Here is a 121,896-nt window from a genome sequence, read left to right on the forward strand (position 1 = left end):
AACATCTAATCGAAATATAGGTCATTTCTTAGATGATGCTACCGCTATTAGAGTTCTAACGCTTGTCATGAGAGCCACGGGGGCAAAAGTCTTCTCATAATCGATGCCATATTCTTGTGAATATCCCTTAGCAACTAATCTAGCTTTATAACGTTCTAGGGAACCATCACTTTTTGTTTTGACTTTGTAGACCCATCGACATCCTATAGCTTTTTTATTTGGAGGAAGGTGAACTATTTCCCAAGTTTTAGCCTTATTTAAAGCATCTAGTTCAACTTTCATTGCTTCAACCCAATGAGGAATATTTTTTGCTTGATTATAGTGGGAAGGTTTATAGTAAGAATGCAAATCAATTAGACAAGCTCTATATTTAGGTGAGAGAGTTTCATATGAGACAAACCTATTAGGTGGAATTGATTCTCTAGAAGAACGCCTAAGGGAGGTTTCTTCTAGGGGTTCATTAAGCCGCGAGAATTTTTCTAAAGCACTAATAGGTTGTGCTTCCTCACGCCGAGTGTATACTTGGAGATTGTCACCATTAGTTGGTGAAACACCATTATCATGAGTATTTTCTAAAAATTCTGGATGACTCAAAAGGTCATCATTTGAGTCTTTTAAAAGATCATTGATAAACATATAATCAATTTCATTTGGTTTTTCCAAAATTTCAAATCCATTTTCATCTTCTAAAAAGGTCACATCTTTGGAGACAAATAATTTATTGTTCTTATAGTCAAAGCATCTATAGCCCTTTTGATTTTCACCATATCCTAAAAATACGCATTTTATTGCTTTAGGTGACAATTTATCTCTTTTATGTAAAAGAACAAAGCATTTACACCCAAAAATACGAAGACGATTGTAGTCGGGTGTCATATTGAAAAGTTTTTCATAAGGAGAGATATTATTCAATTTTGAAGATGGCATCCTATTGATTAAATAGGTGGAGGTTAACACGGCTTCGGCCCAAAAACTTTTAGGAATATTTTTAGAAATGAGTAAGGATCTAGTGGTTTCTAAAATATGTCTATGTTTTTTTCCGCTAGACCGTTTTGTTGAGGAGTTCTTGGGCAAGATTTTTGATGACAAATGCCATGTTGTTTTAGATATGATTGAAAATCATTTGATAAGTACTCTCCACCCGAATCGGATCTAAGAATGGATATTTGACTTTGAAATTGATTTTGAACTTTTGCATGAAATTCTTTGAAGAAGTTGAAAACTTCTGATTTAAAGTTAAGAAAATAAATCCATACATATCTAGTATAATCATCAATAAAAGTAACATAATACGAATAACCACCTTTGGATAGAACCGGAGATGGTCCCCATACATCGGAATGCACCAATTCAAAAGGTCTTGCTGTCACAAAAGTTCTACTAGGAAAAGGAGTAGACTTCATTTTTCCAAAAATGCAATCTTTGCAATTGATATTTTTTTCTTTACAAAACTTGTTTCCAAAAGGAAAAAGATACATTTTAGAGTAACTTGGATGTCTAAGCCTTTTATGCCAAGTTTCAATATTTTTGTCTTGGACATAAGTACAAAATGAGGTATTTGGAAGTATTAAGTTATCCATAAAATAAAGGTCTCCCTTCCTATGGCCTTGCCCAATCCGCTTCCCGGACCGGAGATCCTGCACAAAGCACCCTTGGGATGAGAAAAATATTTCACATCCATGGTCGGCTATTTGAGAAACGGAAAAGAGGTTAAGATTTAATTTAAGAACTATTGTAACTTTTGGAACAAAAAAATTTTGAACATTTTTAGAATCAAGAGTTCCCATACCATTTATTTTGAGAAAAGTTTCATCGACCGTAGAGACACAAGATATTTTTGAATTGGTGTGCACATTGGTTAATGCATTTTCATGAGGAGTCATGTGAAAAGAGGCTCTGGAATCTAAAATCCAAGAATACGTACCGGGAGGTGATGATGAGGCAATGGCGGCACCGGAGGTGGAAGAAGTAGCCTTTAGAATTTGTTGGAGAGCCAAGGAGATTTGTCCAAGAGTATCTTTGAGATCCCCGTTCTTGCCGTCATCTTCTTTGGTGGATGATTCTTCAACGGAAGCCACCTTTGGCTTGAATGCCCCATTTAGTTTTGGGCAAACGGGTTTAATATGTCCCGGCTCATAACAATGATGACATATAATCATTTTTCTTCCTCCATTCTCTTGCTTACCAAAATGAGGTGGTTTGTATGTTTTAACATGATTGTCGGGTTTAGATACGGCAAGAACTTCCTCTATGCTTTTACCCATGCTATGCCTAGTCTCTTCTTGAGTAATCTCGGCAATAGCCTCTTCTAAGGGAGGAAACGTAGATCTATGGAGAAGTGAGGATCTAACTTGTTCAAATTCGGGACGAAGCCCAAATAAAAATTGAAACAATCTATCTTGTTCCATTTGTTTTTGTCTTACTACCACACCCTCCATAGCCACCCATTTACGCTCTAAAAGAGCCAATTCATCCCACAAAGGATTTAGAGCACTATAATAATCTTGTATGCTCATGTCACCTTGTTTTGTGGTTCTTACTTTTTCTTGCAAAAAATAAGCTCTTGCAAGATCCTTTTGGGTAAACATACCCTTCAAAAAAAACCAAGCTTCATTTGCCCAGCGGAATTTTGCAATATTTGCACATACCTTGAGTTCGACATTATTCATAAACCATGCTAGGATTTTTGCATGGTTGCTCTCCCAATCATCCATTTGGTGATTATAATCTTCAATGGCCTTGAGACGAGCATCGCCTTCAAGTGCTTTCTCTTGATCTCCTTCCATCTTTGTGAGCTTAAGTTGGGGTTCCGGAACGGTTCCCATTACATAACCCCAAAGCTTCTTGCCTTTGAGATTATTCTCCATTGCGGATACCCACATCATGTAATTTTTCCCATTGAGTTTGAATGATAGATCGATCTTGACTTTCATTGCTACAAAATGAAGATGTGAGAAAGAAAGGAAGTAGAGAGAGACACGATTTTACCTTAGAAGATCGTATGGCTCTAATACCATGTAATGAAGTATGCGGAAGAATTCAAGAATGCCAAAGCATTCACAATGTCCAACACGGACAAAAGAAACAAGCACAAGAGAGAAAATCCACCAAGGGATATACGAAGGGCCTTATAATAAGGCTACACACATAAAAGAATATTTCTTTTATTGAAGAGGAGCTCTCTAAGAGCCATACAAAATACAAGGGGGTTCCCCCTATTTATAAAAGGGAGACCAAAGGGGGCTCCCAATAGAGTCGTTGGGGGCCCCAACGACTCCATTGTGGGGCCCCTTTTCGGTATCCCAAAATACATTTAAAAAATAAAAAACAGCAAAATAAAAGAAATAAAACAAGTACCCAAAGTACCCCTATTGGGTACTTGTGAAAAGACCATAATACCCCTATCGGGTATTATGGTAAATACATCTATATTTATATACATAGATGTATTATTACATATTATTACATATGTCTTAACAAGTGGCCCTACATCATCACTCCCACTACAACTATCAACAAAACTAGCAGAAAAACTCATATGTGGGGATGAAGATGACACAAGTCCTTTCCCTTTATCCATCATTTTTGTCCTAATAAAACAAAAAAATTTATATTAAAATCAATTATGCAAACAATCAAGATTTATAATATCGAGTCCAATCAAAACTTCTTGAGAATGAGTCGAAGTGATATAAGCAACAAGTGTTTGATCCTTCTTCATCTAACTGATAAACTCTAGATTTCTAACCTACATAGATTTAACAATCTATCATTTTTCATCTTTATCTTTCTACAAAACAAACTTTGGGGGGACCTAGACAAAACCATGTAGGTGCCCCAATAGATACCTGACTCTTTATAAAAATGAGTAATTTTCCTTTTCCAAATCCAGAAATTAAAATTTTTGAGCTTTTCCAAGACTAACTGAGAAAGAAAATTAGATGAAAGATTTGGAGAAGATTGAAAAGTAGAATCCATGACACGTTATAGGTAATAATGACAGAAATAAAGAAAAGTAATGCACGAATAATTCAAGAATGGAAGAAGAAAAGACCGAGAAAGGATGGAGAAAAGTAACCTACTCCATGCAATCAATCATTATACGAGCAATAAATGGGATTATAAATACTGCATTTTTTTTGTTTTTGTTTTTTTTTTTGTAGTACCAAAAACTCAGATCCCTTGTATCAATAACTTTGTTTTTTATCAATATGGAGCAACAACAAACTTTTAATGCAAGAAGATATAGGCTACACAAGGTTAAAGAGAACACCAAGAAAGAGGATATAGGCTACACAAGGATATAGGCAAGATGTTAGAATCCTCTGTAGAACCTGTATTGAGAGAAAGAGAAAGAGAAAAGAATAGAAGAAGAGGGGTTGCGGCTGTCACGATTTCAATAAATGAAATCGTGACCTAAAGACATATATTTATATGTTTTGGTATATAGAATGGATCCGGGTCTGGTATAATATCCAGACCCAGAATACAATGTACACTAGAACCCATATGGACCCGGCTCGGGTATGTGATACAACTTTTTCACCTCCCTTCAAGTTGATCATGGTTTTGAACCATGAACAACTTGCCTTTAAGCATCCAAAAGCGATTTTTGTCAAGCTCTTTGTAAAAATGTCTGCAACTTGTCTTTCAGTATTAACAAATTCAGGCTCGATCTCTTTTTCTTCAACTTTTTGTCTCACAAAATATTGGTCGATCTCAATATGCTTAGCACGACTGTGATGTACTGGATTGAATGACATATTGAGAGCACTTTGATTGTCACACAGCAAGGTAGACAGAGAGATCGTTTCACCCACTTCAGTTAGTAAATGCCTGACTCATGTGACTTCGACAGTAGCGGCAACCATGGATCTATACTCAGCTTCAGTGCTTGATCTAGCAACAGCCTTTTGTTTTCGACTATTCCAAGAGACTAAGTTTCTTTCAATAAAGACACAATATCCTGACGTAGACCTTCGTTCATCAGGATCTCTTGCCTAGTCTGCATCACAATATACAGTAAGTTCACGCACATCCTTGCCAAACGACTGTGAAGAATATATCAACCCATCTCCAATGGTCCCTTTTAGATATCTAAGTATCCTCTTAACCACCTCCATATGTTCAGTACGTGGTGCATGAATAAATTGAGACACTTGATTGACTGAATAAACAATATCAGGTCGAGCAAAAGTGAGATACTGCAACATCCCTATTAGACTGCGGTACTTGGTGTAAAACCCGCTAAAAAAAAAAATGGACCAGGGCCGGGTCGGGTCCGGACCCGACCCAGGCCCCCCTTCATTAGGGTTTCATAACCCGACACAGAGGGAGGATTTGTTAAAACAAATCCTCTCCCCTGTGCGCCGCGCCCTGCCCACGCCGCTCCACCCTCCTCGACAATTAAGGAAACCCCTTGAGGGTTTCCCCGATTGTCGCCTTCCCCGAGTCTTTAAGAGAAGGGCATGAGGGGAGGCACACCTCCCTTCTCTCCTCCTCCTCCTCCTCTCCTCCCGACGCCGCTGCCCTCGATCTCCTCTGCGCTCGCCACCGCCGCCGTCGTTGCGCCCCACGCCGACGCCGGCCACCGCCTCCCAGGTACGCCACTCTCCTCCTCCCTCTTCTCCTCTTCGTCTCTCTCTCTATCACCTCGCCGGGAGGCCGACAGGCAGCGCACGGCCCCTGCCGCGGCCTCCCGCCTCGCCTGTACCCATCGGAGGCCCGACAGGTGGCCTACGGGGCCCCTGTCGCCTCCCCCTCTCTCTTGAGGTTGCAGGTAGGCCTACAGGGGGTTAGTCACCCCTACGGCACCCCTCCTCCCTTCTTTCCCTCTCTTTGAGGGCTTGCCGAGAGGCTGGCAGACGGCATACTGCCTGTGCCGTGCCTTCCCTCTTCACCTCCCTCTTTTTCCCCCTTCTTAGGGGTTCGCAGGGAGGCCGGCAGGCTGCGCGCGACCCCTGTCGCGCCCTGCGTATCCATTAGGGGCCGACAGGGGACCTACGGGGCCCCTGTCTACGCCTTCTCTTCCCTGTGAGAGATCGGGCGACCCACAGGAAGTCGGTCGTCCCCCTGTCTCCCGGCCCCTCTTCTTTTAAACCCAGCAGGGGCCATCTTCGTAGGGGTCGGCAGGAGGCTGATGGCTCCTGCCGCCCCGATCCCTCTCTCGTCGGCAGGGGCTAGCCCCCTGCCCCTTCGGTGCAGACGGCAGGGGCTGCCTCCCCTGCTGTTTTGCTGCCATCGGCAGGGGCTCGACCCCTGCCGATTCGCCATCGTCGGCAGGGGCTAGCCCCCTGCCCCTTCGGTGCAGACGGCAGAGGATGCCTCCCCTGTTGTTTTGCTGCCATCGGCAGGGGCTTGACCCCTGCCGATTCGCCACCGTCGGCAGGGGCTCGACCCCTACCGATTCGCTGCCGTCGGCAGGGGCGCGACCCCTGCCGCTTCGTTGCTATCGGCAGGGGCTGCCCCCCTGTCGATTTCGCTGTCATTGGCAGGGGCTCGTCCCCTACCGCCTTAGTGCCGTCGGCAAGGCCTCGTCCCCTGTCGCCTAATTCTACCCTTGCCCCGTTGCACCATTAATTATATTAACATAATTAAATGTTTCGCACTCTTGCAGATTTACGCAACAGGTCTCGATCGTGCTCTGCGGCTCAACCCTCATATTATCCTCACGCGTAGGCGTACGCAGTTGCACGACATCCCAAGGTAGGGTAAAGTCGCACAGAGGGCAATAAATGAACCTAGTTAAGTTGAAATAATTAAGATGCCCATGTTAGATATGCTTAGATTTATATTGCTTCTGCATTGCATATTTTCTTGTCTGCATATTTATGAGTCGATGTATGATCTTACTCTTTGAGTATTAATTTGCGTATTTGCTTATGTGGTTGAAGGTGGTTTCATACTTTTTGCAATACTTATGCCCTTAATTGCTTGCATGTACGTTCCTATGGGTCGATGTACAATTTCATTCTTCGATCATTATTTTGCCTAGTTGCTTATGAGTTGAGGTGTGGTTTCGTATTTCTTGAAATACATATGCCCTTGTTTGCTTGCAACCATTTTTGCTTGCACATTTCCTTTGAGTGTGGTACGACTTCGTATCTTGTGTATTACTTATGACCTTATATGTTTTGCCTGTCTAAGTGGTCAATGTATGGTTTGGCACCTCATGTATTACTTATGTGCTTTTCCCTCGATGTACGGCATCGCAAGTCGAGAGTTGTTTGTTGACATGTTATAACCTGTATATGCTCACACTCATGGTAAATATGTACTTACATAAATGTAGTCTTATGCCTATCCTGTTATCACCTGTTTTCAAAACACTAGAAGTTGCACTTGTGCACTATAGTTCTTTTAAAGAGGATTTCCTTCTGCAAACCCAGGGCTCTTCAAAATGCACAACTTTTGCAAAGTATGATTAAGTCTTGCAGGATTGCGAAGTCACATTTGACACCTCCCAAGTCCACACACTTGGGAGAAATGTTTTATAACCTTGACTCAAGTTGCGGCTCATTTTGAATAACCCAGATCAGGGGCATGAGCATATGAATGAGTGGGGTTCTGTTGAAGGACCCATTCTTTATGTATCAAACTAGTGTAACATGTCGATACTAAGATAAATTTTGGATGTAAGATTGATAGTGTTGTGTCTTGTGTGAATGACTTAATGTGGCATTATGGCTTTTAAGGATGAATCGTGCCAAATGAGCACTCCTATATTCTTTGAGTTGTTATGAAGTTGTGTGTTGGGTATTCCTTTTGAGAAGCCCACAGACCTCCCTGGTTCAGTATAGCGTACTTTTAGACATGCACAACATGTTAAGTACTTTGTTGATCGGACGAGAGATCTGAGATGACCTTGCATCATGAAATATGAAAAATGTTGTTGAAGTGAATTCAAGATTTATGTTGTGTTGTATTAATTCTTTTGCAGATAACATCTGTTGGGGTTTCTTTTGTGGAACCATATCCCTTTCATCGTAGTCGTACTTATGACATGTACGACCGTACTTTTTGACAAGTACGTCTTCTTACGTTGCGATGATTGGATGAGTGGGTTGTGGCAACCTCGATGAGCGCAAATAACAAAATGTTGTGATCACCTAAATAAGTGATGTTTTCGCCTTCACCGACAAGATACTCGAGTGGGTCGAAAGACCAGAGTATGTAGAATGAGTCTTCAGTTAACTACCCCTGATGTACTCATTCGAATCGCTGACTCCTGTCAGGAGAGAGGACATGAAGGTACAAAACTTTGATGGACAGGCCATTAATGGCAGTTACGAGCAAAAGACTCGGCTTCCCCAGTCATCGGAGTTAGGGGAATGAGACTACCATAATTATCCTAGGTGGTAGCTCTCCATGTTTGGGATGCATCCATTGTTTATGCTGCTTTGGGGATTTCTCTCTTGGTCACCGACCGTTCCCTTAGGTGCGGACTCAGTCAGCTATCCGGGTTATCATAAAATACATAGCATAATAAACCCCCGGATCAGTCTAGGCTGTTTCTAGAATCGTGCCTTGTGCGTACCCGCTTGGCCAGTTAATATCGAAACATAATTTAAATCTGATCACACAATGTGTTCAGTTATGCATGTATGAAAGTTATAGGGTACAACATGTTCAATACTTATGGAATTGGGTGTGTGGTTGATGAAGCATTGTGTTTTGCTAGTTAACTTTCTTGTGCAGTGTTTTGCTTGTAATAGTTAGCCTACTTGTGCTAGTAAAATGCTTGTAATAATTTTAGCATTGTGCTCATGATAGTTGCTCTGTGAATCTGTTGAAATTAAATTGCTATATAATTGCCTGTCTATTTGACATATTAAATTATTCTGCTTAATTATGTTCAATATTGTCCTGTCTGTGCACCTACCAGTTTTTAGTTAAACTGACCCATTTTATGGGCAGGTAATGGATTTGTAATACTGTCGCGATGGCATGATGGCGTGATGAGATCAAGATAGAGCTCTTTCCCTGACGTTTCGCTCCTGAGGACATGTTGGTAAATTTGGTATAAAGTGTGTTTCAAAATTTCTCTTTTATTAAACCGTGAGTTAATAAAACTGTTTTAGTAAGCTTCTTCTTGGTTTCAACAAATGAATTCTCAATTATTGAAACTCTGTTTCTAAACCATTTGATTTCAATGGTTGTGCGGGATTTGACAAAAGGAAAGTTTACGTTGTAACGCGCTCAAGGTCCATTGACTTGTGGTTTTAAAAATATCATTTTCCGCTGAAGTATTATTTAAACTCTGATAATTATATGATTTCAAAGCTTTCTAAACTATTCTAAAAAGTTACAAGTCCTTGATTTTTGGGGCGTTACACTTGGTGGGGTCCTAACACAGATCTCCATCATGAGTACTTAATTTTTGGTGGAGCATACTTGGAGTTGCTAAAGGTTTGCAGTCTTTCATACCTGTCTTGCTGAGAATATCTATCGTATACTTGTGCTGAGTGAGAGTCAAGCCATGAGCCTGGCTATCGACTTCTATACCAAGAAAATAGCGCAAGGCCCCGAGATCTTTCATTTTGAACCTCTGGCCTAATAGGTTTTTCACTTCTTTGATGTGATCTTCAGAGTTTCTTGTGATAACAATATCATCAACATAAATTAATAATAGAGTGAAAAGGCAATGCATGACTTTTGCATAAAAGACAACTGGAACACTTCTGACTTTTCTCGTCCACATTGAGACTTTCTTTTGGAATGAGATTATTAGAAACAAGTTTCTCAATAAAATGACTCCCACAATGTCCTAATCGATTGTGCCATAAGAAATGCTTATTACATTCAGAAATACTAAAAACATTTGCTGAAGAGAAGGAACACGACTCTAATGAAGACTTTGAATCCAGTTGAGTGGGGCGGACGGGAGGACATGGAGCTTCTTCAAAGACATACATATTGCCTCGTCTCTTTTCTTCAGCGAATGTTTTCCTCGTGCGAAGGTCCTTGACCTGCATAGAGAAGGGAGTGAATTCGACTGAAGCATGATTATCATCAACAAGTTTAGAAACAGAGACAATATTTTTCTTGATATTGGGAGCATGAAGGACATCAGAAAGTTCAAGAGTAGAATGTGACATGGGAACGACATATTTTCTAACTTGAAAAACAGGATGGTAGGATTCATCTCTAGTGACAATTTTACTTTTGCCAAAATAAGGAATAAGGTTTAGAAAGTTTACCTGCATCGCCAGTCACGTGAGTTGTTGCTCCTAAGTCAACGAACCAGGTGCCTTGATCATTCTGTTTTAATTTCAATTCTGACAAGGCAGATATCAGCAAATCTCTAATCTCTCAATTGTCTCTGATATTGTTGGACTTTCTTTTTTGTTCTGTCTGTGGAGTCTTTCATTTATTTTCAGGATTGTGCCAATAATTTGCCTTGATATGCCCCCTTTTGTTACAAATGAAGCAAGTGGGAATAGATCTTTGTCCCTGAGCATGAGTCAACATACTTGGAGTGGAAAGCAATCAACGTCCTCCGTGTCCATTTCGCCCTTGTCCCCCTTACCCTCGTCCTCGACAATAAGTCACCCCTGTGGCAAAAACTTCTTGGGAATTTGTATGAGCATGAGTTTCTTTAGAAAATCCCTTCAGAGTCATTTCATACTGAATTAATTTAGCTCGCAACTCATCAAAAGTAGGAAGGGTAGGTAGACACAGTAGTGAAGTGACGATCATATTATAGTCGGATCCCAATCCACTCAGAGTTTGTTGCACCATATCATTGTCACTCACCGCATATCCTATAACTGCAAGTTGGTCTGTGATAGTCTTCATCTTGTTTAGATATTCCATGATGGTCATGGAATCTTTTCTCAGCAGCTGAAATTCCCTTTTGAGAAAAACCATCCTCGCCTGTGAAACTTGTGAATATGTCTGAACCAATCTCTCCTAAAGTTGCAGGGTTGTACAATTGTCGGGGATTGTAACAAGAACCTCTTGAGACAAGGTAAAAGTGATGTATGCAACTATTGATTGATCTTTTCTTTCCCAGTTGAGGTATTCTGCATTTTTGACATACACAATTGAACTTGCCTCTTTATCATCTTTCTCTTCTCTCGTAACAAATTCTAGCGGGACTGGAGTGGTTTCATCCAGGTGACCTAAGAGACCTTGGCTTTTTATAAAAGAAATGATTTGTCTCTTCCAAATCAAGAAGTTTGAGCTGGTTAACTTTTCGGAAACAAGCTGATTGAGAAAACTCAAAGAAAGACTCGATTGAGAAGAATGAGAATCCATGAAGAAAGGAAATTTAACAAGGGTATTCATGAAGTGCTCAGTCTACTACCAGAGAATTTTGTTGATGGCCACTTTTTTTTTTTGAGAATAACGGATGGCATGAGAAAGATGGCTAAGGAGGTATTGGGTGAGTCTAAAGGTGGTGCACTGCTAGGTAAGGATACATCATGGTGGAACGAGGATGTCAAATTAGCTATTAAGGTCAAAAGAGTGTTATAAAAATCTAAGTAAGAGTCGTGATAATGAGAATTTGGAGAAGTATATGATAGCAAAGAAGGAAGCTAAAAAAGTAGTTCGAAACGCGAGGAATAAGGTATATAAGGAGGTTTATGACAAGTTGGATACCAAAGAGGGCGAGAGAAGGATATTTATAGGCTTGCAAAGATAAGAGATAGGAAATCGAGGGATCTGGGTATGGTTAGATGTATCAAAGATGAAACACAAAGGGTTTTAGTCAAAGATGAGGAGATTAGGAGAGATGGAAAGATTATTTTGATAAGCTATTTAATGAAAGTCATGCTCAGGATCTTGGAGACTTGTCCATTCATTGTCATGAGATGAATCTTGACTTCATGCGCAAGATTCAAAAGAAAGAAATTGCAGAGGCTCTGAAGAAAATGAAATCAAGTAGGGCAGTTGGCCCAGATGGTATACCTATCGAGACTTAAAATGCTTGGGAGAGAAAGGTTTAGAATGGTTGACAAATCTTTTTAACAAGATTTGGCGGACAAATAAGATGCCTAATGAGTGGAGGAAGAGTACTTTGGTGCCTCTATATAAGAATAAGGGTGATATAAAAGATTGCACAAACTATCGTGGTATAAAACTCATAAGTCATACTATGAAACTTTGGGAGAGGGTGATCGAGTCTAGGTTGAGGAAGGTTGTCATGATATCGGAGAATCAATTTGGTTTTATGCCTGGAAGATCAACTAATGAAGCTATACATCTTCTTAGACAACTTATTGAGAGATATAGATAGAGGAACAAAGATTTGCATATGGTTTTTATTGATTTGGAGAAGGCATACGATAGAGTACCTAGGGACGTTCTCTAGTGAACAATGATGAAGAAAGGTGTTTCTCTCAAGTACATTAGTATAATTTAAGGATATGTATGAAGGAGTAGTAACCAATGTCTGCACTTGTGGAGGGGTGACAACCAATTTTCCTATAACAGTTGGGTTACATCAAGGATCTGCTTTAAGCTCTTTCCTTTTTGCTATAGTGATGGATGAGCTTACAAGATCAATTTAAGAAAATGTGCCATGGTGTATGTTGTTTGTTGATGATATTGTTTTGATTGATGAGTCTAGAGTTGGGGTTAATGCTAAGTTAGAATTATGGAGACAGACATTGGAAGCAAGAGGTTTTAAGTTGAGTAAGAGTAAGACAGAATATATGAAATGTTGGTTTAGTAAGCAACGAAGTAGTGATGGGAGTGTAGTGAAGCTTGGTGAGCAAGAAATACTGGTGGATGATTATTTCAAATATTTGGGATCTATCATTCAAAAGTATGGAGAAATTGATGGAGATGTAAATCATAAGATAAAGGTTGGGTGGATGAAATGGAAAAGTGCAACTGGAGTGTTGTGCGATCGTAGAATGCCATTACGGTTGAAGGGAAAGTTTTATAGAACGAGTATTAGGCCCGCTTTACTATATGGTACGGAATGTTGGGCTGCCAAGAGACATCATATTCAAAAAATGAGTGTAGTTGAGATGTGTATGCTTAGATGGATGTGTGGAAATACAATAAAAGATAAGATTCGGAACAAGGAGATACGTAAGAAGGTAGGCGTTGCACCCATTGAAAATAAGATGAGAGAGAATCGTTTATGGTGGTTTGGACATATTCAGCGAAGGCCTAATGATGCTCCAGTTAGAAGGATGGAGAAATGGGAAAATATATTAGTTAAAAGAGGTCGGGGTAGGCCTAGGAAGACTTGGATGGAGATGATAGGAAAGGATATGAATCTTTGAACCTCACCGAGGACATGGCATTGGATAGAAATGATTGGAGGAAAAGGATTTGTGTGGAAGACCCAAAATGATTTTCTTTGTTGGTTCATATCGCCGACCCCAATTGTTTTGGGATGAAGGCGTAGATGTTATTGTTGTTGTTGAGTAACCTTCAAAAACTGGCGATCAGAGACTGTCAGATTTAAAAGGGGACCAGATCTCCAGATCTAAGTTTTCCCTTCCACCTTTTTTTTATAAGATTTGAGATTAATGCAATGGAACTCCTCACACATTGAATAGAATTTGAAACTAACTGTATTTTCAGACAAAACACAATGTGAATACCAGTTGTGACAGCAAGAAGAAATAGGCTGCAAGGGGAGACACTTCAGGAATAAGAATCAGATTGAAAAAATGCTGTCACACAGCAAATCTGGACAACAACAAAAAAACTTAGTATTTCAGATCTGATCTGAATATTCCAGTCAAAATGAGAAAGAAGAAGGGATGTGCAGAGGGGAATGCGTAGAGGGTACAGATCTGGTGCACCAGATCTGAATATACCAGGTGAAGAAGAAGGTGGGTCGACTTTAGCAATTCACGTGAAATGAGTTTTCCCTCTTTTTTTTTGACACACGGGATTTACGTGAACAAAGGATTCACGTGAACTCCTCACACGTGAATTTAGGGATTCACGTGAGACGTGAATCCACCAGAAAAGAACTAGAGAAGAAATGAAAAAACGAGAGATGAAGAAGGAACAAAACTGAAGAAGACAAGAGATGAAGGAATCCTCAAACCTCTGGTCGGACACACCTTTTGGAAGCCTCTTCAACCCCTAGATGGATCTCGGCTCTGATACCATGTTAGAATCCTCTGTAGAACCTGTATTGAGAGAAAGAGAAAGAGAAAAGAATAGAAGAAGAGGGGTTGCGGCTGTCACAATTTCAATCAATGAAATTGTGACCTAAAGACATATATTTATATGTTTTGGTATACATAATGGATCCGGGTCTGGTATAATATCCAGACCCATAATACAATGTACATTAGAACCCATATGGACCAGGGTCAGGTATATGATACAACTTTTTCACAAGATTCACGCAAATCACAAAGAAAACACTTTAAAAATACATTGATCACAAAAGAGATGCACACTGATTAGATCTGATTTGCAATATCTTTGATATATCAAATCCGATCTTGAATAGAAGGAAAAAAAACTAACTTGTGCAGCAAATTAGTGAGATAATATATTAAACCAGTGAGAGAAGAAGAACAATTCGGAAACAAGATGGAATCCACAAAAAGGAACGATTAAAAGAAGCAAGTCAAGAAAGAAACGTGGTGGAGAATGTTTTGTATATATATAAATATATATATATATATATATATGTATATAGTCACAGATATTGGCGATATTTTGAAAATATCACGATATTGTCACGATATGATGGAAAAACAATATTAAAGGTAAAATATTGGGATATTTTCAAAATATCAGAAATTTATATATCATGATATTATCAATTAGTTTTACTATTTATTTATTTTTTACATTTTAAATATGTTTTTCTTCCTTCTTTTACATATTTTAATTATTTATTTTACTATTTATGTACTTTTTTGTCTAAGCATGAAATTTTCTTATTTTTGTTATTTTTTATTTATTTTTTAAGTCCAAAGAATTTTCCAGATATTTTCCTAGGATTTATCACCAAACCGATAATATCGCGAGAAATAGCCTCGCCGAGATAATAGCTGATACCGATATTTGTGACTATGATATATATGTATGTATTGTCATGCATATAGATTTGTTTCATAATGTATATATATATATATATATATATTATTTATAATGATGTAATAGGTAAATATCCTCTAGGGTATTTTTATCATTTTACTCATGTAATAGGGATTGTTCATTAGGAATAGTTTTTCTCTTATTTATTTATTTTTTCTTTTTGTATTTTGCCCTTTTGAGCAAGGGCTCTATAGTCTTTTGACCATAGAGTCATTGGGGGCTCTCCAACGGTCATAAATATGACTGTTGGGAGGTCCCAATGACCCTATTGGGAGCTCCCATTTGGTCTCTCTCTCTCTTGTAATGTGTATAAATAGGGGCTTTGTTCCCCTCATTGTTTAATGCCACTCTTAAGCATTCATGCTCAATAATATTAATACTTTTTATATTTTGTGTTATTCTCTCTAGTTCTTTAATGTCTTGAATGCACTTAGTGCTTGTGTTGTGCCTTTGTGCTCTTGTATTGTCCCTTAGTTGGACTTATGTATGTGCATATGCACTGTGTTTATGATCTTGTAAGCCCTTAGAGGCCCTTGTTTTGTATATCCACATATTTCCTTACAAAGAAGAGGGGAGAACTAAAACATAATAGAAGAAGAGATCTGGAAAAACAATCAAGATCTATAAGAACTTACCTTGGATAACCCTATCAATGAAATCATGCTCTGATACCATAACAGATTTTGCTATCTTGATGTTGTTTTAGAGATGCTGCACAGAAGAGAAAGAAGAGAAAAGAGGCTGGACAGTTTCTTGAATACACGTTTCCCAATGTAGGAACGTGCGGGTCTTCCTTCTATTTTATATAAACCTCACTTTTAGTGATATTACAACATTACCCCATGAATACAAAAGAGAAAACACAACTAATAGGGGTAATAAAGGAAACATAAAAGGATAACTAAAAACACGTGAATATACAGATTGACTCAGGATGAATATATTGGATCTAGATCTGGATCCAATCCAGATCCAGATCCAGACCCAATCGCATCACAATAAATATCACTCATGGATAAATCATATACCCCAATCTAACTTTGCTCCTAATAACATGAACATACTTGTCTGAAAATTATCAATTTGTTCATCTGATAAAGCAAGAATTCTTGCTCATTCGCAAAATTTGAAAATTTAAAACATTGATTTATGTATACTACTCATGGAGTACCATATAATAGAATAACAAAAGGGCACGGATTTTAATATGTTTCCACATAGATAGGCAAAAGGCAGAAACTTCAACAAAATTAAAGTTAACAAAAAAGCTTAAATGTTTCAAGTTCTAAAGATCTTAAAAAATAAAGTGATTATGAATTAAGTAGTTCAAATCTTTCTTTTCTTCAAGATAACAGTTACAAATTTATTTCCAACATTCACACATATTGCTCATAATAGAAAGGTTCCCCTAAAATATCCAATAATTTTCATGCTATCAAAATGATACCATTTCAACACTGTGGTTATGGTAAACAATTATCAAAGAAGCATAATACTGACCTACAGCTCCAAGACCAACTAACTTTGGCATGAACTGTCTGATGTGATCTTCGGCCGCTTTATCAGACTTCAGTGTCTCACACTCAAATGAAACCAAAATTTCATCTTTGTCTTCCCTCCTTTCTAACATGCTAATAACATCATTATCCCAACTGCAGAAAGCACCCGTACTATTACCATTCAGTATGCAATAGCATAGTTATAGGTAAAAAGGCAAGCTTGTTTAAGAACAGCATCTACTAACCATTAATTTTTTTCATACAAGTCATGCATGTCACCAATCAAAAACAGCAAGCTGCAATTTGCGTACTCCACTAGAATAATTAGCAAAAGAAATGGCTGGTGACTAGGATTGAACTCATACTGGGTAGGATTAACGAGAAATTAGAGCATCGGTGCTATTGGGACTTGAAGAAGACTAAGTTGCAGCAGAAGCTGGAGTCATCAAGTTACTCGATCAAGGTGCAGGAATGCCAACCTTGTGCAAATTGAACTGGCATAGGAAACATGAGTTTGCTTGCTCAATGTGGACCTAGGCTACTTGGGTCCACCTTGAATTATGCCCACTGAACATACTCCATGAATGACAAGCTAGCCAATTATTAAATTGAAAAAAAAAAACTCCATCCATCCATTAATGGCATAACAATGTAGCCGATAGGAATGATATGACATGAATTCACAGATTGTGTAAGAAAGAGTTACCCATGAGCATGCTCAACATTGCAAAACCGAGCTGCATCATGTCCCCTGCACTCCACAATGACATTCCTCTCCTTCTTGGTCTGTCACATAGCAATTGTAAATATATAAAATCCTTCTAGGCTGTACCAACCTAAAATGTCAAGTGCTACAAGGAAGAATGTCAATTGAAGCTTACGATATAATCGGATATTGTAAGCCTAACCAAACGATAATCTTCCCCTCTACTACACTCCCTCTCGCATGCTATTTCTGTCACAGAACAACACAAGAATTAGGCATCGTGCTAGAATGAATAGCAAAAGCCCTTCCCAAACAAAATACATCACATAAATAAGTGACTAAAACTGTCACTAAAGGAATGTGATTTTTTACACAATATGCAGACACTCCAATGAATAATTACTTACCATGAAAAAAGGTTTAATTCATAAATGTTTTTGAAGTAGATTTTAACATGCACAATATAGAGTACCGCACATAAAAATGTGAAAGAGTGAAATAAGCATCGCACAACAAACTTCATTTTTATTCTCTAAAAGGCTAATCAAATAGCTTATTCTCTAAACATGAGAAGGGAGTATAATAAGTACACTGGAAAAGTGGAAATTCTTCCAGTCTACCAACCATTTGGGTGTTGCATAGTTCATAAAGATTAGCCATCAGTATGACATTTCCTGCCAAATGGTGCTATGAGGGTCATCATGCCTGAAATTTTGTCTTGAATGTTGAAAGCAGACAATTACTTGGAGAACTACTTCATGCTAATAAATAAAATCTTCTCCTTTCTTTTCCCTTTACTTTTTCTCCTAGTGACAGAATGATTTTCTTTGTTGGTTCATATCGCCGACCCCAATTGTTTTGGGATGAAGGCCTAGTTGTAGTTGTTGTTGTTGTTGTCGTTGTCGTTGTCGTTGTCGTTGTCGTTGTCGTTGTCGTTGTCGTTGTCGTTGTCGTTGTCGTTGTCGTTGTCGTTGTCGTTGTCGTTGTCGTTGTCGTTGTCGTTGTCGTTGTCGTTGTCGTTGTCGTTGTCGTTGTCGTTGTCGTTGTCGTTGTCGTTGTCGTTGTCGTTGTCGTTGTCGTTGTCGTTGTCGTTGTCGTTGTCGTTGTCGTTGTCGTTGTCGTTGTCGTTGTCGTTGTCGTTGTCGTTGTCGTTGTCGTTGTCGTTGTCGTTGTCGTTGTCGTTGTCGTTGTCGTTGTCGTTGTCGTTGTCGTTGTCGTTGTCGTTGTCGTTGTCGTTGTTGTCGTTGTTGACAAGAAAAACAAATTCTATACAGATAGCTACAAAGGCGACGATTCAGAATATTAAGCATGGTTCATTTTCAGAGGAGAAGGTTCTTCTAAATATGAAATCATAGCCTTTGCATCCAAAGGCCATTCAGATGGACGAGAAATTACAACTGTAAGTAACTAATGCACACCTCTAGGTCGGAGTCACGCATGAGAACTGTCGACGGTAACTTCATCTCTAATATTTGGCACTAATCAAACAAGTTTACTTATTTCACGCACTGCAAAAACATAAGTTGGACGGGAAGGCATCAGTCTAATGGTAATTTTGTCAACACACATTTAATTTAGCAAGCCAGTAAACATGCTACCAGAAAAAGCAAAACTCCAAGCATTTGCTGTTCCTAAAGCATAACATACAAAGAGACGTAAACAACCAATGCATCAAAATCTTCACTGGAATGCATATATCAGCAAAACGCGCGCACACATACACACAGAAGTCCAGAACCCAGAAAACCTAAAAATAGGAATATGGGTATCAAGTATTCAAGTAGCATGACTTGCAAAAACAAGAAAATGGGGCAAATCATTTTCAAAAGATACGAAACACATGAGGTCTTTTTCTGGTGGGGGTGGGGGTGGGGGTGCACACCCATTAAAAGAAACAGCAGAGAGAGAGAGAGAGAGAGAGAGAGAGAGAGAGAGAGAACCGGTTCCATGGAGAGCATAGCAGACAGAGTGCGGGAGTTGGATGAAATGGCCGGAGATTGAGCCACTTGGGAGCAGCGCTATGGAAGCCACCCCATCCATCACCTCCTTCTTCGCCATCTCTCTCTCTCTCTCTCTAAAGCGGTGCTGTACTGCTGTTCTCTGAAAGAAGGGTGCTTTTGTAAATTGCAAGGGAGTATACTTACCAGGAAACGAAATGGATACTATAAGTGATGCGCTAAGCAGAAGCGGGGAAGCCGGATATAGTTGTGCAAATGCACGGAAAACAATAATAGGAAATAATATGAAGCACAAATAAGAAATAACATAAAAACAGGTATAAAATAATATAAACCCGACAAGCAAACTTATTATAAAAAAATATTATTTTTAACATGAGAGTGACCACGGAAAAACATTAAGAAAGTGAAAGGGAATCGATATGGAAACAAGGAGGAAGCAAGCTTCTCATTCATATTGACCCTATATATACACCACTGATCACACGTGATCATTAAAGCAAAACACAAGTCAGCGGTTCAAAACCGTTGCTAAAAGTCTTAAAAACAAAACAAGAACATGCGGCATTGCTCCATGCACCCCCCATTTTCATATATATAACTGCAAGCTCAATTTAGTGGAAATCGACTCTTGAATCATGTTTTTTTGATGAAAAAATATTTTTTTATGAGCCAAAAAAATCATAGCAATTGATTTTGGATCACTGAAAAACCTGTACACACACATGAAACTGCATAACATATGCATCAAACGAGCTTGGATGCGCATCATCCCACTAAGCATAAAAAAAGTTTCAAAAAAAGTGTGTTTAGCCGTAGTTTTAGACTTCGAATTTTTTTCACACAAAAAAATTTGCACGTCTGAACAGACGCATCAGCGATGCAAAATTTGCCTGATTTTACGTCAAACATTTTGGGTGTTTGATGATACACTCGTCTAATATAATATATATAACTATGTTGATAAAATTATAGAAGTTTGAAAGAATGATTTATTCGGATTCACAAAATCCTTTTTGAAAGATATAAAAATGTCGTTTGCAAATCTTGATTGTCTTTTACTCAAGAGAAAGGTAAAATCGAGACAAGTCTTCTAATTTTCGTAGCTTAAATTGCACAACTTTTTAAGATTGAAGGGTCCATTTAGTTCTTTTTAACATCTTTATATAGGTACAAGAGTTCTTTAATAACATTAAGACAAAGTGCATGCAGTGTTCCCTTGCGACTTACATTGTAAAGTTGCGGCTAGAGTTTGTTTTGCTTTTGTTGAGTCTCATGTAAGTTGTTTGGTTCAGGTGAATCAATACCCCGAAGGGGCAGCCTGTATACTTGAACTATAATAGCCTGCAGGCAAAATTGTGAATGAATTAAATGTGTTGAGCTTTCTTTTATTCACCCTCATTGTGATTGCAATTCTTCTTCATCTATTCTCTCTTGCTCTTGTGCACTTTGATTACCAGCTTTAGCGACTTGCAAGCGAGCTGACAAGTATGCTTGTTGCGGTGAGGAAGGATTGTCGCGCTGTGCTGGCCTATTGAAGAAATTAGGCCCGTGACAAGTGGTACCGGAGCTCATTCTCGTGCTGAGAAAGGGACTCCAGAGTCGGTGTCGACAGACAAGCCGACAAGTTGTGATTTGTAAGCAAGACATTGTGGCGCCTTATTAAAACTTGCGCAACACCAAAGGCAAGGCAGTTGCCGAAGATGAGGAGATGGGTTCACCTCAAGGCGCAAGAGGAGTTGGTTGCAACTGTCAATAGGCTAGTGGAAGATGTGACTTCGCACAATAAAGCAATTTCACGCACAGTTGAATCATTAGGTGGATTGAATGATGTAGTGGCGAGTCTGCAAGAGTAGGTGAACTTACTGATGTGGTAGGTCACCTCATTGACGACAACAGTGGTCGACTTGCAGACTGAAGTAGGGGAGCTTCAGTTGAAAAACCGCACATTGCAATGGTCAGTGACCCTAAATGGGAAAAATGGTGAGAGGCCATCAAGGATTGATGTGCCAAGACCAACAAAGTTCAATGGTTCTCAAGACAACAAGACCATTGAGAACTTTTTGTTTCAAGTAGAAGACTACTTGGATATTCAAAATGTGACGCTTGAAGATCTCAGGATTAAGGTTGCAATAGCGTTACTAGATGGTGATGCTATCGCTTGGTGGAGGCGGAAGCGCAGTGATATGGAGAGGGGTCAATGCGTAATAGACACCTTTGATGACTTCAAAATTGAGCTGCTTAATGTCGAGTAATGCGCAGAGGCAGGTGTACCGGATGGTTGGCGAGTTTAAACATACTGGTTCGTTACAAGACTATATTAGAACGTTCGAAAAGCTTATGTTGGAGCTGCCCAACATGCCAGAAGAGGATAAGCTCAACTAGTTCATTGTGTGACTTCAGCTATGAGCACAGTCTGAAGTGAAAATGTGCAACCCCCGTATTTTGAAAGATGCATATGTGACGGTCGAGCGCTTAGTTGACACTCAGTGTAAGCCTTTCACCCCATCAACCAATGTCGGGAAGAAGCCTGACCAGGAAGGAAAGAAGGACGTGCGGCACAACAACAAAGGTGAGGCGTCGATACACCATCAATCCGACAAGAAACATAACTACACAAAGCATAACAACAACAACAAGGGTGTGGTTGTGACATGTTGGTTCTATGGCGATGGGTATATCGTCAGGCAGTGCCCCAAGCGTCTCGTGAAGGACGACGAGTAAGACAATGCAACACAGGAGGAATGAAGTGATACTGAATACAATGACACTGAGACCATGCAACCAATGATGGGGGGCATGCGATCGATTAATGTTGCTAGAAGTTACGCAACTGTAAACATGTCGGTCAGTAAGGAACTTATATACTTGGAAGTCATTACGAGTGGAAAGTCTACTTCAGCAATGATAGACTTTGGGGTCACACACAACTTCGTCTTGCGGGAAGAGGCAGAGCGGTTGGGTTTAAGGCCCGAGCCAAATCAGAGGATCATCAAAGCGGTAAACTCTAAGGCTAAGCCCATCCTTGGTGAAGCAAGAGATGTGACTATCTAAGTAGGGAGTTGGGCCGTCAAAGTCAACTTCTATATGGTGCCCCTAGACAATTTTAAGATGATTTTGAGTATGGAGTTTCTGCGAAGCCAGAATGTTATGATGCTGCCAAAGTTTAACATGTTGACGATCATGGGGCTAAACATATCCCACACAATGCAGTGCCTTACGCAGAAAGACAAGTCTTCAGTGTTATCGGCGATGCAGCTGAAGAAAGGTGTCAAGCATGGAGAACAAACATTCTTAGTTGTTGTGCGCATAGAAGAAGGAAAGGTGGAAGCAGCAGTGTCGCCGACCCTAGCCCCATTGTTGGAGGAGTTTTGGTGGGTGATGCCTCCAGAATTGCCGAAGCGTCTTCCGTCAAGATGCGAGGTCGACCATAAGATTGAGTTGACCTCGGGAGTGAAGCCTCCTGCAATGGTTCCATATCACATGGGGTCAATTGAGCTGAAAGAGTTGTGCAGGCCGCTATACGAGATGTTAGATGCAGGCATCGTTCGTCCATCAAAAGCCTCATTTGGCGCCCTAGTCCTATTTCAGATGAAACATGACGGCTCCAAACAGTTATGTGTGGATTACCGTACTTTGAACAAGGTCACGGTGAAGAATAAGTACCTATTGCCATTGATAGTAGACTTGTTCGATCAGATAGGCAGTGCCCGTATATTTTCTAAGCTAGATCTGCAATCGGGTTACTAGCAGGTGAGGATTGCTGAAGGTGATGAGCCGAAGATAACTTGCATCACTCGTTATGGTGCTTATGAATTCTTAGTAATGCCATTCGGGTTGACGAATGCTTTAGCCACGTTTACAACTTTAATGTATCAGATCTTCTACCCCTACTTAGACAAGTTCGTGGTAGTCTGTATGGATGATATTATGATCTACAACAACAACACGTAGGAACATGTTAGGCACTTGCGAATAGTATTTCAGGTGCTGAAGGAGAATGAGCTCTGTGTCAAACGAGAGAAGTGTCTCTTCGGGTAGGAGAAGATCAGCTTCCTTGGCCACATTGTGGGGCGTGGTGTGCTGCGTATAAATGGGCAAAGGGTAAGGGTCATCTAAAAATGAGTTTCGTCAAGCAAAGTTCCAGAATTGCGGTCATTCATTGGTTTGGCAAACTACTATTGACGTTTCATCGAAAGTTATTCCCTTATTGTTGTTCCCCTCAAAGATTTGTTAAAGAATAATCAGGTATAGCTCTGGACAGGAGTGTGCTAAGATGCCTTCGACAACTTTAAAAAAGCCTTAGTGAGGGAGTTAGTGTTACGACTGCTTGATCACTCAAAACCCTTTGAGGTCCACACAAACACCTCAGACTTTTCCATCGGTGGAGTTATTATGCAGGAGGGTCATCCGATTGCATATGAGAGTCGCAAACTGAAGTATGCAGAGAGGCATTACACGGTGCATGAACGTGAGATGACCGCCATTGTGTATTACCTCAGGACCTGCGACACTACCTCTTGGATGCCCAGTTCATCGTCAAGACGGACAATGTTGCCAGAAGCTATTTTCAGATACAGAAGAAACTGACGCTCAAGCAAGCTCAGTGGCAGATGTTTTTGACTGAGTTCAACTTTGCTTTGGAGTACAAGGTTGGAAAGACCAATGTTGTGGTGGATGCCTTGAGCTGCAGGGATAAACTGGCAGTTGCACGTGCGGAGCCTTCTGAAGTGCATTTAGAAAATGCATTGTTGAGTCGCATTCGTGAAGGGATGCAGCAAGATCCGACAGCATAACACCTTGTTTTTCTGACGCAGGTAGAGAAGGCTCGACGATTTTGGCTACAAGACAGCCTCTTCGTGACAAAAGGAGGATGCGTCTTCATGCCACAGTGGGGAAGCCTCCGTCGAAAACTGCTTAAGGATTGTCATGATACACTATAGGCCGACCATTCTGGTTAGGAGTGAACCTTAGCACTCCTTGAGTGCGGTTACTATTGGCCGCAGATGAGGAACGATATGGAGGGGTATGTGTGAACATGCCTCATCTGCCAGCAAGATAAGAGGACAAAGCAGAATGCTATCGATCTCCTTGAGCCTCTACCAATTCTAGAACGTCATTATGATAGCATCTTCATGGATTTCATTGTTGCTCTGTCAAAGGTAGAGGGCCTCAATTTCATCTTGGTTGTGGTGGATCATTTCTCAAAGTATGTCATCTTCATTCCAGCTTTGAAGGAGTGACTTGCAGAGTTGTTTATAAAGCATATGATGAAACACTGGGGCATACCAAAGAGCATTGTGAGTGATCGTGATGCTCGCTTCATGGGCAAATTCTGGCATAAAGTATTTCAGCTACTTGGCTCTGATTTGCTGTTTTCAACAAGCTTCCATCCGCAGACAAATGGGCAAACATAGTGCCTCAACAAGATACTTGAGCAGTACCTTAGGCACTTTGTTATTGCGAATCAGAAAAATTGGGTAAAACTCCTTGACGTGACACAATTCTGTTATAATCTGTAGAAGTGCGAGTCTTCAGGCCATAATCTGTTTGAGATAGCTACGTGGCAGCAGCCATTGACCCCGCATACTCTGGCCACACAAGAAAAATAAAGGCCATCATTTGCCTATCAGTTTGTTTGCGACTGACACGAGCAGAATGAGTTGGCGAAGACATTCTTATACAAGGCGACAAAGAGAATAAAGAAGTGGGTGGACAAGTCAGCCCGCTGGGTTTCAAGTTAAAGACCAAGTATTGGTGAAGTTATATCCAGATCACACAGATATCTTCTGCGGGCAGCACCGCGGACTGCTGAGAAAGTATGAAGGACCCTTCACCATCACAAAGAGGGTGGGCAAGTTGGCGTATAAGCTAGAGTTGCCCCCAAATTTTAAGGTACACCTGGTGTTCCATGTGTGCAATCTCAAGCAGTTTCATCCAGACGATGGAGATCGGGAACGCAGTGTGCCACAACGTGCTTCCATCATGCAGAGAGCCCCGACAACACAACGGGCTGAGAAGCACCTCAGTAAGTTCTTTCGTCACAAGGTCAACTACTTGGGCAAAGCAAAGCAACACCTAGTGCAGTGAGAGGAAACAATAGAACCAACGTGGGAGCCTGTATTCCAAATGAACAGCCGCTACCCGACTGAAGTCAGGGGTTACCATGAAACAGATGACGTCGAGGACGGCGTATGATTTGAAGGGAGAAACATGTTTCCTTGCGACTTACATTGTAAAGTTGTGGCTAAAATCTGTTTTGCTTTTGTTGAGTCTGATGTAAGCTGTCCGGTTCAGGTGAATCAATACCCCGAAGGGGCAACCCGTATGCAAAATCGTGAATGAATTAAATATGTTAAGTTCTTTTTTTGTTCACCCTCATTGTGATTGCTTCTTGTGATTGTAATTCTTCTCCCTCTATTCTCTCTTGCACTCTGATTACCAATTTTCGCAACTAGCAAGTGAGCTGACAAGTAGACTTGCAGCAGTGAGGAAGGACCATCGCGCCGTGCTGGCCTATTGAAGGAATTAGGCTTGTGACATTAACTTTTGGATGACCAAGCTTCGGGGTGGGTTCCTATTTATAAGATTTTGAATAAGATATATATTCTATCCCAAATGAAGATAAGACTTATCTGAACCGTCTTTCATACCGGAAAAATACATAAAAAGAAAAAAAAACAATTAGTGATAAGGATAAGTCGACTAACTTATCCGCACATTTGGAGTACCATATGATAAAGGGCTTTTATTGTCCACCTACCAAACAGCAAAGCCTTTTTTTGCCGTTCCCAAACCTGAACAATACTAAGTATGTAATCCCCAAAGCTAAGCTAAACGACATTGATGCAATGCCCTCCCAGCTTCACTCTGAATTTGAAAGGAGGGGCAGAATTTGTTCTGACGTCCTAGAACAAAGACGGCAAAACCTTATGCCATCTTAGAACAAGTATAATAAAAGAGGGCTCAATCGTAGACCCAAAATGGGTCAGGCGCAGGCTGAGTAGGACGGGCCACACACTGTTGTGCTATCTCAAGGGCAAGAGAGCACATTGTTGTGCCTAGGATGGGCAGGACGGCATAGTGTTGTGCCATCCCAAGGCTAGGACGGTGGGATCTGTCTTGCCATCCAGGACGGACAGACAGACCCAATCTGCCGCCTTGGACAAGAGAGAAAGAGATGGACCAATGGACTTTTTAGAATGTTATGGAATTCCACAACTTTGGGATTTTGACACAAAACATGCTAGACATGGGTTTCGGGCATTCTAGAAATTTGGGTGTCTAAGTTCTGATTGACGAAATATTTTTTAAATTAATTTTTAACCAACTCAGAATTATTCACTTGAGAATCGGTATCGGTCGATTCACCAGAATCGTTGGCCAAACAGGGCCGATACTGACAACATTGGTTAGGACTTAGAAACCCGGATCCAATGAGGGTGACCGCATCCAATGCCTGGATAACACATGGCTATATGGGTGCCCCACTAAATTTTTAGTAATAAAAAAAGAAAAATGTATTTGGAATGAGGTGGTTCTCTGCAAAACTAGGTAGGAACACTATATAACATATTAATGAGGGCCTGGTACAAGACTAAGTGGCATCTGTATGAGTTCCTCAATGCTTAAGATGGCAATTAATGTGAATCGTGTCCAAGTTCATGTTCATCAGCATAGATTCCCGGCCTCAACTATTCCATCACCAATCTCTTATGGATGTGAAACCTAGGGGTATATTATCTCATCACAGTGACAAAAGTTAAAAACCGGTAAAATATTGTTTTTCAAAAACTCGCGAGAATTTGAAAAACTTTCATAAATCTGCCATTTTTTTGGCAAAATCTCGGCAATGAAAAATATATAAAAATATATAAAAAATATTTTTATAAGAAAATATTAATAAAAATTATTTAAAAATTAAAAACTCATGTTTTTTTATGATAAATAGTCATTTACAACGTAAATATGGCATTTAAATCGTGGTATTTATGTGTTTTCTTCATAAATCTCACGATATTTCAAAAATATTGCAAGAAATTTCAGGCAAAAAGAGAAGAATTCTCATGCTTCTACAAAGTTATCAAAGTCTGCATCATAAACTTGTAGGCAATAAATGTTGTCACTGAAAGAGAAATGGCAATCTTTGCCTAGTTTGGAGCATTAATTACAAATATAGGTTTCGGGGTATGGTTTACAAAATGACGCAGGGCTGATGGAAGATCATTTTTTGAAACCCGCAGATTCGAAATCAACACTAAGCTGTGAAACTAGATTATATAAAAATAACTAAAATGGCTGGAAATAACTAGAAATTCTATTATGTAAGAAATCTGGAAATAATAAAAATAGGAATTGGCTCATAATCATCAACTCTGAACTATCTAATATACTACACTTCTTATCTATTTATGGACCAGATTTTAGTTCCTGATATAATTCAACTTTCTAATTTGATGGGCTTTCTAATTAAGCTAATAGTGACAAATACCTAATTAAATATTCACCTCATTTAAAAAACCAAAATCAAACACCTAAATTCTAATTGAAAAAAGCAAAAAAAAAAACAACTAAAACATAATTAAATATTCATGCTATTTAAAAAAACTAAATATAAAACTTAAATCCTAACAAACATCATATATATAATAATTAAAAACCTTAAAATTCTAAGTTTGTAATTAAAATCAAGTGCATGGAATCAAGTTTAATATTGACTGACATGAAAAAACACAAAAATACCTAAATGCTAATTCAAAGAAAAAAAAACATAAGATCCTAAAACCTAATGAAACATTCATGGTTCATGCTATTTAAAAAATAAAAACTAAATCAAAAGCATAAATCTTAAACAAAAATTATATATATATATTGAAAAAAAACCCTAAAATATCAAGCATGAGATCAAGTTTAATGTTGATTGAAATGAAAGAACACAAAAATACCTAAATGCTAATTTGAAAAAAATAAATAAAAAACCCTAAAACCTAATGAAATATTCATGACTCATACTATTTTAAAAAATAAAACTGAATAAAAACTTAAATCTTAAAAAAAATTATTTACATATATATGCTAACTAAAAAAACCCCCTAAAATTGTAAGTTTCTAACTAATATCAAGTATATATGTAGAATAATTAATCATATTTAATTTTGATTGAAAATAGAAATACAGAAATTAATGTTGCATTCATCTCATTTGCAAAATCAAAATAAAAAACTTAATGGATAATTGAGAAAAAAACCAAAAAACCTTAAAATCCTAAAGCCTAAAAAAATTGACAAGAAGAAGATGAAGATGGAATGCTCACTGCCATGTGCCCGCAGAACATTGGACTCAGACTGCATGCTTGAGAGAGAGAGAGAAAGAAAGACTGCCACCTTACAGGGAGTTGCACGTTGTGGCTGCGCCGGAAGAAGCCTCCGGATGGAGGAGAGATACTGGTCGGACAACCGAAGAGTCGGAGGGAGAGAGAGACAACCGAAGAGTCGGAGAGAGAGAGAGAGAGAGAGAGAGAGAGAGAGAGAGAGAGAGAGAGAGAGAGAGAGAGAGTTAGTTTCCATTAATTCTAACACATGACAAACATCAGTATTCTGCTCATTTAAAGTATTCTGCTCATTTAAAATATACATGCCTCAGAGTTTATCACAGGAAATGTGTGTATGATTCTTCCACGTCCATTGATGATGGACGATGAATGCAGCGGTGACGTATATATAACAAAAGAATGTACAGTGAAAACACAACACTGATTCGGTGCATGGTGCAATAATAAAAACAAGACAAGGGCTATTAAACAAAACATAGCCACCGTTCTTATACCCAACAAATTTGGTAATTCAATTACATACCTTATTTTATGGTTAACCAAAAGCATACTTGCAGTTAGTTCTCAAGTTGGCCTTTCTTATTTTCATTCAAATTCATGATTTTACCTTAATTTACCCTTATATATAGAGTGAGATTAATGAGGATAAAATGTGCAAGGAAGCATATTTAACCAATCTAGTTTTGGGTTTATTAACTATTAAACTTTTTTTTTGAAAGAATAGAAAAACAATTTGTTAATTATTAGCAAAAATGAGATTACATGCTTAGGCCGATGAGATGTCAGCCCAAATTTGAGAGAACAAATCAGGGATATTGAATAGCACAAGATAAAACTAGGTATGATTTGAATTATATGTTTTTCTAAGCATGAATTTGAATGCTTAGAAAAAAAGGTACCGAATTTAAAGTAAAAACAACAATAAAAAAAAGTATGCTCTATGAAAAACTTGGCCTATCCTTGCATATCCTGGGCTAAAACTATAAGGTATAAAGATCAAACACATATAAGAAGTCGCAGAGATCATTGTGTTTCTTGGTTATGGACTCCAGAGACAAATTAACAGATCAAGTCCCAAGGGGTTTACCGTAAAGGGGTGGGGCCTTGGCCGCTAGACGGGTGGTCAAGGTTGGATTTCTACTGGCATCACCCCTCTGAGAAAGCCGATGCCCAGACTAGGGTCCGGAGACAAGGGTCCTAGCATCGGAGTTTTATGCTGCTGGCATGACAAGTGTAGGTATGGCAGGCTGATCCAGCATGACCAGATCTTCGTGTCGGGTGCAGTTTCTTCTGATTATAAATCGGCAAAAAATTAACAGATCAAAGCTAATCCAAACATTACAAAGGTCATTGCCATTCACCAACGGGGGCTCTGTTTGTCTGGCAGGAGCAGTTAGTGTGCGTCACCTTGTGTTGGTACCTTGCAAGTTCGAACACCAAATGGTAGGGTTGTATAACTGGTAGGGGTCTGCCTAACTCCAGCTTTATTTGTCGAAAAAAGAAAAGAAAAAGGTCATTTCCATTTACCAATTATAGGGCTGGTAAATTAGCCGAACAGAGGGTGTTCACGTTCAGCCTATTTCTTGTGTCGAGCCAAGCCAAGCTTGAGTTCATGGAAAGCCCGAGCTAAATCAGTCAAGCATGAGCTATCTCATTTACAAAAAAGTATATTTTTAACAGTTGAAAAATAATAGAATTTAAACCCTAAACCTACTAAGCCATGCTCGAACTGGCTCATATTACAATGATTAATCGTTTAAAACTTGTAAACAATAGGATTTGAACTCTAAACTTATTGCTTGCAAACCATACATTTCAACCATCTTTACTCTATAATATAAAATATATTTATTATTAATTAGCGAGATGAACATTGGTTGTGTGTTCAGGCTTGTTGTGCTGATTTCATGAATTCCCACGAGCTCTTTATGAGCCGAGTCAGAGCCACAAGTGGATCATCTCCTTTACCAGAGAGAGAGAGAGAGAGAGAGAGAGAGACAGGATTCTAGAAAACTTTTCATAAATTACTGCATTGTATATAACACATACATTTTATCTATACAAGAACAGTGAATGGTTTATATTTGCTGCAGCTTATAAAGTGTGGATCGGGTCTTTGTCTTCACTTTTTGGCACTAAGGTTTTCTTTTTACCATTTTTGGCACTAGATGCTTCATTGACTCGATTTAATTTTGCTGATGAATTCCCATGTGGGCTTGAACAACCAATACCTTTCATGACAATGTCTCTCATCTTTAAACTGTTAATTATTGGTCTATTCAATGGTAGGGGACATCCGTGTTATGGGTTTGGATCCCGTATGTGCCAACTAAAATCCATATAATTGGATTATGCAAAAACCTTTGAGATTCAATCAGACAAGTGGTAAATGCTCCATCTGAGGCTTTGAATCCACTTCACATGAAAACCCGAAATACCCCGTATCAAGATAAATAAGCTAACTGTTTTTTTCTTTAAGTTTAGGTCCACTAAAAAATGAGAACCTAATTGGATTTTTTTTTGTTTCTGAATCCAGACAAATTTAAACATCCCCATGACAACTTATTAAGACCACATGCCTTTTATTGCATCTTCTCTAAGGGACCAATCCCCATACAGAAAAAGAAAAAGATTGTACTATTTTTATTCATTGGTCCCCCATTAGGCCAGTTTATCATTGCATGCGCTTTCTGCTGTGCCCATATCTGCCTTGTACGCCTCTTTGAGTTCTATGAAAGAATTATGACAGGATGTTCTTCAGATGACAACAAATATCAATATAGAGCATAGAGCATTGTTTACCTCTTGTATTACTGTTGATTAATATAGGATTCATTGGTTTCAAAAGGCAACATGGCCCAGTAAGTTCTTGTGCCTCAAGTGTTTAAACCATTGTATGATGCACCGAGGGACGAGGGACCATGACCTCAAAGATGATGCAATGATTTAGTTCACATGCCATGATATGGTGCTAATCAAACCTTCAGTGCGATGTATGTAACGATGGGCATGGATCTACTTCTAAGCCTACCGGAGCAATTGAGATGATATTGTATCTCACACCCAATCTGTATGACATATCTATTTGCAATAGTTTGCCTAATGAAGATTTTAGTTGATAAGGATGTATCAGGTGGTTGGGATTGCTGATTGCTTTGATAATAGCTATAGATAAGGAGAATACTAATGCGCTCTACTTATTGAATAGGGTGGCGATACTTCATACAGATTGTTGGAAAAAGTTTTAAAATATAGCATATTTATAAAGTTTTTGGTGATTTATTGTTTCGCACTATTAGTGCTTTGAAAATGTTTAGTCCCATATCTAAGAGGGAGAAATTTTTTGGTTTAAATAGTGTTTGTTTTCTATTTTTTACTTTGGTAAACCTTGTTTGTTAGGGTGACTTGCGGACGTTGCAGCGCTCCACGCACGAACGGACGCATTGTTCATGCACATGCATGTGCGTGTATGCGCAATGTGACACTTTGACTTTGCACTTCACACGCTCACAGCGGTGCAAGGCGCATGTGAGGTGCTGAGGTCCGCTATGACCAAGCCATCTTTTGCCTTTCCATTTTTTGAATGCTTTGGCCGTTTGAAATACTTTAAAAGTGCATTTATATAGCGTTTATGAGGCATTGTGACTGTTGGACGATTTTAGAGGTCCTTGATCGTTAGTCAAATGGTGTCATTTTTGTTCAATTTTCAAACCGTTGGATTTATGTCCTTTAATTTCATTTATCACAAAAATGTCTTGGCCTTCCTAAAGTCAAATTTCTTCATTTTTCGTCTTTTGAATCATTAGATTTTTTTATTCTCAAGTTTTCTATTTTTATTCTTTTGTTCTCGATTTGGCTTGCCAAGTTCAAGTGTGGGAGAGGTCACCTGATCTTGCGAAGCAGTGACTCTCTTGAGGTTCAAGCCTAGTTATATCTTGGGAACTCAGTCGTGAATAAACTATTTTTGCATCTTCGAAATTCTCAAAGTGGGGCGATTCAAGTTCTAAATATAGCGATCTTAAGAACATGCCTCTAGGCTTGGGATCATGATTTTCCTAAATCATGTTATTGGTCACAACTTGTTCCAATAATTTTAGAACTTCAATATGGCCTCTAATTCATGACTTGTTCAACATCCAACTCCATCAATCTGCTGAGCCGTAACCTTGAGAAACTCGATCGATTTAATGGGTCAAACTTCAAGCGGTGGCAATCGAAGGTCTCTTTCTTGTTGTTCGAGCTGCACATCGACTATGTCCTTAAAAAGTCTTATCCTACTATTTTTGTTGGAGAAGTTGAGATAGAAGAATAAAAGAAAAAGTGAGAGAAGTGGCACGCAGACAACTACAGATGCAAAGGGCATATCCTGAACACTTTAGCCGATTCTCTCTTTGACTTGTATTCTCCTTTAGAGTCAGCTAGATAATTATGGAATGCTATGGAGATCAAGTACAATGCAGAAGATGCTGATAATAAAAGGTTTATTGTAGACCAATATGTTAATTTTTCTAATTGTTGATGATAAACCTATGTTTGCTCAAATATGCAAATATTAGCTTATAAGATCAAGAAAGAATGTATGTATCTTGATGATGACTTCCAAGTTAAAGTCATCATTGAGAAACTACCTAATTCCTCGAAAGAATATAGGAATCACCTAAAACATAAAAATGAGAAAATCACTTTAAATGGTCTTTTTAAGGACATCTGAATTGAAGAGGAGACTCGTCTTCATGACAAAAAGAATTTGAGTCCTAAAGAAGGTTATCCTAAAGTAAATATTATTAGTAACAAGGGTGACAAAATCATGAATACCCAAAAAAATAAAAAGAATTTTATGAAAGGAAAAAAGGTAACTGATAAAAAGAAAATCAGTAGCTATGTTTGTGGCAAGTTGAGTTATTTTGCTAGAGAATGCAAACAACGAAAGAGGACTAGTCACAAGCCAAATGAGTCAGAGGAGAGGCTTATTGTTGTAATATCTGAAACCTTCATGGTGGTTGCGAATAAAGACTGATACCTGAATATTGGAAGCACGATTTATGTGGCAAACGACAGAAACTTATTCAAGTTGTATGAAGTAGTGGAGGAGGGATGTAATCTCTTTATGGAAAACTCTTATTCAACTAAAGTGTTGAGAAAAGGGAGTATGAAAATTAAGTTCACCTCCGAAAAAATCTTAACACTTAGAATGTCCACTATGTTTTGAAAGTTCAAAAAAATGTAATCTCTGCAAATCTACTATCATAAAATGATTTCAAAATTATTTTTTAGTCTAGGATTGTAATTGTAACTAAAGAAAAAATCTTTATAGGAAAAGGGTTTGCCACTAGTGATATGTTCAAGATGAGCACAAATGAATCTCTTAGTTCTGTTTATATGTTTGACTCATATTTTCTTTCACATTTATGCTTAGGATATATTAATTCTCGCTACATTCATACTATGAATAATTCAAGTCTACTTTCTTGTCATGTCAAAATAGAACATAATCATAAGTGTCAGACATGCATTCAAACTAAGCTAACTAGACTCTCATTTCTTAGTGTAGAAAAAAACTATAAATTACTTGAATTAGTAGATTTAGATGTATGTACGATGGATAATATTATGAGTCGTGGTGGCAATAGGTATTTTATTACCTTTATAGATGACTATTCAAAATTCTGCTATGTTTATTTGATGAAACATAAATATAAAGCATTTTCCAAATTTCTTTTTATCTTGCTGAAGTGCAAAATAGGTTTAAAACCAAGATTGTATATTTAAGAACATATAAAGAGAGTGAATACTTAGGTGGAGAATTTGATAAATGCTATGGAGATAATGGTATTATTCATCAAACCTCTGCCCCTAAAACTTCTAAATAAAATGGTATAACAGAAAAAAAAATAGAACACTTGTAGAAATGATGAATACTATGCTTCTTAATATGGGTTTACATCCTAACTTGTAGGAAGAGGCTCTACTTACTGCTTGTTATATTCTAAATCGAGTTCCTTATTCTAAATCTAATAAATCACCTTATGAATTATATTTTGGTAAGAAACCTAATCTTATTTATTTTCGTGTTTGGGGTTGTTTAGCATATGTTAAAATTTCAGAAAATAAAAAAAGAAGGTTGAACCTAAAGCATTCAAATGTGCATTTATTGGATATGTTGAGCATAATAAAGCATATGGATTTTTAGATATTACTAATGATGTTATTATTGAAACTAGAGATGCAATTTTTATAGAATATAAAAATGCATTTGTTTCGCTTTTTTATAGTAGTTATATTGTAGTTGATGAACATCTGGTTAATGACATGATTGAATATTCTAATGATTGTGATGTTGAACCCGAAACTGAAGTTAGGCACAATAAACGCATTAGAAAATCAATTAATTTTGGTTCTGACTTTTATACATTTCTAATTGAGAATGATCATGTGTCTCTTCAAGAAGCTATGTCTTTTCAAGACGTTGCCTTTTGGAAAGAAGCTATAAATGATGAAATTAACTTAATTATGTCTAATAATGCTTGAAAATTAGTGGATTTAATTGTTGGTTGCAAATGGATTTTCAAAAAGAAATTAAAAGTTGATGGTATAATTAATAAATTTAAAGCTCGTTTGGTTGTAAAAGGATTTAAATAAAAAAATGTACTGATTATTTTGATATTTTTGCTCCTTTAACCAGAATATCTACTATTAGAATTTTGATTGCCATAGTTGCCATGTATAAGCTTGAAATTCATCAAATGGACATGAAAACAATCTTTTTCAATGGAGAATTAGATAAAGAGATATATATGGAGAAACCTGAAGGTTTTATAGTGCTGAAAAAAAAACGTAAAGTTTTCAAACTTGAAAAATCCTTATATGGATTAAAGCAAGCTTCTAAGTAATGGCATGCGAAATTTAATAGTTCTCTGGTAAATAATGATTTCAAAATACATGATGCTGATAAGTGTGTCTATAATAAAGTAAATTATAATTCTATTATTATTATTTGTTTATATGCTGATGATATGCGTATTTTGGGTTATAATAATGAATGCGTAAACCATACAAAAAGATTTTTATCTTTCATGTTTTATATGAAAGATTTTGGTGTTGTAGATGTTATTTTAGGAATCAAAATTATAAGAAATAATAATGGCATTGCATTATGTCAATCACCTTATATTGAGAAAATTCTTATAAAGTATGCACTCCATATGATCCTAATCTGAAATTAACTCCTAACGATGGTGTAAGTGTTCAACAATTAAAATATGTCAGTGTTGTAGGTAGTCTTATGTATGCAATGAATTACGTAAGGCCTGATATAGCTTATGCAATGAGTAAGGTGTGTAGATATACTAAAAATCTTGGACATCAACATTGAAATGCTGTAAATAAGTTTTTTAAAAATCTTAAGCATACTTTAGACTACGGAATCCACTATACCGAGTTTCCTGTTATTACTGAAGGCTATAGTGATGCAAGTTTAAACACTGAGTTTGAAGATTCCAAATCTACGAGTGGTTGGGTTTTTACCCTTGGTGGAGGAGCAGTTGCATGAGGGTCTAAGAAACAGACTTGTATAACGCATTCTACAATGAAATCTAAATTTATTACTTTGGCATCTGCATGTAAAGAAGTTGAATGACTTAAGAATATGTTAGTGAATATTCCACTAAGTGAGAAGCACATACCTATTATTTTAATGTTTTGTGATAGTCAATCAGCTATATATAAAGCAAGTAATATGAAATATAATGAAAAGTTTAAACATATTAGTCTAAGACACAGATTTATAAGACAGATGATTGATAACAATATTATATCATTAAAATATGTGAAGTCATGTTCAAAACTTGGCAGACCCATTTACGAAAGGTCTTTTAAGAGATGTCATCAGTAAAACATTGAGAAAAATAAAAATTAAGCCAATTAAGTAATCGTCTAAGGATACTCAACCTAGAGCGCTGGAGATCCCACATGCCTAGGTTCAATAAGAAATGAATTGATGAATGACAGGTATTGAGCACACTTATGTGATTTCATTCCTGATGTGTGCTCATGTGTTATAACTAATGTGAGGGTTGAGCTAATAGCTCTTAATGAGTTTGTAGGCCTTAAGGCTAGGGTGTGTGTTACAGAACACTTAGACAAACTCACCTTTGTGAGTGTAGAAGTGTGAGCCACTTCTTATGAGAATTGACAATTCTCTAGAGCACTCATGAATCTAGGCAAGCACAATTCTCTAAATATGCCAACTTGAAATCCACATAATTGAATTTTTGAAAACCTATGTATGATTGAAAACTCAGTTAACAATATAAGTAGCTAATTCTAAGGTAAGTCCACTTAGCACCTCAGTTAACTTATGTTTTCTTTCACTAACTGGGGGTTCAAGTTCCGCAGACACCCTCACTAATTTCTAAGTTTTCTATGCAAGCCAAATACATTTTGAAACTAGTGGGGGATTGTTGAAAAAAGTTTCAAAATATAGCACATTTATAAAGTTTTTGGTGATTTATTGTTTCCCACCATTAGTGCTTTGGAAATGTTTAGTCACATATATAAGAGGGAGAAATTTTTCTGGTGGTTTAAATAGAATGTTTGTTTTATATTCTTTACTTTGGTAAACCTTGTATGTTAGGGTGACTTGCAGACGTTGCTATGCTTTGGGCAGAAAAGAATGCATAGTTCGTGCACACACGTCACTTGTGCATGTGTGCGCAAGGGCACTTGAGGCGCAACGTGGCGTATTGATGGTGCACGTTGCACACTTGCAGTGGCGCGAGACTCATGTGAGGTGCTGAGGTCTGCTTTGACCAAGTCGTCTTTTGCCTTTCCATTTTTCGAATGGTTTGGCAGTTTGAAATACTTTAAAAGTGCATTTATATAACGTTTATGGGGCATTGTGACTGTTGAACGGTTTTGGAGGTCCTTGATCGTTAGTCAAAGGTGGGTGACCGTTTAGGGTCATTTTCGTTTAATTTTCAAACTGTGAGATGTGAGATGCCTGTTTCAAGATTCGGTCATCCTTCTCCACGAGAAAGTGAAGCAGGGGCATGTTCAACCTTTGTACCTCAAAGTTTGATCAGAAAAATTTGGATTCAGAGTCCAAGCTCCCAATGAAATGATATGACCATGCAATTCATATAATGAGAGTGTATAAATACTTACGCAATCAATAATGAAAATTTAGCATACAACAAAATTAAAGCAGGAATAATTGAATGGATTCAAATACTATTTTTTTCGGACATATGGTTTGTTTAGTCTTTTAGGCTCCAAAATGCAGGCTTTCTTCGGCAAAGCGCATTCTTAGAGTGTGTACTGTGATTTAAGAATCACTTCTTCTTGATCTAGCAGCAGCTCCATGTAGGCATGATGGTTTAAAGAATGAATCTGGTAGCACTTCGCATAGAGGTTCAAGATCGAGGTGAGAGGGGGATAGAGTAAGGACGAGGTTAGAGAGTTCTTTCTCTCTAAGGTCAGCACTTAGGTATGAATCTCTTACATGGGTCAACCCCTATTTATAGGTATTAAGGATGGAATATAGGTTAGAGAAGTTTTTGGATTTAGATCCACCTTAAATAGATCTATATTCATCCACAAGAAAATGATAGGGCTATTTAGAAAATGACCCAGATATTATCCATGCAGTCACAAATCGATGAGGGGAGGGAGCTTTGTAGTCGTCGGCACTGGAGGGATGGGGCTTTGCAGTCGCGATCATCAACGTCACGCGATCGGGGTTCCTCTACTTCGCGATCATCGCCAAAGGGAGAGGGACGAGGAGAGAGTGAGGGAGAGGCTCTGTAGTCTCCAAAAGTAGAGAGAGAGAGCGAGGGAGAGGGGCACTATAGTCATAAGAGGGAGAGAGAGAGGTTGTAGCAGTCGCCGAAGGGAGAGGGACGAGGAGAGGGAGAGAGAGAGAGAGAGGCTACATATGAGAAAGAGTGTTATGACTCATTTTTAGCGTGGTTGGTGGGCGAAGAGGTTTTGCATGTTTTGTAATGGTAGGTTTTCATATTATATATATATATATATATATATATATATATATATGTGTGTGTGTGTGTGTAATGAAAACCTACAAAATACAAAACCTACTTGGTGTTATTGGACCTGACACTGGACCCACAGCTGCACTCGGATTGGATCACTAACCAGATGGACCAGGTTTCATCCGGCCCTAATATGGATCTGACCACGGACCAGATCTTTTCGGACCTGACGATGGAGTTGCACTCGGACCAGGGATCGGAGTCGTAGCATTTGCTGCCCCTATTGTCAGTATCTGATTCGGCCCCAACAGAACGAATACTGGACCCCTCCGCCGAACACCGCTGGCTTGGTGCCACCATCTCTTGCTCGGTGTGATCGATCGGTAAAACCAGTTTAGGTGCCGAAAATACGATCGGGGGTGGGATGGTGTTCGATGATTGGTGCACACTATCAGAGATTCTTGCTGCCATTTAAGTTGAACATCGCACCATCTTTGCGAAAGGCCATTGTGACAGAGATGTGGAGGAAAAGAGACAATTTTCATCCAATGAGGGTGATGTGTGACCATTGACTACAGTCGCTATGGAATGGAATAAGGCCAAATGTTCTGCCAAGTTCAAAGATATTGAAGGTTGGAAGTCTCAGCTACGGTTGCTTCAACAACAAGAGGAGAGCGTCAACGATGTTGTGAGAGCCATGGAGCTAATTAAGGGAGAAGTGCCTCCAACTTGTAACAAACATAATCAATGAATGGCGTCAATGAGAATGCATTAGGTGGAGGCAAAAAGCCAAAGCACATTAATTGGCTTAAATCAGAGGAGCAAAGTACTCGGTTTTTTCACTTGCACGTATCAAACAGGAGGAGGACTAACCATCTTGCATCTATGGTAATTGGCGGGCACCATTTCTAAGGTTCGGATATTCTTCCTAACTCTTCCATTTATTTCCAAAAATCATTTCTCAAGTTGCGTTGGGGCTACATATGATTTGTCGGCCTTGGCCTTTAATCCTTTTAAGCTTGAAGGTTAGTTGGGGCATTTAATTTGGATAAGATTAAGGCCGCAGTTTGGGCCTTACAGAATGGTAAAACACCGGGTGTTGATGGCTTTTGGAGTGACTTTTTTTAAAGAGTCTTGAGACGGTTAAAAGTGACATTTCTTCTCATGATGGATGAATTTCACTCCAATGCCAAGGTGCCCCCAACTCTTGGAAAGATCACTACTCATTCTCATTCCAAAAGACCCCTCTCAAGCCAAAGAGATTGGTCAATTTAGACCCATCTCTTTGGTAGGCACAGTGTTATCTAAAAAATATTGGCCTCAAGAATAAAAATGATTATAAACTCTATCATTTACAAGTCTCAAAGTGCATTCATCCCCAGTAGGAAGCTTCATGAATCTTGCATTGTGGCACATGAGGCCTTTCATTCCATGAAGGCCTCCATCAAGCCTCATTTTATTCTAAAAATTGACTTGGAAAAGACTATTGGCGGTTCCTCTTACATTGCATGCAATGTACAAAAGATGGCACTCTATCTATAGATAGAGGGGTCTTCTAAATGCAACCTCTATTGCAGTGTCTATTAATGGGCAAAGGGGTGAATTTTTCAAACCCAAGTGGAGGTTACGTCAAAGTGACCCACTCTCACCTCTTCTCTTTGTCATAGCTATATAGAGGCCCTTTCGGTTATGATCTCTGCGAAAACGACGGGAAAGTTTCACGAGTGTAAAGTTTTTGAATGTCTCAATTTCTCACCTTCTATTTGTCGATGACCTCTTGGTTTTTTATGAAGCCTCCCAAAAAGAATATGTGGTCATTATGGATTATTCTTATATGCTTTGACGAAGTATCCGGTTGCATATAAGTGGAGGGGAAAAGTTAAATTTTTGTTTTGAATGACCCTTCTTGTCAGTTGGCAATAAGCATATTTGGATACGAAGGTGGCTCTCTTCCTATAAAGTGCCTGGGTCTGCCCCTGCGCTTGAGTGTTTCAAGGGAGTCTCGTGCATTATAGGACCGTTGTCTCAGAGTAACCTCCCCATGGAAGGAGGGCTAAGACCCAGTGTTGTGCCGCTAGCCTCCTTTCTCAAACGGATCGCACAAATCCGGTGAGGTTCAACCTATCCTCTATGTTACTCCACTTCTTGCCTATTTTCAAATTGCCCAAGAAGGTGGAAAAGTGCTTTATTAATATTTTTCAGTGATTTATCTGGTTGGATAAGTCCGAAGGCACTTTCACCTCGTGATCTAGGGGGCTTGGGAATTCATAATTCGTGCATTTGCAATAAGACCTTACTTGATAAATGGTTGTGGGTGATTTGTAACAACGAGGGTTGGATTGCGAATATCTGCATTGAAAAGTATGGCCTTTGTGGATGGCCATGGCCTTCTAGATGGTCCGAAAATCAGAAGTGGAAGAAGGGTTGGATTGCAAATATCTGCATTGTGTGTGTGTGTGTGTGTGTGTGTGTGTGTGTGTGTGTGGGTGGGTGGGGGGGTTCGGGTCTGCTTTTTCTTTTACCAGATTCGTGTACCGATGTATCTTTGGCATAGTGGTCTATGCATCTGTTGTCAACTCTATCAATACATATACTTTTTCTTAGAAAAAATAAACATGACTGATTTTTCATATTTTTTTTGTGTTTTTCAAAATTCTGAGCTTACAGATGTAATTTATATGCATGTTTTTATAGGAATCACTCTTCGAACATTTGATTGGATACATGGATAGGTTTTTATAAGTCTTCAAAAATCAACAGCCTACAATTTTCATCAATTTTCAAAGCTTTAAATACCATTTTTTTCATCCTAAATGCACGATCCAATTAACGTTTTCTAATAAATCAATCGTGTTGAACACATCTATAGGGTCAGAATTTTGAAAAAAATACCAAAAATCTACTATCATGTTTCGTTTAATAGGTTTTATTTTCCATATATATATATATATATATATATATATATATATATATATATATATATATATATATATATATATATGTGTGTGTGTGTGTGTGTGCTTAATGGGGTTTTCTGCTCTTTTGTTGTTTTTTTTCGCAGTTCTGACCTCATAAATGTGTTAGGGCATGGTTGATTTACGAGGAATCCACACCTGGATCATGTGTTTTCAATGAAAAAAAATGATATTCGGAGCCTCAAAATTTACAAAGATTTTGGACCGTTGATTTTTTGAACCTTATAAAAACCCACCCATGTGTCGGAATAGAATACTTCAAGATATGATCCCTGTAAAATCAAGTTTGTAGATCACATCTATGGTCAGAATTTAAAAAATAAAAAGAGAAAAACCTGAAAAATGTATCATTAAGCATATTTCGTTAAGCACCTCTCTCTCTCTCTCTCTCTCTCTCTATATATATATATATATATATATATATATATATATATATATATAGAGAGAGAGAGAGAGAGAGAGAGAGAGAACCATTCGATTCAATTATGAATTGCCAATAATTTTGAAAAAACGATTCAGTTCAAAAACCGATTCTGACAACATTAATTACTGGGGTAACCAGGCCTCACCTTCCCCAAGGTTGTGCTCTGTGGCTGCCATGAACATTGAGTTTTCTTGACAAAGTTTCTCCACAATGATTTGATCAAACCTTTCTACAGTTCTAGAAATTAAATTCCATGGAGTATAATGCCGGAAAAAGTTGCCGTGGAAACAAAAAGGCCACAAGGCAACTGACACATGTCACCTGCCTTCATCCTTTTGCGTGATATAAATTACTAATTTCCAGTTGGTCATGTGATCCCCCAATTTAATATGAACACTGGATCATGTGATATATTTTGAAATTTTATTAGAAAATAAAAATTTCTGACTTCCAATTCCAAAGTTTACCCAACCATCCTTTTGTCACATTCACCACAATGATCTTCTGTTACTTTGTTATTCTTCCTGTTTGCTCCTCCAAATAAATTTTTGCCACACAAATATTTGCAATGATTTTAAAATATTGATATATTTCAAAAAGTTTTAAAGATAATAATATCTTGGGATAATGCAATAATTTCAAAATATCACCATATTTGAATGTATTTTTATGTAATTCAATATTACTCAAGAGTTATTAAATTAAATTTTTATTTTTTTTATTTTATCGTATTCTGCTGTCTTTTCCCCCTAGAACATTAACGGGAAAAGAAGCTATTTTACAACCCCAACAATACTCTTACAAACATTCAAGGTAATGGCATCTATAAAATTGCCGCAAAAACAGTGGGCACTAACTGAATCTGGTCAGGGGAACATATTAGGCGTATCACGCAAGGTCAGTCTATTTGTTAGCCTACCCTGAAATTGAGCCAGTTGCTTCTTGGAGGAGGAGGAGGATAATAATTATAATTATTATAATTTTATTATTATTATTATTGCACTTTCCCAAGCTAAAGGCATGCAGATAACTTGTAATTTTAGAGCCCTTTATAACAAAATTGATATTCTTTGGTTCATTTTTTTGTTCACCCCACAAAAACTCATCTGTGATCACCTATATAATTCCAATTCCTTGTACAGTCACGGAAAGATGTACAATCTTGTAACAGAAACTCCGGTTACTGTACCTCTCAGATACCCTCGCAGGCCTGTGATTTCATATTGTTGGAGCTGCTGCTCCAAAAATTTCATTGTCTTCAATGAATTTTCAGAATGTCTTAAGAGGGCCCAAAAAATGATCTTCAGACCCACAAGATGATTATGGACCTCAGTTGCACTCTGCAGATTTAATGTCGATCCTTCAAAACCCAATTATCAACTTGGCAGGGCAGCTGAGAAGAACTCCGCAGCTTTATCCAAGAAACTGCTAGGAAATCTACTGTGCAACATAAGGCATGGTGATGCCTCCACACCCTTTGCACCCCTTGCATCCCTCTGATTTCCCACCGCTTTTGCCCTGATTCTGCCACTACCTCCTGATAAAATACCTTTGCCTAGCACCACCCTAGAATATTTTTGACTGCAACGGCTAGACTTGCTCAGAATATCTGCTTGCAGCCTTCTGCTCTCAAGGGCTGGTTGATTTGCATGAGGCAGATCATCTGCTGATGAGTGCTCCAATGACGCAGGATCAGAAGGAGAATTAAGAGATCCTTGTCGGCAAGACTTGAGCAACGAAAGCAGCATGTCCATGCTAAGTTCTTGCTGAACTACACCTCTGTTCTGCTCACAACCATAGCAGGCTGCCACAAGAGTGCCTGCTAAGATTGGGGTCAATTCGGGATCGCTGAAAAAAACAAATGGCAGATCGCACACCTGTCACATTCCCAGCACAGTGTTAGCTTTCAACCGCATGCAAAGATCCTAACATCCCATCAGTGGCTCATGAAAAACTTGAACAAGATCAGCTCAAGCTCAACTAAGGAACCACTGGGACTTTTGCGACAAATTTTCCTATGAAGCATGTTCTCTGAAGCTCAAAAGAGCCTATATAAGATTTTGTTAATCCAATTTGAGTTGAAAGTTGTTAGGTACATAATATATAAGTTTGAATTAGAACCTTTGAATGCTGCTTGAAGATTCCAACCGCCTCACCTTATGAAGGATGGTAGGACTCTTGCCCCATCGCAGAACTGCCTGGTTGCCAGGGTGGAACAGTGCAAAGTAACCAAGTAGCAAAAGTGTTTCAAGCAAAAGCAAACCCACCTAAAAGAAGCAAAAAGCACAAGGAATTAGTAAGTACAGGGTGTTAACGTAAACAGAGAGATATGCTAAGCATAGCAGAACACATTGCCTTTTTCTGAATCTTAGTTGTTTTGAAAGAGTTTCCGAAAATTAATCCAAAATATCGTTATAAGTAAAAACTCAAAATGAACATATTGTGCTAATACAGTGATATTATCGTGATTGATCCAGAAAAGTTGTTCAAATTTTTAGTTATATTTAACAAAGCTGAGTTTCCCCCCAAAAAACACAAATTTAAGAAAGAAATACCAAGAAAATACAACATCAATATTACATGCAGAACCAATTTTTTTAACATTGACACAAACATAAGATATATAAACGAAAAATGACCGTATTGTATGGCAAAAATGACACGTTTCCCGAAATACCCTAAAAATTTTCAAATATGTCTGCTGTCCAAAATCACAAATACTGTTATTTTTATGACCTTTTTAGCCCTTGTACCTATCGTTTTTGGTGCAAATTTTCTTCATACGTGAATTTCCTCCGTCTCCACAAAAAACTTCAACCTCGCAAATACCTGAGTTACCGCACATTAAAAATTTACCAAATTCGCATAAAATAAGTGCGAGCGAACTTTCTTTTAAACTAGAACCAGCAAACATCGCAAATACTTGAGTTACTTCGCATAAAAAATTTCTGAATTCGCATAAAAAAATCTGTGATTTTTTTTTAACTCGAACTGACAAACATCGCAAATACTTGAGTTACCTTGCATAAAAAATGTAATATCGTCGCATAAAAAATCTGCGATTTTTTTTTTAACTCGAACCGACAACCATCACAAATACTTGAGTTACCTTATATAAAAAATGTAGCGCATAAAAAATCTGCAATGTTTTTAACTCTAACCAACAAACATCATAAATACTTGAATTACTTGGCATAAAAAATATAATAATGTCGCATATAATATGAGATCGAACTTCCTTTTAAACTCAAACCTCCAAACATCGCAAATACTTGAGTTACTTCGCATAAAAAAAATCTAAATTCGCATAAAAAATCTATGATTTTTTTTTAAACTCGAACCGAGAAAATGCAGAAATACCTGAGTTACTTCGCATAAAAAATAAAATAACGTCGCATAAAAACTCTGCGAATGTATTTTCAAATTTAAAACACGCACCTTTTTTCTACGTTTGAGATGCTGGTACAGGGTCCGGGGGTTATGTTTGCTTAGGGTTATTTTTGACCCAGTACCAGCATCTCAAAATTTTTGCTTCTTTTTAAGAACAAAATCTAGGGTTCTTCGTAGTCCCCAACCTACGGTATCTAAAATCCCCTCCGCACAATTTTTTAGTTTTTCTTATCTCCGACGACTTTTCCTATGATTCTGACGAGGTTGTGGCATTCTTCTCGCCGACTTCTCTTGTTAGATTGAAAAGTGAGTTCTTTGTAGTCCCCAACCTGTGAACTCCAAAATCCCCTCCGCAGATATAGTTTAGGGTTTTTTTTCTAAAAGAATATAATATGTTTGTTTTGAAGATTTATGTTTGCTTTGAAGATACTTTATCCAATATTATATGATTTTTGCTTTTCCAAGTTTGTCTATTATTATTTAATTTTTTATTCTTATGTGTATGTATAATAGGGTTTGGGTTGACTGTGCACAAGATGTTAATGTTAATGAACAACTTCAATGTCTTATTGTGTTGTATGTATATCTTAGGTAGTTAGCAATGAATACAAAATGAGCAAAAGGGAAAGGGAGATGTGGCAGACGTCTGTTAAAATGTAAAACTGTACATATATATATATATAATAATATTATATTATTATATATATATATATATATATAAATACATTTTTCATTTCTTTCTTTTCTATAATTTTTTTTCCTTTATTTTTATTTTTTGTCTTTATGTCATCTAGTTCAGTTTGAACTAGAATGACTGTTGCTAGTCAAGTCCTGTCCAGACTTGACTAGCAATAGAGTTGTTGGACTGACACAGTCCAACAACTCTTAATAGAGCTGTTGGACTGACACATTCCAACAGCTCTAAATAGAGTTGTTGGACTGTGTCCAACAGCTCTATTGAGTCCTCTTTCAGCTGTGTATATAAAGGGGTGCAACCCCTCTTGTATTTTATTCCAATGCTTCTTAAGCAATTGGTTTTTCATATCAATAAAGAATACATTTTTATTTTTATTTTCTTTCCAGTTATACCCTTTTTAAGGGTTATGCTTTAGTGTCATTCTTGACACTTGCCCTTGTTAATCTAAGCTCGTGTTTCGAAGATCCCCATTTCATTTCATGGTATCAGAGCCGCGGAAGTACTAAATCTTGAGGAAAATCTGCCTCGGTTTCCGTGCCCGTTTGCAAAAGTGTTCGCCACTTGAAGAGAAGTGTTTTATCACTTCATTGGAGAAGATTTCACATCTTGTTGTATTGTTTTTTTTTTTCTTTCTTTTTCATTTTCCTTCTTGTTTCTCTTCTATTCCTATTCTTTCTCTCCTTGTAATCGATGGATGACAATGATAAAGTCACCATCATGCCTATGAAACTAAGCGATACGAACTATGTAACATGGGCTTCAATCATGAAGCACCATATATGGGGAAAAGGCTTATGGGGGATTGTGGATGGTTCCGATTCGGAACCTAAGCTATCTCTTACTAAAAAGGAGGGAGATAAAGAGGTCCCTCTATCGGAAGAAGAGAAAATCAAGGCTATTGCCTCATACGAGAAGAAATGGAAAGAATGGAGAATATCTCATGCGAAGATAATGTCATGGCTTATCAATAGCGTTGACATTAAAAAATGCTCAAGTCTTGCCAAATTTGATCATGCCGATAAGGCATGGAAATACCTTAAGAATATGTATTCCCTTAAAGATATTGCACACGTGTGCAACCTCCAAGAAAAGGTTCGAATGATGACACAAGGAGACAAAACTATTCGTGAATATTACAATGGGTTGTCCGAACTTTGGGAAGAACTTTCCCTTTTAGAACCAAAGTGGCATTGTGCCGAAGACATCGAGCTTCGTCAGAAACAACTCGATGCTGAACATTTTTACCAGTTTATCACTGGATTAAGGCCGGAATTTGAAACCACTAAATCGGCCCTACTTCACTGGGGAAAAATTCCTTCTATTGTTGAAACTATCGAAGAATTAACAATGGAAGAAAATCGTCTCCGGAAAGGTTCTTTAAAAATTGAAGATGATTCCGTTTTAGCCGTGTCTAGACCAGAGAATCATGTTCGATCATATAGGCCTCCTCATTTTAACCGACAAAATGGTGACTATGATAAGAAGAAAGTTATTTGTCATTATTGTCATGAACCGGGACACTACAGGCCACAATGTCCCAAACTTAAGGAGCTGAGAGAAAAAAGAGCTGCAATTGCTGGATCGGAGCCTAAAGATCAGGATGCACCAGTTTCCCTGGCCCAACTAATGAAGATTCTTCAGCCTCTCATCAAAGGTGCCTCTTCCTCATCTGAAGCTTCAACCGGCGCAGCAGCCTCATCTTTTTCTGATTTAGGTAAAATTTCTTGGCTTCTTGACTCTGGTGCATCTTTTCATATGACCCCAAATAATCAAAGTCTATCCAAATGTGTTAAAAATAAAACAAGTGTGTCAAAGGTCTTTACTGTTGATGGGACTTCTCTTGAAATAGAAGGAATAGGAAATTTTGAAAAAATTTATAAAACAAAAAAATTTTTTATTCCAGAAATTAGACATGTTCCCAAATTAAATTTAAATCTTTTATCTGTACCTCAAATTTCTGATTATGGGTTTAATATTTTTTTTCTTCTCATGGTTGTTGGGTACATGATCACCAGTCAGGCAAGCTGATTGAGGAAGGCCATAGAGAAGGAAGACTCTATTACATGGATTTTTTGGAAATGCCGAAGAAAGCTTTTTGTTATAATATTCAAAAAATAGAGTTGGAACTGTGGCATAAGAGACTTGGTCACCCACATATAGCCAAAATCCAACATTTTCCAAATCTAGGAAAATTTTGTAACTCTGAATCATTTGATTGTAAAGATTGTATTCTCGGCAAAATGAAAAGATTACCATTTCAGAACAGAACCTTTTTCTCTTCAAGACCACTTGAATTAACACACTCGGATGTTTGGGGTTCTGCACCAGTAATTTCTAAAGGAGAATTTGTTTACTATGTTATTTTTGTCGATGATTTCTCCCGACATACGTGGATGTACTTTCTCAAACATAAGTCTGAAGTATTTTCATACTTTCAAACTTTTCATAATATGGTTAAAAACAAGTTTCAAAATAATATTACTATTTTTCGCACAGATTCAGGGGGAGAGTTTTTATCTACAGATTTTCAAAATTATCTTAAATTGCATGGCATCACACATCAAAGATCTTGTCCTTATACACCTCAACAAAATGGACTGGCAGAACAAAAATATCGCCATATTATAGAAACCACTAGGACTTTATTAATAGCAAATCAAGTCCCGAAAGAATTTTGGGCAGAAGCTGCCTTAACTGCCACCTATCTCATTAATAGGATGCAATCTTCTTCGTTATAAAATATCACTCCCATTGAAAAAATTATGAACATTTCTCCAGACTACTCTAGACTAAGAATATTTGGGTGCAAATGTTTCATATTTACTGACAAAAATGATAAACTTTCCCCTCGTGCGATTCCATGTGCCTTTTTAAGATATGCTGAAAACCAGAAAGGTTATAGATGTTTTAACTTCAAAAATAATAAACTATATGTGTCTAGAAATGTTTCCTTTCTTGAAAAGGAGAGCTTCTTTGATTTTAGAAAATTAAAAGACGTCACTGAGTACTCCTTTTTGCTAGATCTAACATCAACATCTGATGAATATGACCTTGACTGTAACTTTGATGATGATCAAAGAATTATTGATCTTAATGTTGAAAATGAAGAAGTTCATAGAGATACTAGTATTCAATATTCCAGGCGACAAGAGTCTAATCCTCCATGTGCACTTGAGAAATATTCTAACATTCCAACTAGACAATCATCCCGAATCTCGAGGCCTCCAGGAAAGTTTGTATCATACGAGTCTTTCTCACCCACATATAGGGCAGTTATTGCATTAATTCACTCATATGAAGAACCATCCACATATTTTCAAGCAAAAAATGATATCAAATGGATAGAAGCCATGAAAGCTGAATTAGATGCACTTGAAAAGGCTTCTACATGGAATATTCAAGATCTTCCTCCAGGGAAGAAAACTATAGGATGTCGATGGGTTTATAAAATTAAAACCAAGAGTGATGGTACTCTTGAAAGATATAAAGCTCGTTTAGTAGCCAAAGGTTATGCCCAAGAATATGGGATTGATTATGAAGAAACCTTTGCTCCGGTGGCTCGTATGACTACTGTCCGAACCTTAATTGCCTTAGCTTCTATCAAAAAATGGTCTATTTTTCAAATGGATGTCAAAAATGCTTTTTTAAATAGAAAGCTAGTTGAAGAAGTATATATGGAACCCCCTCCTGGTCTAAGTACTCCTAAGGGTAAAGTCCTTCGCTTAGAAAAAGCTCTTTATAGACTTAAACAAGCACCAAAAGCTTGGTATGATAGGTTTAGTCGTGTTATGATTGATATTGGTTTTCAATTCTGTTTAACTGACACTGCTTTGTTTATTAAGAATTCTGATGCAGGGATCATTGTGCTTCTTCTCTATGTGGATGATATGATCATCACCGGAAGCGATAAACAGAGAGTTGAAACAATCAAAACACTTCTTAAATCTCATTTTGAAATGACTGATTTGAGCTTGTTGAGATATTTTTTAGGCATTGAAGTTGCTTATTCTCCTAGAGGATATTTATTATCTCAGACTAAATTTGCTTTTGATATTGTTTTCAGGTCTGATATTACTGATGATAAGAAAGTTGACACTCCAGAAGTTGTTAATGTTAAAATGAAGATTGATGATGGAAAACTTCTTGCAGACCCTACTCCTTACAGACAGCTTGTCGGGGCACTTTCTTATCTATCCATTACCCGACCAGATATAGCACATGTTGTTCATACAACAAGTCAATTTCAACATGCACCTACTTCTGTTCATATGGGAGCAGTCATGCGTATTATCAGATACATCAAGTCCTTTTTTCACGAGGACTTTTCTTATCTTCCTCCTCTTCTCTTGATTTAATTGCATATACTGATGCTGATTGGGGAGGTGATCCCAATAATAGACACTCAACCACTGGCTTTTGTGTCTTTTTATGGGAATCATTGATCTCGTGGAGGTGTAAAAAGCAGCAAAAGGTATCTCTCTCATCCACCGAAGCTGAATACAGAGCCATGGCAACCACGACCATGGAAGTAGTTTAGCTCCGACGACTGCTTGCTGACATGGGAGCTGAAGCAACAAAGGCTTCATAAATGTGTTGTGACAACAAAAGTGCGATCTACATTGCCAGTAACAGAACATTCTACGAACGCACCAAACACATCGAAATGGATTGTCACTACGTCAGAGAGGAATATCTACACGGGATAATTGATCTGCCATATGTCACTTCAGAATATCAATTAGCAGACTTCTTTACAAAGCCTCTCGCTGCTCCTCGATTTCACTTTCTCTTAGACACACTTTCGCTCATTGTACCGTAAGTTTGAGGGGGAGTGTTAAAATGTAAAACTGTACATATATGTATATATAATAATATTATATTATTATTATATATATATATAAATACATTTTTTATTTCTTTCTTTTCTGTAATTTTTTTCCTTTATTTTTATTTTTTGTCTTTATGTCATCTAGTTCAGTTTGAACTAGAATGACTGTTGCTAGTCAAGTCCTGTCCAGACTTGACTAGCAATAGAGCTGTTGGACTGACACAGTCCAACAACTCTAAATAGAGTTGTTGGACTGTGTCCAACAACTCTATTGAGTCCTCTTTCAGCTGTGTATATAAAGGGGTGCAACCCCTCTTGTATTTTATTCCAATGCTTCTTAAGCAATTGGTTTTTCATATCAATAAAGAATACATTTTTATTTTTATTTTCTTTCCAGTTATACCCTTTTTAAGGGTTATGCTTTAGTGTCATTCTTGACACTTGCCCTTGTTAATCTAAGCTCGTGTTTCGAAGATCCCCATTTCATTTCAACGTCAACCCTACAAAGCCTCATCCCCAACACCAACTGTTGTGCAGGAGGTATAAGATGTGCAGGAGACTGACAGGGATCCAAAAAAATTGATTTTAATGAAGATGATGGAAAATGATGTAAGTGTGAAGTTTGCATGTTCGTTTATTTGTTCTTTTGTATTTGTATTCATTCGAATATAGTATGCATATACCACATATGTAGCATTTAGCAAGATTCATAGAAAGACTTCCAGTAAAACATAATCGCGTAATGAAAAAATGAGAAAATCTGCCAAAGACAATTTACCTTACTCATTATTTCTTTGTGAGTAAGTGCAACCTTTTGTTTCTGTCGTATTATTACTGAAAAACAAAAAACTAACTTGTATATGTTGACTGGTCACAACAATTGCTCATAACTCCAGGGCATGAAGAGCGAGCAGTTACATTCTTGGACGATGAATCCTTGCTTTACATTTGGTTTGAAGCTGACAATGTATCTGTTTATAACATTTTTGCGTAAGTACCAAACTTAAATTCAGGGTGCCTAATTTGTTTTTTAATCTTGATTTATTTTGCAACTTTTATTTCCTATCAACTGGAACAACAATCATTGGGTTCTTTGGCAAATTGACCTGAAAGTGAAGGACTTTATACTGTACAATTCACTTTGCACCACAACGTGCGTAGATGATAACATCATTAACATAGTAAGTTACCGTTACCTAGTTAACAATAACAAGATTGCTTTCTCGTACTCGGTAGGTTTAACAAGTTTAATGTTTTGTTGCATGGTCATTTTTTTACAGGATATATAGGCTAAGACTTTTTACCGATTGGACGGTCACACTTGTGGATGATATCTCTCGACAAGATAACGAGTAAGACCTTTGCTTATATGTTTGTTAATTCAATTAGCTTTTTTATATGTTGACTTGGATTATGATTGTTACAGGAAAGATTATAGTCTTTTTGTGATCGCCATGTTACTCTTGGGACAGAAAAAATTAAGAAAATTTCACCAAGGTACGTGTTTAAATGTTTTTGTTTTGGATGAACATCGGAAAGATGGCAGTTGTTTTTATAACGAATATAAATCATTTTATCAGGCTGATATCACGGACAACATAAACTAAATGACCGCTTACTACAAGCAAGTTAGGGAATTTGAGTTGACAAAGGTAGCTAAATCAGAAAAGGCAGCGACAAAAGCGAAAAAGGCAGCAGGAAGCACAATAGTGCAACCAGTTGGATCAAACATTGCTACGCTATAATAAACCATAATAGCGCGAGAAAGGTAGTGCTATTGGCATCACTAAAAGAACACACTCTGCTGGTGGCAAAGGCAATGCGAACGAAAGCATCGCGGTAGGCAAAGACAAAGGAAGTACAAATTGAAGCTTTGATAGTAAGAGAGCAACAATATTCAAAACAAAAGAAAAAGAAAAAGCTGACAACCGAGAAGGAATTATAATGACGAATTGTAGGGCAAAATTGATAATATTTTCAGGTGGAGATATTGAGATGAAGTAAACACTGAATGTATGGATGTTATTTAATTTCTGGATGGTGTTTTAAATTTAAATTTAACAGATTTTATGATATTTTTTAAATTCTAGCATTTTTTTTAAAAACTTGAACTTCAATATCTCGCAAATACTTGAGTTACTTTGCATAAAAAATTGGCAAAAATGCACATAATAAATCTACCAACTTTCTTTTAAATTCGAACTGACAAACTATGCAAATACCTAAGTTACTTCGCATAAAAAATATAATAGCTTTGCATAAAAAATCTACGAATTTTCTTTTAAACTCGAACCTCAAAACCTCGCAAACACTTGAGTAACTTCGTATAAAAAATGTAATAGCTTCACATAAAATATTTGCGAATTTTCTTTTAAACTCGAACCTTAAAACCTCAAAAATACTTGAATTACTTCGCATAAAAATGTAATAACTTTGCATAAACAAACTGCAAAATTTCTTTTAAACTCGAACCTCAAAACCTCGCAAATACTTGAGTTACTTCGCATAAAAAATGTAATAATTTCGCATAATAAATCTGCAAACTTTTTTTTTAAACTCGAACCGACAAAGTGCACAAATACCTGAGTTACTTCGCATAAAAAATGTAATAACTTCACATAAAAAATCTGTGAAGTTTCTTTTAAACTCGAACATCAAAACTTCGCAAATACTTGAGTTGCTTCGCATAAAAAATGTAATAACTTCACATAAACAAACTGCAAAATTTCTTTTAACCTCGAACCTCAAAACCTCACAAATACTTGAGTTACTTTGTATAAAAAATCTGCAAAATTTCTTTCAAACTTGAACCGACAAACTACACAAATACCTGAGTTATTTCGCATAAAAATATAATAACTTCGCATAAAAAATCTGTGAAATTTCTTTTAAACTCGAACCTTAAAACCACACAAATACTTGAGTTACTTTGCATAAAAAATGTAATAACTTTGCCTAAACAAACTGTGAACTTTCTTTTAAACTCGAATCGACAAACTGCGTAAAATATAATAACTTTGCATAAAAAACCTGTGAATTTTCTTTTAAACTCAAACCTTAAAACCTCGCACATACTTGAGTTACTTCGCATAAACAAGCAGAGATTTTTTTTTAAACTCAAACCTTAAAACCTCATAAATACTTGAGTTACTTTGCATAAAAAATATAATAACTTCACATAAAAACTGCAATTGGCAAACTGCGCAAATACCTAAGTTACTTCGCATAAAAAATCTGTGAAATTTCTTTTAAACTCAAACCTCAAAACCTCGCAAATACTTGAGTTACTTCGCATAAAAAATATACTAACTTTGCATAAACAAACTGCAAACTTTCTTTTAAACTCAAACCGACAAACTTCGCAAATACCTGAGTTATTTCTCATAAAAAATATAATAACTTCGCATAAAAAATCTATAATTATTTTTTTAAACTCAAACCTTAAAACCTCGCAAGTACTTGAGTTACTTCGCATAAAAAATGTAATAACTTCGCATAAACAAACTACAATTTTTTTTTTTAAACTCGAACCTCAAAACAATAGGTGTGAGGGCTAAAATCTTGGTATACAAACTAGTTACAATGCTAAACACAAAATCACTTACACTTCATTTCAATGATTTACAAAACAATCAAAAACAGAAATCACTGCCCTAGATCCCTCAACCGTGCTTGTAGCTGGTGCTCCCTGCCAGCACAAGAGCCAACTGAGTATTTGCTCTACTTGCATTTTTCTGTGTTTTTTACCACGCTCCTGCTCCTCCTCGCGGCTCTCCTTTCGGGGGGATTGCTTGCATCATTATGAGAAACTACAGGATCATCGTCACCGGCAACTACCATGGAGGATAAGTAGATGTCTTGGCCGCCCTCGCACTAGTATGCAAGTTCCAATTAGAATAGGGTGGGGTAATCCTTTACCTTATCCTTGATTGCCATCGGGACATATTTGCTAATTGCACCATGGTGATCAGTTCGTTGTTGAACATAGCCAAATTGATAGACCACTCGGTTGACCATTTGGCGTTCAACTTCATTCATGTTGTACAACCAAATGTCCTTTATCGTCATAGCCTTTGCTTGCACAATGACATCTCGATTCTCCTCCTTACCCGGATCTTCATAGTGGCACCACTTTACCTACGTAATGTAGTTTCATTCATGGTTAATCCTGTTACGACAATAAAGCTGTACACGACACTTCAAGTACAAGGTTTTGATAATGAACAAGTGAATTAACTGCATTTCAGCTAAGGCAATGAAGAAAGATAACAAAAATTAAAGAATTTGATGAAAAATCTTTGAAGACTAGTGTGCAAATGTAAATTTCCTTAAATGTCTTAGATTCTTGTAAGAGCCTTACTTAGAGTGCATATCTCACTTGCATTACACCTAAATTTTTTTTTGAAAAACTTTTCTAAAAGAACCCTTGACAAAAATCATTTTAGAAAAATCTTTACTCACATTTTCATGTTTATCACTCAACCAACTTTTTTGCGCCAAGTTTTTAAAGCAAAACATCAACTTTCTGATTAGTCGACTAATCGACTCTTAGTCGACCAGACAGAATGTTTGATTTCTGAAAATTTAGCAAGACTCGACTGAAGGTTTTCTTAGTCGACCGGACAGAATGTTTGATTTCTGAAAATTTAGCAAGAGTCGACTGAAAGCTTTTTTCAGTCTACTGATGATTTCATCAGTCGACTAACTTTTTCTTTAGCCGACTAATTTTCAAATTCCAGAATTCAAAATTGTTCAGTTAAAAACAGTAGTCGACTGACGATAACTGTCAGTTTGCTAATGTTTGATTTTAGTCGACTAACTACTGTTCCAGTCGACTAATATAACCGCTTTTCTGGAAACTTTTAAAAGGTGTGTCTCTTCATTTTTCAAACGAATTGACTATTCAAAAGTGACTGTTTTGACACCCTTTCATACCCTCAACGTATGGGATGTTTCAACTATAAATATGAGTGCATTCTACATTAAAAAACATCGAATTACATTGAATTACAAAGATCGAATTCTTTGCTTTACACTCCTATTCATTCAAGTATTCATTTTCTCACTCACTTGATATTTTCACTCTAGTTTTTCACTCAAATTCTTTTGAGAGATAGTGAATTCGTGAGTTGAGTATTTCAACAACCTCAGAAGCCAATTGCATTTCATCTGCATTTATAAGAAAGGCTCGTAGGTTGATTGTAAGTTGTTTATTTTTTTTTCTCTGTAAAAGGAAAAAGATCTCATTGGTTTAAAAGAGGTATTTCTTTCATTAGGGTTGTTACTGAAAGTGGGACCGGATTTGGTCTGTATGTTCTTGTGGTGACACAAGGTTGATAGTGGATATCTCAAGCGAGTTTTGCTTGAAGATTGGATGTAGGTCAGGAAGACTGAACCAGAATAAAATCTTGTGTTCTTTGTGTGATTACTGTGCGAATTTCAAAATCCTTCAAAATTTCAAAGACGTTTAAGCACTATTCACCCCCCTCTAGTGCTTGTTGCCTCGATCCTACAACACTTTCAAATCCTATATTGTATTACTTCAAAACACGTATGACATGTTAACAAAAAAATATATTTACATCTGTCATGGTCAACCTTTGCAATTTCTTGAAGTATTGGTCACAACCCATATGATGACGAGACTTCCTTCCACGAGGTGCATCTTCGTTGATATTCCGTCTCAACATTGCGAGACGTGAAAATTCATGAGCAACGTGACCTCTCAGGGGCCTTCCAACAGATATGTGCTCACATAACTAAACCGGCAGGGATTCATACAAGGATTAACACATAACAACACGGTAAATTACATAAAATAATACAAAATACGACTAACACGGTAAATTACATAAAAATTATTTTAGTTTAAATCAAAAGTTTAAGTATAATGAAAGAATAACTACCTTCAACAAGACCAACATGCCGATCAAGTTAAATTTTTTGGCCTTCACGTCATTCAAAGAGGCATAAAGGTGTGCAAGCACATCTGCCCCTCATGCGTATTCGTCGACGCGATCCAAGATTGCAATCAGATTAACATAAAAACTATGGATCGATTTCTCATCGTTGTCAATGAATATGCATATGTTGAAGAAATAGAGCAAGAATGCTCTCAGATCCCTTTTCCAGGTACTACCGGCCTTCCCTCCAGCACACGGTAGTTTGTCTTTCATCTTCTTCGCCGCTATGGGGTCATGGTAATTCCTCAACCATGCTAACTTCAACCTTTCTCCTTCGAAAGCACCATCTGTCGCTCCCAAAACCATGGTAGACAATTGTTTGTGATTTCTCCACCATTGACCACTCACTGGCACCCCGTGACACTTCAATCTAGTGATTCGTGCCACATCCTCCAACGTGATGGTCAACTCTATATCTCCAAATCGAAAGGTGTTGGTTTTTTTATCTCAAAACTTCACCACGACCTCTAAGAGGAGGTGATTGATCTTCCATGGTGAGATCTCGAAGAAACTTCGAAAATGCATACCATCAAGCATTTCTTTCATGTCCTCTGGGAGAGCTTGAAACCAATAGAAGTGGTGCATGCAACTGTCATCGGCTTACGGCTCCTGTCTAGGAGCATCAGACCTTCTTCCATTCTACAAGAAAATCCTCGGATCTTGCACTTCTCGACATCTACCCCTTGTTGTGATGTCTCCTACCCTTGTTGAACTACCTTCTCCCATTGTTGAGAAGTGTCTTCCTATTGTACAACTACCTCCAATCCTGGTTAAGAAGCATCTGGCCTTAGTGCAACTCGGTCCTCTAAGGTTCATCCTCTACTCTTCTATCATCTACGTTAGCAACAAGGGGAGGAGGCAGCTTGGGTATATCTCTAACAACCTCCGAGTGAGTGCATGGCTCAAACAAATGCTCTTTCATTGAGTCTCCCTCCACCTCCCCCTACTTAGATGCTTCGAGAATAGGAGACGTCATTGTGACAACAACCCCTTTATCAATTTTTTGGTTAGTATTTGCGGTTACTTCTTACAAAGTGGCAAAAATTTCAACATGCATTTTTTATGGTAAACGTCTAAAAAACTATGTTTTGACCATTGTTGAGGCAAAGACGGTGAGGGTGTAGCCCTCTCTCCAAGTTTCAAGACGTTCACATACTTCACGATACAATAGTTGAAGAATGATGTAGCTCACGGACACAGGGTTCTTAGTCGTCATAACGCCGAAAAAAAGATGTCGAAATGCCAGAAATAGCTGCCAGATTATTTTGGTAGAGATCATAAAAAAACCCTAGATTATGCAAGAATAACGCTATAATGTGAGCCCTAGAATATGCGATGTCTTGGCCGCTACTATTTATATAACACAAACAAGCCCAAGAGTCGGTTCGAGTTTAAAAGACAATTCACATACTTTTTATGCGAATTGCCTATATTTTTTATACGAAGTAAGTTACGTATTTGCAATATTTTGATGTTCGAGTTTAAAAGAAAGTTCGCTCGCATATATTTTATGCAAATTTAATAAATTTTTATGTGAGATAACTCAACTATTTGCGAAGTTTCGAGGTTCAAGTTTAAACGAAAATTCATAGTTTTTTATGCACATTTCTGAACTTTTTATATGAAGTAACTTAGGTATTTGCGCAGTTTGTCAATTCAAGTTTAAAAGAAAGTTCGCAGATTTATTATGTGAATTTAGTAAATTTTTTATGCGAAGTAGCTCAGGTATTTACGATGTTTTGAGGTTCGAGTTTAAAAGAAAGTTTGCAGATTGTTTATGCAAATTTAGTAAAAATTTTATGCAAAGTAACTTAAGTATTTGCAAAGTTTCAAGCTTCGAGTTTAAAATAAAGCTCACTATTTTTTATGTAAGTGTTTACATTTTTTATGCGAAGGTTCGAGTTTAAAAGAAAGTTTGAACATTTTTTATGCAAATTTCATAAATTTTATTCGTGAAGTAAATCACATATTTGCACAGTTTATGCGGACTTCGTAGGTTTGCAATTTTTACCTTTTAATAGTTTATGTGAATAAAAAATGATAGTGAATCCAATTTACAATGAATTAAAAAATGACAGTGAATCAAAATTAAAATGAATCAAAAAATTCACTGAATCAAATTGATTCCAGTCATCAACAAATGAACATGTGCATACAATCATTCATTTCATTAATTTGTCAATGAATTAAATTAACATAAAAATTTGCATCAATTTATTTTAAACTCGAACCGACAAACTGCATAAATACCTTAGTTACTTCGCATAAAAAATATAATGACTTTGCATAAAAAAACTATAAAATTTCTTTTAAACTCGAACCTCAAAACCTCACAAATACTTGAGTTACTTCACATAAAAAATTTCAGAAATGCGCATAAAAAATTTCAGAAATTTCTTTCAAACTTGAACAGACAAACTGTGCAAATACCTGAGTTACTTCGCATAAAAATTTAATAACTTCATATAAAAACTGCAAAATTTCTTTTAAACTCGAACCTCAAAACATCTCATATGAAGGAAATTCACCTCAAAACATCTCATATGAAGGAAATTCGCATCGAAAATGATAGGTGTGATGGCTAAAAAGGTCATAAAAATAACAGTATTTGTGATTTTGGACAGCAAATGGATTTGACAATTTTGAAGGCATTTTAGGAAACATGCCATATTTGTCGTACAGTACAGTTATTTTATATAGTGCAAAAATAAAGAACGTGATCACTGAACATAAGAAATTCTAAAAGCCCCTCGAGCATGGGCATATGTTTTGATTGATTTTGCATGGCTTGGAACTAAGATTGTGCGATTCAGCACAATTGTTCACTTTGAAGCAATTGAACATTAATCACCAGCCCCAAATCATTCCTAACAATTAAACAGTGAAATTGACACAGATCGATTACTTTCTTTTAGGACAAAAATAACTAAAAAAGTGTAGCCATTACAAGGTTACTACAGAGAAAAAATGTACAAACACTAGTTTAGATTTGTGCATAAACAGTAAGATGGTAAGAAGAGACATTAAGTTCCAAGAATTAGGTGATAAGACCTTAAAGCTGATAATACAGAAAAGGTTCTAAAGAAATGGAACTGGGATTGAATGGTAGATGAATATCAACTGAGGCAAGTGACATGCAATATTAAGCAGGTTGCCAAACAAGCACTTGGAGAATGAAAAATAAAACACATGCATAAATGAACTTGGAGATGTAGGTGAGGTTTCAAAAATGAATAAAAAGTAAGAAGTAGTGAAACCTACACTCGTCTCTGAATTGTCAAGGCATCAACTGAAATCAAGGAGAAAATGATTACCTGATCAGCGGCAGATTTCCATTTACTAGTGCAATGAGAAAGAAGGAAACTCATTAGGTGAAAAAACTCCATTTGCAAATCAGGTCTAGCCTGTAAGTGATGTACATAATTTTTTGGTCAGATTCTTCAGCTTTTATGTATTTACAGCAAAATAATAAAATGTGACTGGACAGATATCAAGACCTTTATCAAATTAAAAGAAGGAAAGCTTACAAGCATAGTTTGCAGAAGCGTTATATCCATGAGAGCCAGGTTATTTAGCACCTTCAATACTCCAGTAGCTACTTCTTCAAAATTTGATGGGAGAATATAAGAGCCCTGAAAAGTTATCATACAATATTAACTGAACTTAAAAAACCTTACCCAGTTGTCCACCCATAAGTCATCAAACACAAAACATACCATTTAATTATATGGACAGCATGAAAAAGGTAAGTTTCTAGTCAAGTTCTCATGAAAGGACATAAATGTGAGTAATGAGTCCGATGCATGATCAACCCAGGAATTAAATGAAAGAACAATTTGCAGAGAAAGATAAATCAAATAAATGATCTAATTACTTATTTGGATAATGTCATAAATTTGATTTCAAGGACCTCGTTAAATTTTTTCCCCAAAAATACATGTAAACATTATTCCAGATATTCATTTTTTATTTACTTATTTTCATGCTTCAAAAAGGCAGTGGGAAAACACAAGTATTCTCTGTAAAATTCTATATTGAAAAGCAATATCAATAACCATGGAAATATCAGCAATCAAGATTATGCTTGTTTGAATCACAAATTGCAATGATCCTAATTATTAAGAAGATCATCACGTCTTATATCAATGCCAAAAAGAATGCATGAAGTTGCATATTCACAGTGGAAAGATGCCACCATATCATGATGGCGCATGCTATAAGCAAAACTTGAGATTTTTCAATATCTAAAATGAATTATGCATTAATCACTAGCTTTGCATCATGCACATTGTGAAGGTAGTTATCAGAAACTATCTAGTACGTTAAACCAACTATAGACCACAACCAAGGTAAACATATAGAATGGCAGATAGTAACAGGAAACAGACAATTCAAATGATCACTTAACCAAATCATAACCATTTGAATGTTACAATAGTTGAGAAAAAGCAGTCGTGTAACATTATTTAGCCATGAGAATGTTTACCTGTTCAGATGACAATCTGTTGTTCGCCTGCAATAGAACAGCTGTTAACAGTGACAGAAGACTGACCAATCCTGTTTCTGCTATAACAGAAATAAAAAATGATATAGGCTGCCTCGAGTTGGTCTCCTGAGCATCTTCATTCTTGGTATCAACAATTGCATCATCTGTCTGCTGCAAAAAGCAATTATTCTGTGTGGCCAATTTCTCATTCTTCTTTGTGTTCTCCTTGGTGAAAGTGTTTCCCAACTTGCAAAGAATATTTGTTGTGCTTGCTTGAAGAGTTGACAAGCCATTCTTTGGTTCAACGGAAACATCAGGCAGATTTTCTTCCACTTCTGCAACACCCAATAACAAGTCCAACTGTGAATTCATCTTGCTTGACTCATCTAATGCTGCATCCTCTTTCGTATTAGCTAGAGGTGATCCACTTTGCAAAGGATTTTCCTGTCCATTTACATAACCAGATACAGATGTTTGCCTTTCCTCTTTCACATCATTACCAGGTGACAGCGGGCTGGCATCTTTAATAATTACTTTGACCATGAATGAAGAACCTTCTTTACTCACATGTCCGATGGATTCTGCAACCTTATCCTTCTCCAGTGGATTTTCCACAGACTTTGGGAAATTAGATCCCCAATCAATGGAAGAAATGATTCCACATCTAGATGTTAAAACTGTCAACAGGTTCAAACCTAATAGTATAGGGGCAGCAAAAGGAGATCCTTCCACCTGAGGCCTATCATAAAGAGAGAGAAAATCGCGTAAATGATGAATAACACGATAGGAGACTATCAGATCTAGCAAACCATCCCACATTTTGAGCTGGCGTTCATTTGTGCAGACATGGCCCATAATTGATGCAACTGACCATAAGAATCCTTCCAGCACAGTAGATATAGACTCCAAATTATCTGATGAAGTTTTGCTAGATGATGATCCATTGTTTCCAGGAACATTCAAATATGCTGCAATTTTGATATAGTTCTCAAGTGCTGCAGATAGCATGGGAATAATTGGAGGCAAAAAATTCTGTGCAAGAAAATAGCTCCTATTTGCAGGCAAAGAAAGCAGTACTTTCAGAAGTTGCAAAAGAGAAATTGTCACTTGACAAGCATCAGGCTTTGACGTATGAGAAGCAGGCAATGCAGCAGCAACAAAATCAAGCAACCCAGCTTGGCGAGATGCATGAAGTTCCGGTTCCTTGCCCTCCAAAAACTGTTCAACAAGAGATGATCAGAAAGAGAAGAATCACCCAGCATTTATTAAGAAGAAAACCAGAAACAAACTCATGCAATTGAAGCAGGTCCATCCATCATATGAGTCAACCTTAAGAAAATATCAGTTAGAAAAAGTTAAGCTCATATTAAGAGAAAAGATCCAAAAATCGTGTATCAGTGCTTGCGGTCAAAGTTTCAGCTATATTGATTTAATCTATAGCCAACTTAAATGTTTTCAGATGCTTATAAAAAAAGCTAATATTAGAGAATTGTCAAATCTGGAATATGTCTCTGCAAATAATAAGCATTAAGAGCTAAAGCAAAATGTTTTCCGCAAACAAAAGAATCAATTACTGTCATCCTCCACTACCAAGGATTTTCCGAATCTGTGGCATCGTATGCATTAGGCACTAGAAGCTAACCCCATTAACAAGTGGCAGAAAGCTTCTAGTCAGAGTAACCAGAGATTCCTATTGCTATATCCTGTTAAAATGCAAAATTACAGATTAAAATAGAAAAAGCACCTTCCTATCCAGACCATCCCGGCTTCATTTTCGGATTTTCGAGGTAGGGATACTACCTAAGTGTGTGTTTATAGGGCCATTGGAGGGGTTGGATCTCCAAAAACGTTTTTGATAATAACCGCGTTTGAGAAAACAAGCTCTTTGGGGAAAACGTCTTTGAGACTATGGTAGATCCAAATATTTATGTGAGTTCTACCTATGGATTGTACATAGTACATCAGTCCAAAGACACCTCTAGACTGATCACATATGGATCATAGTGGTATAGGACTCCGGTTTTGTGTAAATGGTTTTGGAGAAAACCATCCGCATTTTCAAAATGCATGTTTAGCATTGAATTATGTAGGACCTGTACATGTACATATAAAATCAGATTTGTGGTGAATCTAAGATTTTATATCCATGTTTAAAATATTATTGGAAAAAAAAGAAAAGCTTCATTGTGCAAAACGTTGGGATTGTATTGATAGTCTATAATTCGGTTTAAACCTTTTTTATAATAGTTGCAGCATGCTTAGCACTGAAATTAGTGAATGTTAAATGCATGTAAATAGTATGTTTAGGTATGAAATCTTATGGGATGATGTTTGATGTGTTGTTGCAAGTTAAAAATGTTTTTATAATCAGTTATACGAAAAACGGGTAATAGTGTAACGCCCAAAAATCCTGAACTTGTAACTTTTTAGAAAAAAATTGAAAGCTTTGTAATCAATCATTTTTCAGAGTTTAAAATGGTGTTTGAAATAGCAAGTCAACAGGCGAACCTTCCTTTACACAATAGATTTGTATCTCTATATAAGCATTAAAACTACATAGATTTAAAACAAGGTTTCTGATAATTTAAAGTTTATATAAAAGAAGAATTTCAAAAAAAAAAAAACTTACGCAAAATTACAAAACGTGCTCAGGAACGAAACATCAGAGAAAGAGTGAGATCTTGATATCATCACGTCATCGTGCCATCGCCTGTCGTACCGACCTAATCATCACTTGTACCCCATAAAACGGGTCAAACTTATAAAAATCTGGTATGTGCATAGATATCAAAATTCAGAACAAGACTAAAATATGTGTTGTTCCTTTTGTGATATAAAGTTTAGAATAAGTAAAATGAGCATGATAATCTTGTTTCGATATTAACTGTTTTGAGGGTACGCATAGGAGAAACGTAGAAACAACTGAGACTCCCACGAGGTTTGTTATTCTATGTATTTTGATACCTCGGATAATTAGCTGAGTTCGCTCTTAAGGAGACGGCCAGTGATCGAGAGAGAATTCTCCAGAAGCATACATGGCAAGGGACGCATCCAACTTCTACAGAAGTCCATAGGATCTACTACTTAGGATAATTTTTGGTAGCCCCATCCCCCAACTCTGATGACCGGGGACACCGAGTCAATTGCTACTCGAGGAACGTAATTGTTAACAACCTGTCCATCAGAGTTTTTGTACCATCACATCATCTCCTTTGACGAAACTGTGGAAACTTAAATGGAGTACAAGGGAACTGAGGCAGAGAGAGAGAGAGGTCAGCAGAGAAAGAGGGAAACTCGTTATTTTCTTTAGGGTTAATCACCTCTAGTTTAAATAGAGGTCAGCCTAAAAGAGAAAAATTACATACAGGTCCCTCATTATATATAAAATATCAAAGAACCAACTTTAAGAAAAATAAAGCTTGAAACTTTAGAAGGTCGACTAATCTTAACACTCCCCCTCAAGCTGGAGCATAGATATCAATCATATTCAGCTTGCCGCAATATTTTGAGAAATTGGGTCTAGCAAGAGGCTTTGTAAAAATATCTGCAACTTGGTCCTCCGACTTTAGATGTTTGGTAGCGATATAACCAGCTTGAACCATATCTCTTACGTAGTGGCAGTCAACCTCAATATGTTTTGTCCTCTCATGAAATACAGGATTATTTGCTATATATGTAGCCGCCTTGTTATCACACATCATTACCATAGGAGATGAAACCTTCACTTGAAGATCTTTTAGTACAGTTCGAATCCACATCAATTCAGCTGTTGTTTGGGCCATAGCCCTATATTCTGATTCAGCACTCGACCTAACAACCACATTTTGCTTCTTACTTCTCCATGAAATTAAGTTATCTCCCACAAACGCACAGAATCCTGTGGTAGATTTTCTATCCTCTACAGATCCAGCATAGTCAGCATCAGAGTAAGCAACTATTTCCAGGGTCCCCCCTTTCTTGAATAATAACCTTTTTCCAGGAAAAGATTTTAAGTACCTGAGTATCATTATTACAGCATTCCAGTGTACCTCAGTCGGTTTGTCTATGAATTGGCTAACCTTGCTTACTGCTAAAGCAATATCCGGTCTAGTCGCAGCCTACCAGTGAGCGATAGCTTTTGCTATCAACAGGTTTTGACCCCTCTTCGAACAACTGAACTTTATGATCCATGGGAATATTTGCTGGTTTAGCTCCCAACATTCATGTCTCTTTTAATAAGTCAAGAATATACTTTAGTTGAGACAAAACCACACATTCACTCCTCCTGGCAACTTCTATACCCAGAAAATATCTAAGTGGACCAAGGTCTTTTATAACAAAATGTTTTTGAAGATGAGCCTTTGTAGCTGCAATATCTTTCATATCATTTCCTGTAAGGATGATGTCATCCACATATACCACCATAACAACTAGACCTGAGTTAGTTTTTCTTAATAAATAATGTGTGGTCTGACGTTGACCTATTGAAGCCAAACTTTGACATCACTTCAAACAACTTTTGAAACCATGCACGGGGACTTTGTTTCAAACCATATATCGCCTTTCTTAATTTGCACACCTTCTGACACTCTCTCTCAACCTCGAACCGAGGAGGTTGTTGCATGTATACTATCTCGGACAGATCCCCATATAGAAATGCATTTTTCACATCTAGTTGATACAGACTCCATCCATGGTGAACAGCTACAGAGAGAACAAGGCGAATGGTACCCATCCGTGCGACAGGAGAAAAAGTTTCAAAGAAATCAACACCATATGTCTGAGTATACCCTTTTGCTACTAATCTGGCCTTGTATCTTTCAATTGAACCATCTGATTTGTACTTAATGATATATACCAGAGTTACCGAAAGCGCCTAGGCATATGGGGAAGCGCGCTTCCGAAACACGTGGGGAAGTGTCCCCCTTTTTTGGGAAGCACGCTTTCCTTTTATGGGAAGCGTGTTTCCCTTCCCATTTATGGGAAGCACGCTTCTCCCTCGCTTCCCCATTTTTTCTGCTTTCCCCTCGCTTCCGGTTCGCTTCTTATGTCGCTTCCGAGACGGTTCATAATTTTCTTCTAAGTGGTCCCACACTTCCCCACTTCCTAAATTTTTGAAAGTGCCTCGCTTCCCGCTCCCGCTTCCCGTATCGCTTCCCGCTCCCACTTCCTTGACTGGTAACTCTGGTATATACCCATTTGCATCCAACAATGTCTGCATCCAATGGGGGATCAACTAGGTCTCATGTCTGTTGAGACAATAAGGCATCAATTTCATCTTGCATTGCATGCTTCCACCTGCTATCAAGCTCTGCTTGTTGATAGCTCAGAGAAATAGTTTCAGCAGATAAGGTTGAAATAAATGTTTTCATCTGACTACCAATTCTGGCATCAGACACAAAATGAGATATAGGATATAAGGTACATTGTCGTGTCCCCTTCCGTAGAGCGATTGGCCTGTTATCATCAACATGAAGGTCACTGTTATCAGGAGCACTTACCTCAGGAGAAGAAGAAGATGAAGGCACAGGAGGAGGTAGAGCTCTACGCACATATATCAATGGAGGATTATGAAACTGTGAGGAAGGTAGAGTTGGATTCTGTAATTGGGGCACAGATTCCAAGGGAAAAGGAGGGACAGGAAAGAGAAAGGAGTCATCTTGATCAACTTGCATCTGAGCACCAGTACTAGAATAATATGGAATGGACTCCAAGAAAGATACATCTGCATTGACATACTCTCGCTGAGAAATCGGATCATAACATCGATACCCTTTTTGATTTTTTGGATAACCTACAAACATACACTTAGTTGCTTGAGCAACTAATTTATCACGGCCAGGTCCAAGTTTGTGCACAAAGCAAACACACCCAAATACCTTGGGCGAGAAAGAGAAAAGCGGAGCATTAGGATTTAGGATATGCAAAGGAATTTGATCTCCCACAGATGATGACGGCATGCGATTGATCAGATAACAAGCTGTGATAATTGCATCATCCCAATATAAAGCAGGAACATTGGATTGAATCATAAGGGTACGCGCTACATCAAGGAGGTGCCTGTGTTTTTGCTCAGCCACCCCATTTTGTTGAGAAGAATAGGCACAAGTGGTTTGGGGTTGAATGCCATGGTCTTGATAAAATTGCAACAAGGCTTTGGTTTTAAACTCAAGAGCATTATCAGTGCGGACAATCTTGACAACAGATTCAAACTGAGTTTTTATTTCAAGAACTAATGATTTGATAATACTAGGAACTTCAGATCTTTCTTTTATTAAGAACACCCAAGACAACTTACAAAAATCATCAACAATAACAAGATAATATCGACACTGAGTCCTGGTAGGAATCTTACTAGGACCCCATACATCTGCATAAAGAAGTTCAAAGACCTTATGACTGGACTGACTCTGACTAGAAGGAAACGAACTCCGATGATGCTTGCCTAACTGACATGCTTCACACTGAAATGACGTAGTAGACGGAATTTGAGAAAAGACATAACGAAGCTTTGACAATGAAGGATGACCAAGACGACGATGCCACTAAACAGGACTGTAGGAGTAATCTACTGCAGCATAAATGTTTCCCACTAGATGATGTAGGTAGTAGACTCCATTTTCTTCATAGCCTCCACCAATCTTCTTCCCCGTCAGCAAATCCTGAAAATGACAACCCACATGATCAAATATCACTCTACAGTTTAGCTCTTTTGTAAGACAACTCACTGAGAGTAAACTTTGAGGAAATGAGGGAGCATAAAGGACATTTTTCAACTGCAAGGAAGAAGATATAGAAATATTTCCCTGACCAACAAGTGGAGAGGAACTCCCATCTGCTAATGAGACTCCCCGATGAGCAGTAATATCCTTTAGATCTGAAAAGAAATGAGAATTTCCACACAAATGTCTGGATGCACCAAAAGATGATCCCCTGTTGAGTAGGCAACACCAGCTACAGGAGAAGAGGACCTTGAAGGCCGACGAGCTATCAGTTCATCATATTCTGCTTGACTAAGAGTGATACAGTCATTGGCAGAAGAAGTTTCATTTGCATTTGCTACCTCTAGTGTTGTAACATTAACTTTTGGAACATTAGGCTTTGATGCAAAAAAGGTTGGTCGTCCATGTTTATCCCAGCAACGATCTTCTAAATGTCCTGATTTTCCACAGAAAGTACATTGAAGTTTACCTCTACCTCCCATACCTCTTCCACGACCTCGTCCTCTAATATTTTGAGTATTTTCACATCCATAACCAGATGGGACAGCTAGAGCAGATGTCTGAGATATAGGATGAGATTGTGGAAGAGAAATAACAAGTCTACTCAAGCGATTGTATGCATCAGCAAGAGTAGGTACATCAGATCCGGTCAACATTTGGACTTTAGCAACAGAGAATTCTGAAGATAAGCCTGTGAGGAACCGAGCAACCATAGTATGTTCTTGATGATCCTTTTGCTTCGAACAACAAAGAGGCCTGTGAGCATTAAGTCTTTCAAACACTGCTTTGACGGAGGCATAGTACTGGGCCAAGGTTTGATCTCCCTGCTGCAAATTATATATTTCTTGTTCGACTTGCAGGATACGACTCACATTAGTCTCTTGAGAGTACGTATCTCGAAGATTGTCCCACATATGTTTAGCTGTTAGACCATCTGTAATATGAGGTTCGACACTATTCATGATCCATGACATAACAATGTCATTATCTTTATCCCAAGTGATATATTTTTCCACTTTATCATTCGGTTCAGTTTTCAACAAAATATGTTTTCTACGATGTCCAGATACCGACATCATAAAAGTTTTTGACCACCTCGCATAGTTTGTTTTATTCAATTTCACAGAAGAACCGTACGAGAAGGGATTTGCAAATGCCTTATATTCCCCAATAGTCTCATTCTTGGAATCGAATTTCGAAGCTTCACCCATAATGAATAACACTAACTCAGGACAAATTGCTGATAATACTGCTGCAATAAATGACCAGAGAAAACTTATCCCAGATTCACAAAAAAAAAAACGATCAGATTCACTCTCTAAACCACTCAGAGTTCGAATCTGAATATTTCACGACCACATGAGGTTGTTCAACACACAATAGAAATAGTGATGAATCACGATAGCAGATCTGAAAACAGATCTGAAATAACCAAAACTACTTCAAACATGCCATCCATGTCCACGACCAAAAAAAAAACAAAGGATCATTTAATCTATGATCTGTTATGAGCACATCTCAGATAAAATATTCCCCACAAAACAGAAATCACAGCAGCCTCAGATCAGTTGAAAAAAAAAATATGCTCCCCATGACACAGGATTCACGGCGACCCCAGATAAAAAAAAACTTTTCCAACATTCAGATCCTTAAACATCCAAATCTACGATTGAGCAGCATAGGTTTTCTTCACTCCACTCGGACCCATAATCAGAAAAGAAAAAAATTTCGGCTTTTACACATCACCCATAACTGCCGCTACTCGATCCTATTGACAAAAGATTACCGTGGCCTTTAGATCTGATTACAGATCTGTGTCATGACATTTTTCAGACATCAAATCTGTTATCAGATCTATGCAACTCCGTAAAGAGACAAAATACGCACACCTCTTTTTTTTTTTACTCGAGCTTTGGTGCAGACTGAACACGTGCTCACGCTCCCAAGACCTACTGCTTTGATACCATGTGGAAACTTTAATGGAGTACATAGGAATCGAGGCAGAGAGAGAGAGAGGTCGGCAGAGAAAGAGGGAAACTCGTTATTTTCTTTAGGGCTAATCACCTCTAGTTTAAATAGAGGTCAGCCTAAAAGAGAAAAATTACATACGAGTCCCTCATTATATATAAAATATCAAAGAACCAACTTTAAGAAAAATAAAGCTTGAAACTTCAGAAGGTCGACTAATCTTAACAGAAACCAAAGAAACGAATGGGTATGTCAGGTTCTATTTTTAACTGATGACTCATTCTACACGCTCTGGTATTTCAAACCAAAAGGAGCATCTTTCCTGTGAAGGCGAATCATTACCATTTATGTGATTTTCTTTTAATCATCACGAAATTCCAAGCTATGAGATTACCATAAACCTCTCATCCAATCATCATAGTACTAACATGTCGTGCATGTCTGATAGTACCACTACAATGAAAGGGATATCGGTTTCTCAGAAAGAAACCCCAACATCATTTAGAAATTTTCAAAGTCCCATGCTTTAGGCCAAGAATATCTGAGTCATTTCGGAAACCAAAACGAAGGACCGAACGTACGTACCACTTAGGGCTACGTAGTCGAAGCATTTCAATTACGCAAGTTTGAGGAAGACTCAGTTGCGAATACGCAAACGTCAAATACTTGTTTTGCTTTTCGAGACAACAAATAATACGAGCTTTAAAATCTCGTATATGAAAACCTTTTCAAAATAGAGACTTGGCGAGGATGCGCAAATCTGCGTCTTTAAATGTACGCATAATCTGAAGTAGGCATGAGTACATGTACCTTACAAAGTCATATATATGTATATAGAATACATATATAGTAAAGCGTAAGCTTGTGCACATTGCGGCGCGACGGCAAAGTAAATGTCATAAAGCAAGGCCCGATGTGTGAAACCACACATCGAGCTAAATAAATTGCGTAAGCGATGCACGATGTACGAAACCGTACATCGGCTAAATAAATTGCGTAAGCAATGCACGATGTACGAAACCGTACATCAGCTAAAAAAATTGCGTAAGTAATGCACGATGTACGAAATTGTACATCGGCTAAATAAATTGTGTAAGCAATACACGATATACGAAACCGTACATCGGCTAAATAAATTGCGTAAGCAGTAGCCTGTGCACATAAAATAAAACTAAAGATACCTAATTTAATGCATGTTAAATGAAAAAATATGTTTGTTGTTATTATGACAATTGTTTTTTATTTCATTAGTGTTATTGTTGTTAACTGTTAAAACTTAAAAATTATATATATATATATAATATATATAATATATACATAATATATATAATATACATAATATATATATAACTTTTATATTTTTGCCGCACCCCCGCACACAAGTTTTTTGAAAGGCCGCAACCCCGCACCCGCACCCATGTGACATAGGTAATGGAGCATATGATTGAGCACCCCTTGAAGAGGAGACAAATGGAAAAACTTGATGAAGTCTATGAAGACATCTTGTGTAATGGGTTTCTTCTTTTGTAATTTCAAACTTACAGTGAGTCACTGTAAGTTTGAAGGGGGTGTTAAGATTAATGTAATATAAGTATATATATATATATGTATATATAATATAATAATATATATTATATATATCATAAATATATATAATATATATGGAAGACAAGTCAAACTAGCTTTGACTTGCTCCCAACGGCTAGAACTCTAACCGTTGGGAGCTAGTCAAAGCTAGCTTGACTTGCTCCCAACGGCTAGAATTCTAGCCGTTGGGAGCTCTCTCCAACATATGAGACTTTTCCTCTTTTTGACTTCTTCTCTCCTCTTCTCTACCTTTCTTTATAAATATGGGTCAGTGTGTGCCTTTGTTATGTGAGAGAGTGAAGGGTAGTATTAGGATTGTATATTATTTTTTTTTTTAGTGCATTGAATTGAGGCTTGAATGTAATTTTATTTTTGTATTTCTTTTAATGTCCATTATGAATAAAATTATTTATTTACATTTTGATATGTGTCTTTTAATTCTTAAGTTTGTTCTTTAAATGTATAATGTTTTGAGTCTTGGAGATCATCATGGAGTGCATTGGAATCCGCACCATTTCGTGACAGAAAGGATGCATGGATGTTTTTTTGGTTAAGATTTTCTAAAGCTCAAGCTCCCGAGATGTAAAACCTTAGTTCTATGTTCCCTAAAGTAGAAAACCATTCGAGAGCTTTGTCACAAGGACACTTCACTTAGTGTACATATCCCATGTCAATGTGAGAACATTGATAAGGCCGCTAAATATCCCCTGTTACTTCATGGATACAGTCAACATCATGCCCATAATGTCATCCCTGTTTTTTCGATGTTGAACCTGTACTTTGTAATTAGCTGCTTTTTTTATTACAGAACATGTCATTGGTATGACCTACAGCTGTGACTTGGTAATTTATAATTATCCAATAAAGCATGGATTCTTAAACATTATATATGCATACACACACATACGTTATACATACATGCATACATAAATATTTGTGTGTTTGTGTGTTAATCTAACATTAACATTATAGCCTTTAAGATTAACTACAGTAAACTGACTAATCTATTTCTTTTCAGCATTGGTAAATGTTAAAGGGGGGCATGTTAGTCATTAAATTTTTTGTTGAGCATTAGAAACCTGTCTAAATTTCAATCACTTCTTGTTATTGTACTCCAATGAAACTTGGAGGGTTCTCTAGTTGGAGTTCCCTCGTCAATATTTTGGCAATATTGGTCCCAGAAATCCACTGAATGAGTCAGTTTAACATTGCCAACACTAAAGAGAAGGGATCTCTCTCTCTCTCTCTCTCTCTCTCTCTCTCTCTCTCTCTCTCTCTATATATATATATATATATATATATATATATATATATATATAGAGAGAGAGAGAGAGAGAGAGAGAGAGAGAGAGAGACATTAGAATATGAGAACTGCCATGTGAACCACGATTTTCATGAATTTTTGTTCCACATGCTTGGTTTTATAAGGACCAGCTCTTGAATCATCTGATTATGATGCATAAATGAGAATTTTCTAAGGCTTTAAAATCAACAGCTCATAATCTTCGCAAATATTCAAGCATTCAAGAATCACATTTTTTCATCAAAAATACATGATCCAACAGTTGATTCCTAGCAAATTTATCATGCCGAACACAGTTGGATTTGAAAAAAAAAGCATTGGAAATGCCCATATTTCTAGTTATATTCTAGAATATGAGAACTAGAGTGTGAACCGAGATTTTCATGGGTTTTTTTTTCTTAAATCTGACTGTAAGGATGTGATCTACATGCTTAGTCCTAAAAGGACTCGCTCTTGAATCATCCAATTGTGATGCATAAGCAAGATTTTTTAATGCTTGAAAAATCAACGGCTCATAGTTTTCATAAACATTCAAGTGTTTCTTCATTGAAAAAACATGATTCAACAGCTGATTCCTAGCAACCATGCTGAACACATCTGCAGGGTCAGATTTACAAAAAAACATTGGAAATGCCTAGTTCATACTCTATTTCTCATATTCTAGTGGCCCATATATGTGTGTCTGTACACACATACATATGCGTGTATGTCCCAAGAGAAGCACATGGAAAGGAATATTCAACTAAGTTAGGTATGCAAGTGGTCAAAGCTTTGACTCAGATTCAGCACATATTGTCAAGCAAGGTAGCCTGACCCTGAATCCAGGTTTGATAAGAACTGTGCAGTTGGTTCTTTCAAGATCCACTTTTGGTCTGAGTATGCATATGAAATCAGATCTGCTTCTGGTTAGATTCAAAACTACCGGTTTTATAAAAAAATGCCTGTTTCATCAGATCTACCACGGAACTAGATCAGATCCAGGTCCAGACCTTTACCAAAAACAGATACAGTGGCTGGTCAAGCATGATGGGTCCCACATCCAACCCACTTGCATCCCCACAAGTCACACCACGAGCCAATGACTCATGACTAAGGGTTAACACCTTCCCCTTATCATTATGTTGCAGCTAATAAAGAGGAACAAGTATAGCTCTTTCTAAGTAGAAACAGGAATCAGAAGAGAAAGGACATCAAGAAAAAGGCATCTGCAAGCCTTTTTCTGTAGTGACTCTAGAAGATTCAAAACTAATGACAAGAGAATAAAAGAATAGCATCATAAAAACATAAAGAAAATTTAATCCGTTTATTTGAAGAAAATAGCAAATAGATAACATAAAAATTTAAAGCCTCGTAAATGCAAGAGTGAATCAAATACCTTGATTATTTCACCAACAATTAAACCTATGCTTGTTGTCCCCTCTTTTCTTGCCTGTCTTAGTCTCTGAAGGTCCTGTATCCATCTACTAATTTTTGCCCTCGCAGCACCCAATACAGACTTGGAGCCAATCCCTGCACTTTCAGCACCATCAGGTGATTCAGTAAATTCATATTTCAGAGCCATGAGTCTCTGTCTAATCTTTTTTATCCTTCTTTTAAGTGAATGATGTTGGACTTCTGCGCTAGACCCTTGCACAGCTACCCCAGTTCCAACAATGCAGTTTGCTTGATACTCCTCAATACCGTTATATAATGCAGATTTGTTCTGCCCCTCCTTGTATGAAGAACGACGCAATGAAGGTGAAGATTGATCTCTATGGTCCATGGAAGCCCTCTCACGTATTTGCTCCAGGTAAAGCTTCCGACGGAGTTCACTTTCCTTGAGTTTCTCAGCTAATTTCTGTGCTAAAAGTTCAGCTTCTTCTTGCTGTGCTTTGGCTCTAACTTCCTTCCTCCGAAGTTGTTCCACAGCTCTTGCTTCTCGTGCAGCACTTGATGCTTTACGCTCCTCTTCTCTTCGTAGTTGAGCCTCTTCTTTTTTACGTTGGGTCTCAGCAAGACGCTGCAGCTTTTCAGCTTCAAGGATCTTTCTACGCTCCAATACAGCTTCTTCTCTGGCCAAATCCTCCTTTTGTTTAGTTTTAATTATCTGTAGCTTCTCAGCTCTTCTCATTTCTGAATCATGAAGTTTCTGACGCAACATAAATTTTTTATTTTCTTCATTAAGCGAAGTAATAAAACGAACTTCATTGACCTTGCTGCTCTCGTCACCAGCCCTCCTGGCAACTTGAGCTAGATAGGCTTCATGGCGGGACTCCCCACGTTGATGGCGAGCATACAATCCTTCTCTCATTTTAGAGCTGCGAACAGCTTGCCATTCATTAACACGGCTCAGTTTTTCTGATGTGCGTTGTAATCTCTGTACTCTTTCATTTTCCAATTCTAACCTAATTCTTGTTGCACGTGCATGCTTTTCTTCAGCTTCTCGTTTCAAATCCAAAGCACTCTTCTTCTTCCTTTCAGGTGACATTAGTTTATCATGCAAGACCCTTGCTCGTTCCACACTTCTTCTACCTAATCCTGGAGAATGTGAAACCCGAGAAGAACTTCGCATTGGAGATGCAAGTATATCTTCCCAATTCCTTTTTTGTTTCCAAGCATCCATGGACTTCCATGATACTGCACTCTTTTTGTCTTTTTCCTTGTCCGAAGTACATTTTTTTATTGACTCTACAGGCCTGGGGCATTTGTCCATTCTACTTTCAGATGATACTTTATCCTTGTTAGGAACTGGCCTTTCTAATTCAGAATCAGGTCCTAATGATCCTTTCCTGCTCTTACTAGTACCACCACAACTATAATCCACAGATATCTGAGATGCATTGCAGTCAAAAGAAGACAATGTTTGTGTTGGCATACGACCATTTTGTGACAAGGATGTCTTCCTGCTTGTCTCCAAATTTTGATTCTCGCATACTGAACTTCCATTGGCATAAACAGGATAATTTTGCTTTCTTGATTTAGTATCCAGCTCTCTAGAACTAGGCATAGCATTAACTCTCACAGGAGACTTCTTTGGAAGATCCTTGACACTTGGTTCAGAACCCAAGCATGCAGAGGTCTTCACCTTGGAATCACATGAGGAATGTTTGCTGGCTCTTTCCATTTGAATTTTCTTGAAAGCCTCCAAAGAGGAGGACAGTATCTCTGCTTTGTGAGGTGATGTGGTCATTCTTCTGACCTAGAAAGAGAAAATCATCAGCATATTATGAATAAAAAATACTTGGTATGTATTACTAAACAATCCAGTTTTGTGAAGTTGCAGAGTTGCATAGAGGAAATGCTGGAAATGGTAATTCGGTAACTTTAGAAAATAAAGGCATGAATGAATTGAAACCTTGCAAAGATGCCCAAAGTAAAATATATTCCTGCTCAGATGGCTCATACAAAGCTATGTAGTCAAAAGCGCTAGGCGGTGCCTAGTCGGTGGACCCCTAAAAAGCCTAGTCAGAGACTAGGCAGGACTAGGTGGATTAGTCGGTACCTTAATTAAAAAAAATAAAAATATGCAAATGGACTGCTAAAATTAGTAACAAACATGTATGCAACATAAAATCAATCAACAATAAGGAATAGACCAAAAAAACAAGTCGAACATTACAAAACCTGCCTAAATATTAAAACCAATTGAATAAGCAAAGCAAACAACTATCAACAAATGCCAAATAATTTAAAAATAATCTAAATTCTTATAATAAAGTGCTAAAACTAACAGCAAACATGTATCCAACATAAAATTAATCAACAACAAATGCGCGAAGCATAAGATATTGCTATCATCAAGCATAGTAAACATGCTATCCAAATATTACTAAGATTAATAGCAAAGATGTATCCAACATAAAATTAATCAACAAATGCACAAAGTACAAAATACCACTATCGTGAAGCATAGCTGCATAGCAAACCTGTTATTTTACAAAACCTGACCAAAAATTAAGACAAATCTATATACATAAACAAACACATAACAATTCAATGTCACATCTACATAAACAAACACACATAACAAATTAATTAAAAAAAAAGCAAAAAAAATGCACGTAACAAGTTGCAGGGTACCGATTTTCCCAACTAGGCGCCGCGGCAGGAAAATTGGTACCCTTGAAGGAGGAAAACTAGGAATCCAGCCAATTCCTAGTTTTTCCTTCGACTAGCCCGACTAGGCACCCAGTCGGCTCCTTTGACTACATAGATACAAAGGGACATCGGACCTCTTTATAAGCAGATATTGGGTTATGTGCTTTCATCCTACACACACTGTATCTAGTATATGAGCGCATAGAGCACCAATGACAATTCATAGAATCTCCAACTATTAATGCAAGATATTGCAGCCAAGAATATTTCTTATAATGTAGAATGTTTGACTAGCATACGAGAAACACAGGCAAATGAATGTAAACACAAGGTAACTAGTGGGTTGGACCAGAGTTACCGGAAGCTTCTTAGGTAGGTGAGAAGCTCGCTTCATAGAAACTCGCTTTGGAAGCACGATACTCCTCGCTTTCAAAACTTCATGGGAATCTTGATTCCCCCATGGTTCCCATATGCATGGTCTATGCTTCCTATATGCTTTTATCACATTTCTTTTCATGTTTTTCTTGTATTTCCTCTCACACTTTCACTCACTTCCCATGTATTTTCTCTAAATTGGTAACCATCGTTATTAGATTTTAACAAAAATTTAATTCTTTTACTGAAAAATCATGAAATATAAGAACGATCAATTTTAATTATATTTTTACTTTTATTTGTTTCTTGTTCAATTCCTTTTAAGTTACCATATTGCTTCACTTTTTATTCATATTTTGCTTTCAAATTGATACTTCGCTTCTTGCATCCTATAAATTTTAAATTGCCTCGCTTCTCGCTTCCGCTTTCGTATCGTTTCCCACTTCCGCTTCCTAGTTTGGCAACCTTGGGTTGGACATCCAACCTGATCCAATACCAATTTGAATGGTGGTTGGCATTAGTTCCCAACTCTCAAATCCGGCTTTATTGGTCTGTGCTCAGATATATAATGGTCACTCCAGGTCTATATCTTAGTTAGCTTTAGTCTAGAGATTAGTAGGTTTGGTAATCAAACTTAGTGCCATGATTTTTCTTGTTGGGTTTGTCTAATCTGGTTGTGGTCGGTATGGTTGTATGCACCAAGATACTGATGGATCTGTTTTTGACCCTTCATGAGTTTGGGTTGTCACAGTGGTTAACATGTCAGGGTATGGACCTAGTGATTAGTGTCATGCTAGAGGTCCAAATCATATCGTCCATGCCAGGATAATGATGAGACCATGTCCACATCTCCGTGTGCTTGAATCTGAAACCAAGTTAATCCAACACACAATCATGGTTGGTCTTTGCAGCCTATGTTCAAGCCAGTTCAACTGGATGCTGTTGGGTTCCATACGTTAGTCAGTCAAGTCAATAACCAGTGGCGTGGTTCCAGTGAAAATTGGACCATTTTTTACAGGATAGCAGATCTGGATGCAGATCTAGCTCTTGGTGGGATCAATTAAAGGCTTCAAACACATATTGTATGTAAGAATGAATCTTTCATGCACATGAGAAAGCCGAAACTTACCAAAAGCCAAAAGTGCATAATTTCAAAGCATTTCTCCCAAATTCATTTACATTTATAACCAAAAGTGACATTAGAGAACAGTTAAAGTGTATATCTTTCATTTTGATCAGCTGTCTAAAATAAATTAGACAGTTGTGAGCAAATAACTGTAAGTCAATAGATCACTGTAAGCAATTAAATACTTTTAACACAAACTTATAGCATCCATGAACAGTAGTAGCTCATGAGGTAACAGTAATCCCAAACAGTAAAGAAAACACTATAGCAATGTGACAAATAGCACAAAAAATGGATTTCCTAAATAAGAGTACAAGGGATCTTCTTTGTGGTGCAAAAAGTACAACCTTCTCAAGCAAAAGAGCAACCATTACATGTCAATAACGCTAAAAACAATTTGTTTTGAACCTTCGCTATTTGTCTTAGATGTCAACTGGGTCCAACATTTGCTATTTCATTTTCATAGCCTAGTCCCTAAACCTTTGGTTTAAGTTAGCTACTAAACCAATATCGGGCACTCTTTTTGAATAAAACCTATACAGAGTGTTAGGTGCCACTAACATTAAAACCAACTGAATTCAACCCTTGAATGGCTAGAAACTGGACACTGGAATGGTTAACTATAGACCTATTTTTGAGTTTTCACCCTTTGACTGGCATCAGCTTGGCCAAAGGTTCTGGTCAAGCTAATATTGAACAACGCCACAAAACTATAGTGTATCACCCACTTGAGACACTCAAGTATGCAGGTGCATGCACACACATTTGGATGGACATTCCCTGAGAATAGGTGGACAGATAGACCATAGACTCATTTTTGAGTTTTGACTGATTCACACCTCCTTCTAACTGGCATCAGATTGGGCCAAAACCAATGGTTTCTGGCCATGCTAGTGCTCAATGGTGACACAATAAAATTTTGTATTACCCACTTGAGAAACTCGCATTTCAGAATGGTATGTGCACTTCCAGTAGATTTCAGGTGCAACTTGCCACAACAGATATTCTAAGAGGAAAACCTAAGAAGACCATCATCTAGTGTGTCTTATCAAGTTCTTTAGAACAGCAACCAATGTGGAGTGTAATTTGATACGCCACTGCATCAAGGTCGGGCTGGTGGCTCAAACAGAACTGACAATACTCCACCCCCACTGCACAGCAATGCTTGCAGTACTTTTTGAGACCTAATATTAAAGACCGATAGGCTCACTTACTTGACTTCTGAAATAGAAGAAAGATAGAGGCAGGTTCCAGCAACGACAGCCCTTTCCTCAGGAACCCTTCTACCTATCATGATGAATTAACCTAACAACGTAATGCATATGTCAAAAGAATGATCCAACCCCATTTCCAAATTAAAGGTCTAAAACATAAGACAAAAAAATTTGATATTACGCATGCATGATAGTTTACCAAAAATAGAAATGGAGTGGCATCATATGGAAAATAGATGACAATTTGAAGCTTTTATTGAAGCATACATGCAATAATTTCAATATTTGGGAACTGTTTTACTGACTCTGGATGAGTAGGTGGACTGATCCTCACCAGGTACCAAACACACTCACCGCACCTACATGATATGGAATACACACCTCCCAAGAAAGGGCATGTGGCCTGCGATGGTCCATCCTTGTATTTCCAGGAATCCCATCAGCAGATGACTGAGAAGAAAGCTTCTTGGTGTTCTCAAATCCTTCGACCCGATATTTTAGTTCTCTAAAATCAGATCCAGCTTCCTCTAATACCAGAATAGCCTCATCCATTTGTTCCATATCACACTCCAATTCACACAGAAGATAGAGCTCATCAACAGCTCTATTAAGATTTTCAAAAAGAAAACACCATAACCGTTGCCTAAATCTTTCTTTACTCTCGCCAGTTTCATTCTTTCCCATACCATCTACTAGACGGTCATTTGACAGTTTTGCATCCACAGACCCCTCCTGCAACATGCTCAAATTATCCACCATAGAAGCTTCTGGAGTATGTGGTACATGGTTGACACAAGTATGATCTTCTCGAATACAGGAAAAATCATCAAAAGCATCACAAGCAGAAGCAAGAGTAGTAGAATGAGAGAAGGAAACACCAACCACATCATCCTTGTAGGGTATTGCTCTTACTACTGCAACTTCAGTAACATCTAGTACAACATCCCCAGATACATCAAGTTTCTGGGCCACAGCCTCATCTTCCCCAGTAGCCAGCAATTGAATATTTTCAGCTGGAGCAGATTCAGAACCATTCAACACTACATCCTGAATAACTTCATCGAGCTTTAAGTCTGAACCACACTGCTCACTGTAGGTTCCTGAAACTGTGGCAACACCACCATTTGAAGCAATTGTTTCAGTCTCTATATCACGAATAATCTTAAACCCAGAAGCCACATCATTGACTCCCTCATCGTTCTTTCCTTCAACCACTTTTTCCGAGCAATCAGCACATGCCACAAGACATGATTCTAAACCATGAGTTTTTGCCTGATTTTCATGGACTGTGGAATTATCATCACTGCGGACAACTTCTAAGCCTCTGAAACAGTTCTGTAAGCTCTCGTTCACCACCATAGAGTCACTATCAAGATCCCCCCACTTGATCTTAGAAACTATGTCTACCAAATTGTCTGGCCCCGCATTTTCTTTCAAAGGTCCTTCCTGGTTTGTTTTACTACTGACACCCTCATCCATAAATTTTATACTTCTTGATGCTTCTTCAGTTAAATTGCCAGCAACTTGTGAAGAAATACAAACTGTGGTTTCTTGATTAATATCTGAATTTCCCGCATTAATGTTCGCATCAGCAGGTAAATCATGTACCCCCTTCAGAGGATGAGAAGTACCTGCATGATGATGGTTCACATATTTCTGGCTCGGGGTTTTCTGACTGTGAAATGCGGTACGACGAGTTTTCTGAGTGTTGGACTTCCCTCCAACCGGATTCTGGAATGAAACTTTCGGTGCACTGATCCGATGCCTCTGAGAAAAAGCAACAGCAACAAATAAATGTTATTCCATAAAAAATCAATAAAAACTAAGAGAAGCAAAAAAATAGCGCGAAATGGGCATGGTCCAGCATAAATGACTAACTAGGACTAGTTCAAAAACTTCCTATTAGCAGCAAAAATTAGAATCAATTATGTAAGCAAAATATCGCCAGAAGGATGTCTGGCTTATATCCAATTCAGCGCTTAAACCAATAATGAAACTAAGAAGGATTTCCAGTTTTTTTCCAAACCAATATTAATACCAGCAGTGAAGCAAAGAAATTCACGCAATAAAAGGAATAATTGGTTGACATCAATTCTTTACCCTAATTCATGAGATCACAAATAAAGAATGAATCACCAAAATGAATAGATTTGGGGGAATAAATGACCAAAAAACAAGAAATTCATGGCAATCAACGATCGAACGTCATTTGCGCTAAAAATGCACCAATAAGCAATCGACGACAGCAACGACGGCATCCATGATTGTTAGCAATCTACACAAACAGCATTGTCATCCAAAGCACTCATTGAGCTGAAAATTACATGAAGGAAACCAAGAACGATCTCCAATTGCTTCAATAAACCAAAATATCAATAAATTAAATCAAACAAAGCCCTAAGAAGATTGTCGGGGAATCGCCTGCGAAATCGAACATCGAAATAATCGAAAAACCTAAAATCTAAAACAAGAAATCAACCAAAATCCGGCGAACAGAACGACGATCACCTTCTTGACTTCGAACCATCCAAAGCCATGATCGTCTGCACCATCACCATCGTCGTCCATCGACAAATTAGGGCACCATATCGAAGAACGAGAGGAAGGCAACCCCTAAAAAATGAGACGGTGACAGAAGACGGACATTCTTCCCTAATTCCCTTATTTAATTTAATTATTTAATTTATTTAATTGAGAAAACTTCCTCTTTCCGCCAAAAAATAATATTGAAAAATAATTGCAAAAGGAATTCCTCGCGAATTTTTAAATGGAGAAAATACCGGAACCTCCCTTATCCGGGTCCTTAAGAAAACCGGATTTCGGACGATTCGTAAACCGAGTCTACTGACGGCTCGGAGATGCATTGACCAGGTAGACTTAGGTTGGCTAGCTTCGGAGTACGCCTCGCAAACAAACCAACTCAGCTCGCTTTGAACTGAGCCCTAGATCGAGCCCATGGCAAGCTGAACCAATTTCCAATTTTTGCTTTTGCATATTTTATATGTTTATATATTTTTTTATATGTTTGAAATTTTCACAAGAAAATATTTTGAATTGGTCGTGATACTTTCCCCATAAAATCTGGCTATACTGAGATTTGTCAGATCCACATAAATTTCACTTATATGATGCAGTTGAACATATTTGGTAGCTTTATAATATCAAGACAAATATCAAAATTTTATTTATTTAATCACGGAAACGATAAAACTGAATTGGATCCGTCCTGATCTGATTCGGAGTCAGTTGAAATTTGTTAAAACCGAATTCGGATCCTATTCTAATTTAAAAAAAAAAATTGTGTATTCATGTCTCATATTTGTGTTAAGTTCCTCTTATCATGTCCTTGTGACATAGAAGCAATCATAGACTTAAGCAGCAGAAGTTAGTAACCGAAACAAGAAAATATTAAATTCAATATCTCAAATTAACTCTAATCTTGAGGTTCTCTTTCTTTCTTTCCTTTTATTTTCTTTTATAGATGAGGTATCTTAAATCTCTAAACTACTTAAACCCTCTTCTTAATTATCTTAATATAATAAAATATTTAAGTAAACTACTTAAACCCTCTTATTAATTATCCTAATATAATAAAATTTAAATTGAATCCAAAACACATTACAAAATGATTAAAATACTAAAAATGATCTAAATAATAAAAAATTTAAAAACATGGATCCAAACTGATGCTTATGAACCAGGGTCTTAAGGACCTCAAAGGTTTTACCAACCATAAGGCAAAATAATAATAATAATAAACATATAATTGATGACCATTTCATGAAGGGAGAAAGGATATTGAGACAAACTACACACAAAGACCCCTACAAATACGACATTCCAACCCCGAATGATTCATCCTCCCCCATGTGCTGTGTAGGACTCCATGATGTGATAAGTCACCATTCAATGGTACCCTATGTATCACTTTCATGCAGCTCTTCTTTGCTTCTCTTGGCATTGAGCATGAGTGCCATCACATGACACAATTTTTTGTGCCTTACGCACCTGATCACCCTTCATTTTGAGGACAGGGCCGGTCAGGCGTAGGGCCCATGACCTGATGGAGAGCAATCAGGCAGCGTGACAAATATCGCGAGATTTATGAAAATCTCACGATAATATCATGAGAAATTGCCTGAAAGTTTAAAACAGCAATTTCTTGTGAGATTTACAAAATATCGCGAGATTTATGAAAAAAAAACATAAATACCGTGATTTAAACACGATATTTACGTTTTAAATATCTATTAATCGTGAAAAAAATTCATGTATTTTTATTTTTAAATAATTTTAATTAATATTTTCTCATAAAAAATATTTTTTATATTTTTAAATTTTTTTTTATTGCCAAGATTTTGCCAAAAAAACATGCGATTTATGGATTTTTTCCAATTTTTCACCAGTTTTTGAAAAACAAGAAATTGCCGATAAAAACGCTTGTCACTACGGAATTAGGGATGGCAGCGGGGCGGGGGACCAGGTCTCCATCCCCGGCGGGGATGGATTTTAACCTCCATCCCTGTTTCATGTCCTCCATCCCCGGTTCAAACAGGGATGAGGTGGGGCGGAGCAGGGATGAGGTGGGGAAAAGTGGTGGGAATGGAGCGGGCAGGGAAAAGGGTACGTCCATTCTCGAATGGGAATGGATTTTAACCTTCGTCCCTGCCTCCATCCCCGTTTCATACCCTTCATCCCGGGTCCAAACGGTCCCCCGGTCGACTGCCATCCTTATATGGAATCAGGTGCCTAAGGCACAAAAAAATGTGCCGCACGTGGTCCAGACTCATTCAGCATGGCGAACTTAATTGTTATTAATGCCGGTGTCGGTGTGATAGCCATAACTAGGCTGGGAAATGAGATGAGCTGCTTGTGGTTTATCATGTGCACGGCTGATGAACAGCTTATTCAAAACTCGTAAAATAGAGTCGAAATTAAGCCAAACATAAGATCACATGTAATGTCAAATAAACAGTTGGAAATTCATAGCTTCTAAGCGACAGATTTAGAGCTCAAATCCAATGGCTTCGCTGCAATTTTTCTGTAAACAAAGTCAGCTTGAGCTTCGTTCAATAGGTTCAAAGTGAGAAAATGTTAGAAAAAATGCAAATAGAAAAGAAAAAGTGATAACTTTTTCATTTGTCCTACAAGTGAAATTTTTTAAAAACGAAAGTTTTTCTAAAAACTCAGCAAAGAAAATTTTCATATCCAAAGCTTTTTTTTGTTCTTTTTGCATTAGAGCAACTTTCACCTTCAAAGTATTTCATTTTATCGACAGTCACTGTACTGCCTCTCTCTTTCTATATATATACGTATATATATGGGAAATGAAAACCTTCCCAATGGAAAACCCTTTCAAACCTTCTCAATGAAGGTTTTATTGGATTTTTGGTATTTTTTTCAAAATTTTGACGGCACAGATGTGATCTATATGCTTGTTTTTATAGAAATCAGTTCTTGGAGCATTTGATTCCGATGCATGGATATGTTTCATATAAGTTTCAAAATCAACTAAGCACAATTTTTATAAATTTTCAAGGTTCCAAATGCCATTTTTATATCCAAAATTCATGATCCAAGTGTTAATTTCGGTCAGAAATTTGAAAAAACAAAACAAAAGTTTTCTATTGAGGAGGTTTGGGAGGGTTTCCATTTGGTATAGTCGTTTGTATGTGCAAACAAACTAGTTACTACACGGAGAACGAGGTGGGGTCCACATAAATTTAACTTTAAATACTAGTTATATTAACGTTAATAATGTTCAACTGTAGCGGCTTGTTTGAAAATAAATGATTACTTTTTGAGGTCATAGAAATTGCTTTCTCTTTTATAGTGCACTTCACAATTTCTTATAATAATGCCATAAGGTAATAATTTCTGTTTTTCAATAATTTTTTTTACTTTATAATGTCATCTAAATTCAAACTTAATTATACGGAGTGTCGCCATAATCTTATCTGCTTTTCCGAATAGGCGCGCTTTAATTGTAGTGAATAAACTGTTTTTGTATATTGTAGGACACCATGAAACTGGCTGGGAATTTAACAAGCGAGAAAATGGACTGCTGCTGTCAAGGACGCAGCTGAGATTTGTTTTTCTCAAGAAAAGAGTAGAAGTAAAACTTTTAGCATGTGAAAACTGTGGTTTATTTTACTTTTTTGCCATTTTGCCTCGATAAAAATGAATCAGCATGTTTGCAAATCTATGAAGATTGAAGAACTCGTTCACCTGAGGAAAATTGTTTTATTTTTTCAAGCGAAAAAGCATTTTCACATGATTGCAAATCATGCCCAAGGCTGTTTTCCTTCTTACCACACAGTTAAATCATGCTTCATTTAGAAGGAAATATATATTTAGTAATACTTTATTTAGACAACACAGACAGAGGCTAGAAAAGTGATAACTGGTAGGTTCCTATCACTTTTCTAGCCTACCACCAGCCTACTAGGCTTTAAAAGATTTTTTTTTTCTAAAATCTGACCATGCAGATGTGATCTACAAGCTTGATTTTATAGGAATCGACTCTTGGATCGTCCAATTCTGACACACTATTAGGTTTTTATAAGATTTAAAAATCAGCAGTTTATAATTTTTTTAAAAATTCAATGCTTAAAATTTATGTTTTTCATAAAAAATTTTATGGTCCCAAGTGTCATTTCCTAGCAAATCGTCCATGTCGAACACATTTATAGTGGCAGATTTATGAAAAATAGTTCAAAAATACCTATTCATTTCTGATAAGCAACTACCACTTGACACACACACACATATATACAGGGGCGTAGCTAGGATTCATGTGAGGGGGGGGGGGGCAAACATGGGCGTAGCAAAAAAAAAGTATTTGTGCCATAGTCGGGGGTTCGGGGGCAGCGCCCCCGAAAAATTTGTTTTTGAGATAAAATAAAAAATGGCTACAATTATTAATAAAAATCTATTTCATATGGACAAATCAAACTATTTGCTGCAGTCAGGGCTGGGCTACAAAAATGGATAAAAATCTATTTCATATGGAATCGAGGCTGGGCAAGGACTGGGCTTTTAAAAAAAAAAATTTAACTGTTTCGGGAGTCGGCTACAGCCCAGTCCTGCCCCCCCCCTAGCTACGCCCCTTATATATATATAGAGAGAGAAAAATGGGTTGGTGCTAAATGAAATATGCTAAGTGAAACGTGTTAAATGGGTTTTTCTGCTTTTCTAGTATTTTTCACAGTTTCAACCCCATAAATGTGTTGAGCATGGTCGATTTATGAGGAATCCACACCTGGATCATGAGTTTTTGATAAAAAAATGATATTTTGAGCCTTGAAAATTTACAAATATTTTAGACCATTAATTTTTTGAACAATATAAAAACCCACATGTATCAGAATTAAAGACTTCAAGAGTTAATCTCTATAAAATCAAGTACATAGATCACATTTGTATGGTCAAAAATTAAAAATAAAATTTAAAAAAATCTTAAAAAACTCATTTAGCACTGACCCATTACTATATATATTTATATATTTACATATAAGCTGGGAGTGATGGGTCCGTGTTAAATCCATTTGGTGCTAAATGGGTTTTTTGGGTTTTTTCATTTTATTTTTAAATTCTGACCGTACAGATGTAATCTATGTACTTTATTTTATAAGGATCAGCTCTTGAAGCGTTTGATTCCAGCACATGGGTGGGTTTTTATAAAGTTCAAAAGATCAGTTGTCCAAAATCTTTATACATTTTTTATGCTACAAACATCATTTTTTTCATACAAAACACATGATCCAGGTGTGGATTCTTAGTAAATCGACCACGCCCAACACATTTATGGGGCTGGAACCGCATAAAAAGCATCAGAGAAGCTCAAAAAGCCCATTTAGCACATGGTTTAGCACCAAATGAGTTTAGCACATACCTATTTTATTATAAGGTGGTAGTTGCTAATCACTTTTCTAGCTAACCGCCGTGCTAACCAAGCTTTTGAAGAGTTTTTCATATATTACTTAAATTTGAACATATAAATGTGTTAGGCATGGTAGATTTACTCAGAAACTACATTTGTATCATGTTTTTTTGATGAAAAAATATGATTTTTTAAGTCTTGAATATTTTAAAAAATCTTAGACTGTCAATTTTTTAAACCTTATAAAAACATAGCTGTGTATCGAAATTGGATAATCCAAGGGTCGATTCCTATAAAATCAAAACACATCTATACAATCAAATCTAAGGAAAACATGAAAATTCTCTTTAAATTTCTGATTAGCACGACGGTTAGCTAGAAAAGTAATTAACAACTACCATCTCTCTCTCACACACATACTAGGGAAAGACTTTTCAATGAATCAAAGAAATAAGCATATGAAAAGCAAAAGGAGAAAACCACCACACATGAAAATAAAGATTTTAGGTGGTTTGTCAAAAACTGCCTATGCCTATGATCGCATTGAGTCTTCTTCTTTTATTGATTGGGATGCAAAATACAAAAGATAGGAATCTACTAATTTTACAAGGAGTTTGCCAGTGTTGCTAGAAATAACAAGAATTCTACAAGTATAGTTGGACTATGCAAGGAGTTTAAGGTAAAATTATAAAAAGTACTTTTAAAAAAATTGGCATCCAGTACTACCACCCTCGAACACCCACTTTACGGGTAGGGGGCCCACCTCCCTGCAACCCCGACCAACTTACCACAAAGTTGAATCCGCAAAACTTTAAGATTAGTCTTCCAACAATATATATATTGGCAACTAAGATCAAAGTGATTGTGAGACCTGTTAAAATCATACTCGATATAGGTTGGCTGAAGACACATGAAGCCAATGGGACCGGCTAAGTGCCTACCAACTCTCAAACTCTTAACCCTTCCTACTTGATCTGCCATGTGGTTGCTCAAGGTTAATCTTCTTTAAAGGATTTCCATTTTACAAGAAAGCTAAAATTTCCCAAGCACATATACTTTGCCAAGGACGTGCTGGATGCCTCTCTTCTTATATTTTATGGTACAACAAGCTCCAAAATTGTTGTAAACTACAATATCATTTTTCATTTAGTTGACATTTGTCACATAGTATTATCACTCACTGTTAACATTGTTAGCTACTGGCCCGTCAAACTAGCCCAATGTACACTTAGCACTCTGACTCAATAGAAGGGATCTAGAGATCGCTTAACTGATCCTTTCTATGCCATGCAAGTCTCACTTAAAATGCAGTCAAGTGATTGGATGTGTCACGTAAGGGATGCAGTTAAGTGATCGCTTGTTCTCAGGTGCTTGTCTCAATGATTTGTTGCTTCATTCACTCTGAGATGTGCAATGCTCTCTCTCTCTCTCTCTCTCTCTATATATATATATATATATATATATATATATATATATATATATATATATATATATATATGGTTCAAGCTTAGAATGGTAAGTCTTGGAAGCTAGGCATGGAGATCTTTTATCTTCAGCTTAGAGGTTAAGAGCGTGCAGACCAAGAAAAAATAAGGGCCAGGTTCAGTCAAAATGTGGCCAGACAAAAGGGCTTGCCGATGACAAGGTTGGTGCGGTCACTCGACATGTTCTGCTTACCAACCATAGAAACTTGTTAAAATTCCAGCAAAGTACTACCATGATTCCACTTCAAGCAAACGGGTACAACCAGTTTGGTAATTGATTGATTCATCAACCACTCATGATGTTTGGTGCACACCAAGTGGGCATGAGCTTGGAGGTTTATGTTTGAGCTCATCGAGTGCCAAACTAGCAAAACCTGGCTAGGATTTGTGAAGTCAATGGGTAGGACCTTCTGGGATCATTGCATCATAGTGGCAGGAAAAAGGAGACAGCGTTGGGAGGTTAATGCAATGTGAGCTCTTTTGGTTACACAAGGGGCATTCGTGTGGCATGGAATAGTGCTGCTTCTGCGCGCCCCATGAGATTTCTTTTCCTTTGGACTTCAATGGAATAGTGGGGCTTCTGCGCGCCCCATGAGATTTGTTTTTCTTTGGATTTCAAAAGCCACCTTTCTTTGTAAAGAATATGAACCATGGACGATTCCATAATGGGGTTCTTTTTATATCGTTGGTTATACATGGTCTTATTCAAAGCAGAGAGCATAGACAGACTTCTTCACCCAGCCATTAACACCATTTACATGCAAGCATTATTGACTCTGCTAAGAATCTCTACCTATTTGGCATGATTGGTTGTGGACCATCTCAATATGAGGTCAATTATAACATTGAAGATTCTGAAAGTGGCTCTTAATTCCATGGAACCCCCAACCCCCTCCCTATGGGTTGTTTCATGCCAAAAGAAATCTCCATATACTTAAGAAATCCGTTTTGCGAACGGATTCATATCTCTTACAACCTATAGAGCTTTTCATTCTTGGTATAGAAATCTGTTGGGCGAACAGATTCATATCTCTTACAACCTATAAGTCCTCCATTCTTGGTAGGAAAGCAGAAAGAGATTTTTTTTTTCAGGGTGGGGGAGGGTCTGATTTTGTTCTCGTAGAAGAGGACTATACACTCTTCTGCAACACAAACGTGCCGCAAGACCTGACCAACAAACCATCTTATATTTGGAGCAAGTGGGTTGCTATTAACATCCCCTACCCCATCACCTAGTGATTACATTATATTCAAGCAGACTTACCTTTGGAATTCAGCAAGTCTTGTTGATTTTGAGATCTGCAGCCAAAACAGTTTATAAAAAGCAAAGTCACGTTGGTCAATTTGGTTCAACAAGCCCACTCATTTATTAGCATTGGATTTTATCTATTTAATCCGGATACGGCTAACAGGATAGGAGACACTAATTTTGTGTAATTTTCTACCAAGAACAGTGTATAAGAGGACACAAACACAGGAGAAAATTGGAGTTCCCTGTGACAGGCTTCTTCTTTGACCATCAAAGAACATGAAACATTAACCCTTATGAGAAAATGGATTTACAATAGGTGTTACGTGGAAATTGATCTAAAATAGGTGCATTCGTGTTCTCGTCAACAGGCACAGCATGCCAGAATGCAACAAACAGAATTATTGAATCTTTCTTATTACCTCCAAGATACCAAAAGAGAACATATACAATTTCAACAATAGACCAATATTTAAAACTCATTAGGCACTACCTCACAACACAACTAGCATTTGCTTCCAACATTTGATGAAGAATATAGAGAAGCAGTCTTTCTCATACCAGACATAGGCACTACCTCACAACACAACTAGCATTTGCTTCCAACATTTGATGAAGAATATAGAGAAGCAGTCTTTCTCATACCAGACATTTGCACTACAATATTCTCAAGATTTTCTCAAGAACAAGCTGCAGCCTCAAAGTTGGGGAGTATAACAAAGGCAATGGATAATGGAGCAACTGTGACTTTTGAATATGTGCTGACGAGGATGGGTTCAAAAGAGGGAACCTCTCCACTGTCACTGAGCTCCAACGGTCTCCCATTGAGAAGCATAGTTTGGCTTCTCAGATATCCATCTTTTGGTGTTAAATGATACTCATATCTCTGTTCATTGCCATTTGAAGCCAACTTTCCAACCCAAACAAATGCTCTCTTCAGTCTATGCATGGCAGAAGCCACCTTAGGAACATTCTCTCCCAAATGCAGATTGATGTTCATGTCATTCTCCACATTCACAGTGAATGTCGTACTGTTGCTCAGGTTAATGAGAAGTAAAGTGATTCCTGCCTGTTATGGAAAGTGTAGCAGAAATAAAAAAAATGGATTAAGAAGTAAAATTCACCAGACTACTGACAGGCAGTTTACCATTTCCAGTAGTGGCTATGGCCACGATTGTTTAAGACAATATGCAACTCGGGAAACTTTGGTCAAGTCCATTAGCAACGAGAAAAAAGAATATCCTACTGCAATCTATCTGCTAATGGAATTGAACAACCAATATGATGTCAAACTTCAAAGTCCATAAGAGCTGATCAAATGCGGAGGCACCAAGGAAACCACAACTAGGAGTGAGTTAGGGTTGTGTTACCCATGTCAAAATTAAACTCTTAATACTGATTTGCTAGATGAAAATTAGTATGTTCTTCATCTTCCAAATTTTTGCATAAATAGCTAAACTGGGTAATTACTCAATCTGATACATGCTGAACCAGATAGCACAGCAGAACTCACTTTCCCACCAGGAAAAAGTGGTTTGTCATACTATTCACCTCTATTACCCCTATCAATGACTGGCAAATGAAGAACAAAAATTGTCACACTCTTTTAACTGCAAAGATTGCTTACTTTTTCATTTGAACAATGGGCATAAACACGCAGGTACCGTGATCCTATGACTTTGGTAGCAAGAACACCTTTCCCCATCAATGTATGCCATAAAAGTGCACTGACAAAAATGAAGCCGGGAAAGAAAAGTCTAAGGATAATGGGTCATGAAATCTACTTATAGAACCAAAATAGAATCTTGAAGACATCCTACCTGTAGTAATCAGGATTCGGTATAAATGTTGATGCATTGAGAAGACTGTAGTAGCCACCCAGCAAAGTCTGTCTGCAGTAAACCTTGGTGTTGTACATGGATGCCATACCTAGCTGATCTAAGTACCTACCAACATAAAAAAAATGTCTTATCTTCCACGGGGACGAGAAGAGAACAAGCAAATTAACCAAAAAGCATGGCCGAATAGCAGCAAGCATGTACAAATCTGTTCCCAGGAAAGTACAAGAAATAGGTGTAACATGTGTACACGAAGAACAAATCAAAAAGAAAAAGAATATCAGGACACTGAGAGAGAGAGAGCACCAGAAACTATTCACAAAAGTATTAGAGATCCGATCGCTGCCACTGTTGTAGGCACCACCTGCTTCGCCAACCCAAGCAGATGACCATGGCCCAGAATTTTGTATGAGAAGTTGAAGATTGACAAATGTTTTAGCAATTGAATCTGAATGAGTTGGATCCAATATTCTACTCATAATATTGGGATCAACACCTGAAACAAGGATTAATTGAAGGAAAGCATCAGCTCAAAAGCTCCTGTATTATCTGAAAACATGTACTAATAAATTTGATCAATCACCTGCACCAAGATTATAAATATGATGGGTTAAAGCATCAACAACATTTGGTCCTGAATCGTGAAGAAGTTGAGTATACCAAGATTGGTCAAAGAATCCCCCGGGTGCTAGAAGCAATGGTTGTGACGGAGAGTCCTTATACAATTTATTAAGTAATGATTTAAGATTGATCAGGTCTTCTGCATACTGCTTCGCGTTCACACTTGCACCCACACCACTTCCACTCAACTCATTTCCTGCCAAGCACAATACTAAAATTGAACAGGACATCATTTGGACATGCAATAAAAACTAAAGCAAAATAGTGTCTAGCGTACCAAACTCCCATGAATCAATCTTGTATCCTTTTGTGATTGTATACTTTATGAAGTTATAAGCATTGGTAGAGTTCGATGGGCCTCCCCATACACCTTTGGAAACTTGATGTCTTCCACGCAGTGCATTCAGACCAAAAGTTACAATGGCCCTTCAACCATGAAATTAAACCTCAGAATAAGGATTGAAAAGATATAGCTAGGAAATTTTCCAACTAATCAGAAATCCATGACCACAGAACATAATTAAGAAGTGCATACTGAATATTCAAAAGGAGATAAGATAAATATAAAAAGAAGTGGAAAAGATGCTTTACGGTTACAACTTAATGTTGGAAGCAGGCATGCCTTTGTGACACTGACAAGCTTAAAAAAATACTGTTGTCGCCTTTTCACCCCAGAAAGGAAATTCAACATCATCTATATTTTTGATATGTTTAATTTTAAACTCTGTTCAAGTAAACATTGAGAAAGACAAGTCAGTCAGTGAATTGAGGGACTATTCAACTACATGAGCTGTGTTTTCCAATACTTTTTATCGTTGACCAACTCATCTTCTCAAAGCAATTAGAGAGGGGGGGCTAAAGGAGTAGTAAAATTCGTAGGGAAAGTGGTGGTAAGTTCATTGAACATTACACATAAGAATTAGGACCAATTGAAATCCTACACATGCCGCATTAAAATATGAATATCAAAAGCTCATATACATAGCAATTCAGCATAAACAGAAGAGGAAGAAAGCATCATTCCAGCTCACCCGGTCTTGTCAAACAACTGGTTGAGCTCATCCCACCTCTCCATCTTCAGGCAACCTCCGGAAAAGCCAAATAAACTACCTTCATCCTTTTGAAAGGGCAAACAAGGTTGTTCCAGATCCCCTACATCGTACTGGACTTGGTCTTGCAAGCTGCCTCCAACCCTTATCCTCAGATGACCAAAAGCTGTGCTTCAATCAATTCCTCAACAATAAAGTCAACATTCCATCACCATCAACACAATGATGAAGCAAACAGCAACACAGTGCATCAATAATATGTGCTTTGTGCACAATAGCCATCACAATTGTCACCATGACCAGTACTATGAATAGGAACATTGTCACCACCATAACCGTGAATAATGATGGTAAACCAAATCTGATATTTTGCAAATACCATGATTTTGCCGCAATATTTTCAAAGGCATATATAATGCCTAAAAGCCCAAACATTTTTTGTAATAATTTTATTTCTATATTTGTTTATGTTTTTATGTTTGTATATTAAATACTTATATTTTTTCCATGCAAAACCAGATTTTTTCAAATATCATGAGTTTTTTTCTTGCTGAGATTTTGCAGCGAACGAGATATGCGACCACCATAAGAAGTCAGAACTTAATAATCAGTGGCAACACGATGCCAAAGTTTGTCACTATGCAACCAACGAGATATCACCACCGCATCACCATGAATAAAAAATAATCAACATAAACTAACCATCATGAATCAAAATGACAAGGAAGAGAAAGAAGAAAAAAAACTTTTTTATAAAAAACTTCAACCTAATCAGAAAAAGTAAACAATGAAAAAGTACAATATCTATGACAAGGTATATAATTGGAAGTCTAAGGATGACCAAATCAAATTCAACATATCTCTGGTGATGATAGAAGGTATACCCTTTTGGATATATTGAACTGAAAAAATCACCAGAGTACAGAAAAAACCCAAGATTTATCAACTTACCCTTCATAGCATTTGCAAGAAGAGGATGATTAAAATCCTGCGACAAGAAAATGGCAAATAACAACAGACAAACATCCTTGAGCACCCAATTACTGATGAAGGGAAGTCCAAAATTATCCACAAGAGTGAAGCAAATCTTACCAGATTAAGAATAGAACTTTCTCCCCATGGGCAGTGACCATAATTACACTTATCAGGAGGCCACCAATCAAGGGTTGCACATATGAAACTATCATCCGTTTCGGCAATGGTACTCGTTCCTCTCACTCTAACAGTTGCATCCACAACGTCCTGAGCTAAACTTAGTCCACAATATCCCAAAAAGAGCAGGAAGACCCACATTCCCTTCTGTACCCTTAAAAGAGTCTGCAAAAAACAGCCCAACTGAATCAAACCTCCAAAAAAAACATCACAAAACAAAGAAACAAAAGAATCCCATCTCCCAAAATCTACAACTTTACACCAAAAAACGCAAAAAAAAAACAAATTTGAGCCAAGAAAGAAAGTGGGGTAGGGTTAAGCCAACAGAAAATCAAGCAAAAACTGAAAATTAAGCAAACCATGTTGAAATTCAATCTTTGGAACAAAAACCCACCTCCATATGCAACCCAGAGATTTAGATGGAGAGACCCCAAACAGGAGCAGATTTCTCTTACAGCATCCGTGGGATGGTTATAGTGATCTGCTAAAACCAGACTGGTACCCACCTTTGCTAGTGTTTCGTTCCCTTTCGACGCCAAAAATGGTGACAGCCAAACCCCCCCAACAGAATAAGATACCTTTTTCTCCTACCAAAGCGATGCCATCTTTCCTATCCACCTACCCGACAAAGATAAGGGCACAGGGACTTCACCAAATTAGTTAATGAGTGAGGGGGATTCAAAGTTTTTACACCAAATGAGCTTTACCAATATGAGATGATTTTCTTCGACTACACCAATACGCGTAGGGATGCACACGAGCAGAGCCTGGGCTATTCGAACTCGGCTCTGTTCAAAATAACTTTGTTCAAGCTCGGTTCCAGCTTAGAGCTGAGCTTATACGGCATTGTCCGAACTAGTCTCAGTTCTGAGCTCGACTCGAGCTTATAAAGAATTGTCCGAACTTGGTTCAAAATAACTTTGTCCAAGCTCGACTCTGAGCTTATAAGGCATTGTCTGAACTTGGCTTAGTTTCGAGCTCAAGCTTCAACAAGATATAGTAAAAAAAAAAATTTGCAAAAAAGGAATTCTTTTCCCTGACCTTTTTGAGGTAACCAAGTAACCCACCGTTAAGCCAAAGAATATCATTGTATAATTATCACTGGAAAAATTATATACATACTAAAATTCTCAACAAAAAATACATGAAGAGAGACTAACACCCAAACCATTACAACAACAATGCACTTTTGAATTTATTTGCAAAGATATTATATATATTAGGTATGCAACAAACCGAGTCCTACGAGCCTTTTCGGGCTCGACACGTCATTTAAGCTCGGCTGAGTTTCATACACCGGTTCAAGCTCGGCTTATTTACATAGTAGACGAGCCCAAGTCGGCTTAGTTAAATGTGCATTCCTAAATACCAGCCTATGATTCAGTGAGAGTACAATTGGCATGAGAAAAAAAAAAAGGCATGAATTCCTACTTCTTAGCCTGCTTTTTTTTTTCTTAAGAAAAGGAAATTCATTAACATACAAATAGCAAACATGAACAGTAAAACTTTTGATTTGAAAATCAGTCAGCAGGCAGGGCCGATGCGGAGTATAAAATTTTGATTTGAAAAAAAAATCATGAGGGCATGGTTTTTTGAATTTTTAATTAATAAAATGATATTGTTGGACGGGAAGAGTTAGAATAGTTGGAACGCCCTCGGCTGTCAAGTGGTAGTCGAGGTTCGAATCCCTCATCTCTTGCATAAGCCAAAGCTGGTGGCTCACTGGCGTCAAGGGGTGAGGCCGGGTATGCACCTCTAGGATTAGGGGTGTCAACGGGCCTGGTTTACCTGGACCTAACCCAAACCAAACTATATAGGGTCGTGATAAATAAGAAGACTCAATTAAGACTTGGGTCCGGACCCAATGGTTCGATTAATACATGGACCCAGGTGTAGTTTATGAAATTTTATACCAGACCCAGATTTGACCCGAGTTTCGATTAAGACCCACATATTTTTAATATAAAAATGATAAAAAAATATAGTTTTATTGGGTATGGTTCAGGTTTGGTTCACGTAGTTTTTATCGGATCCTCGTATAATTTTTTTTTATAGTGAACCTGATACCATACTTGAGAATCTAGTCCAAGTCTCCTCTGTCTAGGATGGTTTTCACGTCCCTATAAAAACATTAATAAAATAATAATTTTGATATTTTTATGAATAAAATATATTTTTATTAAATTATTAATTAAGTTCTTAAAAACATCATTAAAATGAAAAATATTGTTTGTATGTGCCATAATGTGTCATGAGTCATGTTCAAATGTCATGTCATGTCCTTTTTTTCGATAGGCAACGATGGGGTTTGGCAACCTGTATACAATAATAACCATTCAACATTGAAATTGAAAATTCAAGCATTTTTTCGATAGGCAATGCTGGGGTTAGGCAACCCGTATACAATCATAACCATTCAACATTGGAATTGGAAATTCAAGCATTCGAAACTTGAATTAAATATTCATAATTGTCCAAATTTTAAATACAATGTCCAATTAACAAATTAATTAAAATATCAGAGTCTCAATCGTGACTTCATGCGCAAAATTCAAAAGAAAGAAATTGCAGAGGCTTTGAAGAAAATGAAATCAAGAAGGGCAGTTGGCCCAGACGGTATACCTATCGAGGCTTGGAAATGTTTGGGAGAGAAAGGTTTAGAATGGTTGACAAATCTTTTTAACAAGATTTGACGGACAAATAAGATGCCTAATGAGTGGAGGAAGAGTACTTTGGTGCCTCTATATAAGAATAAGGGTGATATACAAGATTGCACAAACTATCGTGGTATAAAACTCATGAGTCATACTATGAAACTTTGGGAGAGGGTGATTGAGTCTAGGTTGAGGAAGGTTGTCATGATATCGGAGAATCAATTTGGTTTTATGCCTGAAAGATCTACTATGGAAGCTATACATCTTCTTAGACAACTTATTGAGAGAAATAGAGAGAGGAACAAAGATTTGCATATGGTTTTTATTGATTTGGAGAAGGCTTAAGATAGAGTACTAGGGACGTTCTCTGGTGGACAATGATGAAGAAAGGTGTTTCTCTCAAGTACATTAGTATAATTAAAGATATGTATGAAGGAGTAGTAACCAATGTCCGCACTTGTGGAGGGGTGACAACCAATTTTCCTATAACGGTTGGGTTACATCAAGGATCTGCTTTAAGCCCTTTCCTATTTGCTATAGTGATGGATGAGCTTTCGAGATCAATTCATGAAAATGTGCCATGGTGTATGTTGTTTGCTGATGATATTGTTTTGATTGATGAGTCTAGAGCTGGGGTTAATTCTAAGTTAGAATTATGGAGACAGACATTGGAAGCAAGAGGTTTTAAGTTGAGTAAGAGTAAGACAGAATACATGGAATGTCGATTTAGTAAGCAACGAAATAGAGATGGGAGTGTAGTGAAGCTTGGTGAGCAAGAAATACCGGTGGATGATTCTTTCAAATATTTGGGATCTATCATTCAAAAGTATGGAGAAATTGATGGAGATGTAAATCATAGGATAAAGGTTGGGTGGATGAAATGGAAGAGTGCAACTGCAGTGTTGTGCGATCGTAGAATGCCATTGCGGTTGAAGGGAAAGTTTTATAGGACGACTATTAGGCTCGCTTTACTATATGGTACGGAATGTTGGGCTGCCAAGAGACATCATATTCAAAAAATGAGTGTAGCTGAGATGCGTATGCTGAGATGGATGTGTGGAAATACAATAAAAGATAAGATTCAGAACGAGGAGATACGTAAGAAGGTAGGCATTGCACCCATTGAAAATAAGATGAGAGAGAATCGTTTACGGTGGTTTGGACATATTCGACGAAGGCCTAATGATGCTCTAGTTAGAAGGATGGAGAAATGGGAAAATATATTAGTTAAAAGAGGTCGGGGTAGGCCTAGGAAGACATGGATGGAGGTGATAGAAAAGGATATGAATGCTTTGAACCTCACCGAGGACATGGCATTGGATAGAAATGAATGGAGGAGAAGGATTCATGTGGAAGACCCAGAATGATTTTCTTTGTTGGTTCATATCGCCGACCGCAATTGTTTTGGGATGAAGGCGTAGTTGTTGTTGTTGTTTGTTATCAGAGTCTCAATCCAAAACATCGGAGGTTTAGGAAATGTATGGCTTAGTCTCCATCACAACCTCTCACCATCGCATATAAGTCTACTCACTTCCTGAAAATATTAAAATCAAAGGGTTAGACATACGATGTCTCAATAGGGTAGAGTTATACCAAACAAGTAAAGCAGAAATTTCATCTAACTTTTCATACACTGAACCAAATTAAATCTAAAATAATTCAACATGCATTTCAATAATTTAAGTAAGCATACTATTTGCAAAAGTATAACATATACATCATTTATTTCAAATTAAGAAAGTAAAATGCATGAACAATTAAAAATGCATGTACTTACTAATGTAGAGGTCATTCATATGCATGAATTGATTCTTATTTTTAATTATATTTTCTTTATTATATGATATATGTCATGCCTAGATAATGTACATACATTTAAGTTTCACTTCTTAACCTTTGTGGGTACAAACACAGGCAGATACCTTAATCAGGGCCATAGCGCAGGTAGTATTTTCATACAGGAATGACTTTAACTTGTCTTGGGTGAGGCACGACAAAAGCGAGAGAGACTCCCAACACTACCATCCTGATGCAACAGAATTTTATTCATGAGTTTCTTTCCCCTATGTTGCAGTCTATTGTAGAGGATTTTTTCTATCTTCGTGGGTGAGGAGGAGGAACCTTTCGTGCTTAAACAGAATTCTACGAAGCCAGATGTACCACTTGTCATCTTCTTGCAAATCTTTACTTTAATGTCGTATGTTTCACTTATTTAATTTAAATGTTTTACATGCAACATCATTTAGAACTCATCAAGAGAATTCAACCACTTTAGGTCAATGAATGTATATATTAGAGCATTGCATTCGATAACATGTCTATTTTCATGCTTTGTAAACACACATGCATATACATAAGCAATGTGATAACTTTTATAACTTGCATGCATCCACACATTTACATCATCATCATCATCTTAGAGACATGCATAAACATACAATAGGGATAGCATTAAAACATTTGTAAATAAATTTACAAGTCAAACCTTTCGGTCCCTTAGCACGTAGTCACATAGGCAAACACATTTCATTAATTAAACATTCATTCATGCCTCAACATTGAGCATATCATTTTCTGCATAAAATCGGACTTTTACAGTATATATACAGTCTACAGATTATTCGTAATGACATGCATATCAATGAATAAATTACACAAGTGTTAGAGAATCGGTTCTTAAACCAGATCCAAACTTGTGAAAAGTCAAACTCTATCTGATTGTTGCAGAAGTTACAGAAAAATTTTCATTTAGTGATTAAAGCTTAATTTTTTATAATTTAAAGAAAAATTTGTCAACTTTTCAATATCGCAAACTGTTCATAAAAATTCACTATTATGAGAAAGTTACAAATATTTTATGACAGACCTATACTTTTCTATTTCGACTATCACAGAATAGTACTCAATCCATGAACAAAGCCCAAAATTTTATAGTAAATATAAAATTTTGTTATTTTTCTAACACAATAAATTATTCATCAAAACTCCTCTGAACGAGGGAGATACGAGCAATTTACAAGTTGGGTGACAGGTCAATAATATGTAATATTTGGTATATGTATTCAGGTGGAGCCAAAATGGGTCACCCAAATCCATATTTTTTATTTTTTTCATGAATTAAATCAGAAAAATTAGAAAATTTACACTTCACTCAACTAGAATAATCTATAATGGAAAAATCTATTTTTCTTAGCCATTTAGACGAAAAAACAGACCTGTCTCACATAGGGCTTAATTCCTCAAAAATAATTTTGGTAAATCTCATAATATAATAAGTAAATCAGGTAATTTTCCTATGAATAAAAATTAGAAAATCATGCAATAATTTTATAATATCATCATGCACATACATTAAAATTTATAATTAAAATTTGCATGAACTTAATTAGACATATCATGGTTTTTATTAAAATTCTTGATTTTTTTTAAGAAACACGATAAAACCAAACACATAATATCTAAAGAATTCGATCATGAAAATCCTTCAAATTTTTATAGAGCGTCTATACTAACTTGATATATTAACTCAAATTGAGGTTTACAAAAAAATCATTACATAACCTAAGTAATTTGAGATTTTACAGTTTTATTTTTTGAGAAACCGATTTTCCAGAAAAATATAATTTCTAAAGGGGTTGTCTCTAGAAAACCCGTTCTATTTTCATACTTTTATAGCCCTAAGCCAAACCCACATATAGGAGGCATGGTTTAGAGTCTACACTTATAAAAAAATGATGAAATTTGTGCCACAAATTCCATTTTACAAGTAGAGCATAGATTTTCCTACCTCTTTGATGAAATTCGGTCCTACGAGATTAGGTTGTTCTTTTCACATGAACTGGCCATTCCACACAAACCACAGCTCCGCACATGACCTCCTTAAGCTTCCTTTATGCAAGTGAAATAATCTCTTGTTGAGCCAAGGGGAAAACACCAGAGACATGCTGTAGGGAAAGGAGAGAGAAGAGAAAGAAAAATTTAAGATAGAGAAAAAACTTGAGAAAAATAAAAGGGAATCAAATGGAGGAGAGGGGGGGGGTGCGTGAGCCCCTCCTTCCCTTTTATAGGCCCTTGATTAGGTCAATGGCTGGGGCTAATCTCAGCCCTTGATTAGGTCAAGGGTTGGGGCTAATCTGAACCCTTCATCTTATCTAGGCTACATTTTTAAATTCAATTTTGTTTTACTTTCTTTTTTTTGGATTTTTTTTAATTTTTTAGCTTAACACATAGTATATTATATATTTTATTTTTCATAAGACCATATATATATATATATATATATATATATATATATATATATATATATATATATATATATATATATATATATATTAGGGTTGGTCGACCCGCATGGGTTGACCCCCTTTCCATTTTGAAAAAAAAATCAACTTTCTTTCCTTTTTCCTTTCTTTCTTTCTTTTTTCTTTGGTCTAGCCCTTGCTAGACCTTCTATATTCATCTAGGTTTGACACACTCCCTTATAAGACTTGATTTTTTTAAAAAAGGTAACTTTTGACTTTTATGCTTTTAAATGTTTGGTAAATTTTCAATTTAACTTGTTTTTAAAGTTTTATTTTTTTATTACAATTTAAAGTTTTAAATTGGATGCCATATAGGATGAGATGGTTCACCTATGGACTCCTACCATTTTATGAAATTTAGTTAATTATTTAAAATTTATTCCATGAAATAAAATTCTAATTTAATTCAAATGAAATCTTTCATAAATTAAAAATGTAAATTCACCTGATGTAAATAAATGAAATTTAAGTTAAGTTAAGCCTACACATAATTAAATTCTATTTAGAAATTTTCAAATTTTTATATAAATAAATTATTTATTTTAATTTATTTTTTATGGGTTAATTCAAATTTCTCAAAAATTATTTCTGAAAAAATTGAACTTAATAGGGTCGATGAGACCCTTAAGCGTGTAGGATATTTTTTCACCTTTAATTTTTTTTTAAATCCTATAAAATACTTAAGTCAAATTACCATTATAAAGTTTTTCTTCTAAAAATATCATTTTCTCAAAAATATATTTCAAAAATAATTTCTACAATGGCTCGGCAAGACTTGTTTTCGTTTTGAATATTTAATTTCATTTTGGTTTTATACCTTAGATTTCAAACTAAATTCAAATTTATTGAATTTACATTGCATACATATCAAGTTATCCTAAATTCATCTAAAATCTCATTCGACTTTATTTCGATAAAATTTATCAGTTATTTTATTAAATTTTATCTTTTTCAGAAATTTGATTTTAAATATGGATTTCACTTAAATCAACTCAAATCAACTTTAATTTATCATAAGGTGTTTCTTATGTTTTATTTTAGATTAATTTATATTTTTATATTTTTCTCATAAAATTTATCATATTATTATTTTATTTATTAAAAATATCTTAAAAAATTCACAGGTATTATTTCTAGATTCAATAGAAGGTTCCAAAGTCAATTTCAATAAAATATATAAATGATTATATATTTTAAACTTGAATTCACATTCAATTAAGTCTTAATTTAGATTTGAATCAAACTCAAATCTAATTATAATATTTGAGACTAATCTATTAAATCCAAATTCAAATTCAAATCGGATTAAAAATTGAAACCTTGATTCAGAATAAATTCTCAACTTAAAATTTATTTTAAATCCCAATTAATACTTGAATTATAATTAAATATCTAACCTAATTTTCAATAATATTTTAGCATTAATTAATTGTTATTTCTCATAAAATATCAAAAAATTATGAGTTTTACAACCAATGTTGTTAGTATGGAAATCAGACCTGTATCGTTTGGCCAACTATTCAGGTTTATCGGTGGATGCCAATACTCAAGTGTATCATTTTTTAATTTATCAAAAATAAATAAAAAATATTACACATCAATCATTGCGTGACACATGTTAAAATAATTAAAATTTATTAAAAAATACTTTTAATTTATTTTTATATTTATCAAAAATAGCTGATTCAGATCAGTATCTTATCTATTTTTTGGCGATGTGCAGACCCCTACCTGTATATTGCAAAAAATGTATTTATAGATGCACACATTATTACCAATGAGTCTGGATCTGGTGCAATCACATGGCACAAAATTTGTGCATTAAGCACCTGATTGCCCTCCATCAGTCCTTAGGCCGCATAACTATTAACTAACAGACAGTCCCTCAATTGAAGGATGATCAGGTGCTTAATGCACAAATTTTGTGTCATGTGATTGCACATGTTGTTTTCACCTTACCAACGGGGGCTTCGCTTCTCTGGCAGGAGCAATTAGTGCATGTTACCTCATGTTTGGTAAGTTCGAACCCCAAATGGTATGGTTGTATAACAGGTAAGGCCGTAAGGGTATGCCTAACCCCAGCTTTCTCTGTGGAAAAAATTTATAGATTTTTTCCTTTTTTAAGTTTTTTTTTTCTCATTTATTCCGTGAGGATCATAGCTTGGTGTGATGCCAAAGTACTCAACCTGCTGGTGAAAGATGGCAAGTATGAGTCTTCGGTGTGATTTTTTTTTGCAGAAGGTAGAGGGTTTAAGATTCATGAATTTTCAATGTAAAAAAGTTAAAAAATATTCTTTTACTGAGCCTGAACCAGGTCTGGTTCATGTAATCCTTATATAACTCGGGTATGGTTTTTTATTTGTATAGTAAACTCGATTGGGCCCCGGACGGGATCTAGCACTGACACATCAAAGTCAGATCCAAGTTTAAACTAACCTTAGTCCTGACCAGATCGGACCGGTTAACACCCCTACTCCAACACCCCGTAACTCAAGACCACCCTACATATGACTAGGGGTGTCAACGGGTCAGGTTTGGCTCGGACCCAGGTGGAACCAGACTTGGCCCCGATTTTTGGGTATGGTATTGGGTTCAGACTCAAGTCTAATCAGACTCATCATAAGAGAAACCATACCCGGACCAGATAAGAACTACATGAACCAGACCCAGGCCATACCCGGTAAAATAATATTTTTCATTATTTTTATATTGAAAATTTGTAGGTCTTAATCAGAACTTGGGTTGGGCCCAGGTCTGGTATAAAATTTTGCAAACTAATGTATTAATCGGACCTTCGGGTCTGGACCCAGATCTTAATCGGGTCTTCTTATTTATCACCATACCCGGACCCTATAGGGTTTGGTACTGGTCGGGTTTAGGTAAACCCCACTTGTTGACACCCTACATATCACCCTTCCATTGTTTTCCTTTGTTTTTAAAGGCAAGCTGGGGTTAGGCATACCCCTATCAGATATCTCTTAAGGCCTACGTGGCAGAGGGATTGGAACCTGGGTCTTCAACTTGGCACAGGACCCGGCTTACACGTGGGATACCACCTCAGCACTATCGTAAATTCCTAATGTCACCAGCAAGCAGAGTAACCATTTCTTTTCTATTAAGCCCTTTTGCAAGGTGGAAAAATATTTGAAAGCAAAAAAAAAAAGTAAGTTGTAACATTTATAAAAATAAAGGTTGGCTGCCCTTTAACTAACTTTTTGCTTTTTTGAGATAAATGAGATAAAACTGACAGAAAAGTTCAGGTAAATTTTTTTTTTATATATTTGCTAGAAACATGAAAAAAATGCATGGGTCCCACTCTCAAACGAGCCTTATCACCATAAAAATATATTTTATACTACAATCAAACGGGCACTAGGGGTGTCAAAGGATCGGGTTTACAGGAATCCGACCTAGACCAAACCGTATAGGATAGGTTTGGTGACAAATAAAAAGACCCGGGTCAGGACCCCAAGGTCATATTAATACATAGACCTGGGTATAGTTTGTGAAATTTTATACCAGACCTGGACCCCACCAGAGTTTCGCTTAAGACTCACAAATTTTCAATGTAAAAATGATAAAAAATATTATATGATCTAGGTCTAGTTCATGTAGTTCTTATAGGATTCGAGTATGGTTTCTCTTATATTAGACCCACGTTTAAGCCCGATATCATACCCAAAAATTTGGTTCAAGTCTGGTTCCACCTGAGTCCAAACCAAACCCAACCCAACCCGTTGAACTCACTTAGCATAAGGGTGCACAACATGCAGAGTCCAACTCGGCTAAAGCTCTCCAACTTAGTTGCAGCCTAGCGAGCACAGTTAGAAGTTCCTCATAATTTGCATACACATGTATATGTAAATATTCAACGTATATTTTAAGCAAAAGCAAGAGCTTGGTAAAGTAGTTGCTTTGGTTGTGAAATGAAGTCATCGTTCAAGTCTCACTTTATTCAATGTTTTTTAAAATTATTTTTTATTATGAGCTTGGCTTAAGCTTATCCCAGCCAACTCAATAAGTCTGGGCACATCCTTCCACGTGGCTGCCATGCAGGGGCGTAGCTAGGATTCATGTGTGGGTGGGGGGGGGGGGGGCAAACAGGGGTGTAGCAAAAAAAAAAATTATTTGTGTGATAGTCGGGGGTTCGGGTGGAGCGCCCCCGAAAAATTATTTTTTTGAGATAAAATAAAAATGGCTACAATTATTAATAAAAATCTATTTCATATGGACAAATCAAATTTGCTGCAGTCAGGGCTGGGCTAAAAAATGGATAAAAATCTATTTCATATGGAATCAGGGCAGGGCTAAGACTGGGCTTTTAAAAAAAAAAAAATTAACTGTTTGGGGAGGCAGGACTGGGCTACAGCCCAGTCCTGCCCCCCCTAGTTACGCCCCTGTGGCCATGTGTCCTGGGAGCACAGTGACAAAAGATTTAAATGCCAAAATATAGCCAAAAACTTGCAAGAAATAAGCCCAAGGGGTTTGGACTTTGGAGTAGGATGGGGCGTAGAGTGTTGGAGGGATAGTCTAGGTTCAAATCTTATGGGCATCACTCTCTTGGGGTCGAGGAGTAAGCTCTCAGCTGACATGGATAGAGACTGTAGTACGACAGGCTGAGCCAGCGCAGTTACCTGAAACTATACCTGGACTTGATAATAACTACATGAACCGGACCCGGGTCATACCCAGTAAAACAAAATTTTTTTAATCATTTTTACATTGAAAATTTATGGGTCTTAATCAAAACTCGGGTACAACAAAACAAACAACAACAACTACGCCTTCATCCCAAAACAATTGGGGTCAGCGATATGAACCAAAAAAGAAATTCGGGTCTGGTACAAAATTTTACAAACTATACCCGGGTCTATGTATTAATAAATCCGACCCGTCAACACCCCTAGAGGAAAGCAACCAACCTGGCAGAGGCCCCCTGAATCCCAAGTTTTAACTATAAGCTATTGAACCTGAGAGAAAAGAAGAATGCATGTACTGTCACACACTCTGCAGGACCATCATCTGCAAGGCCATGGTTAACCCAAAGTGAAAGTCTACATGCAGGCCCTTCATTTGAATGCTAGAGTAAGACAGGTATAGGCCTAGGTCTGGTAAAAATTTGTGGTATATTCAATTACCCTTTTCGGGTTAAAACTGTGATTTCTAACAGTTAACCAATAAGTATATTAAAAAAAGCAGAATTCATCTACCAAGGTGCACCTTGCCTTTTTTTTCATTAGCTTTTTATGCCTATTCAGTTAGGTTGAGCATTGGTCATGACCTAAAGAGATTTGAGAGGAAAGTTAAGTGATAAAAAAGCAACTCAAATGGTCATCCAAATAATTATTTAGGAGAAGGGGGATGGTCCACCTTTCATTCTCCACTTCAAAATATGTATGTTTTTTTGACAAATCCGGTTGAATAAATGAATAGATTCTTGGATCAAACTTTTTTGATGGGTAAAGAGGATTTTACAAGGATCTAAAAACTATTAGTTTACAAAACCATGATAAATTTTCAATTTCCTAAGCTAAAAATGATGCCTAAGTGAGTAGAAAACATCAAGTGAGAGAAAGCAGCACAAAAGCTTGTAAACCCTCAACAACATTTGTCAAGTGATCAACAACAAATCAATCTGTTTCAACTTGACTATTTAAGTGAACCGATTACTCTGCCAAAAATGATTGAAGATCGCGCTTTTTGCTGTCATAACCAAACCCCCAAACCATTTTTATCATAACTACATGCTTAATCATCATTCCACATGCAAGCAGAATCTGCAAAAATGCAAGAGGCCAACAGTATCTCTATATATTAACCTGCTGAAATCCAATTTCAGTAGATGCACCAATAATATGAAAACCATTCCTGCTAACAGCCGTAAGAGCAAACCCCCAAAACAAAACCGCCAATGGGTATTTTTTTTCTAGAAGAACAAAGCATTTTAAATCGGTACAGTGTTGGATTCTTTTGCAAACCCAAAACAAAATGACCGTACCATACAACAAATTTAGCCTGTTTCCCCCAAATGCCCAACAAATTTCAAAATCTACAAGATGTCCCATTTTGCAGGTTCTACCTTTTTAGGACCATTTTACCCTTAGCATGAGCAGATCTTTCGATTTTCGCACCTTACATCGTGTTACTCTCTTGATCTTGCTAAATCATGATTTTTGCACAATACACTATATGAAAATGGCTACTACTCACTTTCGCAAAAGCTTTACGATTTTCTTATCCATAGTATAAAAATCATGACAATGCTTAAGAAAATCCCTTGCAAATTTAGACAAGAGTTTCACATTAGTGGTTGTAAAAGTCTGCTTTCATTGCAAAAATCATGAAAATTTTACAGAATTCATAGACTTTCACATGCAGTCAACTTTAAGAGATGCGAGATTTTATTTTAGCATGCAAATTTTGTTGTATATACAGGCGATTAGCATGCAAAGTTCGCCAAGAGTTCGGTTGCGAAAGTCTACTTTCAATGCAAAAATCATGAAAACTTTATGAAATTTATTCACAAGCAGTCGACTTTAAGCGATGTAATATTCTATTTTAGTGTACAAATTTACCTGTATATATAGGAATTTGTGTTTTTTTTTTTTTCGTTTGTACGTGGAAAGAGCCACAATGGCCACCACCTGCCAAGTGGCCTGAGCACCGGGAACCTCTTCACCTGAACGAAAAGGGAAGGGAAGGACACAACCAGTGTTCTCCCTCTCCTGGTCTTCCTCTTCCTCGTGCGCAAGGTGACTGCACAATCACCTCCTCCATCATGTCTCTTCTTCTTCTCCCATGTTCTCTCTGCCACCCACAAGTCCTCTCTTTCCCCTTCTACCACATCCTCTCTTCTTCTCCTTTCCTCTATTTAACTATGACCCTCCCATCACTCCCTCAACTCTCGTTCTCTCTATGCATGCATCCATTCCCCTCTCTTTCTTCCCTCATTGGTCACCCTGATTGGATGGAGCAGGCACCCCAGCCCAGCTTTGTCGTAGCTTCCTCTCTTGCTTTATGTGTTAGCAAACCCACCACTTCCACCCTCTCCCTCTCTCCTCTGCATTTTCGGTAAATGAGAGGGCCACCTGCCCCCTCCCATTCCTCTCTTCTTCCTTTGCTATTTTTTGTAAACAACAGTAGCAGTAGACGGATGAACCGACTGTGCCTCTCCCTCCTCCCACTCAGTTGGATTGAGCAAGGCTTAGCCTAGTCTAGCTACCCTCGGCCAAGTCAAGCAGCACCCAACCTTGTCGTCTACTCTGTTACTTTGTGAGGATCTGAGCTACCTCTCGGGGCTCGCATACCTTGTTGCCATCTTCACTGAACCGCAGCTTGGCCCAAGTTGAGCTCCGCTCTTTTTTATCATCTCTCGTAAATCACCGCCTTCACCGTGACCTCTTTCTGCCCCTCGAAAAACTATGTGAAATTTATGTAGAGAAACTTACGCCAATCACATGATAGTTATATAATATTAAAGTATGTATATTTCATAAAAATTACATAAAGAATGCATATATATATATATAATGATATGATTTCATGTTTTGAAATATGTATAAAATATTTATGCATGTTTTGAGGTACATAGAACTGCTAAATATGTATATTTTATGTATAAAAATATGAATACATGATATTTAGATGTCAAAAATATCATCTTCTTAATTATGTATACATGAATTATAATACGCATGCTAGTATGTTAAATCATGTGTACTTGTAAGTATACATGAATTTAGATGATTATATGCATATCTCAAACTTGATGCATGGATTTTGAAATATCCTGATGCATGTATTATGCATATTTCACATTTGGAATGATGCATCTACGAATGGCAGATGTTACGAACATTACTATGCATGTCTCGAGTGGTACGTTGTTCAAAAATATATTTTTGATGCATATACAATTCTTGAATACACAATTCAAATATTTTAAATATGCAATTGTAGGACTTTAATTATGTGGATTGCGATCACACGTAGATTGAGTTCTTTGATATGCATCAAGAAATTTTAAAATATCTCGATATAAAATTCAGGTATCGTTCTAACTGTATTGATTTTCCTTAATACTACTGCTAGTTTTCAAATACAAACATGTTTTGGAAAACTCAAATACTTGTATTTCAATGTATGATAGATTATGATGATTCATATGACCCTTTTATAATGTTATGCTTATGTATGATAAATTGACACATGAAATGATACATGTATACATGCGTTGAATGTTTAAGCTCAATGATGGAGCTCAGGATTTATGAAACCTGTATGGATATATTGAACATGTTCTTATATGTTTTCTTTTATGCCACATGAAATGATGCATGATTTGCATGAATTGCATGAATTTTGGCTTATATTGAAACTTGTGGTTAGAGGAACCTTTATGGTGTCATTTGAGTACATTTGTTATCTATGTTGTACTATAAGTCATGGTAAAGATCATAGTAAATCTACTTAGTAGAAGTGTTATTTCTTGGTCATGTAAGAAACAAGATTGTGTAGCTTACCATACACAATAAGTCTAATACATTGCTTGTAATATTACTATCATATTTATTATCTTGATAAACCGTTTCATTAAAGATTTTAAGCTGGACAATGGATTAGTACAATTATATTACAATAATCAGGCAACTGTTGAAGAGTAGAGCAAATACTTCTAAGAGTAAACATATAATAATGAAATATCATTAGATTTATAATTAAAAAGAATGAAATCAAAGCAGACCCCTTAACTAAAGGTATATATTTGAAGAATGTATCTTATATGAGATTAAGATATCTCTTGATATAGTGCAAATAGGTCAAAGATTTTAATGCAAGTGAAAGACGTCATATAGTGGGAGGGAAGTCATTGCATTATGGTTTGATTTTCATAGCCAAGTTTACTCTGGGCTGAAACGGCAACCCAAAACTTTCAGCGGGATCTGCTGTTCATGGGGGCGACAGCAATGATTGTTCCTGTTGCACGATCCAAGACCCTTCGGGGTATCAAGGGGTCTGGTTTACCCAGACCCGACGGGAACCAAACCCTATAGGGTCAAGGTATGGTGATAAATAAGAAGACCCGATTAAGACCTGGGTTCAGACCCGAAGGTCTAAGGTCTGATTGCATGGACGTGGGTATAGTTTGTAAAATTTTATACCAGAGCCGGACCTGACCCGAGTTTCGATTAAGACCCGCAAGTTTTCAATGTAAAAATGATAAAAAAATATGGTTTTACCGGGTATGGTTCATGTAGTTCTTATGAAATCCGGATATGGTTTTTCTTATAGTGGATTCGATTAAACTCAGGTTTGGACCCAATATCATACCTGAAATCTAGTCCAAGTGTGGTTCAACTTGGGTCCCAACCAAACCCAACCCATTGACACCCTATTTGGAAGGAGAAATGTCCAAGCCCCCAAAATTTGATTTTGGTTTGCCCAAGGTAAGGGAAATCAGTGGATGAGTGTGCAGTTTCAAATGGGCCAATCAGGGCTGATGGAGGCTTCTTAAGTTTAGGGATTCAGTTTGATGACAATGGCAACTCTCTTATCATTTGGGATCAAATGGGCAGATATCTACTTCCATGTTTTAAAGCAAAACAACTTGGCCCCTACCCAGGTGGAAGCTTTCCAATCGATTTCCAAGACCATTCAAATCTCTGAAATTTGGATAGATCTCATCCCGCTCCAGTGTCTTGTTCCCGCTCCAGCTTTGGATCAGGCTGACTGGACGGACCAGACCCAAATGTTGGATCCACCACAACATTGGGACCCAACCACCTGACAGATTTCGGTCCATATGAAATGGACCCAGGCCAGGGTTGTGTTGCTGATAACCCACTGACCAAAAACGATGGGATCACCCACCTGACCGCTTGCAGGCCCGACTAGGGATGGCAATGGACCGGGGCAGGGACGGCGGACAAGGTCTCCACCCCTGCCCTGTCTCAAAATCCGAACCTCCATCCCTGCACCGGAATGGATTTTGACCTCCACCCCCATCCCCGGTCCAAACAGGGGTGAGGCGCAGCGGGGCCCATTTTCCCTCGGTCTATTGTCATCTCTTAGAAGGATTGGGGATGGGGATGGGGATGGAGTGGAGCGGGGTGGGACAAGTTTGGGATCCGGATGGGAACAGAGCGGAGCGAAAGAAAGCGTAAGTCCATCCCCGCCTCCATCTCCACACGGGGATGAATTTTAACCTTCATCCGTGCCTCCATCCCCATTTCATGCCCTAATTTATCGTCCAAACTGGGTGAGGCGGGGCGGGGCCCATTTTTCCTGGGTCCACTGCCATCCCTAGGCCCAACACTCCTCGTCAACTGATGTGCCAAGGCCTTGCCTGCCGGTGGTGGTTCGTGCTTTGAGTCATTTTGTCGATGATGGGGTGACGTCAAAGAGTGTTTAGTTCCTCCGACTTAAGCCAATGGGTCTTGGCACATTGTCTCCATCTCATGCATCAACTCTTCCACCATTCAAAAATGTTCTCAACTAGCCGTTGATGCTTTGCTTTAAGTTTCATTGCCTAAACTACGTCCAAAAACACTCTATTGTTGTAGCACTTGTAACTTGGACTTTCAATTCTCAATATCCTTAAACTTAGTTGCACAAAACTTACTCCAATCCATCGACTTGCCTCTTAAAAATGAGAGTTTGGAGTGGAGCCCTCTGTGACAAATATAGCAAGATTTATAAAAAAAACTCGTGATAATATCACGAGAAATTGCTTGAAAGTTTAAAACGGCAATTTCTTGCAAGATCACTCAAAAAATCTGGTGATCCAAAAGTCGTTTTACACTAAACAAAACCTATATAGATCACATGTAAAGTGTTAGATGTGAGAAAAAGTACCAAAAAACCATAATTTTGAGGGGGCAGAATGATAAAGTAAAAAGAACTAACCCATTACTCTCACACACACACACACACACTATATATATATATATATATATATATATATATATGAAGAGAGAGAGAGAGAGTCACTAGAATATGAAATCTAGAAATATGAGAACTGATATGTGAACCCCGATTTTCATAATTTTTTGTTCTATTCTCTTGAACCTAACCATACATATGTGATTTACAAGATTGGTTTTACAAGAACCTGCTCTTGAATCATCAGATTTTGATGTATAAACAAGAATTTTTTAAGGCTTTGAAATCAATGGCTCATAATCATCATAAATATTCAAGCATTCAAAAATCATATTTTTCATCGAAAATACACGATCCGATAGTTGATTCCTAGCAAATTCACCATGCCAAGCACATTCACATAGTTGGAAAAAAAAGTCAAAAATGCCCATATTTCTAGTTTTCCTATTCTAACTCTATATATATAAGCCAACTCAAGCACGTTTTGTTTAACTCGGTCAGGACATGAGCTTGAGCCTGGCTCAGTGACAGAAAAACAAGCTGAGCTAATTGGGATCCTTAAGTAAAATCTGACTGTTCATTGAGAATGGTTTTGCAACTGTCAAGCTAGATTACTTTCCATTCAGATCGGTACTTTAAGTCGGATCTTCTTCAGACCCTGATCAAAATCTAATACAATTGCAATTTGTACATGTAAATAGCTTGTTCTATTATATTCTTTCCGAACCCACTATTACCACATGCATTTCAGATTATATTTTACCTTACTTCATCGGATCTGATCCACTTACAGAATTCACTGGATCTGCTCTTTGCATTTTGGATTCGGATTTGGATCTGGAAAGAACCTGTCCGATTCGTTTGCACCCCTGCCTTTAAAGGCAGCCACAGCATTCTCATTCACCACCCAATTTCAGATCGGCCAAAAAGCCACTGCTTGTTTCAAATTGGCATGAATGACCAAGAGGGTGACTAAAAGTCTAAAACATTCCTTATATTCATTACCACCATCATTATCCAATCAAGGAGAAGGCAAACAAATCTCAAGAGTGTTTTTGGTATTTTGCTATGATTTCATTGGAACAGTAGTTTTTTTACGCCAGCTTGGTCTCTCTCTCTCTCTGCATGGAAGCATTGCCAAAGCATGCAATATGTATGTAAAGCAAGAAACCATGCATTGTTTCCTTATGTTCTCAATTTGGAAGATAGATATGCTCACCTTATACGAATTTGCACCCAGAATGGGATGGTTTCTGAAGGGAAGGCCCTTCACTGCCGCATCCTTAAATCCTTGCTGACACCTCAGATCTTCCTTTCCAACTGCATGATTAAAATGTACTTTGAGTTCAAGCATATTAGTGATGCATCTCAACTGTTTGTTGAAATGCCTCAAAGAGATGCCATCTCTTGGAACACCTTGATATGTGGCTTTATCCAGTGTGGGCTTAGCACCTCAGCATTCCTGTATTTCCGGTCTATGATTTGGTCGGGCGGGTTGCAGCCTGATGGCATCACTTTTAGTAGCGTGCTCAAGTCTTGCACTGGTTTTGGTAGGTTTAGAGAGGGATTGATGGTGCATTGTAGTTTGATCAAACATGGGTTTGCTGGCAGTTTACGTGTTGGGAGTTCCCTTGTTGATTTCTATGCCAAACTTTATGAATTTGGTGAAGCTATCAAGGTTTTTGATCGATTGGTGGAGAAGGATACTGTTTTGATCAATACTATGATTTCATTGCACGTTCATAATGGTGATTTTAGTGAAGCTTTGATGAAGTTTAAGTTGATTATGACAAATTCTTGGATACCTACAAGAGCTAGCTTTGTTAGTTTGTTAAATATCTTTGATACCGATGAAAGGGTGAAACTTGTGGGGATGGTAATTCATGGTTTAATTGTTAAGTTTGGGTTGGAAGATGATGAGTTGGTGCAGAATGGGCTTGTGGGTATGTATGCTAGTGCTAATAATTTTGACGATGGTGTTAATTTGCTGTATCAATATGGGCCACGAAATTCAATGTCTTGGACAAGTCTAATTGCTGGTTATGTTTCTCATGGCTGTTTCGATGAAGCTATGGCTTGGTTTTCCCAGTTACATAGCGAAGATGTTGAGAGGGATAGTGTTATGTTAAGCTGTGTTCTTAATGCATGTGCTGGGGCAGAATGCCTCCAAGTAGGTACTCAGATCCATTCCCTGATTGTCAGGCTTGGACATGAATCAGATACCTGTGTGTGTGATTCCCTAATTTCTATGTATGGGAGTTCTTTATCTGTAGATTATGCAAGGCAAGTCTTTTATGAGATGAATGGGTTACATGATGTTTTCTCATGGACAATGCTTCTTTCTGTTTATGTTCAAAATGGGTTGTCAAGGGAAGCTGTGCACACATTCTACCAGATGCAGAATGAAGGAGTGAAACCAGACTCTGTTTCTTGTATAAATGTTCTTGGGGGATGTGTCAATATTCTAGATGTTGATCATGGCAAGAAGATTCATTGTTACATAATTAAATCAGGATGTGAATGTGAAAACTTAGTGAAAACTTCTCTTCTTTCCCAATATGCTGATTGTGGGTATTTAGACTCTGCATTCCAGCTCTTCCATGAAATGATTGTGCGTGATGTAGTTTCATGGACTGCATTGATTTCAGGGTGTACAAATCTTGGGTATGGAGAAGCTGCTCTTCTTTTGCTTGTGAAGATGATGGGGCAGGGGGTAAAACCAAATCAATTCACTCTTGCAAGCTCACTTTCTGCTTGCGCTAAGCTTACGGCTATCCAAACTGGAAAGTTGCTCCATGCCCATATTGGGAAAATTGGTTTTAAAGGCAATAAGATCATTGAGAGCTCTATAATTGACATGTATGCTAAATGTGGAAGCATGGCCGAGGCAATCTGCTTCTTTGAAGAAACAGAAAAGAATGATGTAGTGTTGTGGAATTCTCTGATTTCAGGACATGCTTACCATGGTAATGGAACAGAAGTTGTGAAACTTTTTCATGAAATGCGTAATTCACACGGCATGAAGCCAGATCATGTCACGTTTCTTGCTGTTCTCTCTGGTTGCAGTCATGGTGGTCTAGTGGAAAGTGTAACCAAATTCTTCTTTGACATGGTTGATGAGTACAAAATTGAAGCAGGGGAAGAACACTATGCTTGTGTTATTGGTGCTTTTGGGCGTGCCGGAATGTTTAAGGATGCGCTCAACTTCTATGAGAAAATTCAAACCGAACCAGGGATAATTATTTTGAGGACATTGCTGAGTTGTTGTAATTTGCATAAAAATTATCACCTTGGATTGGCAGTAGCAGGAAAGATTGTGAAGATGTGTCAGGATGGCAGTGCTAGTTATGTCTTGTTATCTAGTATCTATGCTGGCAATGGAAGATGGAAAGAAGCTGGAAAAGTGAGAGAAGTAATGGACAGAAGGTTCATGAAAAAGGAAGTTGGGCAGAGCTGGATTGAGAGATTTTGAAAAGCTGGTTTGTTTGCAGAGGCTACAGAGTCCAAACCTGTGTTTAACCCTCATTGAGTGACTTGGAATTCAGTCCACTTTCATTCAACATGGCCAAAATTCAGATTAACTTGGCTGCTACCCGTTGTGGAAGTTTCCGGCACATCCATATGGTCCGCTCAGATAACTTGGGCGAGTTTAGAGTTTCAGACAATCTTGCACTGGTCTTAGCTGATCTTACTAGTTGAAGATGACCTAACAATATTTATATACACTCAATTATAAATGGATCAGATAGATTGTCTTTTGAGTTTGGCTCAACTAAGTTTGTGTACATTTAAATTCATTCAGGTCAAGCATCATCAAACCTGTGAATAGCATGTATGCTTTGTTCCTACTCATACTTGGGTTTTATTTCATTATTAACTACGCTTTTAGCCAATTGGACTTAAAAGCCAAATCAATAGGCTCATATTGTATGTTTAAAACCATTGGACCAACGGCCTACAGTACTCGTGATTTTTTTTTCGACAAGGAAAGGTTGAGTTAGGCAGACCTGTTCATTAGAAACTGAATATAAACAAATTTACAGTGGGGAAACCCAATCAGGGCTCATATTACACCAGTGCCTGTCTACATGCGTAGTTGCCAAAGTCGCAAGAGAGCTCGGAAGGGTATTAAACTCTTTCACAGCATGAATAACACATGGTCTTAATCTGTTGGAGAGTGAAATTTTGCTGTTGAAAGATGATCTGATTATGTAAGAGTCTCCTTGATAGATCTGCTTACAGTGAACCGATGACCAAATAAATGACAAACAAATGACCGTACCTGCTGGGTCATCGAACAGTGAAGGAAGAGATGTTCAGTTGTTTCCTCTTTTTTCCCACAAAGGTAACAGTGGGACGCCAGAGAGAAACTAATCTGTTTCAGGCGATCAGCAGACGACCTTTCAGTGCCAAATACAAAGTAATGGCTAGTGCTTACAAAGGTTTGATGCTCAATCCACCCAAATACAAAGTAATGGCTAGTGCCAAATACTAAATGAATGTGGCGATAAGATGTAGTCATACCAAAGAAATTGTTTCATTATGTGCTCTAAGTAGGTGATCACTAAAGTCGGTAATAAGAAACATGTCATCCAGTGGATCAGAAAAGATGCCAGGACCGACTTGATGAGGGTAAGTTTGCCTGCCATAGATAAAACTCTACAACTCCAGCTCTCAAGTAGTCTCCTAAAATTTGCCACCAACACATCACATAGTTCTTTTTTCACACAACCTTTGAAAAGTGGAAGACCCAGTTATGTGATGGGAAGAGATCCTTTTTGCCAGCCACTCACATTTGCAATCTGAATCATACGCCTTCCAGACAAGTTGAAAGGAGTAAAATCCGACTTCCTTGGGCTAACTAGCAGTCCAGAATTGGCCTCAGAAATCTGAAATAATAGACAAAAAACTCTGAACCTACCTCCCTTTTTCTTGGATATAAAATAACGAATCATTCGCAAAAAGGGAGTGACTCCAACTGAAATCTTTGATAGAGATCAGGGAGATGAAGCGAACCCTTTCAGCTTGGTGAAGAAGCCGAGTCAATCTCTCCATCACTAGCAAGAAAAGAAGCGGGATACACATTGCATGATACGATGTGGCCACTCCGCAGCAAATCCAAACCGGTCTAGAGTTTCCTCCAAGAAAGTTCAATCAATCTGGTCATAGGCTTTAACAAGATCTGTTTTAAACATTAGTGGAGGAGATTTGCTATAAGCCATAGAATTAATTAATTCATGGGCAAGAAGAATACACTCTTGGATATTTGGCCCCTTCAAAAAAAGCCCTTTGATTCTGAAAAATAATTCGTTGCAAAATGGGGGTCATACGGTTGACCATTATCTTGGTAATGATCTTATAAGTGATGTTATACAAGCTAATGAGTCTGAATTTTGAAAGAGAGTGGGCGCCCTTTTCTTTAGGGAAAAGGATAATGTGTGTCTCATTTATACTAGTAAGGATTTTACCTTTGGCAAAACAGTTTTAATAGCCACAAATATCCTTGGCAATTATGAACCAAAAAGAAGTGTAGAAGCTACCTAAGAATCTGTTGGGATCGAGGGCGCTATCTCCATCAAGATCGAAAGTGACCTTTGTGATTTCCTCATCTGTGACAGAGGATAGAAGATTCTCATTTTCCTTTGCGCTAACACCAGGCTCCACTGGAGCTCCAACTCGCATTAATTTTGGTAAAAAGTTGTGTGAAAAAAATGTTGCTTCTTTGAACATGGACTCCCCATCTGACACACAAGATCTATCCTCTTGTTGAAGCCAGTGGATCTATTTTTTATGCATGTTTTTGTTGGTCAGAAGATGAAAAAATGGGATTAAAACGGCGATACTCCAGTGGATTTTCTTGCGATTGTGATCTCCCTCTTTGAGCCATCTGCATCAAAATTTCTGAAGCCAACCTTCCTCTAGCCTCAATATTTTCGAAAGTTCATCTTTCAAGATGGATTCCTTTCGATGGCTGCAAGATTACCTAAAACCACCTGAGACTGTAAGTAGGAAATTTTTGTGTGGGTGATGTCTTTACAGGATTGAAGACAACCAAATGAATGTTTCCTCTATTTCTTAAGATGGGAACGCACTGCAGCCAATTTACATACTACAAGATACATAGGGCAACCTTGTATTCGTATAGACCATGCTTGTTTCACAACCTCATGACACTCAGGAATGAGAGTCCATGTTAAAAAATACTTAAAAAGGCCGCGGCACTGAGTTCATATGTTAGCCATCACCAACAAAGCATTGTGATCTGAAATGGTTCTGATAAGTTCACCATTGACGCCACCACCACTTCCAATTTGCGCAGGTCGCGACGACCATGGAGTCCTTCTGACTACACCAGTGAGCGTGAGGACGAAATCTCACGCAAGGGGGCTCGATGACCATCAAACGCTGCCTCCTTTACCTGCGGTGTAATGATAGCTTGCGAACTGAATTGGTTAGAGCTGATTATCCAAAGCCGGATTCTGATAAGAAGAATATCGCAACTGATAATGAATAGGAGGTAGCTGAACAGTAAGTATATAAATTGTACTCGGTAATAAAAAAAAATTAACAAGAGAGATTTTTTTCCTGTGGACTTAGGTTCAAGAGGAACCCAACCACGTAAACTTTTATTCTCTTTTTTGTTTATGGTATCAGAACCTCTTTTGGGACGAAGATTAGTTGTTGCCATGGCTGCATCAGCTTATGCTTCAAGTGCATCTACGTATCCATATCCCTACAACCTGAACGTCTCCAACTTTGTTTCGTTGAAGCTGACCTAAGATAATTTTCTCTTATGAAAAACACAGGTCATGGCGCTTGTGGAGAGCCAAAATCTTCAAGGTTTCCTAAATGGTGAAACACCCATGCCGAAAGTCACTATCTCGGAGACATCTAATGAAGGAACGAAAGAGGTGCATAATCCGGCTCACACTGCATGGAGGCGATCAGACCGACTCCTCAAAGGCTGGATAAGGAGCACCTTATCAGAAGGTGTGCTCGGACTCGTGGTGGGATTAGAAACTTCTCGCGAGACATGGGTGTCACTCATTGAAGCCTACGCCCAGAACTCTCAAGAGTGAGAGTTCCAACTTATGCAAAAAATGACCAATCTCAAAAAGGGGACAGACAATGTGAATGAATACATTCGCAGGTTCAAGGTCGTCTGTGATGATCTAGGAGGCATCGATCTACCCATGGACGACAAGGCCAGAGTCTTCTGGCTCCTGCAAGGACTCAACTCAGGATATGAGGCATTTGTTACCTCTATGCTCAAGCCGCCAGTACCAGCCTACAAGGAGATCATTAATCTCCTTCAAAACTTTGAAGCAAGGAATGTGATATCCGACAATCAATTTCAACCTAAAATGAGTTATTTTGCTAAGCAAAATAACCAATCAAAGAAGAAAGGAAGATACCAAAATTATCGATTCAACTCTAAGGGTCGAGGCTTTGTTCAGTCTGATAACTCCAACCGCAAGAATCAAAATAATGGAGGATCTCAGTCGAATTTTGGAAAAGGCAAAGAAAAAAGGTGAACCAATTATTTGTCAAATCTGTAACAAGAAAAATCATACTGCCTTAAAGTGTTATAACAGATTCAATCATTCCTATCAAGCTCAAGATTTGCCTCAAGCGCTTGCAGCTATGACTGTTGCTGATAGTCAGGATAGCGAATGGTTTGCGGACACCGGGGCCTCAGCACATATGACAACTGATCAAGGTAAACTATCTAATCTCAGACCCTATTTTGGAAAAGATATGATTTTTATTGGAAATAGAGAAAAATTACAGATTTCCCATGTTGGTGAGGCCACCTTGCAATCCAAAGATTCACGTGTTCTCCTTAAAAATGTTTTGTGTGTACCTGATATAAAAAACGATCTTGTCTCTGTTAGTCAATTAACTTCTGATTTCCTTATGTTATGGAATTCTCATCTTTTGGTTGTGTTGTTAAGGACAAGGAGATAGGTCAAGTGGTGGCGACAGGAACTAAACAAGGAGGACTTTATGTTTTGGGCGAGATTCACAATGCTTATTTTTCTAACAGATTCAGACAGGTTGATATGGAAAGATGCCATCAACGTCTCGAGCATCCACAATATGATGTGGTCAGACTGAATAAGAGGAATTTGATTCATGTTACTTCTTTACAAAATAAAAATCTGATTTGTTCTAGTTGTCAAGATGGGAAAGATGTCGAAGTTACCTTTTTATGTGATCATGAGTCTTGTGATGAACCTTTTATGAAAATTTATTCAGATTTGTGGGGACCTGCCCCAGTTCATTCAAAAGAAAATTTTAGATTCTACGTATTGTTTATTGATGATTGTACGAAGTTTACATTGATCTATCCCTTAAAAAAAATCTGATTTTTTTCATGTGTTCATTCACTTCCATCAATATGTGGAACACCAGTTTGAAAAGAAAATTAAAAAATTTCAATCCGATGGAGGTGGAGAATATTTTAGTGACAGATTTATTCAGTATCTTGATAGGCTTGGGATAAAAAGACAAATTTCATGTCTGAAAACTTCTGAACAAAATGCTACAGCAGAAAGAAAACATCGAAATGTGACTGAATTTGGACTCACAATGCTTTTTCAATCCAAAATACCCAAGTCTTTCTGGGTAGAGGCTTTTACTACTGTTGTTTTTCTTATCAACCGATTGCCTTCTTCTTCTCTTGACATGGAATCTTCATTTTTTAAGCTTTTTGGAAAGCAACCAGATTATTCATCCCTTAGAGTCTTTGGATGCCAATGTTTTTCCTATCTTTGCCCTTACAATACCACCAAGTTTGATCCAAAATCCCTTCCATGTGTGTTTTTGGGATACAGTATCAAGTACAAAGGGTATTAGTGTTTGCATCCCCCAACTGAAAAAATTTATATGTCAAGACATGCCATTTTTTATAAAGAGAATTTTCCTTATCATGATCCTAATTGTCTTTATAGGAATGAACCTATTGATAGAAATTTCACAAGTTTTTTAGATCATGAGGCTTTTCTTCATCCTAGCAGCGACGCACCCGATGATGTTTCCCCACTCCCTTAAGAACCAGCTCGGGCAACTTGTCATGATCAGGCTGACTCCTCTCTGTTGGATGCTGGGTCAAGTATTCCCTATGAGACGTCAGCAGAATCTTCCTCTTTTGAACT

General features: G+C 37.3%; 4 protein-coding genes across 10 annotated transcripts in view; 1 reads left to right on the forward strand and 3 right to left on the reverse strand.

Moving 5' to 3' along the window:
- The window catches only part of LOC149818789 (uncharacterized), a 183,594-nt gene extending 164,273 nt beyond the window's left edge, over positions 1-19,321 (reverse strand). For all 4 annotated transcript variants that reach the window (XM_089985964.1, XM_089985963.1, XM_089985961.1 and 1 more), the window contains exons 1-4: positions 19,176-19,321; positions 17,411-17,484; positions 17,236-17,315; positions 16,531-16,682 (exon numbers count right to left, since the gene is read on the reverse strand). In XM_089985964.1, the coding sequence (XP_089842090.1) occupies positions 16,531-16,682; positions 17,236-17,315; positions 17,411-17,484; positions 19,176-19,293 (424 nt within the window). In that variant the 5' untranslated portion in view covers positions 19,294-19,321. The remainder of the gene's footprint in view (positions 1-16,530; positions 16,683-17,235; positions 17,316-17,410; positions 17,485-19,175) is intronic.
- A 23,606-nt stretch (positions 19,322-42,927) lies between these two features.
- Positions 42,928-82,271, reverse strand: LOC149818791 (uncharacterized). 3 transcript variants are annotated; one of them, XM_089985967.1, is made up of 8 exons: positions 82,136-82,271; positions 80,510-81,394; positions 74,211-76,013; positions 61,277-62,494; positions 60,318-60,422; positions 60,105-60,194; positions 44,069-44,179; positions 42,928-43,789 (listed from the first exon to the last, which is right to left on the reverse strand). In XM_089985967.1, the coding sequence occupies exons 1-8, from the start codon at positions 82,193-82,195 to the stop codon at positions 43,289-43,291; spliced, it is 4,773 nt and encodes a 1,590-aa protein (XP_089842093.1). In that variant the 5' UTR covers positions 82,196-82,271; the 3' UTR covers positions 42,928-43,288. The 3 variants fall into 3 exon arrangements, with proteins under 3 accessions (XP_089842093.1, XP_089842091.1, XP_089842092.1); XM_089985965.1 differs by having other exon boundaries at positions 80,009-81,394; XM_089985966.1 differs by having other exon boundaries at positions 43,617-43,789; positions 44,034-44,179; positions 80,009-81,394.
- An 8,372-nt stretch (positions 82,272-90,643) lies between these two features.
- GUS2 (glucuronidase 2) lies at positions 90,644-95,535 on the reverse strand. 2 transcript variants are annotated; one of them, XR_016427349.1, is made up of 11 exons: positions 95,297-95,535; positions 94,843-95,067; positions 94,702-94,738; positions 93,733-93,916; positions 92,979-93,127; positions 92,664-92,897; positions 92,387-92,576; positions 92,063-92,188; positions 91,870-91,969; positions 90,820-91,311; positions 90,644-90,735 (listed from the first exon to the last, which is right to left on the reverse strand). XR_016427349.1 is itself a non-coding variant. In XM_089985481.1 (10 exons), exons 1-10 carry the CDS (start codon positions 95,300-95,302, stop codon positions 90,922-90,924), a joined length of 1,641 nt encoding a protein of 546 aa, XP_089841607.1. In that variant the 5' UTR covers positions 95,303-95,535; the 3' UTR covers positions 90,644-90,921. The 2 variants fall into 2 exon arrangements, 1 of the variants encoding a protein (XP_089841607.1); XM_089985481.1 differs by having other exon boundaries at positions 90,644-91,311.
- Positions 95,536-113,984: 18,449 nt separating this feature from the next.
- Positions 113,985-119,817, forward strand: LOC149818793 (pentatricopeptide repeat-containing protein At2g33680-like). Its single transcript, XM_089986293.1, has 3 exons — positions 113,985-116,164; positions 116,284-116,413; positions 119,545-119,817. The coding sequence occupies exons 1-3, from the start codon at positions 113,985-113,987 to the stop codon at positions 119,815-119,817; spliced, it is 2,583 nt and encodes an 860-aa protein (XP_089842419.1).
- Positions 119,818-121,896: the final 2,079 nt, after the last annotated feature.

This window comes from Nuphar pumila, chromosome 13, assembly GCF_984573655.1.
Source record: "Nuphar pumila chromosome 13, dmNupPumi1.hap1.1, whole genome shotgun sequence".
Lineage (NCBI taxonomy): Eukaryota > Viridiplantae > Streptophyta > Magnoliopsida > Nymphaeales > Nymphaeaceae > Nuphar > Nuphar pumila.

Excerpts from the sequence above, each read along its gene's own strand:
- GUS2 (XM_089985481.1), bottom strand. Across the intron at positions 93,917-94,701 it reads TCTTGCAAATGCTATGAAGG|CTTTTGGTCATCTGAGGATA; the intron begins GTAAGTTGATAA and ends ATTGAAGCACAG. Across the intron at positions 92,189-92,386 it reads ACTTTTGTGAATAGTTTCTG|GTACTTAGATCAGCTAGGTA; the intron begins GTGCTCTCTCTC and ends TTATGTTGGTAG.
- LOC149818793 (XM_089986293.1), top strand. The coding sequence starts at position 113,985 with ATGGTTTCTGAAGGGAAGGCCCTTCACTGCCGCATCCTTAAATCCTTG. Across the intron at positions 116,165-116,283 it reads AGAGAAGTAATGGACAGAAG|TCCACTTTCATTCAACATGG; the intron begins GTTCATGAAAAA and ends CTTGGAATTCAG. Across the intron at positions 116,414-119,544 it reads TTTCAGACAATCTTGCACTG|GTCATGGCGCTTGTGGAGAG; the intron begins GTCTTAGCTGAT and ends TGAAAAACACAG.
- LOC149818791 (XM_089985965.1), bottom strand. The coding sequence starts at position 82,195 with ATGGACGACGATGGTGATGGTGCAGACGATCATGGCTTTGGATGGTTC. Across the intron at positions 81,395-82,135 it reads GATGGTTCGAAGTCAAGAAG|AGGCATCGGATCAGTGCACC; the intron begins GTGATCGTCGTT and ends GCTTTTTCTCAG. Across the intron at positions 60,195-60,317 it reads CGCTTCTGCAAACTATGCTT|GCTAGACCTGATTTGCAAAT; the intron begins GTAAGCTTTCCT and ends CATCACTTACAG.